The sequence below is a fragment of the Telopea speciosissima genome, chromosome 7 (genome assembly GCF_018873765.1).
Source record: "Telopea speciosissima isolate NSW1024214 ecotype Mountain lineage chromosome 7, Tspe_v1, whole genome shotgun sequence".
Classification (NCBI taxonomy): Eukaryota; Viridiplantae; Streptophyta; class Magnoliopsida; order Proteales; family Proteaceae; genus Telopea; species Telopea speciosissima.
Window position 1 is genome coordinate 800,908 of NC_057922.1, and position 128,278 is coordinate 929,185.

The 128,278-nt window shown below is 38.3% G+C and overlaps 10 protein-coding genes and 1 non-coding gene across 17 annotated transcripts; 6 read left to right on the forward strand and 5 right to left on the reverse strand.

Annotated features, from left to right (window-relative positions):
• The first annotated feature begins 1,628 nt into the window (after window positions 1-1,628).
• LOC122667265 (protein FAR1-RELATED SEQUENCE 6-like) lies at window positions 1,629-2,813 on the forward strand. Its single transcript, XM_043863517.1, has 2 exons — window positions 1,629-2,534; window positions 2,622-2,813. Exons 1-2 carry the CDS (start codon window positions 1,629-1,631, stop codon window positions 2,811-2,813), a joined length of 1,098 nt encoding a protein of 365 aa, XP_043719452.1.
• Window positions 2,814-8,187: 5,374 nt separating this feature from the next.
• On the reverse strand, window positions 8,188-10,065 carry LOC122666863 (pathogen-related protein-like). The gene is made up of 4 exons (XM_043862957.1): window positions 9,859-10,065; window positions 8,914-9,046; window positions 8,472-8,770; window positions 8,188-8,368 (listed from the first exon to the last, which is right to left on the reverse strand). The coding sequence occupies exons 1-4, from the start codon at window positions 10,012-10,014 to the stop codon at window positions 8,219-8,221; spliced, it is 738 nt and encodes a 245-aa protein (XP_043718892.1). The 5' UTR covers window positions 10,015-10,065; the 3' UTR covers window positions 8,188-8,218.
• Window positions 10,066-14,668: 4,603 nt separating this feature from the next.
• Window positions 14,669-14,761, reverse strand: LOC122670212. The gene has a single exon (XR_006334186.1). It is a non-coding gene; the product is annotated as a small nucleolar RNA Z221/R21b (small nucleolar RNA).
• A 4,184-nt stretch (window positions 14,762-18,945) lies between these two features.
• LOC122669307 (protein LAZ1 homolog 1) lies at window positions 18,946-30,579 on the reverse strand. 3 transcript variants are annotated; one of them, XM_043866054.1, is made up of 10 exons: window positions 30,544-30,579; window positions 28,500-28,784; window positions 27,752-27,808; window positions 25,693-25,801; window positions 22,254-22,438; window positions 22,068-22,156; window positions 21,557-21,812; window positions 19,981-20,226; window positions 19,430-19,831; window positions 18,946-19,315 (listed from the first exon to the last, which is right to left on the reverse strand). In XM_043866054.1, the coding sequence occupies exons 2-9, from the start codon at window positions 28,713-28,715 to the stop codon at window positions 19,547-19,549; spliced, it is 1,443 nt and encodes a 480-aa protein (XP_043721989.1). In that variant the 5' UTR covers window positions 28,716-28,784; window positions 30,544-30,579; the 3' UTR covers window positions 18,946-19,315; window positions 19,430-19,546. The 3 variants fall into 3 exon arrangements, with proteins under 3 accessions (XP_043721989.1, XP_043721988.1, XP_043721990.1); XM_043866053.1 differs by lacking the exon at window positions 30,544-30,579 and adding an exon at window positions 29,139-29,247 and having other exon boundaries at window positions 28,500-28,991; XM_043866055.1 differs by lacking the exons at window positions 27,752-27,808; window positions 30,544-30,579 and adding an exon at window positions 29,139-29,247 and having other exon boundaries at window positions 28,500-28,991.
• A 5,470-nt stretch (window positions 30,580-36,049) lies between these two features.
• Window positions 36,050-37,035, forward strand: LOC122669814. The gene is made up of 3 exons (XM_043866672.1): window positions 36,050-36,280; window positions 36,381-36,570; window positions 36,675-37,035. Exons 1-3 carry the CDS (start codon window positions 36,137-36,139, stop codon window positions 37,010-37,012), a joined length of 672 nt encoding a protein of 223 aa, XP_043722607.1. The 5' UTR covers window positions 36,050-36,136; the 3' UTR covers window positions 37,013-37,035.
• A 10,152-nt stretch (window positions 37,036-47,187) lies between these two features.
• Window positions 47,188-51,750, reverse strand: LOC122667269 (vacuolar protein sorting-associated protein 45 homolog). Its single transcript, XM_043863522.1, is given in 12 exon segments — window positions 47,188-47,379; window positions 48,270-48,326; window positions 49,150-49,188; window positions 49,191-49,342; window positions 49,465-49,597; window positions 49,675-49,709; window positions 49,712-49,775; window positions 49,868-49,963; window positions 49,966-50,001; window positions 50,134-50,352; window positions 51,425-51,502; window positions 51,637-51,750. Coding segments are annotated over 12 exon segments (1,215 nt in total).
• A 2,718-nt stretch (window positions 51,751-54,468) lies between these two features.
• On the forward strand, window positions 54,469-66,326 carry LOC122669815 (50S ribosomal protein L17-like). Its single transcript, XM_043866673.1, has 7 exons — window positions 54,469-54,479; window positions 55,284-55,379; window positions 55,471-55,525; window positions 55,618-55,668; window positions 65,269-65,360; window positions 65,465-65,542; window positions 65,963-66,326. The coding sequence occupies exons 2-7, from the start codon at window positions 55,324-55,326 to the stop codon at window positions 66,114-66,116; spliced, it is 486 nt and encodes a 161-aa protein (XP_043722608.1). The 5' UTR covers window positions 54,469-54,479; window positions 55,284-55,323; the 3' UTR covers window positions 66,117-66,326.
• Window positions 66,327-74,354: 8,028 nt separating this feature from the next.
• Window positions 74,355-89,237, forward strand: LOC122669811 (UDP-glucuronate:xylan alpha-glucuronosyltransferase 1). 2 transcript variants are annotated; one of them, XM_043866665.1, is made up of 4 exons: window positions 74,355-74,982; window positions 85,193-85,399; window positions 86,175-86,812; window positions 88,142-89,237. In XM_043866665.1, exons 1-4 carry the CDS (start codon window positions 74,894-74,896, stop codon window positions 89,179-89,181), a joined length of 1,974 nt encoding a protein of 657 aa, XP_043722600.1. In that variant the 5' UTR covers window positions 74,355-74,893; the 3' UTR covers window positions 89,182-89,237. The 2 variants fall into 2 exon arrangements, with proteins under 2 accessions (XP_043722600.1, XP_043722602.1); XM_043866667.1 differs by having other exon boundaries at window positions 88,148-89,237.
• A 2,287-nt stretch (window positions 89,238-91,524) lies between these two features.
• LOC122669812 (probable pectinesterase/pectinesterase inhibitor 51) lies at window positions 91,525-93,809 on the reverse strand. Of its 2 annotated transcripts, XM_043866669.1 has the most exons (3): window positions 93,671-93,809; window positions 92,752-93,601; window positions 91,525-92,220 (listed from the first exon to the last, which is right to left on the reverse strand). In XM_043866669.1, exons 1-3 carry the CDS (start codon window positions 93,725-93,727, stop codon window positions 91,535-91,537), a joined length of 1,593 nt encoding a protein of 530 aa, XP_043722604.1. In that variant the 5' UTR covers window positions 93,728-93,809; the 3' UTR covers window positions 91,525-91,534. The 2 variants fall into 2 exon arrangements, with proteins under 2 accessions (XP_043722604.1, XP_043722603.1); XM_043866668.1 differs by having other exon boundaries at window positions 92,752-93,797.
• A 4,280-nt stretch (window positions 93,810-98,089) lies between these two features.
• On the forward strand, window positions 98,090-100,050 carry LOC122669813 (basic endochitinase-like). 2 transcript variants are annotated; one of them, XM_043866671.1, is made up of 4 exons: window positions 98,091-98,202; window positions 98,284-98,497; window positions 98,619-98,772; window positions 99,640-100,050. In XM_043866671.1, the coding sequence occupies exons 1-4, from the start codon at window positions 98,092-98,094 to the stop codon at window positions 100,025-100,027; spliced, it is 867 nt and encodes a 288-aa protein (XP_043722606.1). In that variant the 5' UTR covers window position 98,091; the 3' UTR covers window positions 100,028-100,050. The 2 variants fall into 2 exon arrangements, with proteins under 2 accessions (XP_043722605.1, XP_043722606.1); XM_043866670.1 differs by having other exon boundaries at window positions 98,090-98,497.
• A 13,776-nt stretch (window positions 100,051-113,826) lies between these two features.
• On the forward strand, window positions 113,827-116,896 carry LOC122669810 (zinc finger CCCH domain-containing protein 55-like). Of its 2 annotated transcripts, none has more exons than XM_043866663.1 (3): window positions 113,827-114,232; window positions 114,397-116,593; window positions 116,722-116,896. In XM_043866663.1, exons 1-3 carry the CDS (start codon window positions 113,838-113,840, stop codon window positions 116,770-116,772), a joined length of 2,643 nt encoding a protein of 880 aa, XP_043722598.1. In that variant the 5' UTR covers window positions 113,827-113,837; the 3' UTR covers window positions 116,773-116,896. The 2 variants fall into 2 exon arrangements, with proteins under 2 accessions (XP_043722598.1, XP_043722599.1); XM_043866664.1 differs by having other exon boundaries at window positions 114,403-116,593.
• Window positions 116,897-128,278: the final 11,382 nt, after the last annotated feature.

Here is a 128,278-nt window from a genome sequence, read left to right on the forward strand (position 1 = left end):
AGATTCTAAGATTTCGGATTCCTCTTTTTCTTTGCTGTTCGTGAAGTTAAATATTGGATTTTTCTAATCGGGTTTTTCCTCACAGTTGTTTCTGGGGTTTTGAAGGCATTGTTAGATCTTTCCATCTCTATTAGTTCATGTAGAGACAGTGGATGATTTATGTGTGTCAGATTTTCAATTGGTTTTATTTGAAAGAAGGTGCTTTGTTAGCTAGTCAGTAGGTTCGTGGGGCTTACCTTATTCACATAAGCAAAACGGTCTCCCGACCTTTTTTTTCTCTCTTTATACTTTTTATCTTTAACAATTCTTTTAATCAAAATGTAGAATTTTCTTTGTGTAAAGAAGTATTAAGCTCTCATTGGAGTCGCTTATATAAGTTGAAGCATAGAAATGTGGGAGTCATGTTTCTATTCATAATGAAATTTTTGCATGCTTCATATACATTCTACTTGTACCAATGAGGGCATGAGTTAACCTATCTTTTCCTTAACTTTAGATTGATGGACATTTGATATGGCACCTGATATATTTCTTACATTTTTATTAATGTCATCACTGGGTGGTGAGTCACATATTTCTTTGTCAATTTGGTCAGGAATAGTTGATGGCATGATATATACAGTACAGGTTATTGCCTGTTAGTGCTTTGCTTGGATCCTTCCTCCAATTGAATTTATTTTCATTCTGAGTTCATGTTGGATTCGGTGGTTACTGTGATCTGTAACCAAAAGTGACAGTATGTTGTCTCAGCTGCACAACTGCCCCCCTGGGAAGGAGGAAATATCTGTCCTTACTTCCAATTCTTAAAGGATTTTGAGGGAAAAATCACTTTATGCTGTTCACTCATCAAGGATAACAAGGTTGGATCCATTTTATAATTTTGGAGTTACACTACCTTCATTAACCTAAACTCTACCCAAATCATTGGTTTCTAACCAAAATTTTCCACGATATGGTTAACCAATTAACATCCTGCATTATGAAATTTATAGCTTTTATATATTTAAGAGTAAATTTTGAAAGAATTAACTTTTTATCAAGTATAATACTAGGGTCAAATCCATCTTATGATTTTAGAGTTACACTGCTTTTTGCATTAGCATAAAATTCATAGTGTTGACTACTAGGCCTTGTGGATTATGAACTTTAGAGCTTCTGTATGTTTAGGATGAACTATGAAAGAAATTATCTAAATCACTCCCCATGTCAAATTGTCTTTCCATGGTTGTATGTTTCCATTTCATCAGCTATTTATCATTATTATCTATGATATTAATTGGTGGCAGATATGATTCATGTGAATTTGCCTTTGTGCCCCCCATTTTTTTTATCTCCTGTAGTTTCTTTAAGCTGGCTTTGTAAAAGAGTAAAACAGGGACTTACACCGGATGGCTCAGTGCAGTGGATTATAATAATTGGCTAGACTTCTTGCCATAATTTTGTAAGCTGTCATATCTGAGTACCTAGAATACTGCCGTATAAATTTGTTATTTGGCCAATCGTCTAAATGTCTAATAATGAATATTGTATTGGTGCTATCCTTTAGTGAATTAGCCCATGGCTGTGCATCATATATAAGTGTTTTCATTCGATAATATTAAACAATTACTTCCATCTTTCTGCTCCAGATGGAAGTGGATTCTCTCAATAGTGCAGCGTTGTTTGAGGATGAAGGCAATGGTATGTCAAAAAATTGTGACAGAACAGGTTCTGATGGTCATCATGATGTGGAAAATGAAAGGAAGGAACCTGTCCCACCATGTGTAGGAATGGAATTTGACTCGTATGATGCTGCTTATGACTTCTACAATTGTTATGCTAAGGAACTGGGATTTGGCACTAGAGTTAGATGCTCATGGTTTAACAAAAAGAATAGAGAGAAATGTGGTGCCGTACTCTGTTGCAGTAGGGAAGGTTTCAAACAGAAGTGCGACACAACGCGTCCAAGAGCAGACACAAGAACTGGTTGTCCAGCTTTGCTGAGACTAAGGTTAATGGACTCTGGAAATTGGAGAGTGACTGAAGTGAGTCTTGAACATAACCATTTACTTAGTCCAGCCAATATACAACTTTATAGATCACATAAAAACTTTGGTGCTGGAGTCAAAAGAAAATGTCAGTTAGATTATAAAGGAATTCAAACAAATAACTTGTATCAAGTGCTTCCCCTGGATGTATTGGGTTATGAAAGCATACCTTTAGATGAAAGAGAGGCCTTGCATTGTGCTGATCCAAGCATAAGGTTAAAGCTGAAAGAAGGAGATGCACAAGCTCTTTCAAAATTTTTTTGCCGCATGCAATTGATGATCCCAAATTTCTTTTGCTTGATGGATCACAACAATGAAGGACATTTAAGGAATGTGTTCTGGGCTGATGCTAGGTCTCGGACAGCTTATCATTACTTTGGTGAGGTTGTTGCAGTTGACACTGCATGCTTGACAAGCAACTATGAGATACCATTGGTGTCATTTCTTGGAGTAAATCACCATGGGCAGTTAGTGTTATTGGGTTGTGGTTTGCTTGCAAGTGAGACAGTACAGTCGTTTTTTTTGGTTGTTCAAGGCTTGGGCTATGTATATGTCTGGGCGTCAACCATTTGCTATGATCACTGACCAGTGTAGGGCCATGCAAAGAGCAGTCAATTTAGCATTTCCAACATCTTGTCATCATCTTTCTGTTGCCACATCACGCAGAAGGTTCCGGAGAAATTGAGAGAACTGGGTGAGTATGAAGCAATCAAACGTGCATTGAGTAGAGCTGTTTATGACTCTTTGAGAATGCATGAATTCGAAAATGCTATTGGGAGGATATGATCCGGCATTACGCACTTAGGGATCATCAATGGCTTCAAGTGTTATATGAAGATTGACGACGATGGGTTCCTGTTTACTTTCAGGACACCTTTTTAGCTGGTCTTTCCACTACTAAAAGGAGTGAGAGAATGGATATATATTTTGATGGATACTTACGTCGACAAACTCCTTTAAAGGAGTTGGTCGACAACTATGAAGTTGCTTTACAAAAGAAGCCAAAGCAGATTATGAGTCATTGCATTTGACCCCCATATTGAAAACAAAATGTTCTTTTGAATCACAGCTCTCAAAATTTTATACGAGGGAAATATTTAAGAAATTTCAGCATGAAGTGGAGGCGATTGTTTCATGTTTTAATACAACACAAGAATCAAAACATACATAGTTAAAGAACATGTTGAGGGTGAGGACAGCAGGATGGAGGTTCGGGATTATGAAGTTCTGTATAATACAGCTGTGGGGGAAGTTCATTGTATTTGCAAATGGTTTAACTTTAAAGGCTATCTATGTAGGCATGCATTAACTGTCCTCAATTATAATGGTGTGGAGGAGATCCCGTCTCAATATATTCTGCCCCGATAGAGAAAGGATTTTAAGCGCCAATGTATTCAGGATCAAGGCTCTGAAAAACGTTGATGTCAATAACCCAATTGAATGGTATCATCATTTAAATAAATGTGCTCTCCGAATTATTGACAAAGGGTTGACCTCTCAGGAGCAATACAAGGTTGCTCTGCAAGCATTGGATGAATCATTGAATAAGGTTCACTGGATGAATCGTTGAACAAGGTATACCGTGTGTGGGACAACTACGGTAGCAAAACTGAGTATAATTAGGTGTGTTTAATGACTTTGAAAGGCTTAATCATGTCAAATCTGTTCTCAAGAGAGAACTTTGGTAGCAAATTCTGTTTTATACTATATTGTTTCAGGAGATTTTGATGTGCCCTTTTTTGTCAACATATTTCATGTATGTCATATACAAAGTACTTACTGAAGCAAAATAAGTCGACAACCACTGGTCCTGCCCCAGCGACATGAAATAATGGGCAAATCATAGTTGATTAAAGTATTTAAAACCCAGGATTGCAGTTTGGATCAGTCAGCGGCGATCCCTATCTGGATCACTCGATACAGCGCTGGATGGCCAATCTGACCAAATGATCCAGCAAACCTTCTGACAAACCCTTAAAAAGTTGTCCAAAAAAATCTGAAAATTTTTACTAAAAATGAGGGGAAAAGAGAGAAGAAGAAGGGAGAGGGGTTTGGGGGGAAAATACCATTTTCTCCCCATTTTGGCTTACACATCTCCAAGGCTATAAACTCCCCCAAAAATTTTTTTACACTAAATGCATAGATCTATCTCAGAAGAGGTCATATCTACTCATTTGGTGAAAGCGCGAAAAAGATGGACTTTTCTCACCTTGAAACCCTATTCTGTGAAACTTAAAAACCTTGGGTAGATATTGCTTGGATCTTTTAAAAATGAGTTTTTCAACAATTTTTTTTGGAAGATATATGTAAATCCATGTAAATTATATGAATCTTGGAACTTGGGAGCTTCTGGAGCCAAAATGAGAGAAATAATGAAAAAATGGGACTACTGGTCATCCCTTTAGGCTTTTACTTAAAGTTGCAGGGTGATTCAACTGGATCAGGATCGGCTGATGAATGAGCGATCCCGCAATAAACATTTCAGGGTCAGATGCTCAGGGTCAGGATTTTGAATCAAATGCTGGAATTAGGAATGACTATCAGAATATGAAAGAAAAAATAATTCAGTGGAAAATTATCCGAAAACAGGGTAACCGCAGGGTATTGAAAAATGGTTGGTACTGGACCTGTTGAAGTTGAGATTTAGACTGTAGATCACAGGGACAGAATTGAAAAGAACAACATATAGAAAGTTTAAAGTGTTAGCAGCAAATACAGGAGCAGAAATCCTTGCTTGCATGGTCTGGGGTGTCACCCGAAGCCAAAAAGTACTTGCTCAGTCACTGTGAATCCACAGAATTGTATTGCAACAGCAGAAATTTATTGATCAAAACTAGTCCTTACAACTGAGAGGAATGTAGGGATCAGCCTTGTTGGGTAGGATTCAACATTCAAGTATGAACTTCCAAAATTAACTCATGAATCAAAAATAAAAACTAGCGTAGTATCAATTAGAACTAGCCTAACAGCTATACTGATCTGCAATCAAATTTCTTGAACTTAATAGAATTAACACTAATATTAAATTACAAAACCAAATTAGAAACTCTGAGCCGCTGTTGGAATTCTTTTAGAAGACTGCTACTGCTGAAACAGGGGTCAAATCTAAGAATTTTCCCCTTTTCTTTTCCTACCGGCTGGATCATGGGATCCTTTAACTAGGCCTAAAACTCTGATCTGCGACAGCCGATCCCGATCCAGGTCAAGTAATCAGGCCGATCTGATCCTGAGTTTTAAAACCATGAGTTGAGTAACATTGGCACTCAAGAAAGCATCAAATGATTGTAAATAGTTAGCTGGTCTTACCTTCTTTGTTAGGTAGTAAAATAGTTAGTTCTTACATTCTTTGTTAGGAACTTAGGATATATCGTGTACTCTACTGAATATAGCATTGGTTCCAACCAGTCAGGGATTTATTGGGTTTCCCAGTAAATGGTTTTGGAACTTTTCAGTTTAATTTGTTGCTTTTCTTAGTGGAACTTTTTTTTTTTTAATATATATGCGTAATGCGTTACAGGGCAACAGGAGATGTGAGGAGGAGATGTAATGCCCGGTCATGAATCAGAGGCGTTCAATTTTACTTATGGTTTGCAACAATTGTTATCAACTCAATGGAACATATTCTTGGTCAAGTGGCTGTGGATTGTTCTTAATTCCGGAATACTCACAGGGCATTGCATTTCAACAAAGAGAATTGTCAGTCCTCATCTTCACTTTACAACTACGGTTGGCAAGAGCTCTGTCAAATACAATGTTTCTTAATGTAGAAATCTCAACATGGTGGTGAGTTCTCTGTCAAACAGTATAGTGTTTCTTAATGTAGAACTTGTCCCCCCCCCCCCCCAACCAATGTCTTGACGTGTGTATGGGTTGTTCAGCGTGTGCATATTTGATTTAGCGGTTTTTTTTTCTTCCTGAAATTGATGATTTATATTTGTTGGATCTATTTGAGCATCCTGTATTCTTCACCCGCATGTAGTATAAGCATTGGAACAACAGCCCAAAACCAGCCTGCATAATAGGCACAATTCCCTGGTCTGCCCATTAGTTGTCTTGAACAATGGTAAATTTCACTGCTAATTGTATTCTTGGGTGAATTTTTTTATTCCTAATTATTATGAATGTCACCTTAATGTTTTCTCTTTAAGGGCTTGTATGTTCTTCAATTTTTCACAAGCTGTCTATATATATACACTTTCCATATATATATATAGGGAAAAAGAAGGCTGCCAGGCTGCATGATGCCTGCGCCCAGACACAGGAAAGGCGAAATGACCGCCCCCACTCCCGTGAAATGAAAAATCCCACCCCTTTTGGATGCCCCTACCCTGGTGCAGGGGCCATGCAGCCTGGCAGTGATCCCCCTCCGCACCCTCAGAAATTTTTGTATTTTCATGGGGGTGCGGTAGTCATTTTATGCGGCCCTGTGTCTGGGGCGCAGGCATCATGCAGCCTGACAGACTTCCTTTTCCCTATATCTATATAGACAGCTTGTGAAAAAATTGAAGAAAATACAAGCCCTTAAAGAGAAAACATTAAGGTGAGATTCATAATAAGTAGGAATGAAAATACAATTATCAATGAAAAATCCACCCAAGGATTGACCTAAGTGTTTCTTCCATGCCTTTGGATTGTTGGTTGTAGTATGTTAGACCATGAGGATGATCATGGCTAAGTGAATTGTGGAGGCCCTCTTATGGAATGACCCTTGATGAGATTGATAGAACTGTTCAAGGTTAAATTCCCAAATCTGAAGGAGGAACTCGTAGCCTACCACATACTTTACTGGAAACTTGTGGAGTATTGCACGTGTCGAAGAAAGATGTCATAATCTCACTAAAATATTATGTAACGTACCCAAAATACAATATTAACTTCTCATAGTAGGATTAGGATACCCTATACTCACAAAGAGTGAAAGAGGGATAGAGATGAACAGAATGGAGTGTGAGAAGAGACGGGAAGAGGGATGATATGGAATTGTGAAATTTTGATGTGAGAGAGAGAGAGAGAGAGTGAACAGAATGGAGCGTGAGAGGAGAGGGGAAGAGGGATGGTGATATGGAATTGTGAAATTTGAGAGAGAGAGAGAGAGTTTTTGTTGATAGAATAACCAACACCCCTACGTTAGATTCTGTGAGAAATGACAGTGGGTATAGGGTACTGGACAAAATTCCAAGGCTAACCCATGTTTTAAATGGTTGATTGTACAATTTGATGCATGAAAGGGAAATGAGAAGTGAGTTGGACTTCATATTGACACAGTTAAATGTAGGAACCTCGCTACCCTTAGTAATGTTTATGTAGATACCTTTCTAGTAGAAATCATTTTGTTGAGTCATGTTTGGAAGTGCATGGGAATGCTTTAGAATTAATTCCACAAGCCAATACTAGTTTATTTGGTAGTCTACTTGCATTTATCACTTCTGACTACTTAATATGATCATATGATTTTCCACCGTATTATCTGCAGCTTAATTTTTAAGCTCTGAACTTTTTTCTTGACTATTACTTAACCCATTTAGGCCTTATCCTAACTAAATGATGGCATACTTGTGTAATAATAATAAGAAAGATGAAAATGATGATCTTGATCACTTGATCAGGCTGATTTTCCTCATTGAATTCTTTGAGCAGTGATGCATCAAATGTTGTGCTAATTATCTCTTTTAATCAGGATGTGGAAGATTATTAGTCCCCCAAACCGCTCTATTGATGCTGTGGCAGAGGAACCAAAATTTTGCCCTGGCAAAACTGTGCTGCAACAAATTTAATCGAGGGTAAGTGAATGGCCTATATCGTTGTTAGTGCTGGAAACTCACCCACTCTTTTATATTGCCATCCACAAGATAAATGTAACCCAGCATTTTATTTCATAGTTACTCCATGCTTACAATTTTGAGTCACTTGGAAAACTACAACACAATCCCATTAACCATGATTTTCACTATATTCATAAATCATAATACACTCCTAGTTCATTCATTATTCATAATATATTCATGTGTCACATGTAGGGCCAACAGTTTTCATTTCCCATCTCATGGCCAAATTAGGGGACTTTATTATGACCACCACAAAAGAAGAGAGAATGATCACATATAGGTTTTTTACTTTTTTTCCCCTCCCTCCCTTCCTTTTCCAGCACTATGTTGCCTAGAAACTGTGTTCAACACCTACTGACAAAACTCCTACATCCCTTTCAAGAAAGGGCAATGGAGAGATGAATTTGCTGAGGTGTCAGATTCAGAATCCTTTAAAGGACCTTTAAGAAGTCCGGCAAGCAATTCCCCAGCATCATAGATGAACTCCAGCTTCTCAACTCGCATGGATTCGTCAACCTAATGCCACAGATCACCCATAATACACATAAAACAGCTAAAACAAACAACTTTAGTGATCGAGGTTTTCAAAGGTGGAACAAACCAAGGAGAAGGGATGTACCTCAACGATGCCTACTCCATACAAATCTACTCTCTCCCCAGTTGGAGCATGGCCTTTGAATGGACCCTCCATATAACCCCAATGTCTGAACTTAAAGGCGACCACCGGAGGACCTGAAAACACCTGAAGGATTTCCAAGACAAATCCACGAGGGAATGCTGTTCCAAATGCATGATGGGATGACTCGGCTGTCTCAGTAGATGGATCATAAGCATGCAAACGGTTTGCTAAGGAGGTTTGCAAGAACGCGTTGTAGCCTCCAACCTTTGCAACCTCCTCCAGGGACATGGGTCTCCCTCCTGCATTTTAGCCAGCCATTAATTGTTTACAAATTCCATTAGTTAGAAGCTCACTTAACAACAAATAATCTCCACCTAATAATGGTAAGGATTTGAAACTTGAAAGAGAAGTTACAATTGGTTGGTTAATTGTTGATACATGCCATTGACTATGAGCCTAAACTTCTGAGTGTTTACTGTTTTGTAGTCATCTGGACAAGTCTTGTGGAAGAGCTCCATTTCAAATGTCTTAACGAGGTTTTGCACTTTCTCTTCCAAGGATCCCTTGGGCCATTCCTACAAAAACAAATGCAACAAGTTCAAGGCGGGGCAAGGTATCCTATAATAATTGGCGTCTTCATTTGGGGTTCAAAATAAAAAAACACACCATGAGTCATTGCAAGATGAAATTTCCATCCTATTGTGTAATTTGGTGCTAGCAAGTGAATCAAGTTAGAAGGAAAATTTGCAGGGGGCAAGGAAGTTACGAGCTTTTTTAGGGGAAAGTTTTCCTTCACCGCCGGCGAAGGAAACACCGATGAAAGAAACATAGATATCATCTCCCAGTCCTAGGGAGGACACAATGGGTGGTAAGGGGAAAAGAAGAATTGCTAATTTATGAGGATAATAATTAGGGAGAATGTTCTCTGTGCCGAGGGTGCAGGCTGCGCCCAGACACATGGGGGTGGGCACAATGACCATCCTACCCCTGAGTGACAGGCCCATGTGTCTGGGCGCAGCGGCACAGAAAACATGAGCCCTAATAATTAATTTGTTAACTTCAATGAAGGGTGGAGGTTGCTGCCGGGGCGTGTGGGGCCAATGAGAACATGGTGGGGCTGTCATTCCCCAACCCCCTGGCAGGAATCTTTTTCCCTTCAATGATTTATATTACGAGATTATGACAGTACATAACCAAAAACGGATTAAGAAAGGAAATTCCTTCTTGGCACAAGTATAATTACAACCCAACTCCAAACAGCTGAAGACCTTACCAGTAAACAAAGCCCAAAAGGTAAATATCTCAATCGAGAAAGGAATTAAGATGGAGGAGGAGGAGGTTAGAGATTGAAAGGAGAAAAAAGTGAGAATAGGGGCAAGCAAGTCACCTTAGATCGTTCTTCTTCAAAGAGCTTATTTACAACATCATAGCTAGGAGGAGCACCAAATTTCCATTTAGTGTTCTTCTCTCCTTCCCCCAAAATATGAGACCTGTACTTATCTCCCTTCACCACCACTGCCTCAGTACCACCTGAGGGATCCATGTCTCAACTCAATTGAAATCTCAGAGAGAGAGATGGGCTGATATGTAGGAGTGAATGAAGACATGTATATATATAGGGAAGGAACTGAATCTGATTAGTGTAATTATTACCAAAATGTAATATTTTTCTAAAAGTCTTACTTACCTATCAAACGAAAAAAAAGGAAGCATTCAAAGCCCTGACGCAGGTGCAATGCCGTGCCCGACAATGCTTCGCCGTGAATGGACCTCTCCATTTGTTTGTTTGTTTTTGTTTAATCTTTTGTTTTGTTTTTTTTTTGGGGTGGTTAGAGTTCATCTCGTGCGCTGCTGCTGACTTGCTGGGCTGGTTAATGACATAAGCTTCATCTGAATTTGCTGACCCCATTCTAATAATGTCAAAACTACAGTGTTACATATATACTAAAATGGTTGGAATACTTGGTGGACTGTGTTAACTCTTGCTCTTTAATAATTCTTATCTGCTACTTCAAGTCCCTAGGTAGATAGACTTGAGCTTCAGAAAATGTTAATGGGGTGTATCAATTAGACCCCAAGGCTATGTTTGAAAGCCAAGAAAAGAAAAAAAAAAAATTTGAATTTGAAGAGAGATAGATGAATAAATCAATCATATCATTATATTTCTTTTATTTTCTTGGCTTTCAAAAATAGCCAATGAAATTTTTTCTTTTTTAAAAACTTATATATTAGATACATATACAATCTATAAAAAAAATTACATAAAAGTGTGACTTATCACAAAAAGTGGTGAACTAAGAAGTTGTGATCTTTCCATATTATTTTATTCTTAAAAGTTATTTAATGCATAGTTAAACAAATGTTAAAATTTAATACAATGTGAAAAGAGTAAAGAGAAAGAACAAAAAAAATAAGATTGCAATTTTTATTTTTGATAAAAAACGAAAATGCCTTAAAAATTAAGGAAATAACGGCTTAATAACATTGGCCTTAATTGTTCCCTGCATATGCCTAGTTGTAATGTTAACTGCTAAATCATGAGTAATAGTACGCCTGTCCACTTTCTTATTACAAAACAAAACAAAACAAAAGATTTTGCTGTAGAATGAAGATTTCAAGGCCAATGGTATCCCAGTTGCATCATCCAATTTACAATTGGCTTACAGGTTATAAAATGACTAAAACACTTTTACCCTTCGCAACTAGCAGGGGACAACTAACAAACTGTTTATTTAAAAATTATTTTAGAAAGCAAGAGAGGTACACAAATATCAAAAAATCGTAGGTGAATCTGTCATTAAGCCTTCCCTCAAGGGAGATATGTGTAAATTTCACATTAATAATTGGTCCAATTCAGGCTTATGATTGTGGAACTTTGTTGGATTGTGCACATTGATTGCAGAAACCAAGATCCTCAGGTCACATGACCTCTACTGTGCCGTAGATTGTGCACCGCACAATCTGGTAATACAACAAAGGATTTTTATTTTGACGAGTAAAATATGTTAAAATGCAAAAGATTAGGACCGGCTCAAATCTAAACCCTCCCAAGAACTGCATAAGCATACAAGCACAAGCCCACAGCTCAAATTTTCGTGATGACCCAGACCGAGACCACATTAAACAACTAAACCATCGATTCAAATATTGTACGCTGAAATTCTCAGACCAACCATGCCTAAGCCTGCAAATCTGCAATGTTCCTTTTCTTACAAATATTTACACATCAAAAATAAAAAACTATCATACAAAAAAAGATAATTATCATTTAAAACTAGGGGAAATATCATCCCCTCCTCTCTAAGTATCCATAATATCAACCCAAAACCCGTAAATGACTAACGATGTTAAAGCAACAGTTCAAAAGACGACATTACCCTTTTTTTCTTTCTAGTTTTGGTTTGGGAATGGATGAGCATCGATGCAATGGTGTTGAGTCATCTACCATTCGGCAGAAAAAGTTTCTGAAGCAATTCATCAAACATGGAACAGGAGATCCAATGGAGCTTTTGGGACTAGATATTACCCATCTCTTTCTCCATACAAAACTGAAACCTAAACCCTCATCTCCATCTCCAATCTTCTTACCACATTCGTCTTCTTCTCCAAACACCCTAACCGAACCCATCTCTCTTTTCCTTCCATTAACCAAATTTTTCATCACAGTGTGACCCACTCCCTTTTCAAAATCCCAAAAAACAATATCCAAAATTTTGGAATCCAAAATTTGCAGGTTTTGAGTGATTTCAGATAACAGCCAAGATATTGATCTGATGCCACCAAACTAAGGTTGAAGGTTACCTAAGAGATGCTCTTTGATGTCCCAAACATTGGGGCTGAACAAGTTACAAAATCAGATTTAATTAACAAATCAAACCAGGCTGCAATATATAGAAAACCAAAAAATGCACTGGTCCCAAACTGAAATTAAGCTTTGGAGATTTAATTTCTGTTATCTTTTATCATTCAACAACCATGCAATAAACCTTCTACTTTGATCTTCAAAATATTAGCAGCAGTTGATGCTTAAATGGAGATATTGACTGAATTAGAATTTCAGCAATAAAGCCGCTAGAACCAGATCGCATGCACTATTCTGCAGGTCCTTCAATCAACAATCCAAATAATACTTTCTCAACAGCCTTCTAACAATTGAATACGTTGTAACAGCAGAAAATAACAATCCGACAGGAATGGCATTTGCGGCAGATCACAGTCACGGAATTGATTGGAATTTTAAAAAAAAATAGAAAATAGAAAAAAGTAGAAGATATGATCAAAGGATTGAGTCTCTCATACTCTCTCCCTTATAGGGCTGGGGCGTGCTAGAAAGAAGAAGATGAAGAAAAGCAGAAAGGGGTTTGGGGGGGGAGAAGATAAAAGGGTTTGGGGTTGAAAAGGGTAAAATTAAAATAAAATTATATTAAGGGTAATCTAAACTTTTAGAAAAATTGAAAATGACAACATCATCACTTAATGGCATTTTTTAACCATTAGGTACAGTTGATAGAATCTGTCAAAAATAAGTGAGTGCATTATCATTATTAAAAACTTGGGTACCAGATTGAAATTATGGATACTTAGAGGGGAGGGGGATGATATTTCTCCTTAAAACTAATATATTCTATTTGTAACCAAGGTTGTACTATACATTTCGTATCCCTCTTTTATAGTGAAGATAGTTCTGTAAATTCTGCCTCACCCGTTTCTACTTTCTCCCACCTGTGGCAATGGCTTGCCTGACTCCTCTCCCTTCTCTTTTTCACTGGGTAAATACACATTCAAATGCAGGAATTATTGCCTTTCTTAGTCGTCCCTCTTTGTAAAATCTCTTTTTCCTGTAGTTAAGACTAGTGAAGCCTTTCTATTCATGGTCTTACCTTAATCGCAGCCCTTTAGGATTGCTCTCAATGGCTTGGATCAAGTCCTAGAAGACATTCAAATTAAACCCAACTTGTTTCACCAATGCTTAAAATAATTTTTTACAATTGAATGGCCAAATGTGTAAAGGAGTCTAGAGGAGTAGAGCTGATACGATCATAGTAATAGGTAATTAATATGTTGGGGAGGTAGATGGGTAATTAATTGTTAGATAGAACTTTATATAATGTAAGGACTTGATGCCCTATTACAAACATCTCCTACATTATATAAAACCCAATCTAACAACTAACCCATCAACCCCTAACATGCTGATTACCCATCTACCCCTACTCTTTAACATACTAATCCAACACCATAACCCATCCACCTATGATATCAGAAGCACACTATCAACTGTGGATGCAAAGCTAGGGTAGCTTCCACGTTCTGATCAAAGCCTAGAGGAGCACATGATTTGATTCAATTCAATTAGGTTGAGGATTTTGTGTGTACAGCTGACACTACAAGTTTAGGTAGAGTTGATTTTGATACCTATCATGTATATCAAAATTTGGAGATTCGGATTACTAAGAAACAATACTAACATACCATTTTATGAAGTATAAAAAACATCCGATTACAGAGTCTCTTTGTAACCTGTTTTTGGTTGCAATCAAACACACCCTAAAAAATCGCATGACCAATCTTTCAAAGGGAAAGAAATACTTTTTTTTTAACTTCTTTCAAATATTCCTTTCTTCACATAAACAAACAAGTAAAAAGTCGAGAAAAAACCAATACCGTTGGTTGCTCCAATGGTCAAAACCTTTGTATGCTACCTTGGAAACCAAGGTTCAAGTATTGGTATGGTGAAAACCCTCTACTCTCAAAAAGTCGAGAAAACAGAAAAATAAGAATGAGATTGGATCTGGGAGAGAGACTAAAACCATCAGTCACCAAATTCATCCCCATCAGCATAAATCATTATACTGTATGGTCCGCATCATGGTTGGTCAGAAAGACCGCATCACCTGGTTCCACACACTCTCTCCCAAATAAACGACCATAGATCGAGGCCAGTGCTGTACTGTGAATAAGGGAATTGAAAATGTATATCAGAAACAAACAGATTTACACACGGAGATCCGAAGATGTTAACAAGAATCTCTTTTAGAGAGGCCGACCACCAAGTTAATTCCAAACTCAAGCTTTATCCCTTTCTTCTTCTGGTTTTTTCCAGAAAAGAAAAGAACAAAATCAAATACAAAATAGAAGACATGTACAATACACTTGCAACGACAAATTATCGACTTTTAAGATCAAACAGATAGTTTGGGCTCAGATCTATGGTTTTGAGTCAATTATCATCACTGATCGATGTCATCATCGATATCAGAGTGGTGCATGACAAATCTTCGTCACAGCCGCTACTTTGAAACATAAACACATAAACACACACACAAGAAAGACAGAAAAAAAAAAAAAGAAAGAAAGAAAGAAGCAGAAGTTAACGGAAAAAAAAAAATTTGAAATCAGAGAGATGACGGAGAAGCTATAATGGACTGAAAACCTGAAACAGATAACGCAGCTTAAAGAATCAACAACCTATGAGAAACGTTGAGACGATGGACAGAACGATTCGAGAGGGCTGAGGATCATGGATTCTTTGGAGCTTCTTAAATACACAAATCCTGCGCCAAAAACCCTAATTGCCTTTCTATGAGTTTGGGAAGACAATTTTGCCCTCCAATTTGGGGGGCCAATTGGGTTGGATACTTGGCTTACCCCAAGCAGGACCTGACCCAGCCCCATTTGGGACCAAGTTGGCTGGGTTTCGTCTTTTCTCAACCTTGGGCTGCTGGACTAGGACCAACGTTATAAAACACGATATCGACTGTTGTATCGGTCACTGCTGGTATCGATACTGATATCAATACAGATCAGATGTGTTGGTTCATATCAAGATCAAAAACCACTTTTCCATAATAAAGTTCACTTTTTAGCCTATACAACTGATCTGCATCGGTGCTTATATAGGTATGGAAAATTATCTCCTCCAATTCCTTGCCGATCCCAGCTCCTGAAGTGCCTGAAATAAGGGGTGGTGGACCCTACCCAGGTATAGTGTTTGGGTAGGGGTAGGGTGATCATTGCAACCCCCCCCCTTATTACAGGCAGTGGGGGGATATGGGCCAGGGCAGGGAACTAGAGTGGACAAAGATCCATATTGGTATAGGCATTTGGCAATACAGATAACTAGAATCCTGTTAGAATTGACTACCGAGACTAAGGGTGCAAGTTTGACCCTGTCAGCCCCAATCTACCCTGGCTTGCCCTGTGCCTGAACAGGACTTGGGCTGAGATTTCTGATCCTGAGTCATGGTTGAGACCTCAGGTTGAACCTAGCCTGATAAGCTATACCATAAAATATATATATATATTACAAACTTTAAACGTCGCACATATTTTGTTATATAATATATTATGTATGAAAATAATAAGTGATATAATGCTATTTAATGTAAAATTAATAATTTTCTTCAGGCCCAACCCAGTCGATGCATCTCCCTTCCCCCTCCCCATGATCAAGGCCAATCAAGGTCAGCCCAGCTCGAACCTGAGTGCTGGTCAGGGTTGGATTAATCAAGCCTTGACTCAGGGTCGGGCTAGGCATGGGTCCAACTGAGGAAAACTAAAGGTTGAACTGGGTTTTAAAAAGCTTGACCCAACCCGACCTGTTGCAACCCTAACTAAGACTGCTTTTAATACAACCTGATTTCATCCAACCTCACGTATAAATACGTAAAATATGGTACATTTATGGACATGTAAATGGGCTCGGTGCACCTGCACGTATGATGTGTATTGGTATCCTCCATAGTGCCTTAATTTTGCGGTGCCTTGCAGTTTGGGCCTGAGAGCTCGACATGTGGAATATGCGACATGCAACGGTGCCAAGCTCGAGAAGAAAGGAAAAACAATTGGATCAATCGAGCTCGCACCATTGGATGAAGCATCTCCCAATTGTCGAGCTCTCAGTCCTGAACTGCAAGGCACCGAAAGATGAAGGAATTGCATAGGATTTTAATCCATTTCCTACCCCAGCCCACCCCACACAACACATAAAAATGATCGAGACCACCATTTTAAACAATTGTTTTATGAATAAATTTCCAAGATTGCCCAAGTGACTAGATTTTTCGGACTAGGCCTTAAGAGAATAAGAGTTATGTGTTTCGCCTTAGTAACCAAAATAAAAAATTTAGAAAATTTCAGCTAAAATGGATGAAATTTAAAACTGAGAATAGATCATCTGCACGTACCAACTACCAACAGGTAAACGTACATGTGAGAGCCAATCACAAATCAATTTTGTTTTCATAAAAACCTCGCCTCTTGGATTAGTTAAATGTTATACTTCATAATTGTTTCAAATCGTATGGTTTACCATGTATACGGTGAATTCTTCCCTTGTACTTGCACTATCAAACAAATGGAGAGCTTTCATAAAAAAATAAAAAAATAGAGAGCTAATGTGAAATTTTCAAATGTTTAGTATTCGGATTGACCTTGACCATGCTTCAAGTATGGGGTTGAGGATAAAAGAAGTGTGATGCTCAAAACAACAGATTGTTAATCTTCTTCCATCTCCATCTTTATCTCCTTGGCTTTGGCATTCGATTAAGACCTTGTTATATATAAATAGTATAGCTCAGAATATCTCCTTTAGCGCAAAGGTAGACCTTTTGTGTGTAAATATTGCCCTCTATTTGGCCAGATATGATCAACGTAAAAACTCTGTTTATATACCAATTAATTAATATAATATTTTTCTTTTTACCATTAAAAAAAGAGAGTAAAATACCATATGGACCAGTCATGTATCCAGTAACATAGCCACATTGGCCAAATTTATATATTAAAAAAAAGCACCAATGGAAGCCCACTTCGAAGTTCTAGAGAAACACCCTCCTGAGAGGCAGTTTTCCTTCACCATGGGTGAAAGAGGTATTTCTTCATCAAAAACCCATCATGGGATGAATGCCAAAAAGTAAGAGGATATTTCAGACCTTCAACGAAGGGGAGTAATAAATTAATAATGACCTTAGGACTTAGGCAAACCGTTCACTAGGGCTGCAATAGGGTTGGGTTGGGCCGGGCTTTATAGAACCCTAGCCCAACCCTAAGTCCCCTTAGCCGGGCTCAGGCCCGACCCGACCCTAACTCAAGGCCAAAAAAATCCAACCCTGACCCTCCCTCAGGGTCGGGCTGGGCCGACCCTGATTGGCCCTAATCATGGGGAGGGGGAAAGAAATGCATGGGTTGGAATGGGTTGGGAAGAACTTATTAATTTTACATAAAATAATAATACAATAAATTATATATAACACTTATTGTCTTCATATATAATATATTATATAAAAAAATGTGGGTGAAATTTAAAGTCTATAATGTATAAATTATATCAATATATATTTTATAGTATAACTTAAATCAGGGTCGGGCCGGGCCAGGCCAAGCTTAGCTCAAGACCTCAACCCTAACTCAGGGCCAGAAATTTTCAGCCCTGACCCGTCCTCAGGGCCAAATATTTCAGCCCAGACCATGTTCGGGCTCAGGGCGGGTTCAGGCCGACAGGGCTAAACTTGCACCCCTACCGTTCACTGTGAGTAGAAAAACGCTCTCCATTTACAAATCTATGTAATGTCTCCCCCCCTAAGGGCTATAGTACGATCTCGATAATTATATCTTTATTGTTTCCGATACTCTCTCAACCCCATCCAAATGTCTCGGTCAAAGAATCCCGTAGCTGAGGCTCCGTTTAGTTGCAAGGGGAATTAAGGGGAAGGGAAGTGAAATTTTCATAATTGAAATTTATTTTTTTTAATCATTACCCCATGTTTTTTTTTTTGGGTAAATGGATAATCATTACCCCATGTGACAATATCATTAACTTCAAATCATTCCATATTTGGTTATTAAATTCCACTTTACTTTGCATCCATTTTACCTTTGATTTAAAATGTAAAATAAATATTACATGTAAAATGTATCATTACTAAATATGGTAAGAAATATAAATAGTTTATACAATCACATGGAGTAATGATTACAAAAATTTCTCTTTTAGGTATGAAAATTTTCTCTTCCCTTCCCTTCCCTTCTCTTCTCTTCTCTTTCATTTCCCTTGCACCCAAACGGAGCCTGAAGGAAAACCGTCCACATTGCTTTATAAGCTTACCAATTGTCTAGGGTTGTTACCTACCAGTCTTCTAGCTCTTTTTAACCCCTCTTTTGTTATTCACCCATCTGGCCTATTGCATAGATATTCATCAGATGCTAGCCCGAAACTTCATGAGCTTCCCATACCGATACTTCACAAAAGGGCCACATGGTAATATCCAAGTAATATATTATATTATTATTAGAAGAACAAGGGAGAGAGAGAGAGAGAGGAGTTGCCAAGAGAACTCCCCATAAGAAGAGCATATCACAATGTATAACCCTAGACCAAAAATAATTCAAAAAGTGGGAAAAAAAAATTTTAAACAATGCCATCAATGATTTCCATATCAAGGAGAGTCTTGGCTGTATAGTGTAATAATGTGTCAGAAAAGTTTTACTATTATAAGACAAATGCCAACAAATAGAACGCCGACTTAAAGGTGTTTTTCTCTTGGACCAAAGCACCAGGTGAAAACATACGTGTACAAGAATTAAGCTTCTAAGTTGGAGATTACATGCAATGTACATACTACATAGTAATGTCTTTGGTTTTGACAATTAAACCTTTTCTTCTCATCAGTGAATTATCTAACCAGGCATATGGCAGCACCTGTTGGTCCTGTTCAAAATGCTGGAAATTGAATTACTCTCTCACAACAAAACTAAAGTGAGATTCTGCCAGTAGTACAGTTGGAGGCTTCTATACATTTTCAGTGATGAAAAGTTGTAGTCATAAGCTTCCCACCACCTTCAACCTAAGAGACAACATATGGTGGCATCAGAAATTTTTGCATGGAATGCATTGAAAAACTATGAGAACATATAGAAACAGAATCATCTATGAGAACACACACACAGAAAGAACCTACCTCCTGAGACAATGTTGATGCCATTGAGATTATTGTGTTAAGGCATGCAAATATGTCCATTCAAATCTCAATGTTGCCATCAAAAAATTTATATTGATAGCTATGAATTTCATCTACCTAATCGATATGATGAGCTGTGGTTTTGTTTTGGTTAAATCTCTTCCCACTAGCCAATCCACTGTCACTGACACTACCTTGAAGAAGAGAATCACGGACTTCTGAAAATTCCTTGGTCCATGAATTCAATGGGATAAGGTAATTATCATCCCTAAAGTTTTTCTTTCGCTTCTCATGCCGTTTTACATTTTCAGATATCTGATGGAAGGTTTCGTTTATTTTTGCAAGTCCTCTCTCAACTGGTTCCACTACATGGGAAACAGTATACTTCATGTCATCAACAATCTACAAGCACATAAACACAGAAGAGATCAGTACTTTTGTTATCCTGACCAGTAAAACCCATTACTTAATAAATGAAAAATGCAGAAAATATATCAGCAAACTACAAAGCAGATAAAGACTAGTACAATGTATGACCCCAAAAAACTCACAATTTCACCGCTACCAAGCACCACATCACGAACACTTTGCGGAAAAGTCAATCGGTTTTCTCTATCAGCATGGCGGGCAAGGCGCATCCTAGTAAACCTTCCACTGTCTCGAACCTCCTCTGGATCTGGGGGTGTTCCTAGTGATGCATAGTCATCCATTACAGCTACATTACGAACACATCTTTCTCCACGCTCGTAAGGTTTAGCCGGGAAAACATAATGGTGCACGATAGCAGCAATACCCATCTGTGGGCACAAATTGACAATCAGAAGACTCCAAAAAAAAAATGGTGAATTTCCAAAACCAGATGGACCTAACTTCATTTACAAATGTCTTTAACAGGCATATAAACTCAATACATCAATAGTCTCTCTCTGTTAAAATGTCTGAATAGGCATAATAAGGATTAAGATGGAAGATGATTAAGCAAGGGAACTAGGTCAAGGCTGAACAGGAAGATGAATATCACAAAGAATGTTTTTGAGCACCTGCCTTGGCAAGGATTTCAACCACTTGGAAGAGAAGCTAGGAAGTACAAGGAAGAAAGCATGCTCAAGGGGAGGAGTAGAGGGATGCTCAAAATGATCAGAAATGATGACATTCCCACGCAATCACATTAAGCCAATTGTGCAAGCGTACATATTGCTTCACAAGGACAGCATACTCTTGTGTTAGAAATGCCTGCATGGTAGGTATTTCTTCCTGCACCTGTTTCATATACTAGCAGAATCTCATGCTTTTTCATTTGTACATTCTCTTGATATTCACTGCTAACTCTTAAATTTAATACATGTATGGGGAGCAGTTCTCTGTGGGGGAGAACAGGAGCCACGCACGTGCGGCAGCCAATGAAAGCGAGTGTGATGGAATTTTGGGGGGCGAGATTTTCGCCTTTCATGAGGGGCGGAGCGGTCATCCCCCCCCCCCCCCCCCCCCCCCACACCAAACAACAGATAATGTTTTCCCAAAATTTAGTCATCTATTATGGACAAGTTTTATACTTAGTATACACCCAAAAAGGGAGGGGGTGAATTTTTTCAAAACCCATGAATAAAAGAATAAAAAACCCAATGTCTAGTTTTTATATCTGTTAGATCCATCTATACATCTCTTAACTCCTTAAAAGGATTTTATTGCAGAAAATTTGTACAATGACAAAACTGCCCCTAGAAATTACAATTTTTTAAATATTAAACAAATCCTTATGAAAATCAAAATGTTATGCCATTATGTAACCTTTAGCTGTTCACTTGTTACTAACAAAATACTCCAATGTGCTTATAATTTTCATTCTGTGCAATCTAAAGACCAAAATACCGTGACAAAGGGCCCGGAGATGGATTTTTATCCCTGATGGTCCAACATAAAGAAACTAAATAACGGGTATTTTGGATAGTGTCTTTGCAATGGAGAGAGAGAGACAGAAGTATACAACATCAAGAGATTGCATTCCAGTAGCAAATCTCCTCAATGGCCACCAGCAACACATGCTTTGATGAGCAATACTGAGATAGATGTGAAGCAGGGGTATGCAATCCTGCAAAGGTCCAAGTAAAATATAAGTTCATTCCATACCTCAATACAAATGATGTAGTCCTGAATGCCTGTTTTCAACTCTTGAGCCAAAGACCCTTTAAAAGCTCCCATTGAAAAGAGAAATGCAACAGCAACACCCTGCCACCATGTTAAAAACACTATTGACTTGAATACCAGAAACTTAGCTAGGGGTTTGATCGGTTCCAATTTCAATTTTGTGACAGAGTAGAACTGTACAAGACAATACAGAGCCCATGTCTGACTAAAATTCAGGACAACTGCCAGATATGGATAGCTGCAGCCAAAAAAAAAACAAGATTAAAGACCATAATAACAGAAAAATAAAAGAAGTTTGCTGAACAACATCCTAGCATGATTAGTATGGAACCAAAATAGAAAAAAAGGTTCCAGAAGGAACAGATGTAGTCAGGCTAATCACATGGATGGAAAGTCCCATGCAGAAGTATAGGTAGGAACACATAGGAACGATAGTTTCACTGAAAACCTCTATGTTCTAATCTAAAGAACTACTACAAGAGAGATTGCATACCCATATCTCCAGTCAAACTTTCCTTCTCCATAAACCCCAAACAATTCAAAAATGATAGCTAATAATGCACAGATCATCTTCAGTATCATCTGAAAGGCAAGAAACCTGTCAGTCAAACAGCTTAATGATCTTTAAAGTCAGTATAAATGACCTCCAAACAATATTACGCAACAAAAGAAGACTTACATATTGAACAATGCCAATTTTTACAGCATAGTAGAAGTCAGGACCAAGATACCACTGCTTTATAAAGAAATTCAATGGAAATGGATGTTTCACAGCTCCATCAAAATATGCAGATTCCAAAAGAGGGGTGCTAGAATTGATTTGAGCGTGTGTTTCCATGAACTTAATAGTATTGTCCTCGCCACCTGGTAAGAAACAACATTTTGATCAAACTTGCAGCAAACGGTCTACATAAACCATGGTTTTAAGTTTCGGTCAGAACTTCCAAGTTTTGACTAGTAAGTACTGGTTTCGACAAACCGAAATGAAACCAAGGGTCAATACTGGTTTGGTCCAAGTTTCGACCCTGTTTAGACAGGTTCAACCAAGATCTCCTTGTTTCGACACTGCACCTTGGGATTTTGCCAAAAAAGTGCAGTTGTTTGTCAAATCACTTGATTTCTTCCCACCTTTTTTTTGCTTGCTTCTACTCATTCAACCCTTCTACAGCTTGGATTTGCATAATTGGAGCTAGAAGATAACAACTTTTTTCCCCCCAAATCTAATTTTTGGAAGAATTAGTACATAGACATAGTAGTTTTGTTTCAATTTTTTATGTTAGATAGAATAGCCTGATCTACGACCTCATGGAGTCGGATTATTTTTTATGTTAAATTATTTATTAAATTTTCTGGGATGGGAATGGATGTATAGAGCTAGTCTGGCACATTGGAAGCCATGAGTTTGCGGGCGAGTAGAGGATTTGGGCATTGGCGTGCACCATCCTTCATAGGAGAGAGCCCCAGTCTAGCACATTATGGTAAATAGTGGCTTTGAGAGCATCGGTTCGGCATCACATGCTGCGTATGGTGGATATGCTGGTGGACCATCCTTGGAGAGCACCGGTTTGGCATTTGGAGAGTATGGTGGCTATGGAGGATCTTCTACTTCATTCCCCATCACTGAGTATGGGGATGGATCAGGTGCTGGGTCATCATCTTCTCATATCCGGCCCAACCATTTGTGCCAGCTCCACCCAGTTCTAGGCTCAGTGAGTCATTCCTAGGTTGGGATACCTCCGATTTGTTGATGATGAGGCTTATAGGTGGGCTGTCATGGAATATCCGAACAACTAGGTACAAAATATGTCATGATATACATATGTGCTGCATTCGGAGAAGCGTCAACGAAATCTTCACTCATACGCAACTCGTGGATTAGACCATCCAAAAAACTCCATGTGGTATTGAGTGGTGAGTGTTGTATACTTCTATTTCCCTAACCTAATGTATGTTGTGATAGTTTTAATTACATAATTACATTTCCAATAGCTAAATTATATGTAGTAAGTGCTTATAATAGGGCTAGTGTACAACAACATTCAGCGTACACTAGCAAACTTGGATCCAAACCACAAGTACCATTTTGGGTTTTTTTTTTCACCTTTTGTTAAACTAATTCATGTAGGTATAAGATGGTAAAAATGGGCAGCACCCCAAAAAAAAGGCAGGTCAAAAAACCATTTTCTGGGCCTTGAAACCTAGGTTTCAATTTTGGCCCAGAAAAATCACACGTTTTGGTCAAAACCTGGGAAGTTTCGGTTTCGGTCAGGGTCAAAACCTGGTACCTTGAAACAAATGTCATGCAATGCACATTCATTGTTCCATAGAAAGGCCATCTAATGGAGAAATAAAAGTTAAAAGAACAAGAAGAAGAACCCAGTGTCTGAAACTTAAAAGATAAAGTAGCAGATATATAATAACTTTAGCTATTTAAATGCACAAGCATCAAATGTAATGACTATGGAAAGAAAAGCTAAATTTATTTCACTGAAAACTAGCATTTATCCAAAAGCCACTTCTTTAAAACAAAGTAATGTCCTGTCATGTTAGGTAGTGTTAAACCCTAAAAACCACATAGTCAAGGCTGCTAGTTGCCAAATTAAATTGTTGACTAGTCAATGCGTACTCATTTTCTGGAAATAAAATATAATGATTCTAAGCCGCACTCAAACGCATATGCGTTTGTGTATTTCTGTCTGTGTGGTTGTGTGCGAGCATGTAAGATTTCAGTGTACATATACATTTACAATTCAACAAAGCTCAATGCCATAACTTATTGTTGATGAGAATGGTTCCCATATCCTTTTATTCTAATTACCTTGAAGAACTTTTGATATTCTTTCCACCCATGTGTGCATTAAGGAAAGATAATAAAACAAAAGACAAAATAACAAAGACCAAAATATACATACAGCAGGGAGCATGAAATAAAATTGTTACTCTTAAAGTTGAAAAGCACGTGCAAAACAACCAACGCCTGGTCAACTATCAACTAGATAGTAACTCAACTAGTCTGAGAAAACATAGGCATGGAACCGTGCAAGTGACATTTGCATGATTAATTCCTCTTTCTTCCTGGTCAAATTCAATTTCCACCCTAATGTAAATGTAGCTGTTCAATTCCAAACAACGATCCAGGCCAAACCATGTCTTTGCATAATTACATTCATCCTCCACCTAGCTAGCTTCCTATATTGTCCAAATATAACATAAAAATCTAAACCGACCAATGCTTTTTTTTCTATGCAGTTGTTATGTCAATATCAGGTTCCCTGTTAAGTAGAATGAGCTTAAACCTCTTTTAATGAGAAAATGTCTATATACAAGCAACTAACACCATATCAAAAAACTAAGGGAAAACTAAATTAAGAAAAAGAATAAAGTGGACTAAAATGCACAAGGGATCAATCAACAGCTATGTTAAGAGTCATAACATTTTTTCAAAAATGCCAGACCTCAACTGGTTCTAAGGGTGTAAATCGGTTATTCGTTATGGTTTCGGTTCCAAAGAGTGTTGGTGTGATTCAGAACCGAATCGGTTTATTCGGTTCTGAAATTCAATACTCAAACCGAACCTGCCTGTTTCGGTTCTTATTCCGAAATTCGGTTCCTATACTCGGCATATACTATAATATACAATATAAAGTATAATATTATAGTATGGTATAGTAGTATTATAAAATCTAAAACTAACATTAGTATATTAGTTTCAGTTCTGGAATTCGGGTCCTATGCTGGATCTAGAACCGAACTGAAAACTGAATCGGTTCTAAATTCTGATACTCAAACCTAACTGAATTTTATTCTGTTTGGTTTATTTGTTCCAGTTTTGGTTTTTGGTTCCGGTTTGAATTTGACACCCTTAACTGGTTCTAGTGGAAACTACAACAAATCAGAAATTTTAAAAAAATAATCGAAGTAAAGTGAACACTGTATAGAAGGTTATTGCACTTTGAATACCAAAAACAACAGACAAGTGAAAGAAGTGCATAGCATAAGGCAAAGGAAAGCAAAGCAGAACAGAGGACTAACTTTCTCAAGCATTGCAGGCACACAAATCTGAAGGTACAATTGTTGTGCTTCAATAAAAATAGCAAGTTATGGCCACTGAAACATACCTAAGCAGGCTATCAGATACCTCTCAAAGCAATACAAAGCAAATGCCTCATAACAGTCCCGCATAATTTCAAAGATGAATGCTGAATTTGGATCCAATAATGACAAGAACTGTCCCAAAATGATTGAAGATCAGGAAAAAAAAATTTAATAAATATCCAATTAACATAACATTAGAAATTTCTTCCCTATTATCTTTAGTGAGTGTAAAAAAAGATACCAATATACTGATCAAGTGAACAGGCAATTTCTTAACATGAAATAGTTTAATATGTTATTCTCTACTCCGTTCCAATTTCCAATAAATATTACAGAGCAAAACCGCAAGATTCCAATAGATATAAATTCATGGCAAAAAAACTGAAATATGTGAAAACACATTTTCCTGGGACACTGGTGATGTTTATCTTCAGCAACTATGTTGTTAAGGCATGGTCTAGGCACTTAGGCAGTCAGAAAAAAGAAGAATATCTGAGAAATGCCAACCTGGGAAAGCAATATTTTTTTATGCAACATAAATCATTTGCTTACATCCTACTAATGTGTATTTTAAGAAGAAAAACCAAAATTGGCCATCTTGTGAATTGTGGTAACAAATTTCATATGCTGTTGTTGTGTTTTATTTTCATCTTCAAATTTCCTTTCCTTGTTGCCTTGATGCCCTAGTATTAGATCTGAGATTTAAGTCATCAAGAAAAAATGAGTGTCAGGGTTCCCTCAGATCAATCTTCAAGTTCAATTCTCCAAGGCTATAGATCACTTTCAAAGTCCAAGCTCAGAGAGATAAATAGGGCGACGTGTGCACAAATTTATTTATTGTTATGCACGTTCAAATTGCTTTTGTCCCACAGTGCCCCTCCCCCCAAAAAAAAAAGAAATCAAATTTGTAATAAACTAACAACTCAACGCTGTATGACCTAGATGACCAAGTGGTACAGGGTGAACTAGGTGCTCATTACTGGCGTCGGGATCCTCTACTTCCGCCCTACCCGTACTGCAGTGTGCGCCCCAGACACAGCAGGGCGGCGAAAAGACCATCTTACCCCTGCCCAAGTGTCATACCTGAGCGGGGGTAAGGCGGTCTTTTCCGCCTTGCTGTGTGTGGGGCGCATGGCAGTACAGGCAGGGCGGAAGTAGAGGATCCAGATCCTCATTAGTGAGTCATGCAGGCTAGACACATAGAGATGTTATTTTAAGCTTATATGAATCTTGGTTCAGCTCATACATGAGTTGGGTTTCTTATTTTATGAAATTATATTGCAATCAGCAATTATAAAAGCCTAATTATATAGTAACGGGGTTATGGATTTTATTTTATTTTCTAGAAGTTGGTGGGGTGGTGGGGCCAGCCTGGAACTTAATTAGATTAGGTTGAGTAGATTTTAGAAGCTCAGATCAAGTTGGGTTATGCATATTCAATTAGGTAAGAAAGTCAGTTTACTTCTTTCATTAGGTTCCTACTGAGAATCCGTTTAGATGATTCTAGGGGAACTTCTTTAGCAGATTTCTGAGTTGTAATGTGAGTCAAACTAACTTCCATATATGAGGCAATATCCCATACGAATTTTGGTGGATAAATGGAACATTCAATTAAATCACGGAGAAGGAAATCAGTCTCTTATACTATTGACAGCCAAACCACAGATCAGTTTATTGTAAACAAATTTAACTTTTCTTATCTTATTCTCTGATTTCAATTCTATTGTTTTCTGGTTTTCATCAATTGATTCAGTATTCTGGGTTATCAGCAATTCGGTTGCTGGTTATTGGCCTCTGTATAGATCTGGAAATCAGATCTTGTTTACTTTTGAGGATTCATTACCTACAGTCTTGTAATCCCTGAGAGAGAGAGAGAGGCTAAAGCTTGGCCTGTTAAGGTATCTGGTGGCCACCACCTGGGCATTATTAGCAAGTAGCAACCCACCCACACCCCCCCCCCCCAAAAAAAAAAACCCACGCAGAGACAAAAAATATATATATAGCACTTATAATTCCCTAAACTGCTTCAAAATAAAAGAAATGAAAGAGATAAAGTGAGACAAAAAAAGAAAGTTCACCAACCGATTCTGACGCATAAACGGGGACCATCAGAATGAGCCCAATTAGAAATTTTTGCTCCTGAAATATGCCAACAACTTTGTTATGGTGAATCAATAAGCATAACCCTCAACAAACAACTTAAACATAAGATGGATCCACAATCGTATCCCATGGTGTAACTAGTCCTAATTTTTTCACAAGCAGTACTTATGTGATGCCATTTAAAGGAGTAGGGAACCACCAAGGAACCAAACAGCAATTTTCATAAACCTAACTACTTCAACTTAAATGAGCTTACCTACCTTTCCCCACCTCACCCACTCTCCCCCTCCACAAGTTCTTTTTTTTTTTGAAAAAAATGAAAAGAACAAATGAACTAAGCCAAAGACCGCCGAATGCTTGGCTTGTTTATGTATATTCTATTTGGAAAATAAATCATATTTATTTTTCCATATATCATGCTATATGAGTGAAAGTGAGTATCAAGATTTGCAGATTTCTTATGAGTTCTAGTCTGCAGGCTTTTATCCATAAGCCTCATGGATTTCACACAAGCCCAATATATAAAGTGCTTTATTCCTGGGTTTTGAGGTTTGTCCCTGTTTAAGTCCAACATGGTTGCTGGACTTAAAGGGAGCCAAGCTGAGTCCCTGATCGACAACCATCAAAGATCACTAAGTTTGTGCACACGTTCACGTCCATACAGCTAAAAGAAATTAAAAAAGGAGCTGCAAACTTCAAATAAATGGAAGGGGATACAAGAATGAACCTCAGGCTGATTGTAGGCAGCTATATGCTCAAAAATTAGAAACAGGGACAGCACAAGTGCAACAACCACAAATACTCCTGCACTGAGAATTGGCCAGCTGAGTGGTAAGTTTGATTCTTCCCCCAGGTGGAGGGACCCCATTTTCCATGATCGACTTGAAGACTCTACCACTGTAATGTAAAAAAGCAATGAGTAGAGAATTTTCCTCCATGCCATGAGCAAAACCTTTTTATTCCCCAGATTCTAAACGTCGCTTCAGTCAGCGAGTCATGAATCATGAACCATGTATGATGATCCCTATATGCTTTCCTTCTTTAGCATTGGTTGTGTTGCCTTCAATTTGCATTTAAGAGTGTCCTTCACCTAAGAAACTTGAGAACTCAGTAATATGATCCCAATATACTTTTTCAACTCCTGCTCGGAAATTGCTTGCATTGCCTTCAATTTACAATTCTGCACCTACAAGTTCAATTCTTCACCTAAGAATGCCCCCTGTCAAAAATATAAAAAAGCCTCAAAAATGAGTTTCAATATATCTTGCACCACCAAAATATGTGGCCTAAAGAATCGGTGACATGAATTAATCATAACCATATGTACCTAGTAGCAAGGATCAACTAAAAAAAGAACCAATAATACCTTGTCAGTTAGAAATATCATCGAATGAAATTTCAGGTTCCACAGAATGATTCTAGAACTTGTGACAAAAACCTGCAGTGAATGTTTAAGAATTACATCAAAAAATACTCAGATCAAATCAACTAAGACATATCCCAGCTCAAGACAACAGCAAATAATAATTTTTTTAATGGAATTAAATAAAAGTGAAAAAATAATTTAATCAACTGTAAGGAAGATAAGAACTATGCCAATCATAATAGCTTGGAGTAATTAGAGAAAAATTGACCACAAGAAGTAATTAATCACGAGAAAAAACCTCTTCGCTCTACAACAGAAAAAACAGTTCAAGTATCAGCTACCCACATGGTTCACAAATGTCACACCATTCAACATCTCAAAGCAAGTTAACACCACCTAGCATCTTTTAATTGGAGCCTGTAGACACAGAATATCCATCCATAAACATGCACAGCCAAGTCATGCAGCAATCTGTTTTGTCTCTAGGAATCTTTTAGCACAGTACAGCAAAGTACATGCAGGGAAAATTCCTTTTTCTGCGATAAATACCAAACGGGACATTCTAATGAGACCAAGATTAGAAAATGGAACATGAATAGGTATCATTTATGCCAAAAGACATCCCAAGACAACCAATTTTCATTATCTTGTTTCCATTAACTAAAAGGGATGAGAGACTGAAGTGGAATTTGCCCTTAGATTAGACATTAGAGAATACAGAAGATCAAGATGAGTTTAAATGTCTTCTGGATGATGCAATCAAACTGAAGGAAAGATTCAACCAAAACAAGGATTTAAAACTCAATAGAAAAGACTGGATTGTGAACCAATCCTAGCCATTGGGAGGACTACAGAGAGATATCGGTGTAGTATTTTTCGAATCGTAGTTGGCCGATCTGAATACGGATTGGCAGATAAACCCAATCCAACCCTGATACTTCTTCTTTTAAGGTGCTAGCAACTTTGTTTCATTCTGCAGAAACCCCACCCTCCCCACCACCCCCCCCCCCAAAAAAAAAAAAAAAAAAAAAACCACCCATCCATTGCAGAACAAGTTGAAAGCAGGATATGATCTCAGGAGGAGGCAACAACAAGCCAGTGTCTTTACCAACTGCAATAGCTAGCACCTTTGAACCCAATACTAAAACCATGATCTTGAGATAAAAGCTATATTTCACAGAGCAAAATGTTGGACTGGAAGAAAAATGCACACACTCCAAGATGAGGATTTAGAGATGAATGTGGTAGAAAATGAAGGATTAAATTAGAAATTACGCAATGCAAGAAATTTAGAGCAGCCCCATAATGAGAAAACGTGAGGGGAAAGACGACTAAGTCAGACCAATCATGTACAGAAAATCCCAATGAATACACCAGAGACATGAAAGTTGTTGTGCAAGTTAACTGCTCTAAAAGGATAAATGGAAGGTCAAAAAGACTATGGATTAAGGTGCAGAAGAAAGACATGATGAATTATGATTTAGCCAAAGATACTGCCTGAATATGGTGGAATGCCAGAAAAAGATTAATATATCCAATCACAAAAAAAACAAAAAAAAAAACAAAAATATTTTGACCAAAGATTCACATTAGAATTTTAAATAATACTATATCTGGCTGCAAAAGAATTAGAATATGTCATAAACGCATAAGTTGATTCGCATACATTTATTCATCTTTTTTCCGTATCATAAAAAATTCCTAGAAATAATTGTCATATCTGATTCTAGCATAATTTAATGCAAACTCAACCTCGAAGCAGGGAAAAGATTCTTCATTCCCTCATTAGTCACTAAGAAGGGTAGGATCTGAATACGTAGAGTTGCAATCTCAAGTCTTTACTATAAATATCACATACAATGCAATTTCAATATCATGTCCACCAGAATCGCATAGAAATTCATAGTTGCCACCGACAAATTGGCCAATTTCCAGTAATACCCATTGGGATATTTCCCCCTAGTTTTTTGCTCCTATCCCATACAATAAGTAAAATTTGGGGGAGGGGAGGGTGGAAGGGAAGGGACTATAGCAGAATGTAAAAGCAATATCTTCCACCGCTCGGTTTAGGGTATCTAAAAGCATCCGTCTTAACAAATAAGAAGTCAAAAGGTCGACGTAGAAAAGAACACACAAATATAATCGAACTACATAATACAAGTTACAACAGCTCTCATCGACATGCTTCAACAGTGAGAATGAACAGAAACCCAGTTAAGTTACATGAGTCAATGTATAACAGCTAAATGCATTACTGTGAAAACCATACAGTTTATAGACCTACCAACATCAATTCATTGCATCTCCTAACCGAAGAATACATCATTATAAGGATGGGAAAGAATTTGCAAAATATTGCAAAATTAATCTCTAACTATAGTTCTCACGCAACTCTAGAATCCATTCAGAGAGAAAAACCAAAGATACCAAACCCTAGAAGCCAAACATGGTGGAAGAACGAAGTGCCAACGAGTCCAAATCAAGGACCCGAAGTGAGAGAACAATAATCAAATTTCACGTAGAACAGAAGAAACAAATTAATTATGAACACACTCTAAACAAAAAGGAGATACCTACCGTTTTTTAGCCGAACTTCCCCAAAAGAAAGACGCATTCGAACTTGGAAGAGAAACTGTGGAAACTACGAAAAAATATGAATTTTGCGTCGCAGATTTTTGTTATATTCATGGAAAATTGCGCTTTTCCACGTCACTGTTTACGTGTGGAGTTCTTAACAATGACGTCTTGTCAATTGGCCAAGTTTCTTAAGGACAAAGGAGGGAGAGAGAGAGAGAGAGAGAGAGAGAGAGGGTAAACCAAATCGAATCGAACTGATTTAAACCAAAATTGGTAAACTGATCGTTATTCGGCTTGGTTTTGTTTTTCATTTTATAGAAATGAAAACTAGGGCAGTTAACTAAAATGAATGTGGGCTCGACCGGGCTGGGCTGAGGTCAAGCTCAAGCTCAAGCCCAAACCCCAAGCTTGAAAATCCCAACCCTAGCCCAAACCGTGGACTGATAACCCAGCCCAGGCCCTGAAATTTCAGGCAGGCTCAACAACCCATGCTACTTTAATTTTTTGCATTTTGAATTAAACCCAACTCCAGGGCCCATTATCATCATCTCATTTAAACCTGCAAACGTTCTTGTTCAGTAATGAAGCACAACTTGTAAACCTAGGGCCCATTTCAGGGTTTAAAATCTCGGATTCGGGATCGGTCAGAAATCAGTTAGACTCGGTCCAATGTTGCCCTAACCCTAGGTTTTGGATGGGGATCAGCCGATCCAGATTGGCCTCATCCGATTCTGATTCAAATCAGCCAAGGAGTTTTAAATCGGAACCAAGGATTGGATCAGGTCGTTCCTGGCCGGAATCTGTCCCAAAAACCATAGAATTGATCCTTTTTTTTTTTATTTTTGGTAGAAAAGAGGGTTATTCATTCATGCGCGCCCAACGCCAAACAAAGGAAAACAAAATACATAAGATAGATAGAGAGCATGATAAACACAAAGGTATGGATATACGATATCCAAAACCAAAGAGTGGAAATTGACCCAGTCTCACATGGCATTGACTGGATCATCCAGAGTAGGGGAAGGAGTACAACCATATCCCTAGAGAAAAAGCTGTAGACACAGCCAAAGATAAGCGTATGCACATACGTGCCAATAGAGGGGGGCCCATACGCGCCGAACAGACAAAAAACACCAGACCTCCCATACGTGCCGCTACGCTGTCACAGTCTACTTTCAAACAGACCTGCTAAAGAGACAAAGTTTTGCTGGATCGACGAGTGGAGCTTCGATAGACAGTTAAAAAACCATCTGGAACGTTGTCACAGCCTACTTTCGAACAGATCTTCAAGGATCTGCTGGATCGGCGAGTGGAGATTCGTTCAGCGACAGGACAGGTATGGTGAAGGTAGAACAGCGGCTGGAATTTCTGAGTCGACAATAAACTCAGTGCCACCAGCACCTGGGTCAACAACACCAGCAAACAGACAAACAAAGAAATCGAAAAAGACAGGGCGGTAATGAACCTTGAAAAGAGGGGTGGGTTCATCGTCATCGTCGTCGGCATTGTCGGTATCGTCACCGACGAGTCCAAGGATCATGGTGAAAGGAACAAAAAAGGAGAAGAGAAGTAGTACACGCCCAAACGGCGGAAGAGAGACACGCCCAAACGGCGGATAAAAACAAAAAAAAAACAAAACGCACAAATGGCGGAGAAGGGTTTCTATCAAGAACCTTAGAATTGGCCAGTGCAAAACATCCATAATTGAGAATGGTCATATCCAATCCGATCCGATTCAACCGATCTAATTCCAATCTTTGAAATTGGAGAATCAACTGTCCAACAGATACCATCCCAATTTTTGTAAAACCCCAGCCAATTTAATCATGTATAAATTTTATGTTGTATTTGATATACATTCTTGGAACACATTCCAGGTCGATTTCACATTCTCAAATGTTAAAAATAACTATTTTTATCATACAATAATAATAAATGGACCTAGAATGCATGCCAAGAATGCATACCAAACACAGCTTTAGACTCTGATATTAAAAACCACGAACAAAAAAAATGATGGAAACTGTAGACATGAAAATTTCTCCAAATTCACTCAGATAACTTTCAAGTCTTTAAGCTTTACCGTTTCAAAGACGGCCCCTTGAAGTGTTTGTGTACGTAAGGGGTCCGGTCAACCTCAGGTCGTATACCAAATGAATGTATTGCTGTGGTAAAGTCCTCGAATGGGGCCTACATGTGACCTGTAAGATGTTGGACATTAAAGCTGAACCTTATCCAGTTTACCTTTATTTTACCTTAAAAAAAATCCGGTTTTACTTTATATTTTAACTTAAATTATCCTCATGTATCTTTGTCGGTCAGCTACTCGATCTATAGTCCGTTTCAAAGTAATTACACTAAGGGTAAGAGAATGATGCCTCGGCCCCTAGAGTCTGCACAAACATGGGTCAATGGAATCGTGTGTGTAAGCATCAATCTGGATGGGATTTTCATAGTTTTATGGGGCATAACGGTTCTATGTCTAGGCATAGGAGTCAGTTTGGCCATGTGACCAATTAGCGTTCTTTTTCCATTAAAAGGGCTAATCGGGTTATAAAGTTTTAAACAGATTTTTGATTAATCGAATTATAAATGATTTTTAAGTAGGCTTATCGAGTTATAAAGTTTGATTATCAGTCGGTCTTAATCGGATGACCGTCGGGTCACTATTTTGTATCAGAAATGATCAATTATAAATTGGTCGATGCTTGAATCCAACACATTTAGTAATCAATTGAAACAGCCTCAATCTTCAACTAATCGATTCAAGTCAGGTCTATTGGTGCGGGTCAACATTTGACACCCGTGATATAAACTCCTTGATTGAAATTAAAACAAATATTTATAATCATAGACAATAAGATGTGAGAGTTAATGATGAACCTAAAATCCAAGAATTACATCACGAGTGGAGAAGAAATCCTTTTTTCTAGTTCAATTCTGTTGTGTTTCTTCTTTTTTAAGTCTAAATAGTTTTTATATTTTGTAACTTGAAATTAAAATAATGTATAATATGTATATTTTTGTGGAACTCTTAAGAGTAGTGTGCCTAATTTGTATGTGAGGTGGGATGAAGAAAATAGCCATCATTACCTATGTTGGTGTCATGGGATGCGTTTGCTGTTATGTAAGACAACATATTAAAGGACATGACTACGAAGGAGGTGCATCAGACATTACAACTGGTATTTGAAGTTTGTGATAAAATTTTTGAACATTTGTCATATGGAAAGAGTAATAAAATTTGTAGATGTTTCTTTTTCCCACAGTGAAGGAAAACTTTCTTCTTTTCAATTGTTTTAATATCACATTTCGTAGACGGTTTATTCATCTTCTAGAGGGAGAAACAAGCATTTGGTACTTTGGTCAATTCTACATTTAAGTTTTTATAGCTATCCCCGATCATAATTGATCGATGAAAGCCCAACCTGGACCAATCAATTCATAACTAAATGGACTAGTGTCAAGTCTGGACTAATTATTATTCGATTGTTCTCGGTGTTTGTAGTCTGATCAACACCAATAACAAACCTCCGGTCGGTTATATACCTCAATTATCAATCCATAATCTAACTAGTTGTATATAAACGTATCAATACTTAGCCTACGAGGTCCGATTAACTAAAACGATTAAAATACAGTTTCACTAGCCCTTCTCTATTGACTCGTTTGGAACGTTGGGCAAGGTCTTATCAATATATAGATTATGGGTGAGATCATTAATTCAAATAACTACCAATTACATAAGGGTATTAATGCTCCAGTACAATTAAGATGTTTCTCAAATTGACAGTAACTTGATTTGACGGTGGGTTTGGAGCAAAGTCAAGGCATCAGTTATCAAAGATCAACTTCCATGGCTTTTCTAATTACGCAAGCAACCAAAGCATATTTATTCATTGTCAATTACAAGCCAGTAAGTAGTACATATAGATGCAGAGAAAGAGATAGAGGTCAAACATGTATGGCTGGATGCGGAAAAACGAGCTAAGCAAAATGTTGCTTTTCTTTCTCAATTATATATGTATATGGGAAAAGTCTTACTCTCTTCAGTCCTCATCACAATTGTGTCCTTCCTTGAAATTGCTCCATACTTCCACGCACTAACCAAGTTATGGAATTAAGGTGCTTTAATTACTTTCATCTGGAAATCATATATAGAGGGAGAGAGAGAGGGATCTGGTGATATCTCTCATTTTCATCTTTCACACCAAATGAGGATATGCCCATAAATATTCTCTTTCCTGTTAATTATCCTGAGAAAACCATCCAGCATCATATTTACCATTTTACCAGCACAAGGATCAACAAACATATATAAATAGACCCCTTTTGATTTCAAACCTCAAAGATTCTGGTTGTGGATTCCATTAATTAATCTTCATCCATATTGTTTCCTAGCAGAGGAAGAGGAAAAGCAAATGGGTAGTCAAGAATTAGAGGAGGAAGAGTTGGTGCAGATGGTCCGTGACTTCATAGAATCAGAATCACCATCATCCCCCTCCTTTTCTTCCTCACAAGGATTAGGTACCTTTAATCAGCAACCCAACTACCTCACTCTACAGGTACTGTTTTTTTTTTCAATTATCCGATCCTTAATTTGCATGATCATCATCATCTGTCTTATGGGTCTAACTGTTTGAAACTTTTCTGGGTTTCTTTCAGGAGATTCTGGGGAGTGTTGAAGATACTGAAGATGAAGTTCACCAAAAAATCTTGAAATATTTGAGAAATAAGAACACTGCCTGGAAGACTACTAACCTGAAAAAGTGGCTTGTGATGAGGTTGAGAATGGATGGTTATGATGCTTCTCTGTGTAGAACTTCTTGGGTCACCACCTACAACTGTCCTGGAGGTGCTCTCTCTCTCTCTCTCTCTGTGTTATGGTTTTCTGTTTTTCCTTATTAGTTTGTCACTAATTAAATTGGGTTCTTAATAATATCTTTCTGGGTGCTGCAGGTGATTATGAGTACATAGATATTATGATGGACAACGATGAGAATGGAGGTGTAGGAAGATTGATAATAGACATAGATTTCAAGTCTCAGTTTGAATTGGCGAGGCCTACTACTTCCTACGCACAACTCACTGATACACTTCCCTGTATCTTTGTTGGGTGTGAAACCAAGCTTAACAAGATTATTTCAATCCTTTGCACAGCTGCAAAACAATCACTGAAAGAGAGTGGTCTCCACGTTCCTCCATGGAGAGGTACCAATTACATGCAATCCAAGTGGCTCTCAGATCACTGTCAGAAAGTCCAACCCATTCCTCGTATCTCCTCTAACAACAGCTAGAGATCTGCAGAAATAGCAATGAAGGAAGCAGTGGTGCTGGTGGACATGGCTAGCTAGCTCCTCCCTGTGTTTACCAAGTGGGCACCTCCAGCTCCAACTGTGAAGCCCAAGAAAGAAGATATTAATTGGGTTTTGAGTCTGGTTCTTGTCTAGCCAATTTTCCAACTTGAGTACCAACTGTTGTTAGTTCTTAGTTTTAGCTGAGGGACCTGAATTTCCTTGATAAGGCACATAAGCTCTAAGTTTTGGATATTCTATGGAATTTTTTGTTTCATTTTTAAGCTTTAGCTGAGGGATCTGAATTTCCCTGATGGGGCACATAAGCAATAAGTTTTGGACTTTCTTTTGGAATTATTTTTTTTTGGGTGTCAATCACAATGACTTGGAAGTCTCTTTTCTATGTCAATTAAGAATTGGCCTACCCATTAACACTTCGAACAGAATTAAATTTTAGCTTCCAATAGTTGATCATCTTCAATACCCAATTTTTTTTTATGGTCCCCATCTCTTTAATTTTCTATAATTAAATAAAAGTAAACCTAATAGTCTTAGGTTGATTAATAATTTGGTATGACAGGTGTCTATTGATGCATCCATATAATAATAAGAAGGGAAGATATCATTTATATTAAAAAAAATTGCAAAATTAGATTTTCTACATGGATTATTGATGAGCAATTTTAGGGAGAGATTTTTTTTTTTTTTTTTTGTCAGATCCAAGGAAGAAGAAACCTAGAAACTTTGGTTTCAAGTTGTAGCTTTGATAAAAGCTCATTGGAGAGATGATATATATTTAATATTTTAACATCCAAGTTCCAACCATGACAGCTCTACATAGGATTGAAAAAGCATGTAGAAAAGGAAGATTCAAAAGAGAAAGGAAAGGAAACCAGTGGCCACAAAACTAGTTGCACAAAAAACCATGGGGGGACACCTGCAGTTGGCAATAGTGTTGTCAAATCCCATTTTGATCTTATGCACACCCTGGCTGGAAGTTGAGAGTGACATTGTTTTCATCTCTTAAATTATTTGAACTCTAATGAGGACATGGTTTCTTACCCCAAAAAAAATTAAAAATGAGGACATGGTGTACCCATCACTCCAAGGCGGTTGGAGTTGGCCACTTCTAAGCAACACTCAAAAATATATCTATTTCTGATGAGTTGAGATTTGAAGAAAGGTGACCCACACCTCCACCTCCTCACCTATAGACTTGAAATGTGCATAACTGCATCTTGGGAAGTACAGATTAGATTGGTTCGGGTTTGAGCCATTATTGTTAACCTTTCTTAGACATTGATGAGGGAAGACTCTGACTTGTCCACCCGACCCATTCTGTTGTAGCTATTATATATATGATGGGAAAATTAAAATCTATCAACCGCTGGGATAGGGTATTCTAGGACTTCTGTGTCTATCTCTCTCCTCTTGATAAGAAATGATCTCGTTGTCTTTTTATTTACGATACCATTTTGTCGTACTTCATTGGCGCATTCCTCTATGTCATTTGTTCAGAGAACCGTCTCCCATATAGCATATATATACTGCAATTTTTACGAGTATTAAAAGTTGACCCACACCAGTAGGCCCAACCTGGATTGACTTGTTGAAGCCCGAGATTGTCCCAATCGATTGCTAAACATGTCAGGCTCCAACATCGATCAATTAATAATCGAACATTCCTGGTGCAAGATAGTGGCCCGACTACCTGGCACTCACCTGTTTGGGACTAATTGAACATTGTGATCACCAACATATTACTGACCTTTTATAGCCCGTTTAAGCTCATTAAGCCTGATTATAGTCTGTCCCGTTTACCGGAAAAAAAAAAAAAAAAAAGAGCCGCCTGATTATAACCTATCTAAGAAGTGTTTATAGTCCAATTAGTTAATTAGCCTGTTTAAAACCTGATTACATTGAATTCGAATATAGACTGATAACCAATCTACTGATCGAATAAAAATGTCTATGCCTAAGCCTGCTAGAGTTGATTACTTAAACAGACAACAACAAAATGATATCTTAATTTAGTAAGGATCAAATAAACTTGACTGACATTGATAAGCCCTAGCAGATGACACCGTAGCAGTTTCTGTCGTTGTGTCCAGCTTGAGCCAATATTGTTAACCTGAATCTGGAAATGATTTACAAGAAAAGGCTCTGACATGTCCACTCGACCCATCTTGTTGCCGCTATATTTATAGCACATACTGCAGTTTCTGTCAATGATCAGGACCATCAGGTAATGTTAATATTGGATCGGGTGCTGCAGAATCTTGTACAAAAGTTTTGGCATTTCAATGGTTTGCCTTTGCCATATCTTCTGTTTAACAATAAGAGATTAAGACAATATATGTCTGGGTAAGGTCGATATCAGAGTGAATTGATGATGATGATGATATCATGGTTTTGGCACTTCGATGGTTTGCCGTTGCCAGCTTGGGGGTGTGCGGTAGAGGAGCCCGATCCATTGGTGATTAGATCTAACAATGAAATTCATTATTCCAAAAGCTCAATCAAAACGTCAAATCACAGAAAAAATTATTTCTTTCATTAAGGGTAAAATTCTTTTCTTTTTTTCTCTTTCTTTCTCTTTAATGGGGTGGGCAGGTGAAGAGCTCCGTCCCACTCTAAGGGATATGATTGATAGATATAGGGATATGCCTAACTTGGTGAATAATGAAGGGAAATAAAATAATAATTTTAATAATAAAGTGGTAAAAAATTAAATAAGTTAATAAACTTTCAATTGAGGCATATGGTTGAAAGCAAGGAATATGTAAAAGTCATTCAAAAATTTATGGGTTTGGTAAACAGAGAAAAGATAGGATGGAAAAAAATTTAATGATATTTTGGTTGAAAAGTAAAGAAAATTATTCTTGACATGGATGAAAAAATAATTTAATTGAATGAATTTTTTTTTACCAAAAAAAAATTTCTATAAAAAAAAAAAGAATTTCTCTCTCCTACTCTAATCATGTGGGGTTTCATATAAATAATACCATTATTTGTATGACCATTGGTGTGTAGCTTATCCGGATTCATTGGTGTGGCATCTAGATTCCCCATCCACGAACACAAACAGTGGCATAGTGAGGTAACGAAGCTTCTCCCAAAATTTATTTCGGGTTTAATCAATCAGAAGCAAGTCTTGACTCTTGAGTCTTGAAGCGAAGTTGATTGGATACCCATCTATCTATCTAGGTTTCCAAAGCTCAAACAATATATGTTTTTTTCATAAGCTAGATCATCTCAGATCCACGTGTCAGCCAATTGCTGTGCCCGATACTGATACCTAACTGAAAGCCCAAACTTTCGCCTTTTCTTTATTGGGGTAGGCAGGGGAAAAAGGCGGTTCCACATACACTTCCACTCTAGGAAATATGATCGAGATAGGCACATATGCACAGGGTTTTAAAACACGGAATCAGTTATTAGAGATTCTGATTTGGATTGGATCGGAATTGATCCAAATCGGTGCTCAAGAACCATACGATCAGTCCTCATATTATAAAAAAAAAGAAAAATTCTAAGGTTTTTAGGTGTGAATTGATCGTATCGGATCGGTGTCAGTCACAAGTGATTCCTATTCAAATCGGCAGATCCACTGCTCCAATTCCTTATTCTTAAAATCCACCATATGCCCGACTTGGTGAGTAATAAACTGAGATAAAAACAGAAGTAATTGACTTTATTCTGAAATTCTCTATTATATGATGGTCAATTGAAAGATGCCCCTTCTCACCACTACCATCACCGTCTCTTCTTGGCCCTAACTCTGTTACCACCACCCTCTCCCAAAGAAATATAGAGATGTTATTTTCAAAAAATTGAACTACCAAATGAATTTCTTATTCTTAAAATATTTAAGATTTGATCCAATCAAAACAATTTCAATTTCTTGATTATTTCATGAAATCAATCTGGACTATTGACATGAATCTCTTATTTGTGGTTGGACAACCATTGAAAGCCTCTAGGCATGTATGATGTCATATAAAGGGACAATGTGTCAATCCTTCTAGAAACCTTAAAATATTTGTTTGAGGTTCAGGGTCAATATTGAAATTTTATTAAATTTGTTACTAACCTACAAGTGGGATTGACATATTGTCTCATTATATTGACATCATACACACCTAGAGGGTTTCAACGGTTGTCGATTTATATACATGAGATCCATGTCATTAAATGATGAGAGAGAAAAGAGAATTCATTTGAGAGCATTCATATTGCCAATAAAATTTTTTTATGGGTAGATTCATATTGCCAATAATGATAGATAAAACATTTAAAATGGGGGTTTGGGATCTAAGGGTAAAATTAAAATTTTATTAAATCTACCAATGAGAGGGTCTAAAATCTGAATATGCTAACATGCAAGTGGGATCCATAGTATCTCCAACTAGATCTCAGGAGTGTATCTCGCTTGTCTGAATAAATAAATTAGTTCTTTAACTAAAAAAAAAAAAAAAGGGATCATAGCGATCATTTTGAATGCACTTATATTGGCAAAATGTTAATAGATAAAGAATTGGAACGTAGGCTTGTATCTATAAATAAAATTGAAATTTTATTAAAATAACAATTGAAATCCTTAATAATTCAAAAAAGATGCAATGATTTGCTAAATACATGGGTTTTCCAAATTAATGAGATAGAGACTCTACATTGGGCTAATATCTATATTTTATGTTGAACTCAATAAACCTTAAAATCTATAGATATATACATGCATACATGTTTAGATACGCTTGGGTTCTAGTTTTGACTTTTAAGAGTTTGCCCTTTGGATATCCTTTCCTTTCCCATATTCATGTATCAAATTTCAATCAGAAAATGTTATATCATATGGTATAATTAATTGAAAATTTTTACTACTTTGATTGAAAATTAGCTTTTGATTTTGGTTCATATAGTTGGTGGGGTCTGAAATTGACATGTAGTCTACCAAAAGGTTCTTATTTTAGGATCCTATATTAGGCCAGGGGCTTTGACTACCCACATTAGCTTTTGATTTGGTTCAAATCCAATCATATCTTATTAGGCTTGTTAAGATTACTTTTTAAGAAATCCTTACTTCACAAAATAATATCATATAAGCAAGAATTTGTAAAACAACCAACTCCATAGAGCTTCACATATGAAAAAAAATCCTCTGCAACGCCTCACATTTTAGACCTGAGAGCTCGATACGTGGAAGATGAGACATCCAACAGTGTCAAGCTCGAAAAGAAAGGAAAAAAACTGGGTCAATCAAACTCACATCGTTGGATGAAGCATCTTCCACATGTCGAGCTCTCAGGTCCAACCTACAAGGTACCACAAGATGAAGGAATTGCATAGGATTTTAATCCTTCACATATTACAAGGCCATATCTACCATGCAAATATGCAATACCTGTCTTGATTCTTAAGTCCTTTTGATATGTTAAAATCTACTTGCAACCAAGGATTCAGGTTTGGTTTCAGCTAGACTCGAAATAAAAAATTTCGCTTGAAACCTGAACAGTTTTTCTAGCAAGTTTCGAGACTCCTAATACTAAAACAAGTTCAGGGCAAGATCAAAACCACTAGAATGTTACTGCTGCTGCCAAATCAAATTATACCTCTAACTTTAAATCTTGCACAAATCTTCCAACAACATAGTAAAGTGTCGCTTCCGTTGTGTCCGTCTACTACCAAAGTACTTGTTCCAACCTTGTACAACAGTGATTTGACCAAGAAAGCACCAAAATTGATGTTTTCAAGCTTCTAAGTTGAAACCAGGTGAAATGAATGAAATGTGATAATTAAAGGTCAAAGTAACAGTTTGGCTGAAATTTTTAACAAAACAAAACATTTGACCACAATTCAACCGAAAACTCAAAAATTTGATTGAAATATATGCAATCCATGGCCAAAAAGGGAATCGTGTTTTAGTTTACTCTGATACATGCAAACAACCCAATCCGTATTGTATGGTGATAGATATGGCCACCGATATCCATACTTATAAGCATGCTTGCAGTTGCAACAAAAAAAAGGATTCAAATCCCATTCTCCCCTCGGTGAATGTGATCCCAGTCACTGTGGGTGGAGGGAAACTCGGTGCTAAAAGAAATATGATAATGGCATAACGAAAAGTCATTAAAAAGTCAACATTTTGAAAATAATGAATGAAATGAAGTCTAATATTTTGTTAGCCTAACCGTTGACAAGGCTCATAAAATTCTACAAAATGGCATGTCCAAAAGATGTCTTTATCTTTCTAACTTTGATTGGCCACAATGAGCCACCATTTGTATCAAATCTTTTCTTTTTTTTTTTTGGTAGGAACCAATAGTATCAAATCAAGACAACCAAACCAAGTATCTTTCTAGAAACCAATCTTAAAATTAACAAGGGAGCTCCTTTGTTGATAAATAGATCTTAAATGCCAAAGTCAATTAATACTAATTCATGTAATCAAATCTTCAGAATCTAATTTTTAATGTGAACAAATCTCCCACAGCGCGCATATACCGAGTTACTAGTAATAGGTAGCGATCAGAGTAGTAGCCTTTTGATAGGTGATAGGGACCTGCCTAGTGCCTATAGATTTAAAGGGTAATAGACCCCCCCCCCCTCTTTCAGGGCCAAACTTATACTCACGACGCATTAAGAAGCAGCAGTAGTGGAAGAAGAGTAATGCAATTTGAGATGGGAAAATAAACAAAAGGATTTTCTGTGCTGAGATCATGTATAATCACTGCCCAAAGGATGTGAAAACAGAGGAGGTATCCTCATGCGTCTCCCAATTAATGTTTGGCCAACTAAAAGAGATTAAAAATTGTCTAATCAAACAAAGTCTCTAGGCTTGAAGTTTTTTATTTTTTGGGATCAGAGAAAATTATACACTATAACCATAGCTACGACCTACCATCAAGTTCAAGTACATCCCCAAAGAAAGAGGGAGGCATGCGTAACAATTTACAAAGAGAAGAGACATGAGAAAATATTAAAAGAGCTTACAAGTCGGACAGAAGAATTTGCAGTCCTCATACATGCAGTAGAATCATGGTTCGAGTAACCGGAAACAGTGGTGGCCGATTCCTATCCAAATTGAGAAGAATCAGTCATATCTGCAAAGATGGAGTTGGACTTGAAACATCTGACATTGTTCTCTTTGCCCTGCCCTTTCTCTCTCTTTCACAGTTCCCCTATCTCTCAAATATGGGACGCAATCGGTTTCTTCTTCTCTTTGATGGATGCCATCATGCTGTAAACTTACAGAAAAATAAGGATACACTTGAAAATTCAATTAAAATATAAGAGCATTTCTGTCTTACAAACATTTGTCCCGTATCCATGAAAAAGCCAACCAAACAAGCAATAGAGTGAAAAATTCAACATTTTTTTTCCACCTTATTTATTATCTTTGCCATTCATCCCTCCAACATGCGAGGCCAAATCTGCCAACTCCCCCCCCCCCCCACCCCCACCCCCACCCCCACATATAGAAGAAAGTATGGATAAATCACATATCAAATTTTATATCCAAACTCAATCATTTACCTCCCATGTAATGTCATAGCCTCCAATTATGTCTATGCACCTCCTTGGTTTTAATTCCTATGATTTATTTTTCTCCTTTTCTAATCATAAGTATATATATATTTATATACTAGTCAGTTCGCAAAGGCATACAATGTTGCCTTGGAATCATCTGAATCTGAATACCAACAAAATAGAAAGAGTAGTGTGAGAATTCTAACTCCTCGTTGTCAACTTAGAGATAAGCGATCATATAGCTAGTTGTCTGACCATGCACATGTTTCATGGGGATATTCCTTTCTAATTCCAGAAAATAGAAATTGATTTTTCTTCTTCCCTTTGATCATTATATATGCATTTTTAAAGCATAATAGAGCCTGCACCTCTCTAGTTGCAGAAAAGTCTTAAGTTGTAAATATTTTTTTTAGGCAACAGTAACAGAATCTGGGATCAACAACCACACAGAAGAGAATAGTTTCTCAGCCTGGTGGGACAGAGGACCAGTGCCTGTGGTGGAGCTCCTTCCTAATATATAGATAATAACATTTTCAATAGAAAAAAAACAAGGACATAGTGCACAAGGCTCCCGTCACTGCTGGGTCTGGGGAGGGTCATAATGCACGTAACCTTATCCCTGCTTTTGCAAAGAGGCTGTTTACAAACTCGAACCCGTGACCACTTGGTCACAATGGAGCAACCTTCACCGTTGCACCAAAGCCCACCCTCTAACATTTTCCATAGAAAAAAAAAGACTCAAATATATGTCTCTCTGCTCTGGTTTCATCGCCTTCCTATTTCTCTCCTCTTTCTCCCTGTAGTGATCTTCCTTTGTAATTCTCCTCTTCCTTGGTGCTTTAGGAGTCGACTGTTCTTCTCTCTCTCTCGGGGGTTTCCTTTCCTTCGTCTGCAACTCTGTTTTGGGTGTCCTCATTTACCTTAGGCTTTCGTCTCTCAGTGATTTAGAGTTGTTTGTGCTCTCTCGTGTCATAAAAAGGGATTTTTTCAGCTGAGATTCACAGAGCTCAAAGCTGTTGTTCTAGTTCACAATCAAAGAGCGATATGAAGTGTTCTTCATGACCTACCTCTGGTTTGAAGAAATCAAGATTCTCAGTTACAGTCCATCCTCCTGTGGTAGATATTCTCTGGCTATTCACGAGCATCTGTTGAAATGGATTCTGATCATCAAGGCTACTATCATTCACATCAGAGGGATAAAAAATGGAACCCCAAGCTAGGGTCTCATAAATCCCGGCTATGGAAGTGGTGGTGTTCCTCTCTGCGAAGGCATAGAGCAACATCGGTAGGTAATCTGCCTACCCCAGGCTTCAATCGGGTGTCTACTCAAGCTGGTATGGCTTCCTCAGAGTGTTCGAAGCATGTGTTAACGACAACAAGCTTTGATTCTGAGCAGTGAAGTGGAAGTCGACAGAACTTCACGGGTTTACTGTGGGGTGGCCTAAGCCTCCATTCTATTTACTAAAGGAGTTTTTAGTTTCCTCTTGGCAACTTAAGGGTGCTAAGAGTATTTCTATTACTGAAGGAATGAGGTATCATCTGCTATGGTTACATAAGTTGCTCCTTGTGAGCCAATGCCTGTGACTGTTAAACCACAAAATGAAGGGCTTGCCAATCGAGATATGCATTCAGGGCCTTCTAGTGGTGTACTTGGTGGCCTCAGGAGGCCTGCAGAGTGGATTCTAAGTACTCCTGCTATTGCTTCAACCATCTTATGTTGACCTTCCAGATTCCACAGAGATTCTGAGTACTCCTGCTATTGCTCTGGATGTTGTTCCTAAATTGAATCCTGCAAATGTAGTGCAGGCTGGGGCTGAAGGCCCAGGAAATAGTTTGGCTTGGATTTTTCAGTAGAGAATTTGCCTTTTGATTTTGCGGTTATGGTTGGTGATGTTCACATCCAATGTTCCTCTATGTTTGATAATACTGAGGAAGGGTCGAGACCATGGGTAAACCGGCTTACCAGCTTATTGGTCATTTGGCTAGCACATCAAACCAACCCAAAGAGCTTGTAGCTACTGAGGTGACCATACCTCAACTCCCAGGTTACCATTTTTACTCCCACATTAGTTATTATCCACAACCACTTTTATGCGTTGGCAAACCCTACCTCCACCAACAGTTGCTAGTGAATATAGCTCCGTTTACCTCTCACATCACGGTTGCAACCACCCCCTTAGGTGTGTAGTTGTTCCCTCTGTTGAGAAGCAACAGCCATAGGGGTCTCCTGCAGATCCTATGTTTATTTCTCCTAAGAGCCCTACTTCTCCAGGCTCTACTCCAGAGCCTTGCTCAAATCAAGTAGATGATGGGTTTCAGGGTAAGAAGTGGAGCATATCTTTAAAGGCTCAAGTTCTGATGTAGCTGAGATGGATGATTTTAGGAGGTATTCTACAATTGCAAAAGCATATGACCTTCACCCAAGGCTGTCGAAAGCTGCCAAACACTGTAAAACACTGAGGTGAGGTGCCCCCTGCTGCCACCTAAGCCCGGATGCTCTAGTAACACTGTCAACATGTCACATCAATGTCAAATATCTAAAATACCCATGTAAGTTGTGCCAACACTCCACAGGCCTCTGTGACTAACCAAAGTACCCCTGGATGCTGATTGTCACCTATTTAGGCCATCAGTACTTTGTAAAATTATAGAAATACCCCTGCAATGCTGTCCATGCCTGAAAATGATAGAATTACCCCTGGATGACTCCCAATCACTGTGAGACCTTTGTGTATACTGCCAAACCCCTGTAATACTGTCACTACCACTGTGAACACTATAGGAACTGCTGGGGATGCAGAGAACACTGTCCAATCACTGCTTGCAATGACAAAAGTCTGCCAACTCAACCAGAAATAAGTTGTTTATGTTGTACCGAGTCTACTGAACACTGTAACTGTCATGGACTGCCACTATCACTATAGTGCACCAAGATGCACTGTGTTGACAACAACAACACACATGCACTGTATTGACAACAATGACAACCAACGCACAGACATTGCCATCTGCAGTGTGTGTTCAACAAATTGTTCATCTGTATTATTTATTATTTTCTTTTTGTTATTTCTCATCTCCATTCCGGTCCAGCTTCTCAGCCTCCTTGTTAGGAATTGCTCCTATTTTTCTAATTCAGTTTCTGTCCTCCTTTTTCTTCATCTAATTCTGATTCTAAGTTATAAACAGAATTTTCCTAGCTAGTTTCTTTATAATTTCTCTTCTTCTATCCTGCTTATTAAGTGTTTGCTAATATTCCCCTTAAGTCTACCTACCACAACCTTCCCCCCCCCCCCCCCGGGCCCCCAAAAAAAAAATTTCATCCTACATCTAAGATACTGAAGCTGCTATCGATTTATGGACAAGGTCACAAGAGCAATGCTAGGAAGCAAGAAGATGTAACAAGGATCAATGCCACGTACCTTGCTAAACAGACAAAGAAAGGTGGAACCTGTCATGCTTAGTTAAAAGCACCAGTTGAATAAGAAAAAGAATAGTAACACATGGTTTAGTCTCTTCCTAGCACACGTCTTCTGAAATAGGATTAGAAGAAATTGGAAATACTTGTGAACAAAGGATTGGAAAGATCAAAAGATGAAATAAAAAGCCAGAGTCGTGATAAATGAACATTACGTTCTAAGGTAGCATGGCTTGAAGCAGTATTTGAAATTTTGTAAAACCAAAAAGAACAAGCAATTAGTATATCAGAAAACAGAACATAGAACACCACCAGACGTAAACGGTCAATGTCAGAGATGCCTTCATTGTTTTGAAGATTCATCACGGTCTGCAGAAGTGTGCAGGAAACAGAATCAGAATTTTGTACCGTAAAATACCCAAGATGCTTTTCACTCGAACAATATCCCAAATCGCAGAAAACTCACTAGAAGCTACAAACAGTTACCATTCAAAACAAAAAAAGATATAACCATTTAAAAAAATGTGAGTAGCTCTAAGTCGATTAGCCTCAGACTATGAGAAAAAAAAGATTATCCTGAATAACACAATAGCAGGTGATCTTGTTGGAATGAATATATCCTGCAGGTAGAAAACACTGTTTCTATTATTATTAGTAATTACGATTTACGAGAGAGGTACAGCAGTGGAAAAGAAAAAGAGGGCAGTTGAGGCAGTGCTATGAGGGGTGACAGCAGGATGGATTCAGCATGGGTCTTGACTAACCTGAACCTAACCCCATTGAACATGATCGACCTCAACAAGAACCTGACATGCAAAAATGGCAGATGGAAGAGAGAGTGGGGTCAAGTTGAGCCAGTACTGTACGAGACAATGTAAAATTTCAATGACAAATATAGTTAAATTTCCTGAAACTAACCACTCGGCCCCCTCCACATTCTTTGATCTAATAGAACTTAACTATGAACCTCGATCAGGTAAAGGCTATAGATTCCCCCAGCATAATTTATCTGTATCTATTTATAAGAGCAGTAAATATTAAAACTACCGCTACCTGTATTTTACTTCACAAATTTGTCAACTGATTATAAATTATTTTACTTCATAAATTTATCAACTGATTGCAAATCACTGTTCCAATTTCCAATAAATAGTAATTTCACACAGGTAAAGAAATGATGCCAATAAATTACCTCAAATATTGCAGCCACCTGCCCATCATTGCAAGCTAGCTATATCGATCTTGATCTGTTTGTGAAACTAGCATAAGTTTTAGCTCCTCAACTATCTTGCTCAGTTCTGTTACTATTGTAACATGCTTCGATCGACACGTTACCTTGCGTTTTCGGTACTCACGGTAGTTATCAACAAATTTGGCCATGTCTTCTGTAGAACATCAAATGTTCAAACTATGCAATTAGTTGTCAAGCACATTTAAGAGGCACGCTTCTGAACAAATAGACCAGAAATAGTAAAGTACTGTTTAAATTTCTTCAGCATATATGCACCTATTGTTTGAATGTTTTGGTTACTCTTCGCAACCTGCTGGATTTCATCTACCATTCTCTTGATGTTCATTCCAAGATCTCCAAAATTTTCATACATGTTGCGCTTTAAAGGCATCTTGTCCTGATGACAGAACTACCTCTTATACACAGAAATCAGTTTTCAGGATGGTCCATCACCAGAAAAAGCATCTAAAACAAGAAAATGCAGACAAAAGAGAGAATTATTTCCACCTGCTGGTCCTTGAGAATTTGCCGATGTTTCTCAAGTCCATTTTATTTTCTTGAATGCCAATCAACTCATGGACCGTAGCCTGTAGGAAGTGACACAATCAAGTAACTTCCACATGTCTTGAGAAGCAAAAATTTTCAAGAACATGAGAGACAGGGCTATGGTAAGTAGTACCTGATATGTCAATTGATTTACTAATGGTGTAACAAGGTCATCTCTCCTATCAACTATAAGCAAAAGTAGAGAAATTCCTGATAATCTGAAATAAAAATTAAAAAAAGACCACTTTCCTGTTTGTACATAAGTTTCTGCAGTGATCCAAATAAAAATTTAAAAAAAAAAAAAAAAAAAAATCTCAAATGAAACCCAGGTCCAAAACAACAAGACAACGTATAAATGCAGGTTATATCTACGTGAAGTTACCACAATCATATGCTCACCGTTGATTCCTTTGCAATGTCTAATGTCCGTTGATATCTAATAACAGGTCAACGTTTCACTGCTAAGAAAATAGCAGCAATACCAACAACCACCCAATCAAAATAGTTCTGCCAACTCAAAGGATCCACCACAACTGCTGGAAACATGTAAACATGGTTGAAAGGCACATTTAAAGTGAAATGCTAAGGATCAATGGCTACAGAATCTGCATAGAACTCCTACAATATCAAATTGACATAAAGCTTTAACTGTTCAATATCTTAAAGGGAAAACCGATCTTAATCCTCCTTTGGTTGAAAATAGACAGTCCAATGACTGAATTTAAGGATATGACTTCTCATCAAGTTTACTGATTCAAACACTTATGGTGGTTTATTAGAGTTCTTAACTAAAGGATAAACAAAAAGCGGACTCTGCTGGGCCTCATCGAGAAGCCACCTTTCATGGGCCCTTGATCTCGTATAGTATAGGGAATGGTGCAACATCTTCACTTCTTCAATTGGGTTGTTGTTCAGTGTACCCTACTGTATAAAAAAGAATGCATTTCATTCAAAGTGAGATGCTCCAGAGAAAAGAAAAAGAACATGGGTAAGAATCGACAAGGAATCCAGGAAATCGTAAAGGAAAAAAAAAACATGAAGAGAAAACTAAGAAAAAGACGTTAGAAAGTACTTGGGCATTGGGGAATTTTTGGGCTTCTTCTCTTTGTTTAGCAGAGATTATAGAGGTGATACTCTTGAAATTGAGGACCGGAGAAAGTAAACTGCTTTTATTGTGCCACGAAATTTAGTCTCACATGTTCATATAAGTGGCAGCCACCTTTATATGATACGGCGCGTTTTAAGTCTGGAAATGGGCCTTAGGAACAAAACTGAGGTGGGTTGGAATGTGGCTGCACCGAACAATATACACCTACGTACGATGCATTTTAAAGTCGTGCAACAAATCTTAGCCAAAGCGGACAGTATCGTGACATGTGGAGCCTGTCGTAGACTGTGACATTTCATTGGTATCAGAGTCATAGTATGGGGGAATGCTATTTGTATGATTCTATAGTGGAAACATGGACAGTGTGCCACAAAATTTGGTCTCACATATTTATATAAGTTGCGGCCAACCTTCACATGATACGATACGTTTTGGGTTTGGAAATAGGCCTCAGGAACTAAACTGGGGTTAGCTCGAATGTGGCTGCACCGGACAATTACGACCCGTTTTAAAGTCGTGCAGTGAACCTTAGCCAAAGCGGATAGTATCATGACATATGGGGCCCACCGTGTACTATGGCACTTCAGCTTTGAGGTTTGACATGGATTCCTTGGCTGTGGAATCCACCATTTCAACTAAGAAAACTTCAAGAACCTCCGACTGAGAAAATACAACACTTACCGCACTAAAATGTAACAAAATTGGGGGATTTTTTTTTTAGTAAATTAAAATAAAAGGGGGGAGGGGATGAGGCGAATTCTTGGTCTCTTGTTAATTTTGGTCGATTTTCTGACGAAATTGGAGAAGAGAGTGACGATACCTTCTGAGAATCGAGGATGAGAACCTTCATGCCAGAAGTCATGCACCATTCGCGTGATATAACCTCCAGCGGCAGAAATCTGCACCATTTATGTCCTCGGAAACAACCCCCTTGAAAGCCTTCTTTGGTTTTGAAGATCTACCAGTGGAAGCAACCGAATTTGACTCTCGGACCTCCACCCCGAATTCAGACCAGACGCATTTTTCCTCTCGACTTAGGTTGGGGTTAGAGGGTTAAGGTCAACTATCATTTAAAAAAGGATAAATTATAGATCACCCCCTGCTTTTGTAAAAAACTCAAATGTCCCCCTCTGCAGTAACAGTGTTAGTCTACTATTAGTTATTGATATGAAATGACTATTTTACCCTTGTACTACAACATTTTACAATACTACCTTTCCTTCGTCTTCAACAGTGATGCAGGGGTGTGAAATGACTATCTTAAGTCAAACCAAAAAGTGAAAAGATAATTTTAACCTTAACCTCAAAATTACCCTTGCTCCTTTCATCTTCTCCGTCTCCGTTCCTGATCGATTGCAGGGGCAAGAGCACACTCTCCATTCTCCATTTCCCTGTGCGCTGGCGCACAGAAACCGCAGGAGACAATGAGATAACCGTTGGACTTCCTTTAACTGGACTTATTGGCGACGCCAAGGCCCCCTCCGGTATCGTGCTCTTACATCTCAGCAATGGTGAACCGCAGAAAATTGGGTTGTTAACGACGTTTGGGGAAAACTGGAAAGGGACGTCGGTACGGCTCCTGTGAGTTGATTACTGGACACATTGAAATCCTGCAGATTAGGGAGATTCAAACCTGTAATCGGGCCAGAAAACTGGTTTCCTTCAAGGCATAGAGTGAGAAGGTGAGTGAGATGATTGACTATGACCGGAGATGTTGTAAGACAGATCGAGACGGTAAAGTCGGGTAAGAGAAGCACAGGTCGACGGTTTCATTCCTGCTACTGAATGGAGTTAGGGTTTTAACAAAGGAGAGAGAGAGAGATGGGATTTTCATGTGATGGGAGATGCGACAAACAACAACAATTTGATATGATCTCAGAAGCACTCAGCTAAGTAGGTTCGCCAAAACACCCATATTTACACCTGTCACAGACCTCACACTAACATCAGCACCAAATCCCGCTGCACCTTCAGTTTTTCCTTCGAAACCAAGAATGTGACTTCTTCCATCCTACACATAATACACAGGTTTCTTCCCTGCTTGAAAGGGTAGAGCATTAGCTGCAATAAACAATGTTGACCACAAAAATCAGTGCCAACAAAAGAGAGAGAGAGAGAGAGAGAGAGATGGAAAGTGGAGCAGGGACAGAGGGATCTCAGGCGACTCAGTCACCGCTGCAAGAGTTTTAGCAATTTGGGGAAGAAGGAGAGGGAATATCCGATTCCTTGTTTTAATTAAAAAAAAGGGTAAATACATGTTGGGTATCTTAGAACCAAGGGTAAATAATAATTTTACTCTACTTAAGGATAGTTTAGGGTTTTCAAAAAATTTAACTGATTGACATCATCACTTAAAAGCATAAAACTAATGTTAGGGACTAATTTACCATTTTGTGATCTAAATCAGAGAGTGATTTGAGTTTTTCAAAAAATGGGGGTGATTTGCGTTTTGATTGAAAACCAAGAGGTGATCTGTAATTTACCCTTTAAAAAACGTTGGCCGGAATCGACTGTTCGGAGTTTGGTGCTCACATTTTTTACGAGCACACGGACTGGAGTAATGAATAATGACCAATGAGTTTGCATAAAAAAATTAAAAAAAACAGGAAAACAATTTCATGTACCTCCCTTGAGGTTTGCCTTAATTACATTTTCACTTGTAAGGTTTCAAAAATATCATGTACCTCCACTACTTCCCAAATTAAATAATAAAAACACCCAATCCATTAATTGTAGACATTAAACGTTAAAGTTGTGTTTTAATTGATCAAAATGCCTTCATCAAAAGTTTAGGGTCTGAAAAAACCTGCAACTCATCTTCCTCAAATTGTTTTCTCAAAACTTGCAACTCATCACCTATGTCTTTGTAGGCATGGTGAATGAGGTTTAAGAGAACTGGGAGGGCTCAGGGTCAGGGCAGGGCAACGGGACACACACACAGACACAGCTATGTAGACATTGCACTAAATGCTTGAAAGGGAAAATTCGTCCTGCATTCTCAAAATCTCTTCCTCGACCAGTTGACCACGAAACCCTCACCCTCCACTCAAAAAAAATAATAATAATAAAAAACTTATTGTCTAAATCCCGTAGCAATGGCTCATAAACCCTCGTAAGAGCATGGAAATTGGTCAATAATGGTGTCAATTGTAGGTGGAGGAGTTCTCTGTTCTTGCTTCTTTCGCCTTCAACCCAGTGAAAATGACGAAGAGAGAATAGTTTGTATTTGGGATTTTTGGGATTTAACCCTTAAGGGTATAATGGAAAGTTCACCCTATGGTAAGGATAATTTCACAATTATAAAATAGTTAACGACGACTTAACTACAAACCTAATGGAGTGGACTAAGTTGAATTAAACTCATAAAATAAGGGGTGTCTGTGATATTTTGTGATATGTTTGGGTATTGGACTAAGTTGAATTAAACTCATAAAATAAGGGGTGTCTGTGATATTTTGTGATATGTTTGGGTATTGGTGATATACGATATACTTATAGGGAGTGTCCGTGATATTTTCCAAAAAAAAACGTAAAATCAATAAGTGAGGGAGGGTTCGAAAAAAAAATCAGAAGCAGAGCCCTGTGTAAGGCTCGCAAGTATTCCCAGACGGAGGAGAGAGCAGCAATATCGACGAAGGTGAGCCCCCCGTCGTCTCTCTCTATCTTTCTCACACTCACTGGCTGACGGCAAAGGTGAGACGACCTCCCCTGTCTTTCTTTCTCTGCGTCAATTTGTGTCTTCTTTTCCCTCCTGCCGCTTCTCTCTCCAATTTCATATTCTCCCCCATCTCTCTGTGATTCCCTCCTCTCTTCGATTTCATGTTAGTAGAGGTTTACAGCATATATTCTGGTTTATTGTTGCTGTAATTGGATGGAATGGTGATGGGGGGGGGGTCGGGATAGCAGCGGTGGTCGATGGGGGTAGCAATGGTTTCTCACTCTCTCCCTTTCTGAATCGATCTCCCGCTCGCCCCTCCTTCCTCTCCTCCTCTCTCTCTATCTCTCTCGGCCGGCCGGCGATTGTAACAGACTCTTTGTCTTTCTTCATGGAATCGCTCTTCCGCCTCTCCCACTTCTCCCTCTCCGTCTGTCTATCCAACTTCCTGCAACTGCCCTCTTATACCCTCAAGGGCCTCAACACCATTGGATTATCCTTTTAGGTGAAGAGGATCCGTTGGATTAGAATTTTTTATCTTTTCTTTTTTTAAGTATCATTTCTCTTTCCTGACTCAAATGTGCAGCCAAACAATTACTCTCAACTCAAAAACCCTTCTAAAATCTTTGTCTTTGACCAAAAAAAAAAACTTGGGCGTAATGATGGAGTCTCGCAGCGAAGCTTCGCCAGTGGCAACTGCGTTTAGACTTTAGCGCCGGTCCTTCGCTAAAGAATTTTTCCCATCTTAGATCTTTCAACCTTTAATTTTTATCACCAAATTTGCAGGCACTATCTGTGTTGAGGTGAATTCTTCTCTATTTTCGACATGACAAAGTTTCGGAAGCTTGGCCGTCCTACCGGCCATCGTATGTCGATGCTCAGGTTTGGTTTTTATCTCGTTAAATTTCACGCAGATGCTTTGGGTTTTGGTTCCGATCGTCTGCCTTTCCCCCCCCCCCCCCGCTCTGTTTAGGACGATGGTATCACAGTTGGTGAAGCACGAGCGTATTGAAACTACGGTCGCCAAGGTTGATTCCCCTCTCTTGGTTTTAGGTTTTCTAGTTCATTGATCAGTATCATGGTGTTTTAACATTACTTAGATGGTATGTATTCATTTCAGGCGAAAGAAATCAGGCGACTTGCTGATAACATGGTTCAGCTTGGGAAAGAGGTCTGTATAACACAGTATTATAAATTCATTTTGGTTGCATTTGGATCGCATGATAGAGTTGGGGATGACTTGAACCTTAATCTTACATGACACGAATTTCAAATCCATACGTTTGTGAAATCAACATTTGGATGAATTTATGGAATGATCTGATCTGAATCTAATCATAGGTCCAAGGTGGATCAGAAATTTGACCTGTCTTAACACATATTGGTAGAGCAAGATCCAATTTTGACTCCATGAGCTTATATCTATAGATTTTTTTTTGAATTCTGGAAATCCATGTGTCATCAATCTTCTATTTTTTGAATTTATCAAGTTCGCATTATATCCATCCCATGTCCAGGTTCTAAATTCCTTTGTTTGAAGGCCAAAACAAGGTCTTAAGTTTCTTTATGACATGTTGGGCCGTGTTGTCTTGACACCCTCTAAATTCCTAGATTTCTTTCCTTCTAAAATCTGCCAGCTATCACTGCTGGACAGATGCTCCATAACAATTTCCCATTCTTGTTTACTCTATAGCCATACTAAGACAGTATTAAACAGGAAGGTTTCTCAGACATGCCCGATATTGCTTAAACCTGCATAATAGTAGGCTCCAAGTAGCTTGAGTTAAAGGGCCGGGGAGAGAAGATTAGTGTCTCAGTGATGCTCCCCACACAAACTGAACCTATTGGGAATTTCTCACTCTCTAGGAATAAATTATCAATAGTAAGGATTTGTTTTCCATGACAGCATAACTTGGGGATACAACAAAGACGCTCACCATGATGATAAGCCAGACAATTAATTAACAAGCACTAAAAACTGGTGGGGTGTTTGCTGTGAAATAAACGTGAAATCTTCCAAACCATTATTGAATAAGTGTTTTAGGCTGTTAGTTGATTTTGAGAATGGTTAAAAATCCAGAAGTTGACAACTTGTTACACAGAACTACAAGCGTTGATTGTGAAATGAAAGCAATAAATAGAGGTGTTTGCAATGCAGCACTAAAGAAACATCTTTTCCTTGTGAGGTTGGTTCTCTTTTTCCCTTAATTATGCCTTTCTCCATTAATGATGTAGCTCTTCTTTCTTCTGGTTATGGTTCTATAAATGTTTAACACTATATTCCACTAACCCTGCTTCTCTTCCATTTGACAATTGGAATTCATTTCTTGACTTCATTATTTCTAATAGCAACCTAATGTAGTCCTAGATAGACAAAGGATCTACTAGGAGCCAGACAACCAGGACTTTTCAAACTGCTGGCCGATTGGACAGGTTTGAAGATTTAGGTCAAATTTAGGGTTAGGTCTAGGGTAATGGGGGTAAATCTTATTTGGCAAAGCTAGGCAGGTTTATAGGAGTCTAATGAGCTAGGTTTAGTGAAGTTTGAATAGGAAATTCAAAAACAGAAAATTAGGGTTTTGGGAAATAGGAAAAATAGGTGAAACTAGGGTTTAGGATAGGAATTCTGGGATGGGCTTTGGATAGAGTGTTTGGGGCAGTGGGGGGATGGTTCGATTGTAATATGGGAGGGTTTTGATGGTTGGATTAGTCTAGGTGGAATTTTAGGGTTTTGTGGAGATGAGGGGGATTAGGGTTTCAATGTTGGAATGGGTCTGAAACTAAGGTCGAGTGGAGGGGATGATCTAGGATGGCTGTAGTGTGAATTTGAAGTGATTCTAATGGTGGAATTGTATTGGACAGATTTGTAGATGGTTTAGGGTTTGAAGGATCGATTGGGTTTAATGGGGGGAGGATAATGGGGATGGATGGAGCTTAGGTTAGACGATTAGAAGAAGACGGATGATTGCTGAAATAGTAAACTACTTACTAGTATAACAGATCTTCAATGGCAGCAGCTTGAAGAATAGAATTTAGGTCCTCCTGATCTACAAGATGCAAGGAGTCGATTGGAGATCCACCAATCTCTTCACCTTGATAGAGTCCACAAGGCAACACTCTCAAAGGAGCAAGGCAGCAGCAGCAAAGGCAGCAAAGACAGCAAAGCAGAAGACTGAGTTTGAAAATCTGAATTGTGGGGGAGCCTTCCCACGATTGTATTATTTATAATTGGGAGGCCAATGGCCTAACACCTAGTCAGCTTAGGAATTTGAATCCTAGAGCTGATTCCTATTACAAACACAAGTCACTCCCTCACATAAATTGTGGAGGGGTGGGACAACTTAATTAAAAGCTAAATAACTTAAAAAATTCCGTAACAACCAATAAAATTAAATCACCTATCAACCAATAGGAATTAATCACTTAAATTGGACCATGGTCTGAACCGGTTCAATTTAAGTTTACAATTAGACTGAAAAATAAACCAAGTACGGAAATTTAAACTTAACTTAGGCTCCTAACACTTGACCTAATCTTAGGGCTGCTTCTTCTTCTTGCAGATGCTTGGACCTGCATCACAACCTGGCAAAATCAGAAAAAAAGTGGAATCATTGCTGAAAATGGAGTTGTAGCTTAAGGAATTTGAATGGCTAGGATGATAGGGTGCCTCTCTAATGCCAATTTTGACCCATGTGAGCAGCCATGTTCTCATTAGATACTTTGAGCTGTTCATGTTAAAAACTGGTGGTCGAAAGAGTCCAAACAGAAGCCTCCGGCTATATCTATCTCAAGGGGGTTTCCACATTGCACAAAACCATGGAGCTAAGAATTGATCACATGATTTAGTTCTGAACTAGGGACAAAGCCCATCTCATTACCCCAATGGAATCAAATCACAATATATACAACTAAAAGAAAAAGGGGGTAGGGATGGGATTTCACCCAAAACAAGGAGAATACACTGGGGGAAAAAATCAGCTTAGAACTATGTGAGATATGGAACTCCCTCAAGATATAAAGTACACAAAGTCCAAATCAGCTTAGCATTGATGAATCTGAACTCCCTGTTGTTAAAGGAAAGCGAATCCGTAGCAGTTGTATAAACAGCAGAAGACGAGCAGAGCCCACTGGTGAAGTGACAAAATGCACAGCAAGAACAGAATAAGCTTTGGCTTATGTTTAAACAAAAATTTTCATTAATTTATAGATTATTGATCGTTTTGGTGGTACACAGTCCATGGATTTGCCGATAAGTAACTTCCAAAGGTTATGTGCAATAACTATTATTTGTTGTATGGCTGTTCAATAATCCGGTTTGAATGGTCAGAAAAACCTGACATTCCAATTGGATGGTCTGCTGTCCAAGTCAACAACTTCGCAGGATGAAAGGTTGGAGAGGTTGGTACAACCATTCGTGCATGGCAGTCAGCATCTGAACTGTCTGAACACCCAGCTCAATGTATTTTAGAAACACAAAATGTAATGACATTTTCAGATTTATGTGTACTGGTTTCAACAATAGGAGTTGAATTTGTTTACAATTGAATACTACTATTTCAATGTTTTTGGAGCCTATAAAAATACCCTAGTTGACTATAGCATTTGATGCCCATAAACCTTACAGATAGGAGCGAACCATTCCTTGTTAGCTCATATTTGAGTGTAGTTTCAAGTTTTATTATTTATCTGAAAGTCCAGAATCCGTTGCTGGGTTACAGTTCTGTGGCAGTATACCAAACCAATAAACCAGCACCTATAAGAGAAAAAGGAAGAAGAAGAACAGTGAACAAGATGGAGATGGAGAAGAGATAGGGTGAGCTAGAAGTCTACAACACGATAGGAATTGAATGTCTTCTATTATGGTCTAGCCTCTTATATTATACAAAGTCATCAACTTTTAGTTGGAAACCTGATGCAGATCCAAGCATCCACAAGCTGAAGAAGCTGCCCTAATCATAGGGCCATAGTTAGGAGCCTTAGTTGTTTCTGTACTTAGTTTTTTCAGCTTTAGTTATTTCCCATACTTAGTTTTTTTCTTTCAATTATATTGTAAATTTTAAATTGAACCGGTTCATACTTGGTTTAATTTAAGTGAATTAATCCTATTGGTTGTTAGGTTCTTATTTCCTATTAGTTAAGAATCTTTTTAATTCAGGTGTTTTAATTGTTTTAAGTTGTTTTAATCATACCCCTCCACGATTTCTGAAGAGGGAAGAGTTGTAATAGATTTAGGGACTGAGGCCATTGGCCTATTATATTAATAAAATCGTGTGAAGGTTCCCCCACAATATTCAGATTTAAAAAAATTTCGATTCTGCTTGCTGCCATGAATGCTGCTGCCTTGCTCCTTTGAGAGTTTGCCTTGTGAGTAATATCAAGGTTGCCTCGTGAGTAATATCAAGGTGAGGGATTGGTGGATCTCCAGTCGACTCTTTGCATCTTGTAGATCGGGAGGTCTTTCTTTTAGTTCTTCGAAGCTGCTGCCATTGAAGAACCTGCATATTCCAGTAAGTATTTTACAATTAGTCATCCCCTTCTCCTAATCCTCTACAGCCTACCCTAACATCCCCCCTTTTATTTTATTTGAATTCCTTAAACCCTAAACCACTTACAGCCATTAAAATTCCTCCATAATTAAATTGCAGCACCCTCTCACCAACTCTTGTACTCGATCCAGTTCCCAGTCCCTTCCCTCCTTAAAACCCTAGAAACTATCATTCCCCCTCAAGCTGCCGAAACCCTAACTCATCTTAAATCTGTCCAGCTTCATTCCTTCATTAGAATCCCACCATATTTGAACCATAGCTCCTTCGTAGCACCCCCTACACTCAACCCTAACTTCTGGCCTATCCCAATAGCTAAACCCTAGTTCCCCTCATCTCTGTAAAACCCTAAACTTTCCATCCAGCCATATCCAATCATCAAAACCTCACCCAACTTTGGTCGAACCACCCTACTACTACCCTTAACACTCAACCAAAAAGCCCATCCCTGAAAGCTACCTCTAAATACTAAATCCTAACACCCCCTTCTTCCCCAAAACCCTAATTTTCTAAATTTCAAATCCTCACTCAAACCGTACCAAACCTACATCATTAGACTCCTAAAAACCTGCCTAGCTTTACTAAATAATATCCAACCCTATTACCGTAAACCTAACCCTAATTCTGACCTAATTTCCCAATTCTCCCCCAATCGGCCAGCAGATTGTGAGATCTTGATTTACCTGGCTCCTAGTAGATCCTTTGTCTATCTAGGACTACATTAAAACTTACTAAGAGTCTTAGTCTAATTATAATAGAGGTGAATAACTAAAAGGAAATAACAACTATTTACAACTCAACATCATCCCACTAATCCTGCAATACATTATATTATCCCACAGTACACTTTACACTTCCCACAAGCTGGAGCATATATATATCCCATACCTAGCATGGAACAACCACCAAGAAACACAGGCCTGAACAGCGCCTTAGTGAGCATATCGTTAAGTTGATATCCTAAGTTGACAAACGGAGTGGAAATCAGCTTTTATAGAACCGCATTCCTCACAAAATGACAGTCGACCTCAATATTTTTAATACTCTCATGGAAAATTGGATTATTGGCATTGTAAATCAGTCTGATTATCACAATACATCTCCATAGGTTTAGTGACTGAGAACCCAAACTCCTGAATGAGAGATTTCAGCCACATCATTTTAACTGTTGTATGTGTCTTAGCTCTGTATTTGGTCCTTGCACTCGACCGAGCTACTGAAGTCAGCTTCTTACTCCTCCATGCGACAAGATTTTCTCCAACAAACGTACAGTACCAAGTAGTAGATTGACGATCACAATTAGCACTAGCCTAATGAGCATAAGAGTAACCTATAATACATCTATACGACCATGACGCTGATAAACAAGTCCTTTCCTGGGAGTACCTTTAAGATACCTCAGCATGCAACAATCAGCATCCCAGTGGGCTTGTTTGGGATTTTGCATGAATTGACTAATAACACCCACAACAAACGAAATATTAGGTTGAGTAATTATTAGATAAATAAGTTTTCCACAAGTCGTATGTATTGATGTTTATTCTCAAATTCTTTATCATCACAAACTTAGAGCCCAACATCGTAGTCTCGGATAGAAGATCAAGCACATACTTCCTCTAAAATAGATTGACTCCATTTGTACTATGAACAACTTCAGTACCCAAAAAATATCTGAGTATTCCTAAATCTTTCATCTGAAAATGTCGATGCAAATACGCCTTGACATCTTCAATCCTAGAAAAGTCATTACCAAATTAATGATATCATTTACATACACAACCAAAATAACCACCTTGGACCCACATCTACGAATGAATACAAAATGATTGGAGAAGCACTGCGTGATCCCATAACCACCAATTACCTTATTGAATTTGTCAAACCTAGCAATCAACATACCTTGGAGGTTGCTCCATATACACCTCCTACTCAAGATCACTATTCAATAAAGAAAAGCATTTTCGATATCAAGTTGAAACAAAGGCCTGTCAAGATTAATAGCTAAGGATATTAGAATACAAGTTAAGATGAGATACTAGAGCGAAGAGCTCAAAATAGTCGATTCCATACCATAGTTCGCGAACTCGCGAGATCTCGCCGAGATCTTGCCGAGTTTCTCGGTATTTCGTAAAGCCGAGACTAGACCATAGGCAGTATTAAAAAATCCAATATCTCGTCGAGATCTCGGTTCGTATCTAGGTTTCAGTCCACTTTTTTACCCACCTAACAGTAAAAATGCCCACCTAACTCGACAGAACTCGCCATATCTCGGCGAGTTCTGTCCAAAACCCCCAAAATCCTTTCTTCTTCCCAACTGGAGTACATTCGCATCGGGAAGCATGAGTATAGATACTAGTAGTGAGCATCAGTCGTGGCATTCATCTCAGCCTCATCATGACTATGGTTATGGCCAGGAGAGCACCGGTTCTGAATATAGTGCCTATGGTCTGTTTGGCCAGTCGACACATGAGTTTGACAATCAAAGCATTGGGTCTGGTTTTAAGCACATATTCCCAGTCCCATACATGCCTCAATATGACAGTAGCAGTGGATCTCACGCTTCATGGCAACCGTCTCACGCCTCATGGCAACAACTATACCCTAGGATAAGGGACTTGGCATATGCTGATGACAACTCTTATATGAATGTTGTGGAGCACTATATACAATAGTGCAGCAACATTATGTCATGGGAAGACTATGTGGCACGAGTGGGGACTGAATACGTGATTCAATCTCAGTTTATGTGATGATAGTTGTAGCATTGTTAAACAATTTGATGTATCACTTTAACATTTCTAATGCTTATTAAGTTGTTTTACTATTAATTGAATGTTTTGCTAGCTTTCTATTGCTAGATTATGTCATTTATGTGTAGAGTAGGGTATTTTAGTATGTTGTCGCCTACCAACTTAGGGTCTGATGTAAAAGTCCTATTTGGACTTTGTTTTTGCAAAATCTGATAATGTCATTGTGTTTAAATGGCCTAAAATAGGTTGAATACCAAGTTTCAGACCCAAAATAGGTCTAAAACCCACCGAGTTGAGGCTTCGAGTCGAAAAAAAAAAATGCACCAACTCGCCGAGATTTCAACTCAACTCAACTCGGTTTTTTGAGGGACCAAGATGGCACCGAGACTCGAGTTTTAGTACCATGTTCCATACATCTGAGTTTATCCTTTGGCAACCAAGTGAGCTTTCAGTTGTTCAACAGAACCATCTAGTAGATACTTAACAGTATACACACTACAACACCGCAAGAGTTTTTTCCCTATGAGTAAGTCAGTGAGATGCCATGTTTTGCGACCTAACATGCATCCATTTCTACATCCATAGTGTTCTTCCAATTCTTTAGTTGTCATAGGAAATTTCTTGTTAATCAAGTCTTTTGTTACTAGGTTTAGTGTCTTGTTTTAGAAGTTTCTCTTTTTGGGTCTTATTAATTTGGTCAGTTGAGAGTCTCCAGACCCCGTAGTGGCGGGAGCCCATGCACTGGGTACGCCCTTTTTATTAGTTTGGTAAGTTGAGAGTCTGAAACTCTATTGTCTATAAATATTGATGCGCTCTTTTCTTTATTGAATAGAGATGAATAAAGAATTGTTTTAGTGGAAGTGAGACTCAAGTTTTAGTACCATGTTCCATACATCTGAGTTTATCCTTTGGCAACCAAGTGAGCTTTCAGTTGTTCAACAGAACCATCTAGTAGATACTTAACAGTATACTCACTACAACACCGCAAGAGTTTTTTCCCTATGAGTAAGTCAGTGAGATGCCATGTTTTGCGACCTAACATGCATCCATTTCTACATCCATAGTGTTCTTCCAATTCTTTAGCTGTCATAAGAAATTTCTTGTTAAACAAGTCTTTTGTTACTAGGTTTAGTGTCTTGTTTTAGAAGTTTCTCTTTTTGGGTCTTATTAGTTTGGTCAGTTGAGAGTCTCCAGACCCCGTAGTGGCGGGAGCCCATGCACTGGGTACGCCCTTTTTATTAGTTTGGTAAGTTGAGAGTCCGAAAATCTATAGTCTAAAAATATTGATGTGCTCTTTTCTTTATTGAATAGAGATGAATAAAGAATTGTTTTAGTGGAAGTGGTGTGTGCTGAGTGGAGGCTCCCCCACCAACCTAACATATCAATCTATTCCCTTCTCTCTATATTGATCTGATCTCTACCTCTCTTCCTCATAGTTCTTTTCTCCGTTGGCTGTCACTCTCTCTTCCCTTTTGTACAGTTTGTTTCTCTCTCCTCTTTCTTCTTTCCTTCCTTATTCCCCCCATCTTTTCCCATCACAGACTGCTGGAAATATTTATTGCCACCAAGCTTTCCAGCCCTCCTTCGTAACTTGGATCTGTATTGCACCAATCATATCCTTGGTCTCTTATTGAGATCTAGGATTTGGCTGGCTGAATCAGGGAAAAAAAGCGATATGCTGTGTAAAAATAATTTTTCAGCGTAAGTGGCATTTTAATTTAGTAGAAGAAAAATGCTAGTACTACAAACGAGGACTGCGAACTCTAAAAACCAGAACTGTGTAAATAAAAATGGATAATAATTAAGGTGCAAATGTAAGTGGGAGGGGTGGGAAGGGCCATTGTAGAGTTTGTATTCCCCTACCCTGTTTGTAGTGCTGGCATTCCTCCTAACAAGACTTTCAAAGTATAACCACATGGAGCTTTGCTTGCTGCTTTGACGCTCTTCGCATCATTGACCATTCCTTTATTTTTTCCTGTCACACGTATAAGTTTTTAAACTTACGCTATGTTTCTTTGGCAAGAGAATGGAAGAAAAGAAAGGGAAGTTAGAAGATCCAGTGGGTTAGTAAGAAAAATTTTATTTGGTGCATGTTTTGCAAGAAAAGTTTATTCTTGCATTGGCTTATGAAATTTTCTTGGGTTTTAATACTTTCTCTTCCCACTCTTAAATTTCTCAACTAAACCTTGAGATTTGTATCCTGTTCTTGCAAGAAAATTTTTCTTTCTTTTCAATGCCAACCGAACACCTATGAGAAATTTTAACTTCTTACTAGTATTCTTTTCTTCTTCCCCCCCCCCCCCCCTTTTATGATGCTTTTTGGTTCTTTTCTTCCATTGTCTTGCCTAACTAACATAGCATTAAGGAATCCATTCGTGGGATTTGGTATACCCATTGGCACTCCAGATCACTTTGTAAATTTCGTGGTGTCTTCTTTCTTTTTTCTGGGTCGTTTAACTCTTCTTTGATTGATTGCAGGGTTCTTTGTGTGCAGCAAGGCGTGCTGCTGCTTTTGTACGAGGTGATGATGTCATTCACAAGCTATTTACAGAGCTAGCCTATCGCTACAAGTAATTTTTTTCTTTTTCCACCTTGACTTTCCTTCGTCTTCTCCCTTTTCCGGCTTATATGTCATCAGCATATAAGGCTTAGGTGCGCATTTTTGTGTTAACAGAGATAGAGCAGGTGGATATACAAGATTACTTCGAACTCGCATACGAGTTGGCGATGCTGCACCTATGGCCTATATTGAGTAAGCTCCTAGTTGGTACCATTATTGACAACTTTCTCCCTCCTCCTCCCTTTTCCAGTGAACCTGGAAATTTTTCCTAGTTTAGTATAGTTACATTATTATGTTCTTAAGATACAATTGTTGCCCAGTTAGAGATTCTTCTTGTTAAGGGTCAATCCATCATTAAGATTAGAGGTTATGTTCCAATATTTCACCTATGGATTAAGATGGTTCAGGAATTGGGTTGACTGAATGTAATGTCGTAATCGGACATCACACAATGCCCCTGATATCATTCCAACATTAGCCTTCATAAATTATTTTTCGTTACTTCCCATTGATTTAACCAGACAGCCTATAATATATTTGTTGAAATATTCTTAGGTTAGTGTTTTACATTATGACATTTGTCATGAGCCTATTCTTTTTGGTTCGCTGCAGGTTCGTTGACAGAGAGAATGAACTTCGGCAGGCAAAGCCAGGAACTCCTCAACCACCGGCAAGAACGCCCTTGGATCCTTGGACAAGGTCTCGCCTTAGCCAACAGTTTGCTCCTCCTAAAGAGGATAAGAACTCTTCGGAACCTGAAATTTAAGTAGATGTTCGAATCCTGCAAGATTTTTACTATGGTTTTTTGTGGTGGGGGGGATTGGTGTTTAGAACCTACAAGTGTTCTTTCATATAATTTTAACCAGTGAGGCTACAATGGGTTGCCCATAAAATGGGGTAAGTGAAGATGAATTAATTTTTTTTGAAGGAAATGCACATTTTAATGCTTCTGTTAGGGTGAAAGATGGGTCAGCCATAGCACCACCCACGGACTTAATTGTCGAATTATCATTCAAAATATTGTTACATGTCAAATTTCATTAGGATAGTTTCGTTTCAAGACAACTGGTCATTTTCAATTTTCTATTTAGAGTAGATGGAACATGGCCGTTGGAGAAGTTGAAGACATTCTCTTACTCTTTCAACTTTTTTATTTTTTTTGTTTGAATTTTCTCAAGTCCCCAAACAGGGACTTGGTAATTGGTATGCGGCTGACAGAGACGAAGCACGAGGGCAATAAATTAGTTTGCGCATGGTATTTTTTGGGCCATGCCCATGGGCGCCAAGTATACTGGCCCAGAATGACATAGACAAGGGCAATCCAAAATCTTAAATTCCCTTCTCATTAAAACTAGTCTTAATTACTTTCGGCTCCCTTTGGTTGCAACTTTTAAAGGAAGTGGGGAAATGGAAGTGAAGGGAAATATTTGCATTTTCTGTAATATATATTTGACTTTCTAGCAAAATATTATCTGCTGTTCCCCCCTTATAACAAATCATCAAAAGTGATTTTTCTTTTACTTCCCGGGTAATATTTGCATTTTGCCACCAACCACACAGAGCCTTCTTGATTTAGGGTTGTCAGTCTCATTAAATTTTTTTTTTTTTTTGGGTAAAAAGTCTCATTAATCTTTACTCCCCGTTTATGCGACATCTTTTGAAATGAATTCAATAGAATAAGATTTTAGGGAAATGTCTCTCTGAGCCATCAGTGCAGCTTATGCCCCGTCATGTGATATTTTTTATTATTATTTTTTTTATTTTCTAATAAAAATGAAACATTTCAATGATTTATTTCACGACTCTGTTTTGGCTGAAACTTTTACACGTGAGCAAGTGATCACAGGTGCTACCTGCGAACAAAATTTGGGCCTTTTCTTATTTGCCACATGACAGTAATTACAATTATGGAAGAGACCTTTCGGGGTGGGCCTTATTGAAAACTAAAGCCCATATTGAATTATAGGGAGTGCTTGTAAGCTTCTCAGGCTTTTAGTGCTGCTTTAGTGCTCATGAAGGGCATAAATTTGAGAATGTGGCTTGGAGCTTCTTGTGCTTAAGATTCTCAAATTTTGTTTCTTCAACTTACAAGCAAGATTCTTGAATTTCTTTATTGGGTAAGGATTCTAGAATTTGACAAGAACCTAAGAACATGAAAACAGAAATTAGTCGAACATGAATGAAGTTTTCTCAGCCGAACCAAAACAACTAGATAATATATAGAGAAAGGATTTGCTGCGCATAGGCATCTACGGGGAGGGGTGGAGTGGCCATTTCACTGGCCCATGAGGGAGGGCATAGAGGGCACTGTCAGGTAGAATTTCTTGTTCCCTAATATAAATTAAGAAAAGGGATCTACACGTTGATCGCTTATGTCAGTATTTTACACGCCAAACCAATAACGGGCAGTAAAACCTTATAAGTAATAAGTAGAGAGAGTAGGGGATCCACATATTTAATGAGTAAAGAGACTCTGAGAAGGGAGCCTTGTTTGAAAGTTTACCCTCAATTATATTTTCTAAATGTCATCAACTTAGTTTTATATTATAAAAAAGGGCTTGTCTTATGTAAGTTACATACTATAATATATAATAAAATATGGGAGAGGCCGGGTTCCCCATGGTGCCAATGTGGGGAGGAATCTTCACGTTACGTTACACCAATAGTAGTGTAGAAAATGGTATCATCTATATGGGATCACATGGTGTCAATCTTATTATGTAAGAATGCGACGTTGAATTTGCAATCCTATGTTGTGTGCTTCTTTTCTTCATAAATTATTTATTATTATTAAGCTCCATATCTTCTTATGATCATCTTTTCTTTTACATCTTAATCCAACAAAACTCCAATGACATAAAATGGCATACCCAACGCACGATGCTACCACTACTATAGGGTTTGGAAAAGGAAAAATAAACATAGCGTTACCCCCCCTATTTAGCGAAGAGTCTTCTTGATTCAAACCTGTGACCACCAAATCGCAATGAAGGAACATTACCGTTGCGTTAAAGCCTGATGTCTATGGTTTGAAATGGTCTGGATCCCCATGTCTATGGCCTCAAAGTCATTGGTGAGAAGCTATCAAAATCCTAACCTTAAAAAAAAAAAAAGTTGATTCCTCTTTTGATTTAACACAATCATTGACACTTGTCTCTTTTCTTATTTAATAAAAAAGGAAAGTCAAATATCTTAGAAATTGCTCTCGATCATCGGATAACATACTTCTAATTAAATAAATACACAATCATATATGGACACTTTTTCTTCGTTTAATACATCTTTTATAGATGTGCTTTGGTCATTATTAACTACTTCCTTGACTTGTCTCACTCTCACCAACTTAGTATTGGACTTGTTTCTATGTAGTCTGAAGCAATGTAATCAAAACCATAAAAAAAATGTAAAGCAGTTTGGAGTTTTTTGGACACCAATTAATGCATCATCTCATACCAAATCTAATAAAAAGAAAATTAAAATCACTATCAACCCTAAATTTAATAGAGGAAATTTTAAGAAAAGAAATATACTCGTGTGGGAGCATGGGAATCCCACACCGACAATAGAAGATCTATAAAGTCTTGGTTGAGCTTGCTTTGCTTTGCTTTGTGAATACAAATACGCATCTTTAACATTCTCAAGTTTCGACGCTTCGCTGTGCTTTGTGTCCTTTTCCTACTACTCCCTTTTACATGAGTAGTATAGGTCACATTAGATTTCACTTAGAATCATTATATTATTATCCTATTGGCCAAGGCTGATCTCGATTCTGACCAATCAAACTACATTCAGATTAAGGTAGAATCTAACCGATCTCAACCGATTTCTAATTGGATAGCTATATAAATCACATTTTATTTCACTTACCATCATATATTATAATCAGCGCTTTAAAACTCAGGATCTGATCGGCCGCTCACTCAGTTTTTTACTGATTTTGATCGATCCAGATTAGAATTAGATCAGAATCAGCCGTGACCAATCTAAATTATAAGGGGATTTCCCACGAAACACCAATGACAGTGTAGAGAGGAAGACTAATCGATATCATTCATCGATCATATTATCAGAATAAGAAAGAAAACAAATACGTACAAAAATATTGATAGATAAATAGGACGCATGCATGCATGGGTACGTAGCAATTAAGAGACGTAGAGAGAGGTGCAAGCAGGCTTTTGTATATTATAATGTTTGATGTGAAGTATAGGTACAATTAATGTATACATAAATTATTTGATAGAGAAATATATAGGGCTCATGCATGCATGACTAAGCAGAGACGTAGCGATAGGTGCAAGGCTTCCATCCTACAAGCAAGTCCCACCACACCTCACCTCTTCTATTCTCTTCTCTATCTCTCTCAGAGCTGTCAAGTGTCCCTGTTTGCCACGACTATTACCCTTTTTATATGGAGACTTTCCTCCATCCCAGTCGTCGGAAGGTTCCAAATTATCCCAAATTATCATGATTAATACGTAACAAAGGTTACAGAACCTTACTTTAAGCCTTCTGTTCATTTCTCTAAGCAATCATTAATGGGTTACCAAGAAAATACAATTATGCTTAATTCACTATTAATCTCTTCACCTCCAAACCAGGAAGGAAGGAAGGCAAAAAAAAAAAAAAGAAAAAAATAAACTTCGGTTCATTAATTTCTCTGAGCAATCGATACTGGGTTACCTAGAAAATTCAATTATGATTAATTAACTACTAATCTTCCTCACCTCCCACCCAGGAAGCAAAATGAAAAACCAAAAAACTAAAAAAATCTTTCATTCATTTTTCTAAGCAATCGATGATGAGGTACTTTCTAATAATTAATAAAAAGGAGAGAGATAGGCACACTGCCTGTGTGTGATAAGTTAGCGAGAGGCACCAATGGGGTGTGGGATGAGGTATTAAAATGTAAAAGAAGGATAAGAGAGTCATTTCAAAAGGGGAAAGAGAGACACAATGGATACTAGCTTACGATACACCGACAACACATGCCCAACCTTTTCCCTTGAAAATTTTTTGAAGTCACATTAATGAGACACATGTTGACCTAAAGAGATCCAATTGGGATGATGGAATCACACTAATGATCTCTGTTGTAAAACTATTTTTCATTCTATAAAATATTCAGTTTTAACATTGAAATACCGATACATGATGATCATTTTATAGATCTATAGATCTCTTTTTTTTTGTCTTCAATTCCACCCCTACCCTGGGGAAGGAATCAAAATATTAATTAATTACTCAACATTTATATTAATATTAATTAAAATAAAATTAATTTAATTGTTGCAAGCATTTGCTGTTTTGGGTTTGGTAAGAATGATGTTTTCATAGGACTATTAAGCTATTTAATACTTATACAATAAGAAAGATTAGTATGGACTTTTTTTTTTTTTTAATTTTTAATTTTTTGCCCTTAAAACTTAAAATTTTAAACCAAGTTTGTTGGGTCAATTATATATATCATTATCCCTTACAAATTAAGAAAGAGTAGTAGAGATTTTTTTTATGATTTTTTTTTGGTTTCTTTCAATTAAAAGTTAAAAGTAAGTTAGTTTGGTCAATTAAATATATCATGTATCATTTGAACATAATATTTTATAATTAATCACTACCTTTCAAATGGACAAAGCAATAACAAGTTCATCATAGTTGTCATAAAGTGTAAGAACTTTTTATGACTACTATTAAGTTTGCAGAAATATGCATTAATATTATGTACAAGAAATAATGAAATCCCCAAAGGAGTAATTAATAAATTAAGGATTAAGTTTGTAGGTGAAAGTGATTAACCCGTCAAAGATATCTAGCTTTTTGATACATATATTTCTCACCTACTTTGTAGTAGGTATTTTCATGTGAAGAAAGTTCAAGCAATTAATAATTATTTATTTACCATTTGGTAAGGTCTTGTGTCATATTTTACTTTTCCATTTGAAAATTCAGTAAAATTAAGAACTTTGACTGTAAAAGGATTAACCACTTCCCTATGACGAAAGAATTTTTAGTTAAGTTGTCAAATTAGATATATTCTTAAGACCTTAACAAACTCTTCTGTTTCTGTAGGTGGAGTTTTATTGATTTCAACTTGATTAGATTGAACCCACTTGAGGGACCAATTATGGTCCCTAGTCAACTAAAAAAGGGTCCCATATTCTCTTTTAGAGCAAAATGTCATTAAAACCAAAAGATGTGTACTTGACAGTGCTACGGAAATTGTTTGAAAATGGTTTTTTTTTTTTTTTGGGTCCAAAACGCTATCTATGGTTAAGAAATATTCTATGAAATGCACCATATCAAATATAGGTAAAAATACCAAATATTCCTCCACGTGGCAGAAATGATTATATTAGAAAACATTTTATTATTATCTTAAAGGATTTTTTTTTTGTCAAGTTTTTCTTCACCCACAGTAAAGAAAGAAATCCCTCATCATTACCATCAATCCCGTTTGATTGGATTAAGGAGGAGTATTTTTGACCATGTACAATAGAGAATGAGAGATTATGACGACACAAAAGTTAAATTACTAGTGATGAGGTGATTCTTCCTTCTCCATGAGTGAAGGAAAACTTTAGATCTTTTATTTTTCTACAACTTTTAAGAAAATGGGTTGTATATGCTCGTGATAGGAACCTGTTCCAATATGGCCATTATTCTTTTGCCACGTGGAGAATTGAAGTAGCTATTCAGACCGTTAGATAAAGAGATCATGGTCCAAATTAGCCATGTGTCGTATAGTTCTCTCTATTGTCATGTATTCCCCAATATATTCATGTAGGCCTATAGTACTCGGACTATTACTGTGCAATCTCCGACAACCTTGAATTTTCAAAATTATATTTTGTCATATGAAACTTGACATGTTAGCAAAAGACTTAACGGGTTACTTGCATACAAAATTTGGATCCCTTCTAATCTGCCATGTGGAAATTTTAATTAGTTGGAAAAACACATGTTAAGTTGAGTTGAGTTGAACTAAGCCATGTGGGAACCAAGCTAATAAAAATTTAAATTTACCAGCATTTTATAAAGAGTTAGCTAGTTTTGATATCCGTATTACCCAAAATTTGAAGAGATCATAAAGCCCTTGTAAGTATGCATAAGTAACTAAGCATGAACTTAGTGAATTGGCATTGATTTCTAGTTTAACAAGAGGTTTAGGTAATTAATTTAGGAAAAATTTTCATTTGCCCATATGATATTGAGTTAGAAATTTGACCAAACGTCAGAATCTTCACATTAATTAGTGGTGGTGGGTTGTGGTCATATCACATATATGTCCTAACAACATGATTTACAAACTATTAATAAGGTTACCTATAACATATGGAAGAGAGTCATCTTATATATTCTCAATCTAAACGTGTAAATTAATCACTTTATTTTAAGCTTCTTAACAACCACTTAACATTAAGGTGTTGAGACACATTAATCATTGTCGGTAGTAAATGATACTATAATGTTTATTTGAAATTTTTTAATGAAAATTTTGTCTAGTAGCTAGCTGACCGAGCTCTATTTAACTTAACAACTACATCAAAGATGATTCTCTATTGGACAGAATATAGACCCAAATTAAGGACCCCTACTAACATTTAGCCTAATGGAGTTGGCCATGTAACCAAACAAATTATTGAAAATTTTAGGACTATAAAGAGGATGCATGCATGGATATACATGGAAGAATACATGATTTAGTCTGAGTCTAAAATTTAACACTTAATTAATCTAAATCATTATGTAGATATTCAATGTCATATAATCCTTTGACAATTGATATTGCACAATTTGTTATTAAATCAAGGAGAAAGTTTTGGTGAAAAAAAAAAAAAAAAAAAGGTCATCATTGATCGTCAATGTCTGTCCTCTATTTACAAACGATCGAAAATAACCCCAGTATTGCATGATACCTTCTTCACACCATCCGTACCTCTGCGTTGAAAAACTCAATCCTACATATCGCAAGGTTCAAATGAAAGAAAGAGTAAATCCAATTGTATATTCGGATGGATTCGGATGCGAATCAAATTCGGATTTTCGATCATTCGTTTACATCTCTGCCTTGTGTAAACCCGAACCTTCCTCCCCCTAGCGGATACAATTCACTTCCATTTCTCTTAAATCATGATTATCTTTTTCTCATATTCTAAAACTTGTTGAATCTTGAAAAACCCTCAAGATCATTATTTACTTAATTTTTTATTATCAAGTATTCAGATTTTTTTTTGGACAAATTTTTATCGGAGTATTTGGATTTTTTTCCTAGATATCTCTAAACAAATACGGATATTCCTAAATGGATAGGGATGTGGATCGAATTCGAATTTTCGATTATTCATTTACATCCCTACTCCTGTATCATGTCATGAGATTTTATTATATTTGTTCATATCTACAGTATTCCAACCACTATTGTGCAAAGATCTTAGGATTTACCCATCCACAAAATTGGAACCCATATACCCACGGTTTTTAGAATTGGTATCGATTCAGGTGTATCATCCGTATAAGTATCGGTTGTATCCATCGTTACTTGACCGATATGGTATCGATGAATGGACTTGAAGTCTTGAACCCTAGATTTTCGGTGAAATAAATCTTCTCAATCCTTCTACAAAAAACAAAAAATCTTCTCAATCCAGTATTGACCTGTTACAGACCAATACGATCGAAACCTGTTTAGGCCGTATAGAGAACGCTTCCTAGGCGGGTCATCCAGGAGCCAACAGCTTGGGTGGCCACGAGTGTTGGAAGAAAAAAAAAAAAAAAACGCCGAGTTTTTCTGAGTTTATGAATAAAAAAATAAAAATATTATTTTTTTCTTACTTGGCTTCTGTTTACCAAATATTGACTGTTGTCGTACTGTGTGACATCAGCAATACTCCGACACAATCGCCATGAGCCATCTCAGCAGCATTTTTTATTTGCTTTGCACTTCACAGATTTCGGCAAAGAAACTTCCAATTCGACCTCCTCCCCTCCGGAAACTCTCATTGGGATGTCAGAGGGGGAGAGAGAGAGAGAGAGAGAGAGCAGCAGAGTAAAGAAAAGGTGAAGAGGTGATATCACAGATTCACAGCTCTTAAAAAATTTCTCCAATCTGGATTTCTTCTTGATTTCATATTTCTGTCGTCTGGGTTGCTGAGTAAATCTTCCTACTATCTTCTGTTGTTCTTGTTCCCCATCGCAGCTCTTCGTTTTGATGAAGGGTTTTCACTAGTTCAAGGTCTCTGCTCCTTGTCTTGGTTGTTTACTCTTAACGTCTTATTCACTTCATTTACTTCGGTTTCTGTATGACTTTATTAACTTTCTTCTAAAATGACATTTCCATTTTCCCATTTCTCCTTCTTCTCAATTATTTTATTCATAATGTGCTCTAATCCATCTCTTCCGTGACCAGTTTCTCCGTCCAACAATTTCTTGAGGTGCACTTTTTCTAAGTGAATATCCTGCATTTAGTTTACCAAGTCCATTTGGTTTCCCAATTTTTTTTGCTTTGTTTTTAAACCCTCTCAAACGGGTCTCTCTTAATAGCAAATGGTGTCTTCCCCCGCTGCAGGGATGAGAGGAGCAATTGCTAACTCGCCTACTCCAGTTGAGACTAGGCACAGAATACCCGGATCAATGTGAGTTAGTTTTCATTCTTTTGTCCCGTCAAAATGAGAAAAAGAAAAGAAAGAAGTGTTATTTGCTCTGTTTTATGGATTTTGTTGCTCTATTCATATTAATCATCCTACTGACTGTTGTATGCTGTAAATCTCTAATTATGACGTAATAGTTTTCCTTTGGTTTTTATTATTGAGAAGCAAAACTTTCTGGTTATTTGATTAGAAGGTGATGATTGATTATCAAATGGAGGCCTTACTCTGGTCTTCTCCTGATATTGCTGGTTTTCATTGGTTTTAACATAACTGTGGATGTTTTAGTTATGAGATTGTCTATGTGGCGATCAAGTACTTTGTTTCATCATTGTTCGTCTATGAGATTGGGGCTTCTGTCCAAGTATTTCGTTTAGTATTTCAACTCTTTGATTGTTCGGGCTGCTTTTAGATCAAGAAATGCATCAAACGTCATAATGGTGTTCAGAAGGAGATAGAAACACAGATAGAACTTATCAGATTAGATTGAATAAAGTGAGCGAGAAAGTGCTATAAACGCACCAATTACAGATAACAGGGTCTTAATGAAATAATACCTTGTCACTGTCTAGAAAAACTTTTGACTTTGGAGATCCGTTAAAAGATGAAAACAAAGCTTTGTACAAACTTATCGCTTAATTTGTTCTGTTTCTGTATTAATCTTTCTCCAATAATGTTTGTTTTCCGTCAACATCCACTGCTATTCTGTTCCTCATGAACGGAGTGAGGTGAAAAGTTTCATAAACTCAGGGTTTACATTACCATTACCAACGCAATGCTTTGTCTACTGCAAAATTGGTCAAGTCCTTTCAATGAGATATCTTGAATATTTCAAAATCTATGGCATCCTTCTTCTAAAAGAAATTGAAGTTTTGTTTGTGTCCTTTATGAATAGGATAAGTAGGGAAATGCATCCTTAAGCAAAAGAAGCATGGCCTAAAACATTGGGCCCACTTGTTTGACTGATTTATTATAGCCATTCACAGTTCTAATAATACTGGAAAGCAGGGATGATTTATGAAGAATTGATTTTTTGGTAGTGATGGGAGCTAGTTTGGTGTATTTTGACCAACATATTCCTGACCCCATTTGCCGTATAACCTCAAACCTATGACAATGCCAGGTTGGGTTCAAGCAGGAAATACCGGGGGAAGGGGGCTCGATATGAAATCTAGACCATAAATAATCAAATCCTTAGTGAAATTGTAATGTGAGCCTAACCTGAACACCATATAGTTCAACCAAAGGAAACTTGAACTTTGCATTAAATCTGATCAGGTCATAATAGGGGTGTCACCCAAATTTAATGTCCACTGTTTGCATCCCTACACTCTGGTGATGTCAATAAGATAATAATTAAATCCCTGTTGGAAATAAAATATTGTCTTCCTTTAGTTATTATGTAAATTCCAAAACATGAAAAAGCAAGACCATAATAAATGATATATTCAAGTACTGATTGACCCAGGTGGGAAATATCTGATTAAGATATATCATATACATGCAGTAGAGTGAGAAAGAATATCAAGAGAGTTAGTTTGAACTACTCAGATAGGAAGACTTTGCATCTAGCTCAACTGAATATGTTGAAATTGTTTGAAAGGGTTTTGAAGCTAGCGATTCATTTACCCATGTGGTTTGTTATTCTTGCATCAAGCAAGAATATATAGGCCTGAAAAATATTGGGTTGAGGAACTTGGTATGAAATATTATCTTCAAGAATGGATGGTGGGACTGATAAGAAATTAGGTGAAGATTTTTATCATATAGTTGCTGCACAAGAAATTCCAGAAGGTTGATTAGAAGAAAGGTTTGTGGAACAAGGTAGAAAATTAGGTTTAGAATGGGTAGAAGGTTGGTTATAAAAGATCATGGGCTGGATGGTTGAGGAAAGATGGAGTTCTATGATAATTTGCAGGTTCTCTTGTTAATGGCTGGATGAGGGGAAGTGTTGATTCTAGGCTGGTTATGTGGGTGGGAAGTTTGTGAATTTGAAGGGAAGAAACAGGTGTGATTGTAGGAGAGGCATTTCTGAAGCAACAGCACAATAAAATTGTGACGGAAAGTATAATGCAAAAGAAATAACCTTGTAGAATTTAATTCTGCTGACTAGAATTGGTTGGTGTCTTACTGAGCATCTTTTGGTTCTTAAACGGAAAGATGAAAAACTTACGTTGGTATTGCTAAGTGCAGGTGTTAAAACCATTGTGTATAACCCTGCTATCCAATATCTAGTGCTGGCTATATAGTGTACCATTAGTATTAGCAGTTCTCATTGGAATGTTGTTGCACAAAATCAGTTCCCAATACTCACCCACAACAATCTTCACTTAACACATCTTATGAATCTTAAATTTGGTCTGTTATCATGGCTTCAATACAACTTGATCATTGAACTTGAAACCATATATTCTGGATTTTTTATAGCTGTATTCTACAGTCTAATATACATCCAGGGGTGAGGGTTCCAACCCCCCTCTTTCATCAGCTCTTTATGGGCCTTAAGTGGAGAAGGGTGCCCATGTGGTAGTTCATGTGGGGCTACGAGTGCACTGACAGAAACTATAGGTCCCGCCTGTTTCTTCTCACATTTTTCTGTATGAAAGGCGGTTGGCGAAGATGAAACTCCTCGTTTTTCGGTTATTTTGGACCATTGAAAATATGAGGAAGGCAAGGTGAGCCCTCAAATTTAAATGTGGTCACTGTAGAGGATCCTCTACCTATACTGATCAAATTAATCATCTGCACGGTTCAAGTATAGCCACCCATTTTCTGAGCCTATAAACACAGCCATGTTAAAGCCTCTTCCATTGTTTTTATCATTAAGATGAATGTGAAAGGGGAAGATTACATTGATCTCTCTGAGTTTAGAAATAAATAAATAAGTCAAAAGGATTGAGTAAACCTGCCTACTTCAAAAATAATTGCCCAGAACTTTAAAGAGAAGCAAGATAATCACTTAAAGCAATGTTCAGTTGTCAAATAATTGTTGAGTTATCCAAGCCAAAAGATTAAGGTGTTATCTGAAGAGGTTCAACTAGTATACGAAGTCATCCAAGTTCCCAAACTTAGTGGATGTGGGATTATTCCTAGACACTCCCCCTCATGGGTGGCAATACACAGGGCATGTGTGACCCCTCATAATTGGTCGTACATGTGGATGTACCATCAAAGTCTTTTTGGTGGTGGTTTTGATGTCATGTTGAATTATCCAATCCAAATCTTAAGCTATTAGGTGGAGAGGCCGAACTGGTATATGAAGTCATTCAAAAGTCTCAAACTTAGTCAATGTGGAATTTTTCTCGAACAATTATCTATTAAAATTCCCATCTTACCCCTTTATTTTCTCATTAGTGTACAGAATTTGTTCTCAGCATTAAAAAATTCAATCCTTTTCTTTGGTTCTCCCAAGGCAGCTAGGATGAGTTTATTAAGCAGTTTGTTGGTGGAACAGAGATCAGTAAATCAGTTCACAGGGGTGCAATAGGAATTTGAAAATTTTACTTGATGACTACCCGAAGTATAGACGGGTGTTGTAGGTGACTAATATGCTTCTTTTTGGAGTCCCAATAATTATTATGAATGTAAGGTGCTTTGGGGAGTTAATTTTTCTAATTGGGGAGATCAGGTCATTTTTTTCCAAAATTATACAATGATTCCGACCATTTGTCCTGTCTTTTTTGTTTTTGGATCCATTAAATCTGTTAGTCAGGGCAAATTGGCAAGTTAAGATTCCTACTTACTAGTGGGAAGCATCCAATGTATTGGAAGTGCCTAGTGAGGCCCAAGATAAATTGGAATGCCAATCTTACATGAGTGTTTCAAGCCAACACTCCTTATATATTTATCCATTCCCTCCTCCTAGAGGAAGATTCTATCTTTGCCTCTATCTAAATTATGGTTGACCAAGTACAATATATGAACGTTTATGGGAATAACATCACATTACAGGGTCAAAATATTCACGAATGGATGTAGAAATTATGTACTTAGTTTATTACCAAAAAGTAAGTTTGTTGATCCACATCACTTTATACGGTTGAGGATGATGGTTGGTAGGCAATTTCAAGCGATTAATTCTTTAAATAGGGACTCAGACACCCTGCTCCCCCCTCCCCCGGTATGGTCATTTTCTTAGCTTGATTCTTACATTGAACCAAGTTTTGGGACATCATGGTACATTTCCAATCCTCCTTTTTTACTCAAAAAAGTTGCAATATGACATACCACAGCCTCTAATGATGTGTCAAGCATGTCATCTTTAGATTATTGGAGTTGCAGGGCCTGTACTCTCTGTCTTATTCATTTTCCTCGACACTTGTGATCCTGTGGGTCAGATTCATCTTGGTCAATTGCTGTAGTCGGTCGCTTCTTTTTGGGTTGCTAGGACTGCCATGCTTCTACCAAGGCACATAAAGCAATAATTACCGTCTTACCTCCCTTGTCCTTTACCCTCTTCCATTGGTCTCTCGCCCTTTGGATAAATTTTTAATTTTTGTTTCTTTTTTGGGGGTGGTTATAAGATTTACCATTGGAAGCTGGTCGGGAGCCTTGTTGAAAGGCTTCTCATTGCTACCTTAGGCTTGGGGGAAACCCTCTTGCAATTGGAAGCCTGAAGTATTGGTCAAATCGAAACTCAGTTGTGTGTCTTGGTCTAGCAGGGCCAGGGCTGTCATACATATTTGGTCTGATCAAATAAATGGATCTCTCAGATTCAATTAATAATCTGACAGATACTGTCATGTGTATGCATGTTGAACTCAGATACCCAGTTAAGTCAGTATCCCATTTGCATCCCTTATATAAACTATAACTTAGCAGAGAAAGATCTGGTTGGGTTGGGGTAGCACCATTACAGTGGTTGAGGCCAAGGGTGTGTTGGGTTGGACTGGTTAGGATTTAGGACTGTGAAAATGATGGATTCCAAGGAGATCAGGGAAACCAGTGGAGAAAAGGAAGAAGAAGAAAACCTGTAATTGTATGCCTGGAACAGTGGTCTGGCTGCTGCCTCATTGTCATGCTGCCATTTTAAAGCTAGGCTGATTGAAAAAAAAGTGGATTCAAGAAGCAAGTGGCTGGAGGAAGAGATTAAAGCTAGAGTTTTCTAGGTTTGGGGTATGCAATTAAGTTTAATGTATTTGAGAAATGAGCCAAGATATGGCCTCCTCTCTTTAGACACTACGTGTGGTGATGCCATGCTGGCCTTTAGAACCCAAGTTGACTGATGAAAAGAGAATCTGATAAGCAATTGAACAGGACAAGAAACGACAGCTAGGGTTTCTAGGTTTCAGAAATAGGAAGAAAAGGTTGTGTTTATGGTTTTGAGAAGTTAGCCAAAGCCGAGATCTAGCCCATCAAAATATTAGGGTAACTGTGAAGTGTAAAATCGAACAAAACAAGGTGACCCTGTTTTTCCCTTCTTTTGATAGGCTCCATGCAGATGTCTCTACAAAAAACGATATAACAGGGGCCCCAAACTTATAGAAAATATGTTATGGTGCTTGATCTTTTCTCTTTCTAATTTCTTCATTGATTGTCTAGGTGCAGGAATAAAGAAAATGCTAATAATTAAATTTCTGGACGAAGATGTTGAATTGATGTGTGGCAAAACCAGAAACAGAATAAGAATGGAAAAAAGGCAATTAATCGAGGTAATTTAGGAGTGAACTGGATAAGTGGTTAGTTGAGGAAAACTTGCTTGAGGTTGTTTTGGCATGTACAACAAATTGAGCTCTCTTGTGTGGAGGTTTTTGGTACTATTAGAGGAGCTTGAAGAACTAGGGTTAGACTGAAAATGACCTGGGACAAAGTGGTGGGAGAATATTCCTTTGGGTTAACCACTAAAATGACTTAAAATAGAGTTGAATGAAAAACCAAGATTCTTGTAGTCGCCTCCATTTAGTTGGGATAAGGCTTATTGCAGCTTTGAATATCACCTTTTTTTTTGTAAATGGGAACTACAATGCTTCTCCTCCATTCATCTGGCATTTTCCTTGTGCTCATAATCTTATTAAACAGCTTGTTTAACCAAGATAAACCACAGATTCTGAACTCTTCCACACTTCTATTGGGGCCTTATCTGGTCCCGATGGCTCACTTACTTTCATCTTCCTTAAAGCTTCTTTTACTCTAAACTCTCTAATTTTTTGTATATATCTAAGATATGTGGTGTCTTGATGGGTAATGCAGTCTTTTGGGACACTATTACTCGAAATTTCTTCATTTTGAAGGCTGTAGAAATAATATTTCTCTCTCTCCTTAGTGTCCTCATCCCTCAATAGTACTTTACCACGTTCACTTTTAATACTTCTAACATGGTCAAGATCTCTACTCTTCCTTGTCCTTATTTTAGGTATCTTATAGACAGTTTTTGCCCCTTCCTTTGTACTTAGATTGTTATAAAGATCTTCATATTTCTTCACCCTTTCTTTTCCTATAATCTTCTTAGCTTCATTTCTAGCAAATTTATACTTTTTTAAATCCTCTACATTCTTAGTCCTTTGCCATGTCTTAAAGCTAGCTTTCTTAGTCATAATGGTTGCTTGCATAGTTTAAAGTAGAGACCGATACGACATGCTATGATACGGACCGATACGTATCGGTATCGGTCGATACCGATACGATACATGCCGATACGTCTCTTTTTTAAAAAAAAATGAACTGTCTCGAATTGTATCAAAATGTATCGGTCGATATGGGCCAATACGTATCGATACCATCGATACATCCAGTAAAGGGTTCTGTGGGTGGTGTAATATGTATCGAAACGTATCGGCCGATACGGCTCGATACATACCGATACATTAGCTACGTACCGATACATTCCGATTCCATCGATACATTCCATAAAAATGCCATTTTCACTCATAGACTTGATAGAACTCCTAATCTAACGGAAAAAAAAAATGAAGGAAAACTCTCAACCAAGAGTCTAAAATCTTGCATTTAATCTTGTTTTTTTCACACTTTTAGACTAAAATACGAATCAAGGAGTGCTACAACATCATCCTTTGCATCATCCAATATTCTTCATGGCTATAGACGATTACAGCATGTAAGAAACCTCATCTTTATAACAATTTCAATTTAATGCACTTGTTTGGTTATACATTATTCACCATTTTAGTGTTTATGCAGGACACTTGTTATATATTGCTTATTTATATTGTTTTTTGTTCCAAAAGTGTATTTCCATTTGTATCTTAACCATTTCTATGTGTAGTATTGTTCGATACGTATATCTGATACAATACGTCTCTTAAAATCACCCGACCGATACGATACCCAATACCCATACTTTAAACCTTGGCTGCTTGAACCTCATCATCCCACCACCAAGTCTCCCTAGAGAAGTGACTTTTCCTTTTGATTTGTCTAGGACATCTTTAGCAACCTTCTTAATACAAATAGTCATCTCGTTCCACATTGTATTAGCGTCTCCCTCAAAGTCCCACATGTTTGATGACTTTATCAGTAAATGATTTCAATGTATCTCCTTTTAAGCTCCACCACCTTATCCTAGAGAAAATAAGGTCACCTTTCGTACAATTCTGCGTAATGAGGAACATAACCATGACTACTAATTTATATTGTGTGGTTAGGCTCTCCCTTGGTGTAACCTTACAGAGTTACAGTCCATACATAACAATCTATCTGACCTTCTAGTTAGGAAGAAATCTATTTGGCTATTATGATGACCACTTTTGAAGGTAACTAAATGCTATTCTCTCTTTTCAATGTAAGTATAAATCATAAGCCATAGCAAAATCTAAAACTAAGATCCCTTCCCCTCATTCCTCTCTCCAAAACCATATCCTCCATGTACACCTTCATAGTCTCTACGATCTCTCCCAACATGTCCATCAAGATCACCCCCTATAATGATATTTTCTCCTTAACCAAAACCTTGTACTAATCCATCCATGTGTTCCCAAAATTGTAATTTACTACTTCCATCCAATCCTACTTGGGTTGCGTAAGCGATAATTATATTGACAACCTCTTTCTCCAACACAAGTTTGATGGATATAATCCTATCTCCAAATCTTTTAACATCCACCACATCATTCTTTAATTCTTTATCCACTACATGCCCCTCCACTTCTATTACTTTTATCTCCGAATACCAAAGTTTAAAGTCGTCCAACTCCTTAGCTTTTTTACCCTTTCATTTAGTCTCTTGAATACAGGCTATGTTAATCCTTCTTCTCCTCATAACATCTATCAATTCTAGACTCTTACCCATTAAAGACCCAATGTTCATTCATAAAAAAAAAAAAAGATCCAATGTTTCAAGATGCAAACCTAATCCTACGCTTTTGGACTACTTTCTTTACCTGCACTCGTCCACTATGCGAGAACCCTTGCCTACGTGTCACTGCATTTAGGTGCCGTGCCGACGCGACACGTCACTTACAGGGGATGCCCTAGCTAACCCTTGCTCACTTTTCATTACACCTGGGTCATCGTGTAGTGCGTTGCTTATTATGGCGGGGAATGCCCGAGTATATCACGTTCCCTTCTCGCTTTGTATGTTCCATGGATATTCTACTGAAGTACAGTTATTTCATTTGGATAACTTATCAAGATAAACCTGGCGGTTGACCATTTTATTTGAGGAGTTATAATCTGCTTAATGTTTCTCAATTTTTTTGTCAAGACTCTGAATCTGTTTATATGCTTTAGAACTGTCCTTTTGCTGAGGAAGTTTGGGAGGGCATTTTCACTAGTACAGGGCTTGGCTGGGTTCCTCTAGAAAATATCTTCTCACTCTTTAGTTTGTGGAATGCTCAAGGTTTGCTGGTCAGGGATGGGATAGTGGACGTTGATTTCTAGGGCCATAAATCAAGGTCCATTACTCGGTGTCTTTGGCAGGCCAGAAATGAGAGAGAGAGTTTTCGATAACTATGTGTATTCAATCTGTAAAAAATTAAGATTAGAACTATATGATGGAATTTGACTGACAAATTCTGGGGGGGCATATCTCTACAATTAGGAGACCATGGCAATCCAATTTTGCATTGTTAGTAATGGGATGGTTAAGTTTATAGATGGAGGTTTGATCTTTCTTGAAAACCATTGCTGTTCTTGTTCCTTGTACTGTATAGGAGGCCTCTTCTTTCTCTGTACCAATAAAGAAAATTACTGGGGAGACTGGAGAGGTTTCGAGGTTCCTTATACCTCCTGCACATTTCCACAAATGGGTTTTTTAACCCCCACAAATTATTGAATGGTTTCCAGCAATCCTTTCCAGCTAACAGGCTGATTCTTGTCAGTTTATACATCAGTTTGAGGGGCAGTCCTAGACATTGTAATTTACAGGCATAACAAGGTACTCCTTAGTGCTATAATTTATGTAGATAGACTGTATGTAATGTGCTTAACTTGGTGCAATTGGGTTGGGAATATAAGGGCAGGGAAAGTCTTGATAGGAAGTGAGTTGTGGTCAAGGATTTAAGACTTGGGATCCAGGATTGGATCAGACCCTGCTGATCCTGAGTTGATTCTGTTGAGTTTGGCCAATCCTGGTGAGTATTGTTGGTAAACAGCGGTAAAAATCTGGTCAGCCCATTTTTAGATGACCAGTATCATATTGATGGATTGGGTCAGGACAGCTGAGCCAAGTTACCCAATCTGATCTCCTAAAACTTGAAGATGTGGTGAGGTGGTAAGGATAGATTTAAAAATTCAATTTATTAAAAGACTGGTCCAAGTTAGAATAGAATGCATTAGTAGGATTCTTTGGCAATTTCAAATAGTTAGGATAAGGAAATTATGACTATGAATGTATTGTACTAGTGAATTACTTTAATTATGTTACTATCCCCCTCCTAGCCAAGGTTTTTTAGATTAGAACACATGACATAATTCTGGAATTTGGTCTGGTTTTCTGTAGTTTTCAGTGGCCAGCATCTTGCAGGTTGATTGAACACTTCTTCTTTACTTTCTATTGAAGGTTTCTTCTTGTGATCGATAGGAAAGTTTGTTGTCGTTCTTCGGAGAATATTATATCTTGATAATGCCCTTGCAGTGTCCTTGATAATAACTAATATGAAATGTTTCGTTCTTATAAATAACTGATGTCTCTAACCTTTTCATAAGCCTTCCTGCATTAGAAATCATTTTTTCTTCTCCTTAATCCTTATTTCTTTTTTACCTCTTTATCCACTGATTTAAATTTTACACTTGCTTGATCCAGTGATGACACAAATAAAAGAAGGTTTATAAGAAAAGATTTTAAAGATATTGAGAAGCCCTTCTATATTCCAGTCCAAGATAGGAGTTCAAACTGCAAGTTATTATCTTTGAAACTTCTCCTTGTTCTCATTGTATGTGGCACTTTTTTGACTCTCCTCCTCTCTCCAGCAGTATATAGTTTTGACCATCTATCAAACTCTGGTTCTCGGTATGTATTATTACCTTTTCTCCTTCCTCATGTTTCTTAATTCTGACTGGTGTTTCAGATCTGTTTTTCTTTTCCCCCCTCCCCCAAAATAGAAAAGAGAAAAAGGCATATGCACCTCTGAGCCAGTGTAGCATGTTAGCATGAACACAAAGGGTTTTGACCATGGTTTTAAGGATCATTATCACATCAATCCCAATCCATCTTATTGCTAGATGTGACTAATCCAATTTGTCATATGTAGTGGATCGGCCAATCTGGTAGCAGATTTCAAGCTCAGGCTTTTTCTCGGAGGATTGGCTGATCCATACCAGCGAGGACAAGTATCGGTGGGTAAATCAGGGTTCCAATACTGATCTTTAAATCCTTCAGTTTCTGTGGGATCTATATTGGTCTTCTCGATCATAAAAGTAGACATGATTGGATGATTGTGACCATCCAATCATATCGTAGATTCAATTTTTGATGTCCATGTAGTTTGATTTTCTACCGAGGGAACATCCTATGTGGGATCCAACAAATGCTCAAGTGCATTATGCTACTTCCTCTAAATCTTTTTGGTTTCTGTTTTCTTCCTTTAAAGTGACCAAAGTACATGGCTTCAGGAAATATTAGTTACACATGCCTTTGCTCTTTTTCGCTTTTTTATTTGATTATTAACAGAGGAATGCTTAGCCTTTGGACCTGATGTAATTCCATGGAGGCAATTAGCAATAAACAGAAAAGCATTAGTTCTGACTGTTTAAAGATATTGAAGTCTAAACTACTATTAGTGCAGGCCAAGTCTAGTAGACAGGTGGATATGGGAGAGGCCCATTGCAGATCCACGTTATGTATCACATATAGATGTTAACTGGGATCAGATCTCAAAAACCATTGGGGGACTAGCTGACAAAAATGGAGTTCAGGGAATAGGACTATTAAACTTCAATGACAGTGAGATTGGTCACTGGAAGCAATTCTTACCTTGGGCTGAGCATGTTGTTGTAAACCTGAATTATGTCGAGAAGAATGTCACTTGGGAGATCTTATACCCAGAGTGGATAGATGAAGAAGAAGAATCAGAAGTTCCCATTTGTCCCTCTCTACCTGAACCCAAGGTTCCTAAGAAGCCACGGCTTGATCTCATTGCTGTCAAGCTTCCCTGCCGCAGGTTGGGGAACTGGTCAAGAGATGTTGCTCGATTGCATTTGCAGCTTGCAGCCGCAAGGCTTGCTGCCTCTGCTAAAGCCTACCATCCTGTGTATGTGCTCTTTGTGACTGAATGCTTCCCAATCCCAAACCTCTTCAGTTGCAAGGAGCTTGTAGTACGTGAAGGGAATGCATGGCTATATAAGCCGAACTTGGGTACATTGAGAGAGAAGCTTCAGCTCCCTGTTGGGTCATGCGAACTTGCAGTTCCACTCAAGGTCAAAGGTCAGTATACTCTTAGCATATTTCATTAGTTTCTATCATGTTTGTGAATCCTATCAGGTGCAAAGGGAGCCAGTGGGACTCTATCCTTCAGAAAATGCATGTTTTCAGTGGACTTCATACATATATCTTATTAAGGAAATTGGTTTCTGCTTTAGCCATCAAATAATCTATTTGGAGCCATCTTAGTTGATCTGGTTTTTGCTTCTCTCATGGTTTATTTTGATCCTCTGTTAAAAAAGTTGTCACATAGCTTTGTTGACTCCTGATTTGGCTTCTAAACTTTGCTAACTAGAGAAAGTCGAATCACTGCAACAAGTGATGGTGATAATTGCAGGTATGAATGACTCTACCAAGTCAATTGCCTGAATCCTGTCTCTCAATTCCATGGACTAGGTGAAGCCTCAAGTCTTGTATTATTTAGTGAAACAGTGAATTTTTTATGAATAAATAAACACTAAAGTTTGATATACCTTTCTCCCAAGTGGATTATCAATGACTCTTTCGAGTTTCGAGAGTTTACTCTCAACCTACAGTCCTTACCTTGAGCCTACAAGAAAGAGAGTAAAGAATCACAGGATTGTGTGGTAAAAATTTATATAGTACATAACCAAACTCGCTATTACTAAAATCTGAGTTTTAGTTCCATGATCCTACCTGAATTATAGTGAGAGAGCAAGAGAGAGAAAATCTTTCTACTGAAAAAAAGGAGATCAGGAAAGTTGGTTTGGTCACCAAAGACTTCTAGGACAACCAAATTGTCCTAGACAAATTATCCATCTGTGAGAGAGAGAGAGAATCTTTCTACTGTAAAAATGGAGAATAGGAAAGGTGATTTGGCCACCGAAGTCTTCTAGGACAACCAAATTGCCCTAGCAAAATTATCCATCTGATTCTGGCCAAAACAAATAAGCATGAGGAGTCTATATTGGATGATTAGAGGGCGGACCTCGGCGCAACGGTTAGGTAGCTCCATTGTGACCTAGTGGTCACGGGTTCGAGTCAGGAAACAGCCTCTTCGCTAAGCGGGGGTAAGGCTGCAGACATTATGACCCTCCCCAGACCCTGCAGTGGCAGGACCTCGTGCACTGGTACCCCCTTTTTTTTAGTGTATATTGGATGGTTAAGAAAATCTGACGAGAATAATTTTTATCTAAAATTTCCCTCATTGGTGGAACCCATATATTATGGGCCCAACATGTCCCAGAGGCATGGAGAAGGCATGGAGCACTGGTTTCTTTATTTTGCCAAGTAAATTAGCACACTGCCTTTTCCAGTAATTCAAAATGTTATGGATTTCTAGTTACTAATGATTTCTAAATATTTCTGCAATAACAGGGCGGGTTTACACAGGAACAAAGCACCGGGAAGCATATGCTACAATTTTGCATTCAGCTCATGTTTATGTCTGTGGTGCCATTGCTGCAGCCCAGAGTATTCGCATGGTCGGTTCAACCGGGGACTTGGTGATACTTGTCGATGGAACAATCAGCGAGTATCACAGGAGGGGCCTTGAGGCAGCAGGCTGGAAGATCCGGACAATCCAGAGGATCAGGAATCCAAAAGCAGAACCTGAAGCCTACAATGAGTGGAATTACAGCAAGTTTCGTCTTTGGCAGCTGACAGACTATGACAAGATTATCTTCATTGATGCAGACCTTCTTATACTAAGGAACTTTGATTTCTTATTTGCAATGCCAGAGATTACTGCAATTGGAAACAATGCCACCCTGTTCAATTCTGGTGTGATGGTCATTGAGCCATCAAATTGCACGTTCAATCTTCTAATGGATCACATCAACGAGATTGAATCTTATAATGGTGGGGATCAGGGGTACCTAAATGAAATCTTTACATGGTGGCACCGCATCCCGAAACACATGAACTTTTTGAAGCATTTCTGGATAGGTGATGAGGAGGAGAAGAAACAAATGAAGACTCATCTCTTTGGGGCTGATCCTCCAATCTTGTACGTCCTCCACTATCTGGGTCTAAAGCCATGGCTATGCTTTCGAGATTATGACTGCAACTGGAATGTGGACATACTACAGGAGTTTGCTAGCGATGTTGCACATAGACAGTGGTGGAAGGTGCACGATGCAATGCCTGAGAACTTGCAGAAATTTTGTGTGTTGAGATCAAAGCAAAAGGCAGGACTGGAGTGGGACCGGAGGCAAGCTGAGAAGGCCAACTACACTGATGGGCATTGGAAAATTAAGATACGGGATCCGCGTTTAAATATATGCTTTGAGAATCTCTGCTTCTGGGAGAGTATGTTATTGCACTGGGGCGAGAAAAACTGGACAGACGATGATATTATCATCCCAACTACACCTGCAGTTACCACTGCATCCCTCCCCAGTAAGTCATAGTGTCTCTGTACACTTCCTTTATTTTTTCGCTTTCTAGATGATGCAGAGTTCACATATTCTCTCAGCCTATTACATAGACCAGATTTGCCAAAAAAGAGTCAACCCCCCCCCCCCCAAACACCCTTTTCCTTCTGAGCTCAACATTGTATCCATGTTAAAAAAAAATTCTGGTCTTTTATGCTCATTTCATAATCAGGGTATCATAAATTTCTATTTCATCAATGCTTCTAGGGCAGATGTACTTTTAGTCTGCATGGTATTGGAAGTTTGCTCATAAGAGGCACTGAGGATTCTTCAAATATCTGAGATCGTGCCTCGATGAGCATTTGTTATGTTTTTAACACTTAAACCAATATACTTCTTGAGAATTTAGTCTGAAACTCCATTAGAATTGAATGGTGGTGACTGGCTGGGGGTGTGGTGGTTGATGGAAACAGTTTGGGATTTGATTACTGGGACGGTGCAGTTGCAAAGATGAAGTAATGGAAATTAGTGAATGAGCAAACTGCAAGTCCCACAAAGCAGTGTAAATGCCACTCGGATGTTCTGAGTTGGACAACCAGCTTTGAGGTACAAAGCCTAGAATGCTTTTATCTTAAGAGTATTGTATTCTTGTGAATTTACCTATTGTTTTAGTAAATTATTTTTGTTATCCAAGAGTGTGTTATATCTTTTGAAGCTTAATATCCTCTAGCGTTGACTAAAAATGATTGTATTCTCATTGTTGTTAGAAAAACAACGCAATAGAATGACGATTTTGTAGAAGAAATGCAAAGGAAAAGAGAAATCACACACACACACACAAGATAAATACTTATGTGGTTCACCTCCAAGAAAGAGACTACATCCACGGCTGAGTGATTGAACGGATCCATTATTTCTGAAGCAAATACAAACTCTCACTCACCCATCTCTCAAAAAGATAACTAAAAACCCTAACCTGGAAAGTATAAAATTACCCCTAGAGATCGATCTGGTTTGGTTTAGATTTGAACCAATATAAAATGAAAAACATATCAAATTGAAGATCTTGAAGAGCTATACAGATATCAACGCCTACGACATTGATATATGCATTTTTTTGGCCATTTTGATGCATTTCAAAGGTAAAACAGTCCGTCAAAAAATTACTTACAACACTTTCTGGATTGAGATCAAACTTCACCAATAACAATCTCTTCTAGTTGAAGATATATTCAGACTAATTAAGCCTTGCTGTACGTTTTCTCTTTCACCTTTTAAGGTTTTCCACGTTACAAAATTAGTATGTTCTTTTGTGATTTTGATTTACCTAGGATATTAGTGTTTTCGCATATTATTTTGCAAAATATCCGAATTCCCCCTTTTTTTGTAATATAAAAACCGAAAGTGTCATTATAGAGTAAGCCAATGAAAACTATACACCTCAATAATTGACGATGTGACATTGCGTGTTTGCTTGATTCTTTCCTTCCTATTGGGCCGACAGTTTTGCACCTCTATTAATGTGGACTTGTGGAGTGTGTGGACAGACTTTTTTTTTTTGGTAACGAGTGGAATTGCATCACATGGCTCGTGATGTGGTGAATTGCAGGGGATAAAGATCCCTCGTGATGTTTTATTTCTACCAAAAAAGATTTATTCATTTGGAGACACAGGCATTATCTCTTCATCTCTTGTGGAGGTATCCTTTATTTGGAATCATCAATCTCATTTTGTGGAGTTCTTTTCTGCAACAATGGGAGTAAATTTCATCTACTGGAAGAGTATTCCGATCAAACGGTTTATGTCTCCATAAATTGCAAAATTTCGCCTTTCATTAATTAAGAGGATATTGGGATAAAAGTTTAACAAAACTCAAAATATTGTCATCCTGAGTTAGAGAGATATGGATTCCTACAATGCACTTTGAGACTTTCAAAAGAAGCGGCACAAGGTTCCATGGCCAAACTGCATTGATCGGTGAAGGAATATAGTAAAGAATCCCCTTGTTATTACATCAAATTTCCTGAACATTGTCAATTTGTACCCCCAGCTTAACCGCATGGTCCTTGTCCTTTTTCATGAGCCAAAAATTGATACCTCACCAACTACCCTTGCTGAACTATCAAATTTTTAATCCCATTCCCTGAAAAAGAAAAACCGTATCGAAATTTAATCAAGATTTCTAGCTTCCTCTTTCCATCTCTTGAACACTTAATTATTATAGACTACAAATGGAATGGAACCAAGGGGCCAATATTAAGGCTATCTCTGATATACATTATTGGAATACATTCTTGGTCAAGAATGCATTATGAAGAATGATTCTTTTATAATTTTTTGGCTATAGAATGTGTTCTAGACGAAGAATTTATGCGGGGGAGTCCAATGCTCATGAAGACGTAGTGATCCACTCATCCCCTTGAATGAAACTCTGAAGAGAGTAGGCATTGATATGTTTCTTAGGTATCTTACTACTCCACGGCACTCTCCCTGTTATATTAGCCCCGACACCGGAATTCTTGAACTCGCCATAATACAGTGTCGACAGCGCAAAGTCGCCACTCCATGGCATCCACCCTGGTGGGCTGATGAGCGCCTCTAAATAACAATTTATGAAAACTATTCTTGAATATTCCTTCCATGGCCTCCCCAAGAAGTTCTGGTGAACCTTGGGCTTGCCATAGTACAAGCCCATGTACTCATCCGTTCCATTGACCACACAATTCTGGAAAACGAACCCCGTGGACTGCGCCGGGTCGGTCCGTCCATGGGCGGTGACTACATTGGTCTCACCAGCCTCCGGTTTGACCTGGCGTGGCCGGACCAGGATGAGCGAGTCCTGAAACACTGTGGCCGAGTTGCCAAAGATGAAGTCTACGTTGCCTTCGATGCGGCACCGCTTGTAATACTGGCGTAGGGAGTGGACGTAGAGTGTGTCTTGGTTCCCCAGGAACTCACAGTTCTCGATAATCGATAAGTCACTATCCGATCGGAATGCCACAGCTTGGTGTGCATCCGGTCCAGCCGTGTTCTGTATCGTCAGATCCCGGGCCATAAAACCGTCTCCTAGAACCCCTGTAACATCCATATATCATAATTAAGTTACTGTCTAGAAATAGAAATACTTATATAGTAATATTATTATTATGATTTATGCAGCATCCATTTCTATTCCCAGAATTAAGGGTATCAATTGCAAACCAAAACCATTTATCGAAATTGAATTGAATTGTTTGAATCAAAATTGATAATCCATTTACTAATTGATTCAACTTTAGTTTAACAGGTAAAACCGTTTTGATATTTGAATCGATTAAAATTGATTAGAACCGATATGCTATTGAACCTATTATATGTATTAATCCGATTAAAAAACAGATAGTCTTGCATTTTTTATAAGTTCCTAATGTTTATAATGGATTTAAACCATGTGCGCACTGGGTAGATCGGTCATTTCACCCTTGCCTGTGCAAGGCTGCACGCCAGCTACACAGGCAGATGGCAGCAGAAATCCAAATTGCAAAAACAGATTCACTCCCAATTAGGTCCAAAATTGATTTGTCAGATGTTAACGGTAGAGAATCTACAGTTCGGATAGTTACTTACCGACGGTGGCGGTGTTGTAAGTGTTGATGCCAAGCAGGCCCACATTTAAGGATCCTGTAATGACGGTTTTGCCCATACCATCACCCAAAAAGACGACGTTCTTCTTCTGCAACGGGATCCGTACGGTCTCCTCGTACACACCAGCCTTGATGCTGATGACGAACCTGCGAGCTACCTGGTTATCCGGTGCAGCGTCTACCGCCGCCTGCACGGTCTTGTAACAGCCGTTTCCCTCCTCCTTACATACCGTCACGTCGGCCTTTAAACCCGACGGAAAACGTAACTTGAACCCGGTACCCGACCGTCCTATCCCACTCTCCTCCCAGAATCCGGATCTCTCCGTCATGGGAGGTCTCCAAGAGTCGAGCTCGTCCTGGAAGAGGTCGTAGGAGACCATCATGCTGAGGGCATTGCTGGTCAACCCAATCAACGACTCCATGAATGCTATCGTTTGGTTGACTCTTTGACTATCGTTGACGTTCTTGAGGCCCGACCAGCAATCAGTCTGGTAGCTAAGGGCCGCGCTCATCCACGCCCGGGCGTCCTTGATCCGACCACGTGGAAAGACGTCGGCTGCCGATGATTGCCGAAATTCCGAGTCGTTTAGGACCTGCAAGCAGATCGTGGCGGTCCTAGAGCGGTTCAGGTTGTCTGAAGAGGTATCGAGGATGGTTTTCAGCATGGACTGGGCGGTCTTAAGGTTCTGTGCCGAGATCGACATGGATGCTTGGACGATCTCGATAGCCTTCGAGTTCTGGGTCAATTTTGACGATTGAGTTAATGATGTCTCGCATGAGTTGGGAAAGCGGGTGGCTTTGCAGGCTTGTTGGATGATCTGAGGAGGAGCGGAAGCAAATGTTGTATTGGGTTTCTGGGTTGGGTGGAGATGATGATGGTGGTGGTGGTGGTGGTGGTGTAATTTAGCAGAGGAAAGACAGAAGAAGAGGAAGAAGGTGAGAGAAAAGAGGCAAGCCATGGCGAAGAATGGGAAATGGAGAATTTTGACAAGAATGGATCACTGGAATTTATATATGTGGTTGAGGAAGGGCTGTGATGTGAGGGTGGGAATCACCGATCACGGGTGCGCAGTTGTGAGGTTGGGTGTACTCTATTTCGAGGGTGTGGTCACCATGCAACGGATTTAACCAAAAGTGTCTTATATTACATTTTTAGAGCCCGAAAAATAAAACAATACCATACATGTCTTTAACGTGGAAAACAATTCCTAATCAATCACACAAAAAAGGAAATTAAGCATTAATGCATGAAGAGAAATGTTTTGGGACGCAAGGTCCCACAGTGTCTTTATATTCTTTAGGTAAGGGGTCCAGGACCTTGGATTTAGGTGTCGGTAATCGGTATCGTATTCGCTCTGATACAATTTAATAGGTGATAACTGATATCGATATGGTCAGAAATAGAAATTTTTTTGTCAACAAATTGTTTTGGTATTTTGGAATGGATCTGATGTGGCTGATTCAGGATTCTCTCTCTCTCTCCACCACACCCCCAAATAAAAAAAAAATCTCCTTCACATCCTCTTTCCTTATGTTACCTCAATATCAGGACCCACCCCCCACAAATAAAATCTCATTCACATCCCCTCTCCTTATGTTGCCTCATTCACATCCTCTTTCTTTAGGGTCTAGGGCCTAGGGTTTAGAATTTAGGGTGTATAGGGTTTAGGGTTTCGGGTTTAGGATATGGTATATAGGGTTTTGGGTTTCGGGTTTAGGATTTAGGATTTAAAGTTTCGGATATAAAGTATAAGGTATAGGGTTTAGGATTTAGGGTGAATTTTACTACAAAGACGTGCATCGACCAACCTCAAGTACAAGGGCTGCCATGGGACTATAATCAACATTTATGATGACCCTGGCTTTGTCTGGTTGAAGCAGATTTTGTTTTCCAAGTTCAGCCTGCCAATATAGATTGTTAGGAAATATTAGCCGGAAATTCCCCAAGTAGATTTCATTTTAGGAGTTAACCATGACCCTTATCCAAGTAAATATAATTATGAGGATAGTAGAATATATAATCATTCTCGATTAGGAAATACATTCAAACTGGCAATGGCATCAGTGGTACCCATTCTAATTTTTGCCGAACCATTTGCCAGTGAGTAGTAAACAAAAGAATTTGTAGAGGGAATTCAAAGAAAACAAATAATTATTTGGTCAGTCAAATAATGAAAGCTAAACCTAATGTGTGAAATGGTAAAACGTGAAAATCATTTGCAACAACCATGCATGGACATGAAGACTACACCTGAGGAATGACTCCAGTTTCAACAGATATAGGTCGGTAAGTTAATTTTTTTCGACCATTAGTACGAAGGTCTTGAGCAATACCACCCTGTATGAAATGTTTCTCTCCAACAGATAGTCCCACCATTTCTACACAAAAAAAGAAAAAACAAAAAAAGAAACTATGAAATCACAATTACTAAAATCATAAATTAGAAGCAAGGAATACCCATAAACAAAAACAAAAATAAATAAAGAAGAGAAGGAAAGTAGCTAGGATAATAATTGTCCTAGTATTAAATTCAACGCAAAAATCAAATAAGTAAGCCCAAGCAAGATAGCCATACAAAGAAGAAACCAGAAGCGGTGACAATAGTGCTTCCCGTAGCACTTTCAGACATCAGAGAAGGTGGAATTGAAATGATTAGACATTCAAAATTGTAAAGGTATTTATGTAATATTTTTTCATATATTTTAATATAATTTCTCTTGTATTAATACTTTGACTGAAGGGCAATCTAATAATTAGTCCATCTGACCTAAATTCTAGTTTTCTATAAATATTAACTGGACGCAACAGTCTGGGTATTTCAAACTTGATACTCAACGTGTAAAGCCTTAAGTAATCTTGTGCTTAAACCCTAAACCCTAACAAAAATTACATTAAAAAATCAAAAATCAAAAACCTATTACTAAGTATTAGGATCCCACTGTATCTGTTATACATAAACACAACATCTCTAGCGATATTCCAAATATTAGAGCATCCGACCCAATCCATGAGGCTCTCGCTATTGGAGGGTCTGGGAGGGGCAAATGTACGCAGCCTTACCCTAGCTTTGCGGAGAGACTATTTCCATGTGGTAAGACCTAGTTACTTACAGCGTCTATTTGCTAATGATCTAACATTGTCACTACGAACTTTGCTAATGATCTTACACTTTCAACTATGGTATGAACTGAATCCTTGGTGCTAATCACAGAAGAAAAAATCAAGAAATTCTTCGAACACTGTGATTTTCAGGTATGGTGTCCCACGGGTAGTGGTCACAGACAACGGAATGCGGTTTATTGGGAAGAAATTCCAAAGGTATGGTGTCCCACGAGGAGAGGCAATCGGAGGGTTTTTTTGCCCGTTTCCCCTTCTCAGCAAAAGGTCTCGAATAGGAGAAAGTAAGAGAGAGAGATAGGGTTTCCGTGGTGGAGAGAGATAAGGAGTGCGAGGGTTTCAGCTGTTCAGGGGTGTGGAAGAGGGTAGTCTGGAGGTGAAGAGGTGAGCGGGGAAGGATCAGGGAAGGAGAAGGATCATAGATGGAGAAGGGGGTTATGCCTACCTGAGCCGCGCAAGTCTTCCGGAACCCAAAACGACCACCACCACCAAAACCCTCAGTTGCTCAACTATTTGCGCGGGAGAAGTAGCTGCGAGCTGTGCTACTGTCGTGGCACCAAGGAGGGAATGATTTGGGGGGATACCGTGCGAGAGAGTGAAGGGGGGTGGGGGAGGAATTTGATCGAGGCATTCTCTCTGTTTTTTTTTGTGCCTTTTTTTCCGATGAAGGTCTAATCACACATCAATCTCAAAAGGTTGATCGCAACAAAAAGATTTTTAGGACCATGGAATGACGGATATGCAAAACACATCATACTCACATCCGATGCATACAACGTGATATTTTTTTGATAAGAGTGTAATCATACAAACTACATACCAATCAAAAAATGTAAATCGCAATTAAAAGACTTTTAAGGACCATGGATTGCATTCTCTCTATTTGATATTATCTAATCAAGTGTAGTGAATTCCGTGTTAAAATTCTCTTTCGTTCACGAAGCAGTACCATGAATCTAGTGCACTGATATGTAATCCAAAAAACATCATTTTTTTAGTGTATCAAAACCCGTGATGTACCATCACAGTGATAAAAAGCTCTCAAGTTAAAGGATCAACAAGTGTGGGTACAAATTTCTTACTTATACTACAGGTAGTAGTAACACATGTGTGATTTATATCAGATTTTTTTCTATACACATACACGATATGTAATTAAATTTATGTTCTAAAATCAACATTTCTAGTGACATATAATGTAACGATCATATAGATAGAATGTTTATTCCCATCCCTAGTTGAGAACGATTTTAGATGAAAACCTATGAAACAAACTTATAAACTCGTTAAATAATATCATACATAAAAGAAAATAAATTATTTATTCAATCAAATTCAGGTTTGATGGGCACATACTTCCAAGTTCCAACAAAAGATTGTGTTGAACCGATTATGTAACCCCTACATGAACCAACCCCATAGCTAATAAAAATATGCCCAGAGGCACTGATTTGGATACGATTTTCAATTTTATTCGGGCTAAACGGATTTTTTACACACAAAAACATTGATTGTGCTTAAGTGTTGGAACCATATGTGGTAACCGTTACCGTTCTTTTTACCATTAAATTTAAGCCCCTCTTACAAGTTAATTCACCGAATTAGATCTCAATTCCTTGAAGCATGAGATGGCGACAGGTAGAGCACCAAGTTACGTATCCAAACAAAATCTGACAAAGACCCATATGAGGCGGCTTGTAGTTTAGGAGAGCTTTATGGTCATGGAGGAGGAGGAGGAGGAGCGGTGATAAGACTAAAAGTCGTCTAATATGATTACACGTGGAAATCTTTTAAATGAAAACTTTACACATGTTCTAATCTTCTTCTTCTTCTTCTCATACATATCCGAATATTCCTTGTTGCTGCACGATCTCCATCCACATGCCTTAAGGCTACCACCCAGTCAAAGGTAAAGCCGCCTGACTCTGTTGGCCAAAAAGATAAAATCTCTCTTATCTTATCACTTTAGTTAGCCAACCGTAGTTGATATTTTGGATCATTCATTGATCTTGACCAATAGATAAGCTAATAAAGTAACTCCAAAGAAGCATTGAAGTAGTAAATACAAACCTAATAAATAAAAGTAAAGCTGCCAAATCATCTTGAAAACTTTCTTTTACACTATATATACCCCTTGCCATTTCTCCTTCTCTCTCGACTCATCCCATTCACATTCACATTCACTGTGATAGAAAAAAAAAAAAGATGGGAAAAGCTTTTATCTTTCTTCTCTTCTCTTTCTCTTCCTTGCTAGTAGCTTTAGCAGAGCAATGTGGGAAACAAGCCGGTGGCGCCCTATGTCCCGGTGGTGTTTGTTGTAGCCAGTATGGCTGGTGTGGTAGCTCCGCTGAATACTGTGGAAATGGGTGTCAAAGCCAATGTTCCGGTAGCAGCAGCGGTGGTGATCTTGGTTCTCTTGTTAGCCAATCCCTTTTTAATCAAATGCTTAAACATCGAAATGAGGGAGCCTGTCCTGCTAATGGGTTCTACACCTACAATGCTTTCATTGCTGCGGCAAACTCCTTCAGCGGCTTCGCAACCACTGGCGATGTTAACACCCGTAAGAGGGAGATTGCTGCTTTTTTGGCTCAAACTTCCCATGAAACTACAGGTTTGTTCAATTCTAAGTACTACACTAGCTAGCTTGTTGATTCATGTATCCTTTTATGGTTGGTTAATTAAGCATCGATCGATCATTCTTAATTTGTTTTCCATTATTAATTAATATGTAGGGGGATGGGCAAGTGCACCGGATGGCCCATATGCTTGGGGATATTGTTATCTCAAAGAGCAAGGCAACCCTGGTGATTATTGTGTAGCCAGTGCTCAGTGGCCTTGTGCTGCCGGTAAAAAATATTATGGCCGTGGACCCATCCAGATTTCTTAGTAAGTATATATTATATATCATTTCATCATTTTCTTCTTTTTCGTGGGTAAAAAGTAGTTCTATTTAGATAATTAAATGACATGAGTTATGGAAGGTTTAGATACAAAGTATCAAAGATCAAGGAATTACAGAAAGAAATATGACTAAACAGGGGACTTCGCTCTCCTCCAGTCGTGGCGGGAACTAGAGGATTCATCCCAGCAACAGCAAAAACAGGGGAGGTTTTATCATTTCCATGGGGGCTGCCTGAAAAATTATCCAAACATCCATGTTTTTGTTGGGCTGAATCCTTCAATTCCCATCACGACTGGAGGAGAGCCGAATACTGATCATAGTGTCTCACATGCTACCTTTCAAATTAGGGGATTGATGACTACAATAGATCCTTAAAACCAAAGTCAACAAAATATATATATATGAAAAAATCATTAATGGAGTAATAATGGCAGACAAAATCATATGGGTGTCCATTTTAATATCAGAAATCCTCCATCCTTTCCTTTTGTTGTGTAATTTATTCCTATGAAACGAAGCCTTTCAAAAATTTAGTTGACTTAATATACTTTCTTTTGAAAATCGTAATATTATAATTAATCCTGTTTAATTTTTATTTAATTATTTTTTTGTGTTTTTTTTTTTGGGGTTCTCAAGCTATAGTAACTATTTCATCATTCTTTAATATGTTGTTTAGTCTCGACTCTTGAGTATCTATATTAATATTTAGAGTTAGCTCAAATCCAGCTTTCAATTTATATGACCTAATTAATTTAATAACCCTTATTAGCTAGTTAATATTTTTTTTAATTAATACAAGCAATAATATATAGTATTAATGAGAGATGGGTATGTCGACTTTGAATTTTCAGCAACTACAATTACGGTCAAGCAGGAAAAGCCATAGGGGTGGACCTCATCAACAATCCTGACCTTGTTGCAACTGACCCAACCATTTCATTCAAGACAGCATTGTGGTTCTGGATGACACCCCAATCTCCAAAACCTTCATGCCATGATGTTATCACCGGCCGATGGACACCAAGCGCTGCCGACAAGAACGCAGGCCGTCTCGCCGGATTTGGAACTGTTACCAATATCATCAATGGAGGACTTGAATGTGGAAGAGGTTATGATGCCAGGGTGGCTGATCGTATTGGATTTTATAAGAGGTACTGTGACATTTTGGGAGTTGGTTATGGTGACAACCTTGACTGCTATAACCAAAGGTCTTTTGGTGTTGCTCATTCTGCATCTTAAGATATATATCCTTCCATCACCTCAATAGGATCAAGGCACTAATCCTTCGATCTGTAAGCTACTGTCCTGTCCCTTTCGTTGGACGAACAAATAAATAATATAATAAATTTCTATGCGTTTTGAATGTTATCTTACAAAGAAGTCAAGGGGTCCTGTTTCTTTAAAGTTGCTAGAAAAAAAATCCTGTCAATCCGGGCAGCTGGATTGCATGTGCACCGCCAGATACCTCAGCGCAATAACCACCTTACCCCTCCCACCTACCTGGCTTGACAGGAGCTGAGTTTAGCTAATCTCTTTTACTAGGATACGTAGTATTTATCTATAAAAAAAAACAACTCATGCCCAATGCATGAGGCTTATGCCACTACAGGGTTTGAGGAGAGATTATAATATATGCAGTCTTACCTCTAGCTTTGCGAAGAAGCTGTTTCCAAATGAACCCTCGACCTCTAGCTCATAATGGAGCGACAGTTTGATCTTTTGACGTTTGAATGGCATCATCTCATGTGTGGAGGTGCATAAGCTAAAGTGGCAAGTTCTTGTTGCAAATATGCATTAATAAATTTGAGAAATAAGACTTACCTTTACGATTCCGACACTTAATATATAGTAACTACGAACAATAGGATAAATGAATACATGGATACATGCACTTGTCAACTGTGATCACTTCAAATGAGTTTTTACGAATTGATCTCTAAGATTAAACAACCCTTTTAGGCCCTCCCGTATGTATTGCATTTTTAATTACTAGGCCACGTCAAGACTCACCCTACAAGCTCGGATCACATTCTTGTACCAGATGTGATCTCGTACACCCCAAAACAGCTAATTGGAATCCACAGTATCCACTTCTCCTGGGGCTAAGAAGTGAATTCCATTTTGTTGGCTTGGGGTGTATGAGATCCATTCTAGTACGAGAATGTGATCCGATCTCCTGCTAGTCCCAAGCCTTATTCGAGTTTAGGTGAGGCTCCTCCCATTGCTATTGGTGCAAGAACTATCATAGGACTGTTTTAACCATTTTATCTTATCCCTTGATCGAAATTTAAATCCTCACTAATTGTTTTTTTTTTTTGGTGTAAAATAATTAATGCATTAAGAGAATTTTTTTTTTTTTTTTGAAAAAAAGGGAGGAAAATATTTATATAAAATAAATTACAGATACATGAAGGTTAGAGTCTGATAAATTTCTACCCATTGACATCATCTCTAACTAAAGCGAAGAGTGTCTCTAGGAGGCAATCAGGGCTCAAGTGAATCCCCACCAATTGGTTTTTTTTTTTTTTTTTTTTTTTTTTGGTGTAAAATAATTAATGCATGAAGAGAAATGTTTTGGGACGCAAGGTCCAGGACCTTGGATTTAGGTGTCGGGATTGTATTCGTTGATACAATTTAATGGGTGATAATTGATATCGATATGGCAATGATATGGTCAGAAATGGATTTATTTTCTCAATAAATCGTTTTTGTATTGTTTTTGTTAGGAATGTAAATTTGTATTATTATTAATTTTTTTTGGGTAAAGATGTAAATTTGTATTAGGAAACCCAAAATATATTTATATATTTACTTATGAGACGTATTACATTACTTATTTTATTTTCTCAATTATACTTCTTGAACTTATTTGAAATTAAAGAATTTTCACTTCATATTTTTGTTTTATTTTTCCTACTCCATTCAATTCCGTGTCACATTGATTCCATTGCTAGTTTGAGTGTCATAGATGTATGTCTTTTCTTTATTAGGTAAACTATAGATGTATATATTTTAGTATCATAGATGTACATGTTAAAAAAATAAGGAAAAAAGAACATTATTTGGTCGCAGTCACAACCTTATGTCCATACACATGGTTAGTAAAATAATCACATTACCCCCATGTTGGATGCCTAGGTACGCGCTCCCATTGACCCCCACGCTGGTACAAGAGCCACACGACTAAGCAATGATTCTCTCTCCCCAAATAAATAATTAAACAATTAATCCAAGATAATAAAACTATGATCCAAACCCAATTAGTTAAAAATGTTAAACAGAATAACTTGTTAAGAGTCAATTTACGCATATGATTGATAAATCATCTTTCGAATTTAAAGGAAAAAAAAATCAAAATGACAAGGACTACTAATAAAGGAACACTTCGCTATCATGCATTATCATTCTTAAAAGATTAGACCCACACAAGAGTGAGGTGCCGAACCATCATTAGCAACACATGTATCCTTGATTTTTACAAATATTTTTACACTATTTGTCTTAAATATTTATAGTAATAGATTGAAAGTGTTTTATTTCTCTCATCAATCATTATAGAATAGGGGAATTATTAATGTAACAAGGGTCTGTTATTTATCCAAACATAACAAGACTATAACTACCCTCTTAAACTACAGTTAGAGATACAATTGAAAATACATTTATGAGGGTAATTGAGGGAAATTGCATTCACTACTGAAAAATCACAGAAATCTTAATACTTTAATTAACTTTTTTAAAAAGGGTTAAAACGTAATTGACCATAACCCATCTTCCCCAAAATCATCTATATCGGCCCTCTCTCCCTTCCTCTTATTTCCGACGAAGCTAAAGTTTCTTCTCCCTCAGTCTCTCGACTCCCTCTCCTCCCATTCTCTCGTTCCCTCATCCCTCATTTCCTCGATCACTCCGCACTGTGCGAAGGTCAGATCTGTCAGACTCTGCAACGGAGGCAGCGGCGCAACACTGTGCTTTCATGACATTGAGAACAAATCCTACTTCTAGGACTGTTTTTTCACGGACCATCTGAAATTCACGACTAGATCGATATCAACAACTTGGTCCAGGATCTACTGCAATTTAAATTAAACAAAAAAAAAAGAATCATGAGTTACTGACTAAACATTCCTCCAATCTTGCTTCATGGAAAACAAACACAACCTATCAAGCATAGTTTGTCAAAATCGTTCATCAATGAACAGTCTGTCAGCTTGGATGCGAGTTTGGGGCACGCCATTCAAGATTAACCAAATTTAACCCCTGTACTAGCCTTCTTGTAGACTCTTTGACAGAAGTCCAATGATTAAATCTTCATACAATCTTCCCTTCATTCACCGTATTCGCTATCTGCTAGTCACGACCATTATTAATAGAGAAGAAAACAGAAAGTAACCCTGCTGAAGTAAATAACTTTCTTACCCAATCTATTTTTAAGTGTTAATGTTGTAACCCCCATTAGAACAATCAAGCACTATTACTATCTCCCTCGAGTTCTCGCCGGATTGCACGTTGCAACGGTGGTCGAAATCGTCGAACGGGGAATTAGGGTTCTTGCCTCGATCCTTAGGCGGTCTCCTTACGCCTTTAAACCGTGGTAAATTAGAAATGGAAAGAGGGAAAAACCCTAAAGAAGCGAGCTCAGTTCCGTCGCCGGCCAAAAACAAGAAATGGTTAAAGCAAGAAATATGATGAAATGACAAAAATGCCATTTTAAATGTCAATTCATGGGATTCTGATAAAAAAAAATCGTCAAGTTTACCCCAACCTAATTGACCCTTCAATACCTCATTACTCATTGCATATTGGTCAATTCACCATTTTGTTATTTTTCCAAACGTAACCCACCCTTGTTACATGAATAACAACCCTATAGAATAACCAACTTTTTAATAACAATTATTTTAGGTTGGGTTCTGGTTTGTGAAAAGATTTCATACACGAATATGTATGAAAATAATTTCAAACAACAATAACAACTCAGTTTTATCCTAACTAATTGGGTTCCGCCACATGGATCCTTTCAAAACAAAACAAAGTCTAAAAAAAAAGTGATAAATGAAAAATGAAAGTACGAAGAAATAGGATAGCTCACTAAATCAGGAAAATCTTAGTTGCCTGGTGTCGACAACGAGATCATTGCCCTTCAATAGGCTCTATCTGAGGTCATACTTGGCACAAGACCTAGACTATGCATGTCATTCTTCATAACTTCACCTATGGTCATTTTAGGCCTGCCCCTAGCTCTTTTAGCTCCTTTGATCGGAATCAGATCGCTCCTCTTTACTGGAGCATCCTCAGGCCTCTGATGCACATGGTCAAAACCACCTCAGACGACATTCTCGTCGCTTGTCGCTGATCGAGGCAACTCCCACAACAGCTCTAATATGTCCGTTCCTCACTTTATCCTTCATAGTTTTGCCGCACATCCATCTTAACATCATCATCTCTGTCACACATAGCTTCGCTATATGGCTCTTCTCAGCTCCCCACACATTCTGCCCCATACATCATAGCTGGTCGGACAACAATCCTCTAGAACTTTCCTTTAAGCTTTAACGGAATGTGTCAGTCACACAGAATTCCAGTCGCATCTCTCCACTTCATCCATCCTACTTTAATTATTTGTGAAATATTATCATCTATGTCACTTGTCTTGTGTATGATAGACCCCAGATATCTGAAACAGTTACTTGGCGGTATCTGTCCCTCCTTAATTTTCACCATGTCATCATCTATCATAGTGTGACTAAAGTTACACATTGTAATTTAAAAAAAAAAAAAAAACATTTAAGTTTTCAGTAACCATTTTCTTTACCAATAATCCCTTGGTTCATGGCTTGTGATATCGATAACAAGGTATAAAGCACAGGTCTCAGGTTTGAGGGCCAAAGTTTTTCAAGGTGTGGAATGATTCGGTGTATTTGCTGTGCAAATTCCCTACTCCAACATAATGATTTGACGATGCAAGTAACGATTGCTGCCAACGGAGTCGGTTGTTCGATTGTTCTCCTCTTGTTGGGGATCCTCTCTCTCCTTTTCGCCCCCTCCAATCCCTAGGTTCCATGTAGTTCTATTCCCTGACTAGCTCTATAATTCTAAACTCCCCTATGTACCTTTGTAGTCTAAAAATAAATCTATGTAATCTATAATATGTACTTCCATATCTTTTGCCAAAAAAATTAAAACATCAATTATGTTTCTCAATCTTGGGCTCCTACTAATATGAATTTTTTTTTCAAAAAAAAATTAGAAAATGTATTAGAGGCATGGTTTTAGTGCACAGTATCGGTCACCTTCAAAACTATTATGATATCATACGAATCGATCCATATTAGACAAGTTTGCCCCTGATTTTCTTAAAAATAGGATTTTTTTTTTTACTATTGTATCCTTGGTTCATACCATTTCACCAATACAGTATCAGCACATAATGGGGATCAGTGGCAAGCAATGCTGATTGGGATTGTCTGATATGAACAACCAGATAACGATACCTCAGACCATGATTAGAGGGAAAGAAGGAGAGAGGGCTAAGCCTAGTACTACACTATACACACTAGGGTAGAGAGAACCTAAAAAGAAGCAGAAGATACAAAGGAGGCTAATAACTGGTCTCAATTCTAGTCGATCTGGATCAAACTGCTTTTGTTATGGGTGTCGATTTGGCTCGACGAACCCAAGCCCACCCTAATCTGCCTTGAATTTGGAGAGGGCCTCGATCTGGTTTTTCAGCCCGTAGAATAGGATTGGGTTTAAATTTCTCCAAGACCTGGCAGGGCCGGGCCTGGGTTGAGGCCTCAGGTTGGGCCCTGTATTAATTACACTACATATAACTACAATTATAAGATTGCTACCCGCTCTGATCTACAACTCTGAACTCCGAAATGCCTCAACACAATAGGTGTTGTGGTTTCTTTTATTGTCAAGCAACGCACACACTAACAATGGATAATAGTTCGTACACTTGACTTACCAAGACCAGGCCCCCTTATGGTATTTATTCCACTCCCCATTTCCTCCATTACGAAATATGGGACAGTTATAAATTTCCACCACAACGTTCAACAGTTACAAATCTTAATACCCAACGTTCGTCGGTTACATTCTCAACACCAACAGGTAGCTTATGGATAAGTGCTGATGTGGCAATATTGGGCCACACCAGCCTACAAAGAGGGGTTTTCTGCATCGTAGGGATTGAGGCATATTCCTTACTTCGATTTATCGAGACGAAGGAAGATTTTTCTTTAAAGGGGGTCACTCCTTTTTCTTCTTCTCCATTACTTCTTCCTTTTCCGATTAGGGCTTGTAGCCACCTTCTCCTTGTTTTCTTTTCTCTCATCTGCAACCCATCTTCTTGAACCCTAGCCATCGACCTCCTCTCCCTTTTTTCTTCTTCACTTTGAGTCGAGGCGGTATCTGAATGGCAATTAAACCCTAGCCTGGTTTTGCTCCGTTTTCTTTCCATCTCTACTTACCAAACTTTAGTTCATCTGTGAAAGGAATTTGATTTCACTCAAAAAGTTTCGATTCGATCTTATCAAGGTTTTTCCCCATCCCTCAGGTATGTATATTCTTCAGATCTTCATTTCGTTAAATAAATTTTCAAATCTCCATTTTCCATTTTTGATTCTGAAATAGTTGAATATTTTTAAGTCTTGTTTCCATTTTTGTTTGGCTTCATCTGTATCCATATCTTGTGAACGATTGATTTGCATATGCATTGGTACGATGGATCTCTGTAATGATTGGCCATGCTCCAATTTGAGGGAGTTCTGATGAAATGGAGAGACCCTATCTCTAAGCCAGGAACTTGTTCATAAATTAATGCTTTTTCGGTAGCGGAGTCAAGGGTCAAGCCAATTAGAGAGGTAGGAGGAAAGGAAGAAGCTCCCATAGTTGATGTTCACTATTTTCTCTCGGTTTGAAAGAGTTTTAGTGCTATGCAGCGAGCCAGGGAAAATGCAGTCGAAGTTGTCCAGAGAGGTATAAGTGAAGTGTTGAGAATGGAAATGCCCACAGAGGTAGTAGCAAGAGAGGCCTGGCCAGGAGGCGTGAGTCTGAAGGGGCTGGGTTTGGCCAGACTTTAAGACCCTTAGGGTTGGGTTGGGGTTTAACACGACTGGTACGTTGACACCCCTAGATTCTGTAGAAAACTAGGGTTTAGGGATATTTTAGTTAGGGGTGTAAATGAATAGCCGAAATTCGTTTCCGTATCTGTGTCCGTATCCGTTTAACACTATTCGAATCCGTTCGAAAGCTAAACGCATGCGGATATAGATATGCTATAGCTATCCGAAAAACTATATTTACATGTAAACGGATAAAATATCCGATCCGTATCCATTTAGCATTATCCGAATCCGTCCGATAGCTAATCAGATGCGGATGCGGATATAGCACTATCCGAGCCGAATCCGATCCGTTTACAACCCTAATTTTAGTTGAATCGACTGATTTTGGCTGATTCGATCTGTTCCGGATCCGATTCCCATTTTTCAATCCTGGTTGTACCGTTCTGGTTCTCGGTGTGGACTAGGCCCTACGCGAGGTTTGATCCGAAGTCCACACCTGCTCAACCCAGTCCGAGTTGCTGCCTACGCCTGTACGGCTGTACGCCATAGTCGGGACTCAGTGAGGACATCAGGTCCTGAGTCATACGAATTTGAACCATCCTAACCGTTACTTTTCTTGTGGAACACGGTCCTGACTTATTAACACCGTCGATTCTGAGACCCCCACCAAGATGGAAAATGTAGATAGATACCAGATATTTTTCTCTCTGATTGCATAATAAGATGTCTGTCTCCGTTGGATGGTGCGCCAGGGTTGGAATTCCCTCTCTCGTCTCTCTCTTCTCTCTCTTCTCTCTCTCTCCTCTCTCTCTCTAGCTTTCTCAGCAGCAATGGCGGAACTTCTAAGTTTAAGTCCACTCAACTCTCCACAACTTCATATCGAAACACTTGTAGTTAATTTCCTTCTTGTTCGACGACGGATTTTCTTTTATTACTGGTTAGTTATTCTTTTCCATTTCCCCTCATTCATTTTTTTTTTTGCTTTCCATTATTTGATGAAGTCCTTTTAGGGGTTTTTATTGCGATGGTTTTATTGTTTTCCAGCTAAGAGTTTCCTATTGGGTTAGTAAGGTTTGTTTTATAGAATTTCCTTGATTCTCGCGTCCATTTGTTTGGATTTCTGATGTTTCGATGGCTCATGGGCGTGATTGATGCTCAACTTGAGGATAAGCCCCAAATTCCCCCCCCCCCTCTTCTGTTACAATGCTCAAAATACAGGGAAGTTTTGTGCTTGATTGGAAACCAGGGGGGATTCATGCTCTTTGACAGTGGAAAAGTTGGATATTCTTTGGGTGGTTTATGATAACTTTTACTAGGTCCTGGATTTTTTTCCCCCCCTTTTAGTTGCTTTCATTTCCGCTTTATCAGAACGTTGCTTTACACCAGTTAAAGTGTAAACAAGTTGGCGGAATTAAAATTTAAGAGAAATGAAATGTTAATATGCACTGCAGATGGCCGATTTTTTTTAAAGTTGCAACCCAAGTCAATGCCACGAGAATTTTACACTGAGGTCAACCTCTCAGTGTATAATGCTTATGCCCATGAAAACTTCCCTGACAAAAGCCACATTTTTTTGAATCATCTTATGGGATTTCTGGATGTTTAGCTTAAATGTAAATTTGTTGCAATTTTGGTTTGGTGACTACTGTGAATTTTTCTAATGTTTCTGTCATTGTGTCTGAGAATTTCATTCCAAGGTTTTTTTTTTTCCCGAAGTTTAGTATCATGGTGCAGTAGATCCAGTTTCCATGACTGAAGATATAAACCCTTCAACATGGTATACCTTTTCCAGGCGTGAACCTTTTGCCTCTTCTTTTTCCTGTATTTGTTTGTGTTTGTGTATAGCCCTGACTACTAGTGGTAGTTTTCTCTTCCCTTTTACTTCTTTAATTTTATCATAGTTATCAAAGCATTGAGTAGGTCTCACCTAGGCAACCAACTGGGCTTTTGGGGTAGTCACTGACTGACTGGTTCATGTGTTGGGCAGTACTGTCTAGTTAGTCGTTTGGGGGCGACTGTTGACTTACTAGTCGGACCAGTTGACTGGTAGTGTACTTTCAGTAAATCTCATGCATATTATTAATTCTTTTGGCATCACTTATTGTATTTTATACTTTTAAGTATAAATCCTGAACTTTAGCCTTTTGAGGCTTTTGGTTAACAGCAAATGTGACTCTAAATAGTGTTAATTAGTGAAACAGGATTCATGTAGCCCACACATTTAGTTGGGATGAGGCTTAGCTAAGTGTTTTTTTTTTTGGTGTTGTTGTTGTAGAAAGGCTTAGCAAAGTTCAGTGATGCAATTGCATATGTATTGCTGGACTGACATGACCGAAACCCAGACTGAGAAGAACCAGGTCCAAACACGGGTTTTGGTCCAATAGGGGTAATTAATTATTGGTGTTACTTTTGTTATTTCATTTTATTCCTATTGTTAGCTATCGTAGGAGTAGGAAGTTGTGTTAATTTCAAGTCTGTTTGCAGATTAAGATTGGGAATAGTTTGAGTCTATTTATATACATGTAATCTATCGAGCGGAGATATATTGGATATAATGATTTTTTTTCCCCGTATGATGCTACTGGTGCCAAAGGCTGAATCAATTGGCTTTTCCTCTTTCTCTTTCAGACTCTTCCCGTCCAGGTCTGATCTTCTTTTTCAGTTTTTGTTTTTGATAGTATCTCCTGCTTATATTTATTCTCATCAGTTATTTTCTGCTATTCCTTGCGTTTCCTATCATTCTGGTATTATTCACTCCACCCAGAACATTTTAATAGTTTTATTATTATTATTTTTTAAACTATAGTTGATTATCTGGACCGTTATTGGTTGCATTCAAGGGGGAGATTAGGTATCACACCCTGGAATTTCACCTCAATTGGGTTTGATACGGATGAGATCTATTGCCTGAAATCAAGAGTATTCTATTGCTGATTTTTTTTTCAGTTGAGAGGTTGAAGAAGTTGATTCTTTTTATTCTCAACTAATTGTTTTTTCAGTTGAGAGGTTGAAGATGATTCTTCTTATTCTCATCTAAGGAGGGTTTCTTTTCAAATTACATAAAAGTCCTTACTTTTTGAATGTGCTTTTATTTTATCCCTAAACTTCACTATAAGAGCAGCTTGAGTTTGGGATTACTGATCTCATCTTCTCTGCTGGTACTGGTTCACTCCACTCAGAACAGTGTCATAATTTTTAAAATATTTTATAATTGATTATCTGGTCTGTTATTGGTTGCATTCAAGTGTGTTGGGGATTAGGAATCACACCCTGAATTTTACCTCAATTGGGTGTGATATGGATGAGATCACATGAAACCAAGAGTGTTCTACTTTTGCTTTGTTTCAGTCATGAGGTTGAAGAAGCTCATTCTTATTCTCAACTAGGGGCAGTTTTTCCCCCCATTACATGAAAGCCCTATTGTGCTTCTATTCAAGGCATAGTTATCAAGGCAGCAGCGTTGCTGCCTTGTTGGTGTTGCCTTGATTTTAGACCCTCTCCAATGCCATGGTCGCCTTGCTGCCTTGATAACTATGATTCAAGGATCAAGAACTCGGTGCTGACACTGGTTTTGACCAGCCAAAAATTGAGATTTCCCAGCTTTCAACCATATCTTGGTCGAAACCTGGTACTTTCTCCAAGTCAATTAATTCGAAACCTTGGTTTCGAGGCCCAGAAGGTTTTTTTTTTTTAAATTTTTTTTTATTAAATAGGTGGGGCCCCAAGGAGTGTTGAACTCGTGACCTCTTAATTAAGTTGTTTTATTTTTGTCCTGATTCTTGTTGTGCTGCTTATTTTTTACATTTTGAAGCCAATCCATGCATGAGTTTCACATAGAGAATACTCAAAATAATAGTTGTGGTTTTGACCCAAGTTTGATTGTGTATATTTTTCTTGGACATGGTATTGAATAAGGTTTGACCGGAACATAACTCCTTTAATATAAATCAGATTTAAGCAAGATAATAATATCAAGATTGCTTAAATTTGTTTTATATTGAAGGAGTTATGTTCTGGTCAAACTTAATTTTGTGTGTGTGAATGCTGTTTAAAATCACTTTGAATGGAATAAGTTCTTAGACTTCAAAACAAATGAATATTTTACCGCTCTTTTGGTTTTTAGCAATGTTTTATCATATATTGATTTATGGAATTTTAAAATTTGAGGAAAACCGCAACATTTAAAAGTTGAAAATTGCACCTCTCGTCGAAAATCCAGTTTTTGTTCTTGAACTGGGGGGGGGATTACTTTTTGTCCTTTTAGAATTTGATTCTTAACTATTTTTATTGGATTCAAATAGGGGGTATTTGCTTCTTTATGAATAATATCTAAGTAAATGGAATAAAAAATATAAAAACATTTACTTAAATGATATTTGGCATAAATAAATGTCTGTCCTGGTTTCAAGCCAAGTTTCCTCAAGTTTCGATCGGGATAAGTGAATTTATATAGGTGTTCAGGTCGAAACTTGCGAAATTACCGAAATATGGTTGAAACAGTGTCGAAACCATATGAAACCAGGTTGAAAATAGAGTCAGCCCACATCTAGTCTCGGTAGGCTGTGAAACCGAGACAACTCGGTCGAAACCTGCAGTTTGGACCGAGTTCTTCTATGCTTCTTTATCCCTAGACTTTACTGGAATTCTAGTTTAGTCCTTTCTTTGAATTTTAGTTACTGTGTGGTCCCTCTTTCTGTTTTTCCATACCCAAAGTGGTCCTGAAAGATATGAACTGTTCTGAATATTTATTTTCCACTGATCACATTATTTTGGGTTTTATTCACTTTGATGAGCATATAGAGACCAAAATTAAGGTTTTGTAACTCGGGGTTGCATCATTCAGTATATAGTTGAAGGGCATAAAAGTAATATTGATTTTATTTGATATTTTTCCATTTTGAGCCTCTTTGTCATTTATAAAAACAAAAAAGTTTGTGTCTTCTTGGCAATTGAGCCACCAAACATTTGGTTGCTACTGTTCACTACTTTTGACACACTATAGTGCCTCTTCTCTTTGTTCTCTAGGTAGTTTTTGATTAGGGGATTCCTTCTCTGGTCTGTGCAATGTATAGGACTATAGGGTATCTCTTGACTCTGTACAAATACTGCCTTGTACGGATCGGTAGACCCCAAGGTTCCCTGCTCACATGATATGTGTCATGTGATTGTGTTACACATGAAACCAAAATGTCGATCCATGAAACTAGGTGTTAACCTAGCCTAGGACTCACCATCCAAATGGGGCCCCTTTTGACCTTTATAAGGTTGTGAGAATTGTTGCTATTTGATTTTCATGGGGTTCTATTCTTAATTTTTTGCTAGATAGATGTCTGAGGAGGAGAGTATCTTTATCTTTCTTAATTTTCTAAGTGAAGAAGCATGATGATGCTAGTTAGTTTGGCATTATTATTCTTCACAATTTTATTTATGTTCATTAGGGTCTTCAATCCTTATTTCAGAATCTCAGCTTCCCACAAACTCTCTTGCACTCATCAGTTCTTTTCATAGGTTTGTTTCCAATCTTCATTTATTTGCAGTATCTAGAGTCTAGGGCCACAGAAATTAGATTGGTCTTGGGATTTGAGAAGTCATAACTCATCATTTGTTTGTGTTTTGAAGATCTGGACCGACCTCTGAATAGGTCCAATTGAAGAGATTGATGGGGCTGAAGTTTTTTTTTTTTTTGGGGGGGGGGGTGAATTTTTAAAGCATAGTGTACATCAAATGCCTGAAAAATTAAGTGCTGATTTTTGGCATAGGTAATCTTTTAGGTCAGGACCATGGAGTCCACTCAATAGTGGGTCCCAATCATCTGAATGTTGAAGAAACTAGTGCTCTAAACCTTTTATGTTCTGTGGCCTTAAAATTTAAGATAGGTGTGGGCAATGGCAATTTTGTTGCTTCATTTTATGAAAATGTTGTTCACGATTTCTCTAATGGTGTTAAACGGTTCAGTTTGGCGCAAGAATTTTTAGGTGAAACCAGAACCGAATCATTTATTAAATGGTTTCAGTTATTGAAACCAAAACCATTTAGTAAACAGTTTCGGTTTCTTGGTTTTTAAATGTTTTCGGTTTAGCGGTCCTAAATGGTTTCGGTCACAATTTTAGATATTTGGTTCCTAAACGGTTTGCCTGTTTTACACCGAATTTAATGCTTGTTGGATGTACTCAACAAGCCACATTGAAAAAGACATGATTCTAATTCATAGAGAAACCAAAATATTCATAGAAACATTGAATACCATTATACTAATGTGTTTGAATGAATCCTACCCAATTATTTTATTACAAATTCCACATATACACTTCTACCAATCAATGTTTGACTTTGATTGTTTTCAAATTTAGCAGCAACCTATTGTATGAAGGCACTAATGGTTAATTATTGCAATTACATATTTCTAATAGTTGTTTCGGTTTAAACTGTTTCCTAAACGGTTTACCAATGGTTTAAACGGTTCGGTTTATACCGTTCAACTAAATGGTCCCAATTTTAAAACCAAAACCGAACCACTTATTAAACAGTTTCACGGTTTCGGTGTAAATGGCTCGGTTCGGTTTCGGTTTGATTTTGACACCCTTATCTATAGCTTTCGCTTTCTCAGTTATTGAGTCACACTACCATCTCAATGGTGATTATTTTCTTTGTATAATGAGAGTTTTATATATGGTTTCGAGGACTTGCTTAACTGTTTCACTGTAGATAAAAACAATAAACTGTGGACACTTAATTGTGCATGCACACAGCCCACGTGCTCACACATAAAACGTGCATTATATGCAGGTGTACACTCCACCTCAGAAAAAAGAAAGAAATAAGAGGAAGTAGAAAAGAAGAAAACAGAATTCTTATGGGATTTTGGTTAATTTATATTTTCTTTTCTTCTCTTTTTTTTTCTCATCTCAGATTGTAATGAATCACAGTGGAGAGAAGGTTGGTTAAGTTATTGATCCCCCCCAAAAAATAACACAATGACTGAAAGTGGCAAGAAACACATTTCTAAGTGGGATTTGAAAGTAGAAACTGATGTCCCTGCTGAAAGCAGAGAAGACAATTATTGGCCTGATAAACCAGGCAAGTCCATTCATAATAAAGAATCGAGTTCAGGATTGAATTCGCCAAAGGTTGCTGGTAGTCAAGATCCAAGGTGGTCTATGATGGAGTCAAACAAATCTTTGGAGCAATTACCTGCAAAAAGAGGTGTAGATTTGGACGATAGCCTGAACAGAGACATTAATGAGATTTCGCAAAGCATGACAGGATGGGGTGGAGATCGAGGTTACAGTTCTAGCATGTCTCCTGGTCTTGATGCTTGGAGACAACAAAATCAAAGTCACTCCCCAAAGTGTAACTGGAGGTCACTCAGGTGCGTGTACTGTTGGCTGAACCTAAACATGTCTCTATCTTTAAGAATGTTCTGTTTTTTTCTCATTTTGAAGGAAAATACTAATTTTGGAAAATAGGAAAGACCATGGTTTTTGGTTGTGATTATTTAAATTGGTTTGTATCATCTTTTGGTGTAATGAGCAGGAGCAGGAGCAGGAGTAGGAGCCCGCCTCATGGCTTTAAGCGGGAATCAGATCACAAGAGAGACAGAAGTAGCAGTGGATCAGGAGTATCAGCTCCAACATGTAATGATTTTGCTGCAGGCATGTGTCGGAGGGGTGGTCACTGCAGGTTGCTTCATCAGGACAACCAGGAGGTTCAGAGGTGTGAGGATAGTGGGACTTCAGAAAGTGGTCCAGCGGGTAACTGGGGAAGCAGGAGTGGGAGAGGATCATTTTTGAAGCATTCCAACAGTGATGAGCTAATAGATTACTCCCGGGATATGATTTCACATGGTTATGGAGACAGGGAGAAGTATGAGCATCCAAGGAACGACAGATCTACCAATCGCTGTAATGATTTTCTGAAAGGCAAGTGTTACAAGGGATCATCATGTAAATATGCCCACCATGATGCCTTAAGTGATGGATATGGTGGATGGTCTGGAAAAGATGTGACAAAAGACAGGGTCCATGACAGAAGGGAGGCACATGAGTATGATCATGGACGTGGACCCTTCAGAAATAATGGTATTCCTTGCAAGTATTTTGCAGCTGGAAATTGCCGCAATGGAGTACATTGCAGGTTCTCTCATGATGGTGGACGGTGCAGTCTTGAAGACAGGTCTCAGGGTGATAGGTGGGGCCATAATTTGGATAATGTAGAGAAGTCTCCTTACTGTAGGCCTGACAGTGGGGATAGACAAGTGGGTTTTAATGAACCAAGGGAGACTAAGAGGCCTGAAGATCAGTGGGGCCATAGTTCTGCTAATGAGAACAGGTCTTGGGAAGGTCCAACGAGGAGTGACAAAGCAGCTGGCCAGAACCTGTGTAGAACTCCACATCCGAGTGAAAATAATGCTGCAAGCATGAACATTCGTGAATCAATTGGTGCTGGCAAACCACTTGATGTTGCTGATACTTCTTCTGCAGCAGCTGTCACGGAACGATATCCTTTGTACATTAATACAGTAGAACACCGACAGTTTCCTCAAGATTTACAATCTCGAACACCAGATTGGATCTCTTTACCTACCTGTGAACAGAAGACAACTCAAGAAAGTTTACACCAACCGCAACATCCCAGTTTGAGAGGGGATGCTGCTATTGCATTCCCCCGTGGAGGCAGCAATATTCTACCTATGGTTCCCATGCCTGGGAAAAGATTCAATCATGATGGCCAGAGTGGAGGGAGTTCAAGCTTTAACATGATTGGGCAGAGTGAACAAATAGTCCCTCCACATCTTTCACGTGGACGAACTTTGAACCTTAGCAGGGAAAAACAGTCAATAATCTCTGAATCACCTTCAAGTCAACAAGGTCAAACACTTATTCATATGGGTGGGCCTACTACTAAATCGGAAATGGAGGTTGCCAAAACATCAAAAGTAGCTTCAGTAGCTCCGCTTCATAATGTAGTAACCAGTGAGCAGGTCGTTCAAATGACTACCCTTTCAGCATCATTGGCTCAGATATTTGGAAATGGGCTGCAGCTTCCACAATTATATGCTGCTTTAAACCCCCCTAATTCTATTGGCTTCGTTCCTTCCCAGCCAAGCCCTGCAGCAATGAGCACAACAGTTACTTTACCGTCCAATGATCCTAATCAAACCGCCGGGTCTCAAAAGCCATATGATCCTATGGTTAGCATTGAATCATGCAGGCCTGTCACCAGTAACCAACCCCCAGTTTATTCACCAATTACTGTTGAACAGAATAAAGTAGCTGAACAAATGCCTTTAAAAAGTTCTGTTCCATCATCTCTTAAGAATAATTTTTCAGATGACACACTTAAGCACGAGTCTCATAAGTCAGAGCAGCTGGAGCCAGTTGTGGCATGTGAGGCTGTGGTAAAAAATGATAATACTGATCAGAGAAAGAAGGATGAAAATGGTCATTCAGAGGACATGGATGTTGATATTCGGGTTGATGAAGAATGTAAAAAGAGCAAGGATGTGAAGGCTATGCGCATGTTTAAATTTGCACTGGTGGAGTTTGTTAAGGAGATTCTAAAGCCCACATGGAAAGGCGGACAAATGAGCAAGGAGGCTCACAAGACCATAGTAAAAAAAGTAGTTGATAAAGTGACTGTTACGATTGAAGAGGCTCATGTCCCTGAAACACAAGAGAAAATCGATCATTATCTGTCATATTCTAGACCCAAGCTTACAAAACTTGTACAGGTAAGTACCAATTCATATTGTATTTAAAGTCTGGTAAAAATTCTATTGATCCTAAAGCGTTAAAGCATAATTTTGGTCTTGCTTCTAAGTTTTTTTTTTTTTTTTTTTTTTTTTCTATTTCTCTGCAGGCATATGTGGGAAAGTATTTGAAGAGTTTGACCATTGCTGGAAAACCTTAAATTTTTATTTGTTCCTTGTATCAAACATGACAATATGTCAAATCATGGGTTTTATTTTTTTGGGTGTATATTTTGGTCTTAGCTTCCTTCAATGTAGAGGTATGATTTTGTGTATTTCCCCATTTTATATATGTGCTCCCTGAAGTCCCCATATTTTGCATTTAGATATGTTAAAAGACAGATGTAGAGAATGCTTGAATGATCAATTTGATCATTCAGGCCCTGTTTATATAGAGAACAGAATTACAACTGAAAATAGAAACTTAACTCAGTCCTAGTCCTACTAGGAATTCCTAATACAACTAGGAATCCCAAACTAGGACTCGGCTAGGGAAAAACAATAAAAGGAAATAAAAAATAAAGAAAAAGAAACATAAATAAAGTGGGACTAACCACCCTAACTCGACTAGGACTAATCCTAGTAAGCTAGGACAGGTAGGACCAATCCTAGTGGAACTAGGATTGCTTACCCCAATCGGGTAAGCAGTAAGTAGCCTATTTCAACACTCCCCCTCAAGTTGGAGCAAAGATGTCGATCATGTCCAACTTGACTAAATTGGGATGAAACAATTTTCCAGACAATCCCTTGGTGAAGATATCAGCAAGTTGATCCGTAGATGTCACAAAGGAATACAAATCAGCCCATTTTCTAACTTCTCTTTGATGAATGCCTATCCACCTCAACATGCTTGGTACGATCATGCTGTACAGGATTGTGTATTATGCTAATTGCAGCCTTGTTGTCACAGTACAACATTGCAGCCTTGTTGTCACAATGCAACATCATAGGAAGACGAATAGGAACACCAAGATCTTGTAATAACCCTTTAAGCCAGAGTAACTCACAAATACCCTGTGCCATAGCTCGAAACTCAGCTTCGGCACTAGAATGGGCAACAACATTTTGCTTCTTGCTACGCCACGTGACAAGATTTCTACCTACAAAGGAGCAATACCCAGAAATAGACTTGCGATCTGCAGAACCAGCCCAATCAGAATCAGTGTATGCTTCTATCCGTAGATGACCATGCGTAGACAAAAGAATTCCTTTTCTAGGAGCTGACTTCAAATAGTGTAAGATACGAAGAACAACCTCCATATGAGAAGAATATGGATCATGCATAAACTGGCTTACAGTACTCACGGCGACAACAATGTCAGGACGAGTGTGTGAGAGATAAATCAACTTCCCTACAAGTCTTTGGTACCGGCCTTTATCAACAGGCTCCCCTTCTTTCTCCTTGAGTCGAACAGTAGGGTCCATAGGAGTATTTGAAGGATGGCAGCCTAGCAACCCGGTTTCAGCTAATAAGTCTAGGACATACTTCCTCTGGGAGAGAAAATGCCTTTAGAAGATCTGGCCACTTCAATCCCAAGAAAGTATCGTAATTTCCCTAGATCTTTAATCTCAAATTCTTGTCCGAGGAAGGTCTTCAGTCGTTTGATCTCATCACCATCATTACCAGTAACTACTATATCATCGACGTAGACTATAAGAACAGCGAGTTTTTCACCAGTCCTCTTTATAAAGAGTGTGTGATCAGCATTACTCTGCTTATAGCCCACAGAAATCATAGCTTTGTGGAACCAGCTAAACCATGCTCGAGGTGACTGCTTCAGCCCATAAAGTGCACGCTTCAGTTTACACACTTTTCCTTGGTTTCTGTCACAAGAGAACCCTGGTGGGACGTCCATATACACCTCCTCATCTAGTGCTCCATTTAGGAAGGCATTTTTTACATCTAGCTGCTGCAAATCCCATCCAAGGTTGACTGCACAAGATAATAACACACGAACAGTATTCAACTTTGCAACAAGCGCAAAAGTTTCCTGGTAATCAATGCCGTATGTCTGAGTAAACCCCTTGGCCACGAGCCTTGCCTTATACCTATCCACAGTGCCATCAACCTTCTGTTTCACCACAAATACCCATTTGCATCCAACGGTTTTCTTCCCAGGTGGAAGAACCACAAGCTCCCATGTGTTATTTTTCTTCGAGGCCTCCATTTCTTCCATCATAGCTGCCTTCCACTTTCCGTCTGATAGAGCTTCCTGCCAATGGTTAGGAATACGAACAGAAGAAAGAGAGGAAACAAAAGCATGAAAGGATGGGGAAAGTGAGTTATAAGAAACAACATGAGATATGGGGTGCTGCGTGCAAGTCCTGACACCTTTGCGAAGAGCAATAGGTAATTCAGGAGAAGGAATACTACCAGGTGGAGAGGTAGGTTCTAGATCCGGGTTCGGCATTTGGATGGGTACTGGAGCAACAGTTGATTGAACCTGCTTATGTTTCCTTTCATAGGTCTTCACAGTACGGTCAGCAATCCTCCTCTCAAATTCACTAATAGTCCTTTGGATAGGAGTCTGGACCGGGGTAGGTTGCTCCTCTTGAATAGAGATAGTCTCCCCCTGTATAGGAACCTCTCCCCCTGAGTCAGGGGAAGTACTAGGGACAGGCCGAATTGGTTCAGACTCGTGGTAAACAGACTGAAGTGGAGGTGGAGAGTCAATAGTCAGCACATCTTCACTAACACTCTCCCCCTGAAGAGGTGGGGACACATAATATGAAACATGTTCATGAAAAACAACATCCATGCTAACAAAAGTCTGGCGGGAAGGAGGGTAATAACACCTGTACCCCTTCTGGGTAGCAGAGTAACCCAAGAAAATGCAGCGGAGACTACGTGGGTCAAGTTTACCAGGGGACCTTGTATCCCTGGCATAACAAACGCAGCCAAACACCTTAGGTGGGACTATGAAGGAAGAAGAGCCAAGTAATAGCTCAATAGGGACCTTAGAAAGAAGAACCCGACTGGGCAGCCTATTAATTAAATAGGCTGCAGTAAAAACTGCATCTCCCCAATAAAGGGAAGGGACATTGCGAGCAAACATAAGAGCTCTAGCCACCTCCAAGAGGTGGCGATTTTTCCTCTCAGCCACACCATTTTGGGTTGGAGTGTCAACACAGCTGGTCTGATGGAGGATTCCATGGGCAGCAAGGTATTTTTGGAACTGACCTTCCGTATACTCTTTCCCATTGTCACTCCTCAAAATTTTAAGAGTGGCAGTAAATTGGGTCTTAATTAATTGATGAAAGTACTGAAAGCAAGAAAAAATTTCATTTTTTGTGTGCATAAGGTATACCCAAGTGAACCTAGAATAGCAGTCAATGAAAGTGACATACCACCGATGGCCAGTCAGGGAAGCTTTCCTACTAGGCCCCCATACATCGATATGAACAGTATGAAATAAGGAAGAGGATCTCTTATTAGAAATAGGATAAGTTGAACGTGTCTTTAGCCAAGACACAAGGTTCACAAAAAAATCTTCCTTATTACAATCCTTAATTAATGCTGGAAATAAATTTGATAAAGTTCCTAAGGGGGGATGGCCTAGTCTAGAGTGCCATTTATGTATTTCAGAAGAGAAAGATGCCGAAGGTAAAGACTGAGTAGGTGTAGGATCTCCATCAAGCAGGTACAATCTGCCATGCACTTTACCCGATCCAATCGTCTTTCTCGAGTCCAGCTCCTGAAAAACACAGTGAGTTGAAAAAAAAGTCACTTTACAATTTAGGGATTTAGTGATACTGCTAATGGAAAGAAGGTTAGTTGTAAATTTGGGAATATGCAACACAGATGGCAGGGTAAGGGAAGGAGAATAACCAATGGATCCTTTCCCTGAGATGGAGGAGAGGGACCCATCAGCAATTTTGACTTTATCCTTACCAGAAGCAGGAGAATATGTATCAAAAAGGCTAGAAGAACCTGTCATGTGATCAGTAGCACCGGAGTCTATGATCCATGGAGTGGATACTACCGATGCACAATGACCAGCAAAAGAAATACCTGTACGGGCAAAGAAGGAACCTGAATTGGCAGCAGACGTAGTAGAGGCAGCGGATGTGTTCAACATACAACGGAGAGCCTGGAGTTCTTCCTGAGAGAAACCGATGTCAACAGTAGGAGTTGGGGCTACACTTTCAGTGTGATTGGCTTTGCTTTTAGACTTAGCACGTCCTCGTCTGGCCTCAAAATCAGCAGGCTTGCCATGTAATTTCCAACACTGAGCCTTCGTGTAATATGGTTTGTGACAATGCTCACATTTCACAGGCTCTTTAGTAGTGGTAGCACCAACACTGTCAAAAGAAGTAACGGGAGTGGAGGCAGCAGTCAGTAATGCTGATCGCTCAACTTTGGGAGTAATCATCATGGCAGCCCTTCTTGTCTCTTCATTGTGAACATAAGAAAAAGTTTCCTCTAAAGTGGGGAAAGGAATCCGACCAAGGACTTGTACCTGGATAGGATCATAATCATCATTGAGGCCAGCCAGGAAATCATAGACCCGAAACTTATCAACATAGGAATGATAGGCAGTGATGTCAGTAGTAGTAGTAGGTGAAAACCTAGCATAGTGATCCAATTGCTGCCATAAACACTTGAGGGCAGCATAGTATTTAGTGACAGATAGCTCCTGCTGAGTGGTATGTTGGAGTGTCTTCCTAATGTCATACACCTGAGCATCATTACCTGAACGGCCATAAGTTCCCTTGACAGCAGTCCAGATCTGAGTAGCTGTGTCAAGGAGTAGATATTGACTGGAGAGGTCAGTGGTCATAGAATTCGTAATAAAGGACATCACCATAGCATCATTGGCAGCCCATTTAGTACAGGCAGCACCTTCTTCAGTAGGCTGTGTGGTGGTGCCAGTAAGATGGCCAGTGAGTCCCCTACCAGCCATAGTCAAGGAGATAGATCTGGCCCAGATGAGGTAATTTGATCCCTCAAGTTTAATAGCTGCAGCATAAGGGAGAAATTCTGTCCGCGGCTGAGAATCAACTCCAGAGTTGGCCGTGGTTACATCTGAGTCCCCCATATTGCAGACAAAACAGTATAAAAACTGAAAGATGAGTCCCTTCTATAGCAACAAGAACCAGCCTTAAATAAAAATCGATAGTTAGGGTTTTGAGGAAACCCTAGAAGAGAAGTCAATTGAGATTCAGGGGTCTTCAAGTCGTAAAAAAAAATTTGCAGAATCTGTCTTCAAAGTTGATGCAGATCTGTGCAACACACTGCCCACGCAGAGAGGAGAAATAAACCAGATTGAGAAGCAGCAGGTCTTGAATATTTGTTCAAAAAAAAACCTAGAGAGTGATATGGATATATGCCTCAATGGTAGGAAGAGAAACAGAGACAGCAGCTGTCCAGAAAAACCTGCAGTGTTGGATCCCAAGAAAGCCAGCCTGTAATTGTAAGAGAATCTGATCTTCAATAAGGGAGAACTCCAAAAAAAATTTGCAGAAGTGTGGGCAGCAGCTATCGATCAAAGAACTTCTTAAATCATCAATTGTTGAGGTGAAAAATTAGGGCAGCATCTACAAATCACCTCATTAGATCTGCCCTAAGTGGAGAAAAAACCAGAAAAAGTGAAGAGAGTTGAGTTGGGGGGGGGGGGGAAGATGGAGATCGAGTGATAATGGAAGGAGGGTGGTGGGCTAGGAACCAGGCTAGATCTGAGAGACTAGCTCTGATACCATGTTAAAAGAGAGATGTACAGAATGCTTGAATGATCAATTCGATCATTCAGGCCCTGTTTATATAGAGAACAGAATTACAACTGAAAATAGAAACTTAACTCAGTCCTAGTCCTACTAGGAATTCCTAATACAACTAGGAATCCCAAACTAGGACTCGGCTGGGGAAAAACAATAAAAGGAAATAAAAAATAAAGAAAAAGAAACATAAATAAAGTGGGACTAACCACCCTAACTCGACTAGGACTAATCCTAGTAAGCTAGGACAGGTAGGACCAATCCTAGTGGAACTAGGACTGCTTACCCCAATCGGGTAAGCAGTAAGCAGCCTATTTCAACAAGATATATTATGTGCTGCAGATCCTTACTTATGAGTTATTGGGGCTCATCTTTTCTGGAGGATGCATTTTCTTCCGGTGATTTGGGAATCTTGGTTTAGTCAATGTTAGCTCAAGCTCAGATTGCATTTTGAGAACTTCATGCCTGCTAGTTCAATGAATTATGTTTCTTTCTCTCGCTTTTTTGTGTTGACGAGAAATTGTTAAAGCTTGCTTTGTCAGAGTAATTGGTATTGCTCTGTATTCTATCCTGCATGGGAACTCTTTATGTGATGCCTCTTAAAGACTGTTTTCTCTCGTTTTTTTTAATTTTTTATCTTGTGGATTACTTAACTCAACTAAGCCTTGTCTCAACTCAGTTGGGTTGGCTACATGGATCCTATTTTGCCTTCAACTCTATTGGAAGCCACATTATTTTATCTTATAGATACTTATGGGATTAAAAACTTGTCCCTTCCACTGGGGTGAAGTCTTTGGTCTACACACTGATCAGCACAACTGACTTCATGTTGTGACATTTTGAGACTTCAGGTAAGCGGATGTATCCTGCCTAATCCATTATTTCAAGTGGGCTCTTTGTTTGTGTGTTGTAGAGCTTTCAATTTCTGTTCGTATGTGCCTGGTTGGTTTTTAGAGAACGACTTTTTGCCACATGATTGAAACTAGGATTAAGATACTTTATGGTGGCATAAAGATGGTTTCACTTATCCTGCCTCCTCAATTTCCATCCATTCATACCATGTCTTGGAGCTTCACATGGTTTTTTCATAGTCAGTTTTACCCATATTTCTCTTTCCACATGAATTTGAACTGCTTAGATTGCAATTTGCAAGTGTCGTCTTCATATTAGACCTACTGGTTCTTCTTGTCTGACTGAAACTGAGAATGAACTGCAGGCTTATAAGTCTTATCTCTATATCGGTGCCTGCTGGTTCATCTGTAAGTAATTTTCTTGCTAATGAACATTGATCACTATGGTCTTGGATTTCTGTGTTGGGTTCTTAACCCTTGAGGATTTTCTATCATGGGTTGCACTCGATAATTCTATTGCTGAATTTGCTTGTCACCATTTGGTTCAATTGCGGAATCACTCATATGTGAACTCTTCGATTGAAGTTTATGAATTGGTTTTGCCTTCTATAGGTTTGGGTTTATCTTTTCCTAATCCAAGTTTGAGATGGGATAAGATCCAGATGTAAAATCCAAAATAAAGGTGATGCATATAAGTTACATAGAGGGTTTGATTTACTGGAGATAAGCCTTGGGTTGGGTTATATACATGGTTGGGCCTTTGATCCCGTGGGTTTTCTATGTAATAGACAACTTTTATGGGCCTAAAATATGAGTTTTTAGGTTGCATACGGGATTAGCTGTTTTAATTCCTTAATTTTTATTTTTATGTAATTAGTGGTCATGTGATCACTTAAGTGATCATGTGACAACTCAAGTGGTTATTTGAATTTAAGTTGGGCTGGATTATGACTCTATAAGTCCAGCCATGTTTTGAGTCTATTTCCTTTGGTATTTTACTTTCCTAGTCAGTTTAGGTTACCTAATAGGTTAAGGATTGGGTTAGGCCTTTCTTTTTTAGTAGAAGAGTTTATTTTTGAGTCTTTTATATAAGGTTGTAAGGGGGGGGGCAAGTATTGTACAGTGTACACGAATTTTGATATCATTGAAAAGCCATTTGCTGCTCTTCTCTTCTTTTCCATTGAAGATTTTTGTCTTTTGTTTGATAAAGGCTGGTGGGATTAGTGTTTGATCCGATTGACACCTTGTGGTGTGAAGCCCGGGTGGTTCATTTGAAAGAATCGGTGTTCGATCCAATTGACACCTTGCGGTGGGAAGCCCGGGTGGTTCGTTCAAGCTCTCTTTGTTCTTCAACAGTGTTCAAGTTCTGATTTTCAAGGATCCTTCATTCAAACAAGCTGCTGTCCAAGTACTACTTCAACAACAGTAAGTTTGAATCATCCCAAACCCTAGCCATTCTTCTTCTAATCCTCTAAACATCCAAACCCTAATAACCCCACTCATTCCTCTTTCACGAAACCTAACCCTAGACTTCAAACCTGTTGCCGATTCCTAACCCTAATTGGAAGAGTCCCCTACATCATCTAAGCCTAACCATACCATCAATCCCTAACCCTAATTTGACCAAAATCACCTATTTTGACCTAGCTGAACTACTTGTTCGGAGCAGATCCTGGTCATTTGGCACCTAGTTTGACTATTCAAACCTAGGACTACATTAAAAGTCTTTTCAGTGCTGCTTCCCGATCTGGTGCTCTTTTTTCTTCTTATCGATCCAAATGAATTGAATCAGTCATCCTTCCTCGCCTTTGACAAGTGGGTTGTCTTCCTCTGTTCCTGTCTCACTTCTTTAGAGCTCTTATTGGTCTTTTAGCACTGTTTTCACATGATGCAATATCCAATTCTGAGGAAGAAGGATCTGTTCCCATGTAGTTGGGGCCGGCCACACTGCTGATGGAGTTAATTCCAGATTTTGTGTTAGCTCAGTTGGTTTTGCTTCTCCAGAAGGCAGAAATACTAGTAGAGATTTTAGAAAACCTCTGTTTTTTCCAGATCTGCGGAAGCATGGATTTTTTTTTGGCTTGAATTGATGGCTTATTCTGGTGTGCCCCTTTGTAATAAGTTTTTGTCCTGTTATACATTGATTGTACACAGAAGAAGAACCAAAACGACCTTGGATATGATGATCTCGCGAGGTGATTATCAATACCAAGTTGGCATTGGTGAATGTGACCCCTACCCCATAAAACATTCTGTATGATTTGGCTTGATGGGCGCAATTCCATGATTCAAAGCCTCTGGTCACCGAGGTGCTGTTTGTGTATCCAACATGTGTGGGTTGATATGGGTTTGTTATCTCAAGCACATCGCTTGATACAATGCAATCAAAAGATGGATTGATTCTGAACTTGTGCTACATGTTTTGTATTAGTTTCATCTTGATTTGCATTATTCTGTGTCAGGCACCTCCAGTTGGATTTGCAGCCATCTTGAATTGTTAAAATATACATTGTTTTTTTTTTTTCTTCTTCTTTTTTCCTCAACTTCCTGCAGAAAACACCCCAAGGATGAGCCAGGGAGGCAAGGATAGAAATAGCAATGGTAGTGGCAATATTTGTAGCTTTCCAAGGGAGGAGAGAAACGATCTTCATTGTTCCTTCTACTAGATTTGCATTGCCATTATTTATTGGATAGTTTATCCATGTGACAATGGAAGGTGATGTTTCTGATTTCTGAAAATCACAAAACAAATTTGAGCCATTCATTGTTATTTATTTATTTTTATTTTTTTTGGTTTTAAATTTAAACCGTTTATTCCCACTCAAGGTTTGGAAAAATGCACTGCACTGGGTAATGATGAAAAAGAAAGAGAGAAAACGCTGTGACTCTGAGTAGCCTAACTTAAGGCATTGGTTTGCTAACAAACAAGAAGATTTGACCAATAACACTCAGTATGTCTGGAGTAATTGTACACATGCATGGACATACATGGGATTTGTATCAATACAAAGGGGTTAGCTTTTGACTTTGAAATTTGACGCGGGACTAATTTAAATCATGTCCTTTCTTTCCAGCGGTTGGAATAGACATATCATCTGTCCACATGACAGAATAAATACTTTGTGACATTTAGAAATGTTAGAGAGGATGTATCTCGGTTCCATACGATGAGGGGTTCCAATGGGTGTCCTATGGACCTCCATACGATGGGCTTGTGTGCTTGGCTAAGTAGTTTAGATTAGGTTATATTTATTTTTATTCTTATTGCAACTGTAATTAGTTTGAGTTCTCTATTGTAATTAGACCTTAGGATTAGCTAGGTAATAGTGTTCCATTGTATCTATCGCCCAGCCTTTTCTTCTTCTTCTTCTTCCTCCTGTCTCTCTCTCAATAATTTAAAAAAAAAAAACCTAAAGAGGGGGGAGGGGATGTTTTCTGCTGCTTCGATTATACCTGTCGCTGTGATAAATGGTTCTGCTGCTGTGACTAATCGTTCGTTTCCTACTATCGTCCTCTCTGTGTGTTCTTCTCCTTATTTTGTTGTTAGGGTTGACGATTGATTGTGCTATTACCTGGGTTCAGAAGCCCATTAATTAGTTGTGGTTCAAGCTCTACAAGTCCCAACTCCATTGATTCCTTTTGAGTCAGATCTTTTTTCTCAAGGTGGAGAACCGGCCCATACTGCTGGCCTACAATTTCTGAACTCCTCATCCAAGTGCCATTTGTTTCTCGGCTGTATCGTCTTCAGGCCCATCGAAGGGATCTTGGAAGTTATAGGTTTGTCATTCATTTCATTACCGTAAGTCTTCTACCTACCGGTGGTTCTTTGTATGTGATCGTGGGGCATATTTTCTTCTTCCCTAATTTTTTTCTTTATCTTTGGCTTTGTTCCAAGTTTACCCCTGCTCAATAATTCTAAAACCCCTTTACGTCCACGACTTTTTTACGGGACTAATCTTTATCTTCCTATGCATGCTATATTAATCATTATTTGTTGCCTGGAAAGGTGCTTCTTCAAGATAATAAGAGAGGTTTAGTAACATGTAGTGTTGGACGGTCCCACCTAAAACCTTAAGGCATTAGGTGGAGATTAGAGCTAATGTTATGAAGACACTAAGAACCTGAACAAACAGATGTGAGACTATAACTTTTATAACTATTAACATCGTACCTCCCACCTCATGTGCAGTTTCAGTATACTTGAATCTACATGTGGATAGACAACTTAGAAAGGATAACAAAGGAACCTAGGCTCTAATACCATGTGGGAGGGTTCAACCCAAAACCTAAACGCTAAAGACATGAACAACCTGACGTGGGACTATGACTTTATAACTCCCAACATCTCAACATCTATAAATGAAAATTGAAAATTAATTGTCCTCCCAATGCATAGTCCGAATAAACAAGATTAAGGGACTGAAACTATAATATGGCATGGTAGTAAGTTTTGATTTATGATAAATTGTCAAAGTTAACTCAAGCTGAAGAAATATTGACATCGGCCATGGTGTCTTTACTCTTCAGTCCTCCAGTCACAACTTGGAAGCGAATCAGACACAAGCTAAGCTCATTAATCACATTCTTAGCTTTAGAGATCACCAAAACAGAAGACCCAATCAAGGTCCATATCAAATGAAGATCTGTTTGTCAGACGAACTCAATCTAACAAACAATTTGCCAAACAAAAAGTAATTTAGACATGAGGCTAGCTTTGGACAACACCTTTGAGAGAGCTAGAGAAGACTTAAAGTATGCGGTGAACCTGAAACACACTCTACTGTTCAAAAGCTAGTTTTAACTGCATGAAGACTTCAGAAGCACTTTTTAAGAAGATGCTAGCTACCTACCTACCTCATTTCATGGATAAAGTCTTTGTTTGTGGTACACGAGATCTACAGGTCTTTTTTTTCTAAATTTTTTTTTTTTTGATAGGCAGATCTACAGGATCTGATCCTTTCTTAAAGTCTTGAATTTACAAACTTAAGGTGCATTTATTATATATTAATTACATGCAGTTACATTAGTAAATCCAATATATAGACAGACTCTTGGGGTAGTTAGGCACAGTGGCACATCCCCTCCACCTTCCCCTCCAACA

Excerpts from the sequence above, each read along its gene's own strand:
- LOC122667265 (XM_043863517.1), top strand. The coding sequence starts at position 1,629 with ATGGAAGTGGATTCTCTCAATAGTGCAGCGTTGTTTGAGGATGAAGGC. Across the intron at positions 2,535-2,621 it reads GTTTGCTTGCAAGTGAGACA|GGCCATGCAAAGAGCAGTCA; the intron begins GTACAGTCGTTT and ends TGACCAGTGTAG.
- LOC122666863 (XM_043862957.1), bottom strand. The coding sequence starts at position 10,014 with ATGGATCCCTCAGGTGGTACTGAGGCAGTGGTGGTGAAGGGAGATAAG. Across the intron at positions 9,047-9,858 it reads TTGAAGAAGAACGATCTAAG|GAATGGCCCAAGGGATCCTT; the intron begins GTGACTTGCTTG and ends TTGTTTTTGTAG. Across the intron at positions 8,771-8,913 it reads GTTTAGGCTCATAGTCAATG|GAGGGAGACCCATGTCCCTG; the intron begins GCATGTATCAAC and ends GCTAAAATGCAG.
- LOC122669307 (XM_043866054.1), bottom strand. The coding sequence starts at position 28,715 with ATGGCATGGAGGAAAATTCTCTACTCATTGCTTTTTTACATTACAGTG. Across the intron at positions 22,439-25,692 it reads GTATCTGATAGCCTGCTTAG|GTGGCGAGGACAATACTATT; the intron begins GTATGTTTCAGT and ends GTTTCTTACCAG. Across the intron at positions 22,157-22,253 it reads AAATTGGCATTGTTCAATAT|ATGATACTGAAGATGATCTG; the intron begins GTAAGTCTTCTT and ends CTTGCCTTTCAG.
- LOC122669814 (XM_043866672.1), top strand. The coding sequence starts at position 36,137 with ATGGGTAGTCAAGAATTAGAGGAGGAAGAGTTGGTGCAGATGGTCCGT. Across the intron at positions 36,281-36,380 it reads CCAACTACCTCACTCTACAG|GAGATTCTGGGGAGTGTTGA; the intron begins GTACTGTTTTTT and ends GGTTTCTTTCAG. Across the intron at positions 36,571-36,674 it reads CACCTACAACTGTCCTGGAG|GTGATTATGAGTACATAGAT; the intron begins GTGCTCTCTCTC and ends TGGGTGCTGCAG.
- LOC122669815 (XM_043866673.1), top strand. The coding sequence starts at position 55,324 with ATGACAAAGTTTCGGAAGCTTGGCCGTCCTACCGGCCATCGTATGTCG. Across the intron at positions 55,526-55,617 it reads TTGAAACTACGGTCGCCAAG|GCGAAAGAAATCAGGCGACT; the intron begins GTTGATTCCCCT and ends TATTCATTTCAG. Across the intron at positions 55,669-65,268 it reads TGGTTCAGCTTGGGAAAGAG|GGTTCTTTGTGTGCAGCAAG; the intron begins GTCTGTATAACA and ends GATTGATTGCAG.
- LOC122669811 (XM_043866665.1), top strand. The coding sequence starts at position 74,894 with ATGGTGTCTTCCCCCGCTGCAGGGATGAGAGGAGCAATTGCTAACTCG. Across the intron at positions 74,983-85,192 it reads CACAGAATACCCGGATCAAT|TGATGACACAAATAAAAGAA; the intron begins GTGAGTTAGTTT and ends TGCTTGATCCAG. Across the intron at positions 86,813-88,141 it reads AGTTCCACTCAAGGTCAAAG|TAACAGGGCGGGTTTACACA; the intron begins GTCAGTATACTC and ends ATATTTCTGCAA.
- LOC122669812 (XM_043866668.1), bottom strand. The coding sequence starts at position 93,727 with ATGGCTTGCCTCTTTTCTCTCACCTTCTTCCTCTTCTTCTGTCTTTCC. Across the intron at positions 92,221-92,751 it reads TTACAACACCGCCACCGTCG|GGGTTCTAGGAGACGGTTTT; the intron begins GTAAGTAACTAT and ends TGGATGTTACAG.
- LOC122669813 (XM_043866670.1), top strand. The coding sequence starts at position 98,092 with ATGGGAAAAGCTTTTATCTTTCTTCTCTTCTCTTTCTCTTCCTTGCTA. Across the intron at positions 98,498-98,618 it reads AACTTCCCATGAAACTACAG|GGGGATGGGCAAGTGCACCG; the intron begins GTTTGTTCAATT and ends ATTAATATGTAG. Across the intron at positions 98,773-99,639 it reads GGACCCATCCAGATTTCTTA|CAACTACAATTACGGTCAAG; the intron begins GTAAGTATATAT and ends TTGAATTTTCAG.
- LOC122669810 (XM_043866663.1), top strand. The coding sequence starts at position 113,838 with ATGACTGAAAGTGGCAAGAAACACATTTCTAAGTGGGATTTGAAAGTA. Across the intron at positions 114,233-114,396 it reads TGTAACTGGAGGTCACTCAG|GAGCAGGAGCAGGAGTAGGA; the intron begins GTGCGTGTACTG and ends TGTAATGAGCAG. Across the intron at positions 116,594-116,721 it reads AGCTTACAAAACTTGTACAG|GCATATGTGGGAAAGTATTT; the intron begins GTAAGTACCAAT and ends ATTTCTCTGCAG.